The sequence below is a fragment of the Galleria mellonella genome, unplaced genomic scaffold (genome assembly GCF_026898425.1).
Source record: "Galleria mellonella isolate WM207_F2 unplaced genomic scaffold, CSIRO_AGI_GalMel_v1 utg72, whole genome shotgun sequence".
NCBI classification, from domain to species: domain Eukaryota; kingdom Metazoa; phylum Arthropoda; class Insecta; order Lepidoptera; family Pyralidae; genus Galleria; species Galleria mellonella.
The window spans coordinates 1,846,663-1,970,889 of NW_026442144.1; the positions used below are offsets into that span (position 1 = coordinate 1,846,663).

The 124,227-nt window shown below is 31.3% G+C and overlaps 3 protein-coding genes and 1 long non-coding RNA gene across 8 annotated transcripts; 2 read left to right on the forward strand and 2 right to left on the reverse strand.

Moving 5' to 3' along the window:
• Positions 1–51,482: 51,482 nt before the first annotated feature.
• Positions 51,483–66,599, reverse strand: LOC113516772 (EGF domain-specific O-linked N-acetylglucosamine transferase). The gene is made up of 8 exons (XM_031907979.2): positions 65,669–66,599; positions 64,218–64,308; positions 63,427–63,527; positions 62,144–62,320; positions 61,005–61,279; positions 59,878–60,212; positions 59,235–59,337; positions 51,483–58,686 (listed from the first exon to the last, which is right to left on the reverse strand). Exons 1-8 carry the CDS (start codon positions 65,988–65,990, stop codon positions 58,522–58,524), a joined length of 1,569 nt encoding a protein of 522 aa, XP_031763839.2. The 5' UTR covers positions 65,991–66,599; the 3' UTR covers positions 51,483–58,521.
• Positions 66,600–66,737: 138 nt separating this feature from the next.
• On the forward strand, positions 66,738–78,249 carry LOC113517084 (transcription factor Dp-1). Of its 5 annotated transcripts, none has more exons than XM_026901640.3 (11): positions 66,738–67,006; positions 67,464–67,585; positions 70,092–70,140; positions 71,512–71,588; positions 72,223–72,407; positions 73,176–73,344; positions 73,978–74,190; positions 75,696–75,844; positions 75,927–76,009; positions 76,090–76,173; positions 77,145–78,249. In XM_026901640.3, the coding sequence occupies exons 2-11, from the start codon at positions 67,475–67,477 to the stop codon at positions 77,309–77,311; spliced, it is 1,287 nt and encodes a 428-aa protein (XP_026757441.2). In that variant the 5' UTR covers positions 66,738–67,006; positions 67,464–67,474; the 3' UTR covers positions 77,312–78,249. The 5 variants fall into 5 exon arrangements, with proteins under 5 accessions (XP_026757441.2, XP_031763591.2, XP_026757439.2 ...); XM_031907731.2 differs by having other exon boundaries at positions 67,469–67,585; XM_026901638.3 differs by lacking the exon at positions 66,738–67,006 and adding an exon at positions 67,013–67,153.
• Positions 78,250–81,703: 3,454 nt separating this feature from the next.
• Positions 81,704–85,885, forward strand: LOC113517085 (tRNA-dihydrouridine(20) synthase [NAD(P)+]-like). Its single transcript, XM_026901642.3, has 6 exons — positions 81,704–82,015; positions 83,174–83,312; positions 83,552–83,884; positions 84,469–84,756; positions 85,324–85,483; positions 85,591–85,885. Exons 1-6 carry the CDS (start codon positions 81,865–81,867, stop codon positions 85,867–85,869), a joined length of 1,350 nt encoding a protein of 449 aa, XP_026757443.2. The 5' UTR covers positions 81,704–81,864; the 3' UTR covers positions 85,870–85,885.
• Positions 85,886–94,591: 8,706 nt separating this feature from the next.
• LOC128202047 (uncharacterized) lies at positions 94,592–117,193 on the reverse strand. The gene is made up of 3 exons (XR_008253574.1): positions 117,131–117,193; positions 106,133–106,225; positions 94,592–95,071 (listed from the first exon to the last, which is right to left on the reverse strand). It is a non-coding gene; the product is annotated as an uncharacterized LOC128202047 (long non-coding RNA).
• Between the last annotated feature and the right edge of the window lie 7,034 nt (positions 117,194–124,227).

Below are 124,227 nucleotides of genomic sequence, written 5' to 3' on the forward strand. Positions count from 1 at the left end.
AATTCATTATTCATCCAACGAAGAACTCAAAATTACCAATTTATAGTTAATAATGATAACTAATGCTCCTTTCTACTCTAGGTTTGCTAGAAGAGATTTTTTACAGAGTTAAGTTCGCCTGTTCTACATCTTTGTGCAATATAAATTATAATAATAGAATCTTTTTGTACAATATAATATAAATAATTCATTATTCTATTCCCTAACAACAATGTCAACTTTTGTAAAGAAATAGTGCTAACAGAAACAAGAAAACTCACTATTTACAAACCTTTATATCATTATCAAGTCTTGTATTTTAACGTTGCAATAATGATATTGGATTCATATTGGTATAGTGCAAGTCGAACCCACACAGCAAGGTTTTGTATAAATTTCGTGTACTTATAATGAACTGAAATAACAAAATAAACCTGGATTCATGGAGAATGTGCGAATTTCATTTTGTTAATCCTCTATTTTTATGGCCACTTCTCCATGAAAATACTCATAATAATAAATTCATTATAACAAAAATAATTTAATTTTCTAACTTTCTTCTTTCATTAGTCAATTAATTTATATACTACGCACCTAATATATGCCACCTTAGAAACAAACCTACGGGCCCGAAGTGAAGTTAGTTTCTACGTAGAGCGGCCTGACACGCCCTCTTCCTTCAACGAACAAGTGACTGCGCTAATGAAGCAGTGCATGCTCATCTAAATATTCATGAGCGCAGTCAGTGCGTGCTCGCTCCCAAAACTAGAAGCTTGAACAGCAAAATACAGAACAACTACTTCTAAAAGGGATATACATACTTACAACTACACACGTACGAGAAAGGCATTCATATCGATATGCCTCCGTATGAGTCGACAGAAACAGCATCCTTAATTGCATAATCCTTTTATGCACACTGCAAATTCATTATTATGGATAGGTACTAAAATGTTATATATCCTTTACAAATATAAGCTAAAAAAAAATTTAAACATTTATATTATTTTAAAATCTCTATCGTAAATACAATAGAATTTTATATAGTTTAAAAAGCAATGTATGCTCATAATTAGGTAGGTAGATGCTAATAAGGAATTTAATGTAAATATGTTGCGTGCTTTTTTTTTTTCAATAAAAATCAACTAAATTATTTTACTCTTTAACTATAGAGAGAAACAATATTACCTTCATACGATTGTTGAAATGCATCGTAAATAGACCTTTAGATATAACAACAACCACGTGTTTCTACATTACAACCCTGAAAACCATTTATGATCTACTTAATAAAAAAGCAAATTAATTATTATTTATATTAGATAACTTGATGAAATTTGCAATTCATCTTTATAAATAAAAACAACCACTTGTGATTCACTAACAAATTATTTTTAATGTGAAATATAACAAGTTTCCTTGCTTATAAAAATAATTAGGATGTTTTGTTCTGTTGTAGAGCAATTTATTCTAAATTTTTATAATGATACGATTTTAAAAATGATATTCAGTTCCTTTAATTTTAATTCATAATTACATTTATTACATAATTATAGGTCATCCTAATAATACAAGCGAAAAAAATATTTTGTTGTTGTTTAGCTTTACGATTTAGGTTGAAAAGAATAAATGGAGTAAGAAATAATATGCGAGATTGCAAATGAGTGCGGAGGTCGCGTGGTCTCGCGCTTGTGACTTGAATGACTCATAAACACTTTGATTTACTGAATGCGTCTGTGATTTGTTGAGTATTAATTCCACTGTCGCTGACCGGAAGATAATAATATTACCTACCCACAGCTTCAAGTAACTTTATTAACATTTACTTTCATTGTCTTTACCATATAATCCTGGGAGGGGGTAGGCAGTAGAAGGACAGAATACTTGTCTCCGACATGATTCATATGCGTCATACATATTCATGAAGCATAAATACGTCTTACGGAAAGCACCCAGCCGATATGAACACTATCACTCTGGTACTTACGAATAAGTCCCGTTTTTCCTTCTACTGACACTACTTCGGACGCCTACATCAAAACATTCAAACAATGGTTATATTTAACGCAGACCTGACCAACATAAGTTATAATTGTAAACGTTAAATCATGGGTGGCACGAGCTATCCTGATCAACATAAAACGTCTTATCTTTATTATCTCATTGAAAAACGAATGCGAGTAGGTAATACATCTATAAAGGGGACAATATTTATGACCGTGATTTATGGATGAAATATTTTTTAGAATCGTACTTTTGTGTAATAGCTCGTAAATTGCTTTTTGGTAGGTGTATTCCAACTGTATGTCAAATAATTTATTTTATATGTAACTGTTGATATATCTGTGTTATATGAATCACCTTTGTAAACTTTAAGCAGCTTTACTGGCTTGAACGCTTATTTATTCTCTCAGTCTTGTAATAATACGTTTAGGCAATAATCTAACAAAAAAAGCAAACGAAAGTGAATATACTTGCACATTATCTATACTAATATTATAAAGAGGAATAATTTGATTTTAATTTGAAATATATAATATTTGTTTGTAATGGATAAACTTAAAAACTACTGATTTACTACATTATCAACAAATAACATAGTTTATCATTAAATTTATTTAATTCTAAAAATAATAAATGATTAAATTCTTTTTATCCAAGTAAAGCCGAGCTAGATCGCTAATCTGTTATAAAATCTAAATTAGATACATGTGTTGTTTCAATTTTGTATTTATTATTTACAATTTGGCATTATATTTATATTGGCTAATAAGAGTAACTGTTTATATTTGCATCAACAATAATATGATATTTATGGTGCGCATGCGTAGAACCAACTAAAGACGAATGAAATAGTTCGTGTTAATTTTATGGAGGGCAAGCCGCAAATCAACGATCAAACATTGTAAGAGTGCGTGTAGCCGAGGCTATTGGCTCTGGCTTCATCCATTTAGTCGCTAGTAGTTGTGCGTACACTTTGCAACATTTTTATACGACACCATCAATCTAAATGTAATATGTAGCAGCTTTTCTCCCGTCGTTTGATACGTAATTAATAGAGTAGGTGCCCTCCTAAATATTATTAAGACGGATTTACAGCGCCACGAGTGCCATATTGTTAGAAATTATTTAACAGTTAGAGACTTGGATTATTTTAATATGAACACTTAATATCGTCCGGTTTACTTTCTGTATTAATAAATTCTGTATTAATAATTACATTGTAAGATAATTATTATCTCTATATTCTTGAACTCAGTAGAGCTGCTGGGATATTTAACAATAAGGTTATTACCATACTTTATTATGAACTCTCTTAATATTATTATTTTCACATAATATTGTTACACTATTAATATTATATAATTTAAAAGACGTTCTTCGAAATTATAGGTAATTATAAATAAATAGGTAAATACGTACACGGAAATTACAACAGAACAATAAATTTTGCAGAAAGCTGAATAGTAATATAGAAGTAGAAATAGTGAGTTAATAGTTGTTAGTTTTGAACATATTTTCACGTAGCAAAAATGAAACATTTTATATTTAACAAAATGCTGATGCTTGGATATTCTAATATTTACAACTAGACATGAAAATTTTTATTTTAAAAATTGTTAGTGTTTCTAGCTGTATTTGCTTTAATATTATAATTATTTAAATTTCTTTATACTAACAGAATGGAAGTATTTATTTTTTTATTAAAATCTAAATTGTCAAAGTAATAAAAAAGACCTTCAATATCTGTAAATATTGTACATAGTAGCCGGAATGTAAAAACTGTAGAATTTACAAGAACAATACATTTATTATATACTTGTACCATCATAATAGGAATATATAAAACGATATATAATATATAAAATGAAAAAAAAAATAAAAATATGAAACATTTTTTAAAAAAATTTGGTAAATATAGTATTATATGTTAAATGTATGTATTAGCAATTTAATACTAAATATTCTCATATTTAAAGTCTCCCAACTTAATACAAAAGTTGTTTCATGAATACTGATGAATAATAAACTCGTGTTTCAGTCACCAAGCAAGATTGCTTGCAGAGCTGTTTCTATTTGAAGAATGGTATATGACAACTAAATACTCTGAAATGAAAATTAAATATTATGAAGAAACGATCTCTAAAAAGCAACACCTGATACTTATATTTTGAATAAGCACTATGGTATATTTCAATTGAAAGTTTAATAAAGTAAAACAAAAAATGAACCGATTTCGTAAGTTTACGAGATTTTCTCTTTGTTCAATTCATCAAGACAACTAGTATAGCTTGACGTAACGACATTACGTTAAATATCAATGGATGCGAACATTTCATCTTTTCTGAGAAGAACAAAATAATGCGCATAAATTAATATACATATTTTCCCCTTAATTGCGATGTGATATATTGTGATCGATGAGCTTATTGCATCACAAATGTTTTCTTTAACGTAAGCTTTCTTTATATAATAATTATTTTTTATTTAATCTCTACCTATTTTTGTATTAGGATTACAAATATCCAATAACTTTTTTCATTGTAAATCATCATCATCATCATTTCAGCCATTATCCGTCTGCATGCATTTGAAGTCATCATTCCCTCTAATGGGGGGTTATCCTACACCGCGTGCCGTAAAGGTCGCCACTCAAAAATCTTTTTTATAGTGGTTTTATTAAGCCATTATTTATTCTTCGGGCTTCATTGTAAATAGTTTAGGGTTTTTATTGAAACTGGAAACGAGGCGGTAGATCACCCGATGGTGAGTGATAAATATTAACACTATGAAGAGCATATAATATGTTAGAATATATTATATAACTATATATAACATATCCAATATCTCATAATTTATATTATTTATTAGCTTTTAAGTGACCTTGTTTGTCTATACATATACTGGCTGCTGACAAAAAGTAGTCTATAACCTTCTTCATGCCAAACGTGTATACCAAATTTTATAGTGATTTATTAAGCCTTTAAGGTGCTAACAGGTAACATACAAACAAACTTACTTTCTCATTTATAATATTAGCAAGGATCTATACATATAGGTGCACTATTAGTTCTTACCCGCGACTTTGTCCGCGTGATCATTATAAATGGTACCTACGTCATTTTCTATTCTATCTATATATACTACGTATCCCAAATTTCATAACAATTAGTAGAGCTGTTAATAGCTACAAATGGTAACAAACTAACCAACTTTTAGATATATATAGATTTATGATATTTGTAAGGATTATTTACAGCTACAGTAATACTTTTTAAGTTATAATGGTAGCGTGGATAATTGCTATAAATAACTTTAATATAAATTATTATATAACTTTAATATTAAAAAGACTAAAATATGACGCCATGTACGAATTTTTATTATAACTATCTTTTGAGATTACTTGACGAATTTTATTGAAATTTGATGTAACGATAACTGAATATCTTCTAGATCATGATAATATCTACAGATAATTAATTATCACTTTCCGTAATGGAAGGTCTACCTGTTTGCCAAGTTCCATAAAGTTAAGAATGTACAAAAGTATATAAATAAATAAAGTTTAAAAAAAATAACATACGAATGTTTATTACATACTAATGCTGTTTTAATGTAAATGCTAAAATTAAATTTAAATAGTAGTAGACAGTTTAATATTTAATATTGTGTTATTTTCAGTGTTAACGAATATAATTATTGATCGAAATTTACTAAAAGACACAGACAAAGTCGTAGATATAGCTAGTATTAAAATAAATCTTCAAGAATAAATGTTACTACAGGTTAAGTATTCGTTAGTTTCGTTTCTGATGGCTTTATTTGATATAGATACCTCTCGAATATTTGTTACTTATTCAAAAATATTCGCTCTCGTTATTGACTCGGCCGCGGCGTGAGCTATTATTGTCAGTTGCCTAAGGAATTTAACCATACTGTTTTGATCGGCATCTATTTGGGTTTCTAACTTGCAGTAAATACCTATTATTATATGAACGTGTTCTAAAAACTGTATCGTGAACTTTAACCATCGTTATTAAGCTAAAACCCGTTATAGAGATCACGGTCAATTGTCTCTAATCTCTTAAGTCTATTGGATTTGTATTAATTTAGTATTTACTCTGTACATTTTTATACGACTTAAAAAAGGAGATTCTCAACTGTATTTTCCTTCTCTATGTATATTACGGGCTTAGGTTACGTGATTCTGAACTGATTTTGGTAATTATTTTTGAAATATAATGGATTTACCTCGTAACCATTTAAATTACGTTATACTTATACTATTTAAGTTTATTTTTATTTTCGCGGAATAAAAACTTGATTGAAAAAATAAATATAATTAATTACTACGCAGTAATATTAATTTATCAATGTAATTTCAGATTAAATTAAAATCAGTAACAAGTATGGGGATTTGTAAATAACAGTTTAGGTCTTAAGTTTTCTCTGAAAAATCACGAAAAAATATCCGTTTAGTACGGTTTTACGTCTCGGCTTCAGTTAGGATATATGTGTCTATGCAATTTCTATTTAATTCTTAAATAATGCTTAGATAGGAAATCATTGTCAATTAATACTAATATTGCCTAGAACGGGCAATTGACTTGTATATGCGTTAAACAAATTATGCATGTGGATGAAGTAAAAATACTAGGCAATACGTTTATAATACTCGTTATTTAAAAGTTATAAAAATTGTAATATTATCAGATATGTAGTTTATAATTTTGCTTTGACCTTGCTACAGATAATAAATATTATTTTCTGTTTTATCAGTTTTTATTGTTTTTTTTTTATAAAAATAATAGGTTATATATATATATATATATATATATATATATATATATATATATATATATATATATATATATATATATATATATATATATATATATATATAGTTTTGTCAATGAAACTTTTTGAAGAATAATCAACTAAAACAATTTTTATGATTAGGATGTATTGGCCATGCTCTTTGCCTGTCCAATTTTAGACTAAATTTAAAACAATAACAACTAAATCTATTCTATTGGTAAATATATCCTTTCAAATTACAATAAACTAAAGATCTTTTCGATCGGATTGAAAGCCACTACCTTTTCTGAATTTAGGTAATAATACTAACATTACTTCTGTTTTATCCTATTAAATATTTGGCCTGCATATTTAGATTCGAATAACCTATTAGATGCTTCAGAAAAGGCATTTCAGAGATTTGTCGAAAGTATGTGTCTAATTTTGTTTCTGTTCTATGTCTAGACTATCAATCAGTACAATTTCCTCGAAATTTGCTGTATAGAATGCTGACAATGTTCTGAAAAGAGGCCGAATTATGGACACCTATCTTGTCAATACTGTAGGGAAAGAAGGAGGAAATTATTAATAATTAAGACTGGCGGCCCCATTGTTATCATAAAACTCTGCTATCTTAGAAACTTGTCAATTCTCTCATCATGACTTTCTGGTGACTTCGTCACAATGAGCGAATTGGCCTGACTTAATGTTCACCTATAATCCATATAAAAGTAAATTTGTCAGAATAGAAAGAAAAGAACTAAATTACGTTCTGGTTGGTTTGTATTTGATGATACAAAAGCAACCCTAGCTATAAATTCAAAAATAAGTAGAAAACTTTCCAACAGATACTTTAGATATCCAAATAGAATTGAACAATTAACAGAAATGGTTCTGAGTTTTCGAAAGGCAAATAGATAGCAATGTCGCCATTAAGATGATACAACGATGATTTTTGAGTCGGTCTACGGACATTATGTCTGGTACGGCCATGTTTATCGAGCCGTAGATTCAGATCAGGCTCCATTAGCGAGCTCGCGGCGCCCGCTACGTTGCCGATGAAAAATCGTTCATGCAGCGAGTCATTACCGTTTATAACCAAATGCGATTATCTTAATTTAGAGACTATAATCCCTAACTCTTGTGTACATTCATTAAAATTTCATAGTGTATAATTCGATATATGTTTACTATTATACGAGCAAAAAAATTGAGTTCTTAACAATTTTTATGAAATTCAAATAAATGCATACATTAATAAAATATAAAAAGAAAAAATAATTCCAGTGGATATCTCTTCTATATTCTCGTTTACCACCATTATGTTAGGAACAACTAAAACAAATAATATTTCTAGACTCCAACAGTATTTCAACTATGTTCAATCTATCAATCCATATAAGGATATTTCATTCTGTAGGAATACTTCAACCATATTGAAAGAAATGCCACCACACAATTCCCCTCATTTCCGTAGACTCGAACTGCAAATATTTCGCTACTCATATGACAAGAGAAAGCAGTGGATAGCCACGATAATTAGTATAAAGTGTCAAGAGTGACCGGTGTCGGATGGTAGCGAGGTGGCAAGTCGTCGGGTGGCGTGTATGACCGCAGCAGCAACGGTTGCCTGCGGCTTACGTCGATATACGTCTAGCATGTTACGATCGGAACGTAACCTGAGAACAATCCGTTACATTCTGGTACTAACTTCCTGAAACTTTCTGATCTTAAGCCTCTGATCAGTTTCGGAAAATCTCGTTTGCATAATTTGAAATATGATACACAACCGATCGAAATCATTCAACTTTAAGCTACAAAGTTTAAATCCACTTTAAAAAGCAAAACGTATTTCATACTTAAGCTATATTGAAACTAATATTTGTTTTTAAAATTCATAACAGTGCATTTATTTATTTAGTCGTCCTCTGTGGCGCAGCGGTCAACACGCCTGCCTGCGACGTGGAGGCCCCGGGTTCGATCCCCAGCCAGGTCATGATGGAAAACGATGATTGGCCTGGGTCTTGGATTTTATCTATATATGTATCTATTATAAATATAGTTTCGTTGAGTTAGTATCCCATAACACAAGTCACATACTTATTTTGGGGCTAGCTCAATCTGTGTGATTTGTCCGTATATAATTATTTATTTATCTGATTTACAGATACGTTTATCATTTAAGCTTGTATTGAGTATTTAAATATAGGACTACCCCAGTGCTTTTCAACATGTGCGCTCTTTTGATTTCCACAAGTATCCATATACACGCATACGAACACAACCTTTGGAACCATCACTAAGCATGGGCTTTGTATGATAATTCAAATCAAATTGAAAAAAATTTTGGATACACTCGTATAATGGGAAACGTGTATGGCAAACTGAAAAACAGCTATTATAGGTTTCATGTAATCCATGTTTTGATTATTTGTAGACCATTATTAGCATCAGCTATTCTTACTGAAGTATAACTGTAGTGCCATGATTTTATTTTCTAATATATTTTTTTTTATTATTTTACAAAATGGATAATTTAGATTTAGACATAGGAAATATTGAAAACAAAACTAAACCATATAAATTATTATGTACATTTTTTAATTCTTTATATATAAATAATTTAAAAATATTAAATTTTTTGTGTCCTGTAACAAACAATAGTTGATTGTTTGAGTTTGTGTAAATACACAATATTATTTAGTATCTATGAAATTGTTTGCAATACAATAAAATAATGAATATAATTATTATACGTACTGTATACCTAATGTACCTTTTTGCGAATAGATATATGAAAATTAATGATACAAACGACTATGTACGGAGCAACTTGTAAGTACCTCTTTTGTATTAAAACCGAATTGGTGGCCGTATATCGTGTTAAGTAACGAAGTTGCCTAAGTCACGTTTAACTTTATCTATATACAGTATCGCAAAAATTACGTAACCACAAAACAATTCATGTCTGGGTCGTTAAAGAAGATATACCATATCTATCAGCATGATGCTTAATCAAAACTTATAATTACTCTATAATATAATCGTAATGTCAAACAAATTAACATTGGTACGCAGGTATAACTATTAAGACTTAAGATAGTGTCGTCTATAAAATTTTATATAAGTAGGCGTAGTGTTACTTTAAAAAGTAATAAAACTGTTTTAGTAACAATATCGTTTTAGATCTATTATTTGGTTACAGTTAGGTAGTGCTCAATTACAAACTGATAGGGCGGAACTAGTTGTGATGGAGTCGTGTAAGCCTAAAGAATTTCTTTTTTTTTTAATATTGTAGTTTAATTATGTGTCTATTACACCTGTACTGCTACTATTGAAGCTATGTTACGTTCTAAAATACTTGCAGCAACGTTAAGCACATAGGAAGTACAAACCAGCGGAATAATAGCGGTAATAATACAAGGAGAGGTTATGTTATCTTAATTGTTTAATACCACATTATAAGAAATTAAAATATAAGTATTGTTTCTGTACGTCTTTCTCATTTATGATTTTTAAACGACGTTATTATAATTGATTAAGTAACTGAAGCAATTGCAGTAGGTAAATGTTGAATGGTCTAGTTGATTTATCTTAACGTCTTCTGATAAGTTTGAATAAAACCAAAATCATGGTTATACAGAACTGTTTGCATTTGTCGTAAATGAAATATCTATTTTTATATTATATTATTAGTATATTTATATTATTATATTCCGTATGATCATGATTTTGGTTTAAATGTGACCTTCAGGAACATAACTGTAAAACTATATCCAATGTACCAAAGTTTTTACGTAATGCCAGAACGAATATATAGATAGACGGACAAAATAGTTAAAAATTATAGTTTTGATTTCTGTTGGTGTAATTTTTCAAAATAATATATAGCCTATGAGTAACATAAGCCAGTAAATAATGTTAGCTACATTATATCTAGCTGAAAGAATTTTTAAAATCAGTTGAGAATTTTTTGAGTTTATCTATTACAAATAAGCAAACAAATATACAAAAAACCAAATTTATCCCCTTTATAATAAAAAAAATTGTAATCGTACCTATTTATCGCTATTATATAATTTTTCATATCTATTTTATAACATCAATTCAACTCCACGCATTTACTGTTCTATTTCCCACATAGTTGGAGGTCTATACTAAAAGAAATCGAAGGTGGTTCGGCATACTCGTAAATCGTGGGAAGATCTACATAGTTCAACTGACGCGGCCACGGGATCGTATCGGCGCGTTTAGCCGCTACGCGCCGTACCGTCGTCGTGCCATACTACCACATTTGGGATTAACGTCTCACTCACCAAATTATTTTAATTATATTGAGTAGTATATAATTTTAAAAGTAACTATAATAATAACAATTTATCTAATATTTTTACACGGCGATGCATATACTCATAACAAAATTTGTCATTCCTCAGTGAGCCGTTTTATAACACTTTTATAATTTTAAATAGGTAAATAATGAGTCCCTTAGTTCTAGAAACAAACATATTATTATGTGGTGTCGACAGTATTGACATTTAAACTTGTGTATAATATAGACACTCTTATGAAGTTATGATAGGTATGACATACGGTCTGACATGAAAACTTAACGAGGTGTGATCAGCGTAACTCTTACGAAACATACGCATTTATCTTTTTAAAAGTCTACATATTATATTGTACAAATGACAACACTGTCCCATATTTTTGTAATTCTTACAGATAAATTTACATATCTCAATAACTATATTACAATATATTATGTATTTATATGCAACAATTACCACTTTCCATCAGGTGGGCCGTCATCTTGTTTGCCATACTAAATTCCATAAAAAATTATTACACACCACAAACTTATTAGATATCTCATTTTAATCGATAAAATTAAATATTAATTTTAACAAACTATATTTATTAATTCACATCTTTGGTGGTATGCAAGGTAAACAGCAGACAAGTATGTAAACTATAATAATATGCTTAATTAAACATTTTATTTTATTATAGCAGTGATCCAGTCGGCAATGAACAATCGCTTCGGTGCTTTTGATTAGACATTCCACTAAAATTTTTAAACAAATATTAATTTTAAATTGTGTGATGTACCTACCTATCTTCTGACGTAATCATATCTGTCTATATATTATTTAAGACTATCAAATCTATCTCTTGTATACATTGATATATAAGTATATATTTATTATTTAAAAAGTAAATACTTAGTATTTGATAACTTAAATACCTATATCTATCAAAAATGAAAAATATACAATATGTCACAGTTATTATTTTATATATGTAAATATTTCATATAGTATGTATAAGTTCTTTGTTTCAGTTCTGAGAACTCATGGACTATGATCGTGTTCTAAATTCCAGTACCAAGTAGTTTTTGTAGTCTTCTAACGGTGAAATGTAAATTAATGGATGTTATTATGTCTTTGTCAACCCTAAAACTAACGTTCTTTGTGCAAGGTGGTAAATGATCCATTTAATGTGAAAGACACTATAAAGAATTATACTACTATACCTACTAGTATTACTAAAATAAAAGTGAATTTGTTTGTTACCTATTAGCGCCTTAACGGCTTAACCAATCACTATGAAATTTAGTATACACGTACTTATTATATGAGATGGAGAAGAACAGGCTATTTTTTATTCCGATCAGTGAACATTATCTCGGTCACGCGGATGAAGTCGTGGATAAAAGTCATTGTAATAATATCCTATGAAATAATAATATTTTCATGTAAAAATTACATATACAATGTAAATAAATGTGCGCAAAACTAAAACAATCTATTTCTTAAAATAAGACAATATCTTACCTTTAGGTATTTAATCTAAATCCTAATTTTAAGTTCTAAGCACCTAAATATTAATTCGTTTCAAACATCCAGAAATTGTGATAATTTGAATACAAAAATTTGTATATAATTACTACTAATATTTACTAATATTTTTTTGCATTTTAGGTGACCGTAAGATATGTCATTACATTCCAAATAAAATAGAGAATAGATAAAGCATGCAAATGAAGTGAATTGTAGATCGATTGGAAATAGATCGTGTGTCAGCGGTCGAGCGGGCTGCGGGGCATGATCATCGGTCGACGAGCGCACGCGCACGATCCACACCAGCCTCCAGCGACAATGCAATACACACACACGCGTGCACCACAAGTCACTAACCATTGTTATTGAACGAAAAAAGCACGCCACAAATCTTTTTCATAGTAATAACATTACTTCCACTAAATTAACTTACTCTTTCAAAGAAATATAGTTTAATAGCTTATAAATAATATCCAATAGACAGTGCAGTGATATTATTAACTGAAGTGTAGATACGTAATATCTCAATTTGATACCTGTATAGCACCATATTTTATTGGTGAAAGCGTATTTTAGGAAACTTAAAACGATTTCACATTGACCTTTCCTATTGTTCTTGTTGTGAAACAAAGGAGATCGATATAGCCGAGATACAACGACGCAATTAGTGTAGTTTCTAACGTAATAATTTATGCTTAATATTTAAAGTATCTCGGTTCGGTCGATCGTTCCCTCATTTGGATAATAAGTTATTTTTGAGATATTATCTTTACTCGTGTTCTCCGAACTTGAATGTTGTATTTATTGATTGAATTTACACATAGTGTATATTATAAAGATGTTCTGGCATGGCCATAATATGGACTTGAATTTATTATAATCTATAATTATACAATAAAATATAAAAACAAACAAGATTATGCTCCTTAAAATGAAACAGCAACTATAACAAATCTTATATGGAAATATTAATTGAAAATATAATTATCTAAATAGATTTAAGAATAATAATAACGTACACACCTAAAGCGTACCTACCTACATGCATATTGAATAGCTTCTCCTCTTGGAAGTTACTTAAAAATATATAAGTAACAAATATCTAGATAACACTTTTAAGAAAAACATTTTTTCTTAAAAGTGCATCTAGATAACACTTTTAAGAAAAAGTGCTCACTAACAAAATATTGTCAACATTTTTAGATCACTTGACCTTTTAATGTACCGTTTTCGTAGTAATCAGTAGGTGAGTAACGGGTTTACTGATGTAGAATTACTACTGTATAGCTACAGCTTTTTGTATTGTTTTTGATTTTAACAATAAGCTTTGCAAAATTATTGAGGTCTTGATGACAATGATTAATAAACTTGAGCGCAGACGTGTATATACCTATATGGCAGCACCTCGATAACTTTAATTCTTGGTATTTGTATATATATTATTATTTTCATGAATTTATAGGTTTTTTTATGATTAATAACAGAATAGTAACCATACTTGAGCTACTGTTTTACACTAACAGATTCCTAGTGAGGGATAAACTCATGGCCGTGTCCTTCCTAAAATTGTCTGGTTTCATTTGCCAAATTCGAACGTAACTTCCTAAATATTTATCTAAAAGTACATTATGTGCCTATTTAAAGGGTATCAACCTCCCTGGAAAAGAATCTTAATTACGCTAATGATAATACATGTAGCTAAGCTTGAAGTTATGTTAGTTGACCCATAGTCACAAATTCACCAAGAACTAATCAGCAGGAGCACCATTTAAAGGTCAAATTAATAGAGTATATTTCTAGTAATAAGTTGGCTGAAAAGGGTTTCAGCCAATTGTCAGCACAGAGGTGCTGACAATTCCTTTCCTCCTAATTTCGTAGGTTAGTAACAAAATTTGAAAAACCAATGCAACTAAACTTCCCGGATAAGGATAAAAACGAATCATCTTTCAAATAGTAAATGTTGAGTACAACATTGTGATGAAACATAATTACCTATTTCATCTAAATGTCCGTCTAAGGTGTCCGAATGTAATTACCAAAAGTCAAAACGGTCCCGCCCACGAGTGCTCTCACGCGCCGTGAGCCCGTGAGGTCACCTTCTCTGACAACCTGCTCACAAAAGCAAATTACACCGCTATACTTAGTGGACTGCTTTTTGACTATTATCTTTATTATAGGTTTGTAACATAATGGTTCATTTTTGTTAGTATTGCCAATAAACGTTTGAAGACTGTGAACAAGAAAAACTAAAGATGTTGTTTTGTTCTTTACTAATGATGGAAAAACGAAATAGCTTTTAAGTATGGGCATGGACGGATTTATAACGCAGGGGCAGGGGGAGGGATGAATGAGATACGAGCAAGAGTACATATGGGCAAGGTCTTCCTGAAAAATAATCTTCAAGCTTATGAGTACAGTACTTATTGATAAAGGATCTGAAAGATGGGCAGTAATACCGCTTGCGCTAGACCATTTTTTTATATCACAAAGGTGGCAAACAAGCATACAGTCCGTCTGATGATAAACGGTCGATATAACCTATAGATATAGTTAGAACGGAAGCTACATCTACTAGTATAGTTTAATCTCGCATAATGCAAGTAATCTGTACAGATGCGGCACGTAACTCTAGCGGAGTGACAAGACAATAATTGTAGAGACCCAACGAGGAAGGCTCTACATATATCTTAGAAGACAAATTTATGTTTGTTCTGATGATAGACTAACATTTCAAATATAAACAGATCATTACTCTACTATTTTTTGTCATTAGTATTTATTTGGCTGTTTTAAATTATTATGTTTAAAAAAAATGTTTATATCTTTTTTATTTAAAAAAAAAGGTCTCACTGATCTGTCAATGTGCAAGAAAAACTATATCAAGCTAATTAAAAAAACAAATTTAATTTTACTTTGTTGACACTTTTTCTTTAATATGTATAAGGACTTACACACTATTTCCTGGGGAAATGGTATTGTTAGCAAAAAAATTAACATTATCAATGCTAGCAATGTATCATATTAGGTCGATCACCATTCGGGAACCAACATGGTTATTTTCTGATGAATTCATCACAATGGGCTAACTAATCTCACTACATCGCACTCATCATCCCTCACTGATATTCGCCTACATCAATTAATAGCGCAGGTAGGATCACCATTCCGTTTTTATTAATTGTACATTATGATATAATTATTTATCATGGGATTATATTTTTGTTGTAGGAAATGTGAGTTCGGTACGGGAAAAACTATAGATATGAGTAATAAATGTGAAAAAAAGAAAAAAAATAAAAAAAAGTATACAATTTGACCAAATCAAGTTTACTTGTATTAACGAATTTAAAAATAAAAGGACGAACAACTGCTCCACCTGACCATCTAGCCAAAAGTGAATATCCGAACGTCCCGCTGGCCCACGAACAACAAGCTCCTATTCAGCATTGTTTACAATACATAGTAAATATTGTTCTGTGTAATCCCGGCATAAAACAGGCACCTTCCGTTAGCGTCGTAAGTGGCGATTATGGGAAATGATTGGTCGAAAGGCGGGCATCATCATCCCTCTTTAATATCATCAAAGTAACTACGATTACAACTGGACCCTTTTTTGGAAGCTTATATTTAACAGTAAAATGTTTGATACGATACGATAATATTAAATTTCAATGTACTAAGATACCGACGCTTTTTTCTTATCAATAAAATGTTTGATATTACAAGTGTAATTCCTGCATATACTTCATACTCAAGGGTTATATCCCACTATCTCATATATCTACAGTTTTTATGGGGGGAGGGGTGAAAATTGAAATGTAACCCCGCCTGCGCTAACGGGATACGCTCGCGTAGGACCAGTGAAGGGTGATAGATAAGAATGAAAAACAGGCCAGTTAGCCCATCATGATGAATTCATCAGAAATTAATCATGATAGTTTCCAGGGGGAACCGCGAGGACGTCGACCTGGTTGGGTATATTGCTAGCAATGGGATTCTCAGTCTCCATTACTAATAATACCTTCCCCCCCTAAAGGTACAGTTCAGAGTTATAAATGTAGACCAAAAATGGAACCTTCACCATAAAGGGAAAATATTAGCTTATTCTATTAAGCACTATGTCGGCAAAGTTTAGCATAGCATTATTTCGATTATTCCTCTTCTTTCACCATGTAGATTATTGTGTTTTCCCTATTTGCCTCTTACCACTCTACGAATAGTATTCTTAGTCATCTGATAAATCATGAACGATATGTAAGAGATATATTATACTATCAAATATATGATCCTACTAAGGTATATATTCAATAATATAATAGCTATACTCCTTACACATCTAGATCAGGCAACATTCAATGCAGTCATTGCACTCAATACTTCATTTTACATTCTCTGCTATACAGCTCATGCTCTCCATCAAACAGAATAAGTAAGCATTTAATCGGATAATGATGACAGATATCTAATAATCTTCGGACCGTTACAATTATTCTGAACACATGGAATAATAATTGGTGACATCGGTCTTCGCTAAGAATATTAAAAAGAAGCGAATTAACCAGTCAAATTTAATAGACACCTAATTTATTTACTTGACCGTTATTTATATCTTTTGTATTTTCGAATTCGAATTTATACATTTTAGATTTGATACGGTCTATCTTGGAATGGAAAATGAATACAATATTAATAGTAATGAGTATACCAAAATAAAACCTTGATGATACTTTTCATAATTGTAAACAACTTTCTCTAAGTACCATAGACGAAATTTCATAACAACATTTGAATTTTTATATATACTTATTAAAAAAAAAGACGGGTCGCAACTATAATTCCTAACATAACATTTCACCGAGCATATTAAAATACTTTTTTTTTATGTCGAACATAGACCTCCTCCTTAAGAGACGGTTTTCCCAGTAGTTGCCATGCTTAGCAAGCGGGTTGGCAACTGCAGTTAGGTTTTAGTGATGTTTTAAGAAGGATGCTCTATTGAGTTCCGTTAGTCGCCTCTTATGGCACCCATTGAAATGGAAGGGGTGGCCCATTCTATGCCAGGACCATACGGCGTATATGAAAAAAAAAATAGTTGCATTTAAATAAATTTATTTATTGTAGTTATTATAGAAATTTATATAACTTTTTAAAAAAATCTGCCAAAGGGAGATTTAAATCATAAGTCAGACGACTTTTGATAACTTTCATGACTGTGTTTAAGTTCGAAAGCACATGACAGTGGAATTACAGGCTCTGGAGGCATAACATAAGGGATGTCGAAGGCATCATATTGTATTCTATGATATCCATGTTTATAAACCATTCTCCACTGATGGGCACCGTTGTTTAGCATACCAAATTGTTTAAAAAAATATCTAAATACCTACATACATAGCTACATTTTATTGCCCAGTAACAACAGCCCTAATCATAAAGGTCGACTAATGGCAACCTAAAAACATCGGCCATTTACTTTTTAGATCACAGCTTAAAACATCACGACATTGTCTCGATTGAAAAGTAGATCGTATCATCGCATCAGTGAGTGGTGCGGAGTGCGCGTCACGCGGTACAGCCGACAGCCCCGCTAAGATAGCGAGCCACCGCCTTTGAATTAGTGTTGTCTAATAAAATCGTTTATTTATTTATTAATCGATAGTGTTAATCCGCGTTAATCTAAATTTTTATATAAATCGATTAACTATATATAAGTATACATAATTAAAATTAATATTGTCTAATAATCTAGCAATAGTATCAATTATAGTATTATTTACCAGATGGAGATATTGTACAAAATGTTCTTTTTTGGTACATGAAAATAGAATGGTAACCTCGCCTGCGTTAACGGGATACGCTGGCGGAGTACCAGTGAAGGGTGATCGATAAAATAGCCCAGTTAGCCCATCATGATGAATTCATCAGGAATTAACCAAGATAGTTTCCAGGGGGAACCACGAGGAAGTCGAGCTGGTTGGGTATATTGCTGGCAATGGGATTTTTAGTCTCCATTACTAATAATCCCTTTCCTCCCAAAAAGGAATATATACACAATGTTTTGCTTGGGCACCCCTGTCCCATTCATGTTTCTACCTTGAAGCAGTTGTGTTTGTATGGCTGTGTTTCGGTTTTAAGGGTGGGATATGGCAGTGAATTTACAGGGTATAGAGGAATAACACCTGAGTCCTCGGGTATGGCAACGCATGGGGGGGGGGGGGGTATCGTGGGCAAAACAGTATACTCTGTTATGTCCATGGTACTGCTCATGTCTTAAGGCAACGGTTACCACTTTCCATCAGGTGGGCCGTCAGCTTGTTTGTGATTCTAAGTTGTATAAAAAAAAAAACAAAAAAAGTATATTGATAGTGAATTAAAACAATACCAACAAATATTTTTTATAATCGATTTTTATGTTCGATTAATTCATCGATGGTACCTTGGCTAATTGTAATCGTACTATCGACTACATAATCGATTATTAGATTATGTATAGATCTAACCGTACTATCGATTAGTAATATTCATTATATATTCACGATATTACTCGTATTCGACAACACTACTGTGTTGCCGCGCCTGGCGACAAGTGAACGCAATCACTAATTGAATCAAACGCTATTCGCTACCACCGATATGCTGCTACATCATCAACTGACTTCAAAAAGAATAGGCTCTCAATTTAGTTGTATTTTTTTATGCTTGTTACTTCATAATTACGTCAGTTCTAAACCGATTTCAAATATTATTTATGTTTGAAAGATATATCCTTTCAGATAAAATTTATTATAGATTGGTTCAATAAGAATTTTATCAAAATCGGTCCAGTAGTTTAATTTTTAGATTAAAATGAATGATTTTTCCATAACTGAAGTCGGTTTTTTGTTTGACACAGTCTTCAATTATTTTCAATTGACGAAATTTTAACAGCATTTCTAACGTGAATGCACCAAGTTCTTTTACCACCGAAAGGCGCCGAAGGGGTAAAGCACTTAGGTATTTATAAAAAATAAACAGACACACGTATATTATAAAAAAATCGTTTTAAACACTGTAATTTTATTACAGAATATAAGAAGCGTAATCTCGTCAATTGTGAAATTCCATATACTATATAATCACAGTCTAAAAAACATTTTCCTGTCAGTCATGTCTAATAGGTCTAACAGACATGCAAAGGCATGTACTGTAAAGTGTAAAGTAAGGATGCACTGTACTGTAAAGACAGTACAGTGCATCCGAATTGTCATATAAATAGTTAATTGTTCGATATATGCTGAAGATGTAGACCACTGATTATTCATTACACTATGATAATTTTTTTTTATTAGATGATAATGGAATGGTAACACCGCCTGCGTTAATGGTATACGCTGACGGACACCAGTGAAAGGTAATAGGTAAGAATAAAAAGGCAAATTAGTTAGCCCATCGAGATGTTATGATCTGATTAGCACATCTGCAATATACTCCGTCAGGTCGACCTCCACATGGTCCCCTTAGAAACCATCGCGCTGAATTCCAGGTGTATTCATCACGATGGGCTAACTGACCTGCTCTTTCATTTTCACATATAATCCCTCACTGGTGCCTCGCCAGTGTATAACGATAACGTAGTCGGGGTTACCATTCCATTATCATCCATTAAAAAAAATAACAATTTACTTATTGTGATAGATTGAAAAAATAAAATACCAAATACTCTAATTTAAGCATATAAATATTATTGTGTCCAAATTAATAATTTGGACGTAGTAATATTTTAACAAAATAATTTGGTTTTTCCCACTACAATGCACAGAGCTGAGATTTCTTCTGCATTATAACGCACTTTGATTTCAAAGCATCTGTGATGAAACTATGATACTGGCGATGCAATGCCGTCCCACGAGTGCTCTACCTGGTAAAAATCGTTGTACCTACTGTACTATAATTTATGACAATACATGCTAGACGCATCAACGATGAATGGGTACTATAAAGCCTTACTAATATTATAAATGTGAAAGTAAGTTTGTTTGTTTGTTACTTTTGCCGCCTTGACGGATCAACCAATTGTCATGAAATTTGGTATACATACCACCGTAAGCTGTTACAGTATTTGGAATAGCAGACCACTTTCTTTATTTCTATATTGAAAATTTTTAAGTTTTATTTGAGTACCATTCAATAGTTTTATAGAAACGTAAATATAAATTTTTAAGTTGTACTTTGTACTTCAAATATTTAGGTTTAGAGGATGAATCTTCTAATATATTTTCTTATTATAAATTTCCAAAAAGTATGTTAATGAATATATAATGCAGCTACTGTGTAAATGTCTTTTTTATAAGTTTAGTAGTTTCGACGCAGTAGTAAGAAAAAATATATAGAACGATATTTTAGCATGGACTTATAACTTTATAATATTAGTAAAACATATGTGGATTAATTAATAGATTAATATCAAGCGGCTTTATAAAAATATATGTGCATATTAAATAAAGTCTATTTCTTCTGAAGTAGTTGATAAGCACGTGTCGTGCGAGATACATGTGTGCGAATAGAATAAACAACCTAATAGGGTGATAAGAAAGATTCCAAGTCTTGACGCACATACACCATGCATGATGAATGATGATATATACCTACGCTTCATTGTGATGGTAAGTAGGTACTAACATGCGCGTGGATTTGTTACATGTCGGCGATAATTATTATTGGCCGACAAATCTTCACTTAAGGGAACCGTTACTCGTGTTTTGTTGCAGTGAAAACATTCATTACTTCATTTGCATACAATGGTCTGGTGCCAAAAAATATTGGAGTGTAAACGCTTACCACGAACGCATTTATGAAAGTTCTCTTTAGTTAGTTTCATGATATGATTTGGAAATGTCAACGGTGCCTATCTGTATAATAGTCAAGTCTATCTTAAATCTATAATGAATGGGTACCCTACATACCCAATAACAATCATAAAAATAGACTCAATTCGTTTTTAAAATAAGTAATATAACATAGGTACCAACAATATGTAATAAGACGTTTAGAGAATTTGTTATTATAGATTGATTAGACATTATTGTAATCAAATCATTAAATCATAATAAATTTTCTATAATAAAAAATTTTGATTCGATTCTAAGGCGACATCTCTCGAAATCTATCTTTAAAAATTAAATTCAAATTTGATATCATAGCGAAATCTATATTGTAAGGCTCAATATGAATCAATTTTCTAATAGATTTAAGTCAAAGTTATTATAATTTTAGTTTATTAGGGTTCAGAGAACAGTAATTTCGAGAAATTATCAATTTAAAATATTAGGTTAAACGATCAGTTTCGAGAAATATCGTCTCCAAGTCGACAGTCCGTATATTTTTTAATCGAATCACACGTGCGATGTTAATACAAATAATAAGTGTTGCAATTAATAACGCCAATGACCATTTGAGCCGATTACTAATATAGTCAGGATATTTAATAAGCTACTTTGTCAGTCAGAATTCAGAGAGCAGATCTAAACTATAATAACTACACTATTATTCATCAAATCTGTCTAATAGTACAAAGTTCAAAATCTTTACATTATTAACATTATTAGATCCAATTTAATAACATAAGTAAATTTTAATTATTTAAATTTGAAATTTGAAAGTATTTTCTTTCTTATTTCATTGAAAAGTAAATAACCATATAAATTTTCTAACAATAAAGTTTATTGACGTAAAAGGAATCAATCGCTCAATCTAATTGTATACTTTGCATTGTATAGTTTGCATGCATGCATTCATGCATGTATGCATCTTTATAATGTCAGCCATACACATAAAATGCCATCATGGCTAAATCGCATTTCTGAATTACAGGATACAGGCTTGCATGCCTAGTGTGTAATTCTTAGAGTTAATCAATGTAAAAGTGTTTTGCGCAAATGAATATTGTATTGTATTGTAAAATCTTTATTGTACATAATTCATACTGAATACATTAAAAGATTTAATATGGCGGGCTTATCCCATAAAGGGATCTCTTACAATTAACCTTTGAGAAACTGAAAGAAAACTGTAGATTTTTTTGTATCACTGAGGTAGCAAACAAGCATACGGCCCACCTGATGGTAAGTGGTTACCGTAGCCTATGAACACCTGCAATACCAGAGGTATTACGCGTGCGTTGCCGACCCTGAAGAAACCTCTTTACCCCCCTTTTGAAGAACCCCATGGTGTAGTCTCTTGGGAAAACCTTGGCAAGGAGCTTATTCCACAACCTGAGTGCTCGTGAGAGAGAACATCTCTGAAACCGCGCAGTACGCGACCATTGAGGCTGTAGGACATGAGGATAAACTCCCTGTCGATGGCGAGCCGTACGATGGTGGAAAGTGGCTGTGGGCATCATATTGAACAATTCCTCTGAGCACAATCCATTGTACAGGCGGTAGAACACGCAGAACGAGGCAAAATCTCTTCTAAAACTTAAGGGTTCGATACCGCTTGTGAGCCTGGGATCATTGACAATTCTCATAGCACAGTACAAGTATAATTAGTACAAGGGTAATAACCGTACAGCTAAACTAAATAATACTCAGTAAAAAATTTAATATATAATACAATAAAAACAGCTGTATACACCTATATATGTAAATAATAAAAGTAAATAAATAATAGTATAACATTTATACATAAATAAATAATATTAAACCTACACACATAAATTTTATATATTCATTTTATTTCATTTCATTTCAGTCGTGTACCTATTTGAACAATGCTAGTTAAGTATTATTATAATGGCAAATTCGAGGGTTATCCAGCGGGTCTACCATGAAATGAAATTCCGAAATTTTGGACTCAATTTCGTGTTTTTGTTTATACCAAAATCGGACCAATAAATGGAGTTTAACATTGCGTTCGTCATACATCCTATTATAAAAGTCCAAAGGAACAGTATTTTAACATTTTTAATATTTCCAAACGGCATGTATTATGTAATTTTAACATCAAATTTGTGTTTCGTTTGGCTCCGAAATTTCGGAAAACATTTCATGGTAGGCCCTCAGATTCTATATAATTCTTCTGGGATAGCTACATAGATAAAGGTTATCACTTTCCATAAGGTGGATTGTCGATTTGTTATTACAAATTAAATGAAAAAAAAAATATCAATAAGAAATAAATTATTCTGAACATTATATTTACCCATATTAATGTGAAAAATGGAGTAGAATTTGGAAGAGTATGTACAGCCTAGGTTGTTGTTGAGTAAAAACCTAATAGAACTTACTATGGCAGTTTTACTATGTTTGTCTATTTTTCAGTTTAATTAATATTTAAATATATTACATAAATAATTATTTACTCACAACAATTTTCAATATTCTGTACCACATTATTAAATTTCTTGTTTTCCCAAATATTATATGGGAAAGAATGCTAGATAGCATTAAGTCGGTAAATTTTATACAAAACCTTTTTTGTAATGAGATCAATAAAGGTCAATAAATTAAAAATAAATAAAAAAATCGAGGAAGAAACCTTTCTATTTTGTATCAGTAAATAACATCGCCGTGTGTGCCCCGGCATAGAATGGATCACCCCTTTCTTTCCCGTGGATGTCGTAAGAGGCGACTAAGAGAGGGCGAGGGATGGGCAGCAGCGTCTCTCTTAAAACGTCTCTAAAAGCTTAACTGCGGTTGCCAATCCGCCTGCCAAGCGTGGCAACTACTGGCAAAGCTCCCCTTATAGGGACGACTTATGTCAGCTGGAATAATAAAATAATATATAAATGTTTCTATTGAGTAAAGTAAATTACGAGTATATGTGTATTTTGTAATAGATTGTATGATACTAGAATTACCATTTATTACTTTTTTGTAAATATTCCCAAATTTTTTTGACATATTTCCAAACTAAAATAAACACATTAAAATGAAAAGATTTAGTGTTAAACTTGTTGAACTAAAAATAAGCATCTACTAGTATGTTCTTTTTTTTTCAAATTTCAATATTTGTTTTATAACATTTTGTACGTCAACAAACAAGTCTATAACTATGGCCCACTCGCAATTAGACCTGCTATTAATTCATACAAAAAATGAACCGTAATTAAATCGACCATTGTGGTTGCCTACATGTGTATGCAAATGTGGTTTTTATGACCTGGTTCAGATATAACAATATGGAAACTGATTCGTAGTAAAAGTACTTTAATGTAGAAATTACACCGATAAGTTTACATTTGCATAATAAGCTAGTAAACGACAATAAATTACTAGTACACTTTACAAATTAAATTAAAAACATATTCAATTTTATGTAGACCTTGATCACTTTAAAGGTTCATTTTATTAGCGTAATGTAAAATACAATATTAGGGAGATTTCTTATTAAAAATTTTTGAGAGAAGCCATCTCCGTAGTCAATGAGCTCTTGGAGGACTTTCGAGTGTTCGATCCCGCGATGGCCGATAAACATATTTCGGCACAGAACTCTCTTGACGCAGATGGAGTGAACTAACGGAGCTTTGTAAACGCAATTGTTTTAAACTATTAATTGTACCGATAGTGCCGCGAACAATACACGCACTAAGTAACAATGAAACCGGAAAAATTTCTACCGCTGATGCTGATGTAAGGTTTCACAGTCTGTGGAAACGCCTCTACATACTACAAATTGTTTATTGTTAGTATTTGATCCATGTCTCCATTCTTATAATAGCCAGAAAATAAATTAAGAGTATATTATAATTTTATACTATCTAGGACTGCAAAGTGTTATAGGGTATTCTGTAACATCCACGTCTGTGCCGTCACCACTTCCACCATATCACTTCCTATCAAGTGTGCTAAAGAACTAATTATCTAGATATATTTAGTTAATGTAATAAATAATGAAATATCTAAATTTATTCAAAATCTATCTAATAAAAAATAGTAAAAATGTACATTAAAGTATTCATAATGACAATTGAACTCTTGTAATTTTATTATGTCCGCTTTTAAAATGAAATAATATTTTGAAGACAGTTCGAAAGGACTTTCAGTTTATGTATTTTATGTGTGTATGTTACGCGTTTACTTCTGCTATTATAAAACCATTTGAAAAATATTTTTTTTAATTGATAACGATTATATCCATCAATTTGTATATTTAATTTTTGCGGTCCCATATGTAACTATCAATTCTGTCATTTTTAGGGAGCAGAATATGCTCTTACGGCCATAATACTGAAACTAATATTTTGTGAACTGATGATGTACATAAAAGTGCCATATCGTCAAAGATTAGAAGTGCGGAGCACAATGATTCGGTTTCGCGGGCGGAAACGGGCGCGCCCACGCGCAGGTCAGAGCAGTGACCCCGGAGCTCACCTCGGCACCGCGCCATCGCACCATCGCACTGTACACCATCGCACACCGCACACCGCACACCGCACAGCGCGCATCTACTGCTTGCTCCGATCTCATTGTTCCACCTCCGGACACTACGAGGTAATAAGTAACGAAGGTAATATCATCTTAAATTTAGATTCAATAAGTTCATAACAGTTGCCTTAGTCTACACATAATATAATAGACAACTCCTGGAAATGAACTCGTTTAACATTTAACGAACTACCAACAAATTAAAAATAATCGAAACAATAAATTCGCTACCAGTATTCTTAAAACTACATAAATTACAATATTTTTCAGATACACATATCATAGAATACAGTTAAAGAATAAATTACATTTTATGTCATTGATTACATAACTAATCCGAATATAAAAAAAAATTAGATAAATCCTAAACCACGTATGGTACCGGTTTAAACAAAGCTATTAAAGATCTCGAACTGGCGCGATAAGCACGATATGAAGCGGTTAAATTAACTTTAGTAATTAGAAACACCAATAAGGCAGAACGCCCATCACACACAAATTACACCTGCGTTACTAATTATGTACGACGCGGATATCTCATCTCAAGTGTAGTTCTTCACTCCTAACCGTGTTAAAATTGTATTTATTACCACCATCTGTCACAGCGGTAATGACTACCACATACGAAACCTGCGCCTAATGCATCAAACAATAATAAATTTTTCTTCTCTCAGAGAGAAGACTTTAATGATCGTGTTAAAAATGTATGCATAAAATTACACAAAGATTTTTAAAGAATTATACCAAGTTTATCTTGAAAAGATTACTTTCAACAATAAGACCGACTTCTACAACTATATCCTTACATTTATTAATTGTTTTGCTTATTTTCTATATTGTACAATGCTATTAAAATGTACTCATTCATTCATATATTTGATTCAAATATTTAAAGTCATGAAACTTTTCCTCATCTTACTGCAACTACAAAAAAAAACTTGAGAAGCTCGTCCTCTCAATTTTTGTTGTCAATGTTCATTGCACCGTTACTTCATAAATTTTCCTACATAAAGCAAAAATCTGTTACATATAAACTGTAAACTACGTAAACCGGGGCATTACAATCAATATTTTCGTTTAAGCTACGGTTCAGCTCTTGATTTATGGTTGTGCGGTTTATACTTGCGGTATTATTAACAAGCTGTAAATCACCGATCGGAATTAAGATCCGGTGAATCGCTCGCCTGAGATTTGTTCATGGAGACATTTACTATACACTTAGGTACCTATTTATTTATACAGATTAAGGACTCGTATCTTTCATAATTGTATGACCTTTTTAATATTTAAATTTTATTATTGTCACTGGTAGAAGTAAATTAATATTGAAAATTGTATGTGATAAAATTTATTCTGTTTGATTAATTTCATGCTTGAATATTCCAATAATATCTACATACATTAATATCTACATTAAATATATAGTTCAGTCATCTCAGTCATATCAATCACACAAACGAATAATATTATAAAAATATATAATACATGAGAATTATTTTTGTCCAAAACTTAGGCAAGTTTTAATATCATAAAACAGAATACAATAGTGTCAGGGAGTTTTTTGATGTGGTCTTATATCTAATATATATCTTTGAACCAAATGATTTTAATTTTTCTGTACAGACTGTTTTAACGGATCATATATTTTTTTTCAATGGATGATAATGGAAGGGTAACCCCGCCTGCGCTAACGGTATACGCTGACGGGACACCAGTGAAGGATGATAGGTGAGCATGAAAAGGCAGGTCAGTTAGCCCATCGTGATGAATACATCTGGAATTCAGCACGATGGTTTCCAGGGGGGATCACGTGGAGGTCGACTTGATAGGGTATATTGCTAGCAATGGGACTGGTAGTCTGCATTACTAACAATCCCATTCCCCCCTGGACCATTTATATTAGGTATATCTTATATAGCTTATTATACGGAAATATATTTATATGTAGATTCACTTATTTTGAGCTTCAGTTTTCCTCCTCTATTAACATGGGTCAAACTTAGCAATGGAAATCAGAAAGACTTATTCACAATGCCCTGATAAAGTAATAGTAATATTCGCTTAAAATAAAATTGTACTGAAACATCACCACTGTCTATATGGACCGTCAAAACAATGTAAATGTAATATAGTAATGATTATGCAATTATTATTGTGGTAGTGTGGTAAAAAAAACATATGTGGTATAAATATTTACCAAAGTGATATAATTAATATGTAATGTATCTTCCGTTCATCTGGTTCATCATGGTATTACTTTCTATTTTTATCTAGATACAACAAATGATGTGCTTCTGGGTGCTTCTGGAATCCGAGGGAGAGCTGCGCAACCCGCAGGATTCTTGGTATTTGACATGAACGATACCGCCTATCTAATTTTTGCGTTATTACAAAATTGGATGCAACACAACGTAAGATACCCTCTACTATATGGAGCGACGTTGAATAAGGTGAAATAAGTTGCAGAGAGTCAGTGGATACGTAAATCAGGACTATTGCTTATTGTCACATGAAATAGTCTAAGTAGTAAGCCTATGTACTGCAGTCGGCAATTAATGACTGAAATGATAATAATGATAATAAAGAAATTCGTTTATATGTTATGTGAATAATTATAGGAGATTATTAGTAAGATTAAGTTAAGATTTAGATCCAAAAAATTATAATGATTAGAATTTCCAATACGAGTAATAACGAATACTGCAGTTTACCGATAGGTCTAGGCAAAATTTTATTATCGGGTTATTTTCTGTGACCATTAAGTGATATATGCCTTTGATAATGTGCCCAATTTGTACTTGACTAGTTATTATTTGTCAAATACCACTCTACAGCTTGTATTAATAAAAATGTTGTTAAATTATAATTGTCGTCCCGTGTTGAATGAACCAACTGCTACATACGGGAGAAAGGGAGAAAGGAGAAACGTTTGATAAATTTCATGCCATCTCTACAAAAAATATAAAATAGCAAAGAAATAGTCAATAGCAAAAAAAAAACTAAAGAGGAAATGAAAAGAGAATGGAAATGAAAATTTTAGTGTTTATAAAGCTTTTACTTTAATATTAAAGCTTTTGTAATAACAGTGCAAATTAATACTATATTGAACTGTATTTACTCGTGTATGAGCGGCGCTCCCTAGTATCAAAATTTGTTAGACCAATATCTAGTGTTTTTACACTAGATATTGCAATTTCTGATTGTTATAAATAACAAGGTACATATTATTTATCTATATTGTGTAATATATATAACAAAATAAATAAATAGATAACAAATATATATTATTAGAATGTGCAATAAAACACCTATATTTTTTTTAATATATATCATCATAAATAAAATAAATAGGTACATATCATAATAAAATTTAGATACTAAATCTTTTAAATACCAATACAAATTTAAATCGTCTTTACTCAAATAGACTTGTTTACAAGCACCTTCAAATCATCATTTTTTAATTATGCAGGGTTTGGAAAGTCAGAACATTATGAGCTTCAGAGCCAATTCTAGTTATCTACATATGATATGATATAGATTTAATATAATATTGAGCTTTATTATATTATTACACTAATTAAATTAAATCATTTCAAACACAGTGTATATAGGTACGTAGCATTATTATGTAAGTTTGTTTAACCTGTCGTTTCAAAACAATATGTAAGTTAGCTACAGTTGTTTGCTTCATTCCGTAAAACCATGAATTATTAACTCAGGAAACGACGTTGTTTGAAAATATATTTACCATTCAGTAAACAAATATTACGTCATAAAAAAATTATGATTTATTGGTTCACACATAAAAATTGATAAAATATTTTCATACAGTCATCTAGTCGTTCTAAGGAGTGAATTAAATAAAAATAATGCATTTTAAATTCTTAGTCGCCATTCACATGAAATAGTTACAACACAATCAATGCAAACATTAGCTGCGGCCGGGCTGCGGCAGCTACAGCAAATGCATCAAGTGCGATAATGAACCAGCTCGTGTGCACGACTGCGCTTGCGCACTCACGTGTAATGCACTATCCTCGCCGTGCCAAAACGTGCAACACTTGCTTGTTGCCATATAAAACATCCGTTCTTATGATATTTGAATGTGTGAATGTTGACTTAGATTTATGGATAGATATAGGTGAATGTTTACTATTTGTTTACGATTTGGATCATTGACAGATGTTTTAAATTAACTAAAATTATTATTCATAATTATTATATAATTGATAACTAAAACTACTTTTATAGTTGGCTTCCAAATTAAAGAAGTATAAAACTAGTAAAAAATTTAGATACCATTACTAAGTACCCACTTTTCAGCACATACTACTTTTTGATTTTAAGTAATGTTGTCGTAGTTACAATACAAATATAAATAAGCATTATTTCAATTATCGCATATTTGCATGCCCATATAACTGAAACAACAAACAAATAATATAGGAGAAAGATTCTCTAGTAGTGACCCCATATAGGACCACCTTGAGAACTTATCCTAATGAAATATAGAAGGTCCCGCTGTTAGACGAAGCACTGAACTCAAATGTTCAGAAGTTGATAATAAACGTTTGAAAAAATAGTGACGACATGAAAGTTTAACACTTGAAGGTGATTTGGTAAAGTTGTTATACTTTATATTCTATTTATGTTAGGTATTTATCTTAGCGGATTCCGTGACAGTTGCAATTTTAATGCCATTCATTTTCCAATGTTTTTATATACATACTTATTTATTTGGGCTAATTTCATTCAGAAATTTGTTGATAAATTGATTATAAATTATGTCAATATTAAATAAACATTCTTTGGTAATAGTCATCAACATCATACAACAGATCTAGACAGACTCACCTTACAAAATACCAGTCCCATAATAAAATACCGCGCCACCTGCTTCCATTGATTTCCTGCAAAACTTTTGAAGTCGTCCTTCCATCTCGTGGGGGGTTGCTCCATATGTGCTTACTTGCACAGAGTCGTCACTCGAGAACCTTTCTTTCTTATCAATTATCAATTTACAACTTCAGTTTGAACATTTTCCGAACTCATGTATAATTTTATGAGATCATGCATCATGTAAAGAGTATGACTAAATCGACAAAATATTTAGTAAATGGGTATAATATAAAAATGTAAATACCAAGAGTATGTAGGCGACTGCATATTGCATTTTTAGGTTTATTGCATTTACTTAAACTAAAGGACCTGCTTAATGTGCTATATAGAATAGGACAAAGTTGCAGTGAAAATGGACGCCATTTGTGAACAAGACAGGATCTCAGGTTTCTTAAACTGGCACCTCCCACGTGGTGTCTTGTGCCCTTAACCTTTGGAGCGGCGGCCGTATCGCGGTTTATGCGCCTTATAATGCGCTCTCCTTAGCGGCATACACGGTTGCGAGTTTTGTCTAAATTTGGAGCAATAGCTGCCTCTATGCAATTAAGGTAAAATTCTCTTTAGGACTCCGATGGACATGCACTCCTGATTCCTAGAAGTACTGACCGCATATAATCGTAAATTGCAACGTCTTCTACATAGATATTGTTATTATAATTAAAATATATACAAGCAATTAAAATATATAATACATATTTATTAAAAAATATGTTACTAAACTAATAAAACCTGAATTAGTAGATAATAGTGATTTTTATTGAAAATTCATTACATTGTAATTTACTTCGTTTAATTATCTCTTGACTCGTATGTGCAGTTGTATTTGGAGTACAAACGACCTCGTGTTGCCTTTACAATTTCAACTGCCAATGCTATTAATAAGTCGAAGATTACTGTTGAAGATTTTTAAATCTAATGCATACTTGTACATACAAAATTATTAAAGGTACAGATTCATTTTTCAAAATTGTCCATGTTCTGTTTAATCAATTTCTAAAAACTGTTGTAGACATATTGATGTTACATTCATAAGAGTCTTTTACTGAACTACATCTTACAGAATTGTAGTATATCCTTAAATTCAAAATGTAGACAACATGTAAAGTATTTATGAATGTTACATTATTTATTTAGTAAATGAATAATGATTTGACTATAAAATAAATACGTGCTGCTTAAATATATAAATGAATAGACAAATAACAAACGTCAGTTAGTCGGTCGTGTAGATACACTTAACATTTCATTTCATGTACCTACTTACTTATATTATCTATAAAATGCGTAAGTTGAAAACTGATGGAAGCCTGCCGATAAGTGTTGAACATTAGAACATTTATTGATAAATTACCCTGCAATTTTACGAGCAATCAATTGCAATACCTTAGAACACAAGTGTTCGCAGTTTAAACGTACTTAGGTTTAATACTATAGAGTTATCAGACCGATCCGCGACAATCGAGCGCACCTGCGCCGCACCGGCGCCGTCAACGCCGACGCACTTTCAAAAAAGGCTTACGAGCTGTGTAAGGTAAATCTACCCATTTGGTGTCTGGTAAGATTTCAATGTAAACATTAGTAACCAAAAACAAAGAGATTTATCTACATAAACAGTAGACATTTTAGTTTTTTAATGTCTAGCAAACTAATCTACTTGTCATTATAATACCTAACATAGATATCGCTACTTATATTACTGTTCCATACCATACTAAATAATGTGACTAATTTTAACTATCTTACTGATGACATACCTGACTTTACGCTTCAAAATAGAAGATAATTTGCATGTATTTCCTTTCGAACGGTATGACTTTAAAATAACTGGAAACTATATTTCAAGAAGTATAGGTACGTTACAAGGGTTGATATCACGTGATTAAATAGTGCTTCTGGTATTACAAGCGTTCGGACGCTACAACTATTTACCATCAGGCAGACTGTATATGGTTGCTTGCGACCCTCGTCAAGTAAAAACGTAGGAGGCATATCTATTTGACGCAAGAGACACATATTTAATAAGTTAATAATAATTTATGAGGTGTTTTTCGTTATTATAATAACTGAAATTATTCTCATTAGGAAAGCCATATTAAATTGTCGCTATAACAATGATTAACAGTGGCCAGATATGGAATATATTATTTAGCGTGGAGTCTCCCACGCCATTGGATTCAATTATGGAGGTAAGGCAGATAGGTCGGCTCGAGTGGTCCGCTCGTGACCCGTAAATTGGAACGGTCCGTCGCACGTCGCACGCCCTTGTCGCACCTCGGCCGCCGCGAATTCAAGCATACGAGTACCATCACCACTACTACACAAATGGTAGATAGTTGTACATAATGTAACGGCACCCAAATCAACATCGCTATAACACACAGCTATATTACTTCTCACGCACATCCAGTTTAAGGCACCGGTACAAGTGTACCAGCTCCTTTTGTGGATCTCTAAAGCTTTTATAATTCTATTTTGTAAACAAGGTGTAGCTATGATACGATTCGTACAGATCGCCTTTTACTTTTACCTTTGTAGTTCAAAACACTTCGAACTATACATATTGATACTGTACTTCTAATTCTTAAAAACTATATTGTTACAACATGGTAATGCAATAAATTATTGAATTTAATTAAACTACAATTTTGTAAAATATTAAGAACATAGAATTAAATTTGCTATAATAAGATACTAATTGAATAAAATGGGTTAAATTAAAAAGCTATAGGATTGCGTTAACAGGTGTGCATACCATATTTGGAGCATAATGTCTAACAAACAATGGCCAGTGTACTGTTACCATAACAGAAATTCAAATCATAACTATAAACAGGTACAATAAACGAGTATTTGGATTTGTTGTGCCACCACAGTTATAGGTACATTCTTATTAAGCAAACCTACTACGACTAGGTACTATTTATATTTAATATATTTGTATGAATACGACCAAAAGTAAGATCCTTAGTTTACAGAAACTTAGGTACTTCTTAACTTTAAACATGAGTACCGAATAAGTAAACTCCTTTCTCTATGCATTTATGCATTATCATTAAGTACAACATATACGAGTATATAGTACATATACGAAAAAGTCTCGATTACTTATGTTTATATTTTTTTCCAATATAGAACATATAAAAACATTAAACTATTTTTTAATAATTTTTAGTAGTTAAGTAAAACTCCACTCAATCAGTGATATGGTAAAGATTGATGGTGGAGATATTGAAATTTAAGGAAAAAAAATACTTTTTGACTATAGGTCAACAACTGAGAGGGATATTATAGCTCTATGGAATTTCAGCAGTGAAATCAGTAATATCAACTTACTTAATATGGTAAAACCTTAGATTATGGTTGAAACGTGGTAGACATTATAATTATCATCATCATATCAGCCTTTAACTGTCCACTGCTGAACATAAGCCTCCCCCTTGGAGGATTTTTCCAGTAGTTGCCACGTTTGGCAAGTAGACTGACAATCGCAGTTAGGCTTTGGAGGTATTTTAAGAGAGAAGCTGCTGCCCATCCCTTGCCCTCCCTTAGTCGCCTCTTAGGACACCCATGGGAAAGAAAGGGGGTTGGCCTATTCTATACCGGGACCACACGTTAACATTATAATACAATAACAGTATATAAGTAAAAAGATTTTTGTCAAAAATTTTGACTTCAAAAACTGCAAAATGCACCATATAACCAGTCAACTGTAGACAAGAATAACAAAAAATATAATTGACGGTGCATCCTAATGAGCAAATAAAAAGGAAAACAAAACAGTATTAACATAAAATAGTAATATATAAATAACATACATATAATACTCATATTATCTACATAATACATTTATATTTTACATTATAGATACATACATATATCTAATAAATAAAAATCTCGTGTTACGGTACTCGTGGTCGCACTCCTCTGAGACGGTCCGACCGATTTTCATGATTTTTTTATGTATATTTGGTAAATATGAGAATAGGTCGTAAAGTAATTTCATACCGCTAAGTGATTAGGGTGTCCTTACTCCCAATTTATATGGCAAAACAACGTTTGCCGGGTCAGCTAGTATCGTATAATAATTAATAATATCAAACGAAAAACCACTCAGATGACAAGTGAAATACAAGCATAAAACAAAGCAAAATGTCTACAAAAATTACGATTCTAGAGATTCTAAATAAAACAAAAACGTAGTTTATTCTTGTATACCAAATTGCTTGGGGTATATCTAATGTCAAACTATATAATATGTATATTGTCCAACCCTGAAAATATGCCTAACCTCACATATTTACGAATTTTACATTAAATATATATTATATTTAAGAAAATTTGCTAATAATTATATCATCATTCAAGAATATTAGGTACTATGGCCATATTCTGGATATTTAAATAACTACAACTTACGATGACGTGCCTTTTCTAAAAACTAAAAATACCTAGTCCTGATAATCTTATTGTCTCTGCGTCAATTAACCTTACCCAAGTCAATGTAAGGTATTTAGCACTACATGATAATATCTCACCTTCAAATGACCATAATATATTTTAAACGCCTGTGTATAAAAGGCACTTTGCCCACAATATTTACGGAAACGTCGCCTCCTTTTAAGAGGGGTATTTAACCTTAAGTAAGCAGAACGTTTTGTTTAAGAATTATGATTACTTTAATTGCTGTCTCCTGGAGCTGGGCTCCTGCTTGTATCGCATGTTTCTAAGTTAATTTTCCAACTACGTTAATAATGTGCAATTTTAAGAGAATGTAGCAAGTCTCTGTGCCAAAGAATAGTGATGGACACACAGCAATAATAATAATTATTATTTGATAGAAACAAAATTTACTTTTTATAGCAAATAAAAAGTAATTTTTTTTACATTTTTAAATTTGTCCTCGGATTATATCTATTCAGTCAATTAACAGGATTTGGTTTAAAAGTTCGCCACAACGATACACACCTACAATTATATAAAGGATACTTATATAAAAACATTGAATATAACTTATATAATGTTAAAATAGAATAAAAAATACGTTTTAACTCCATTTCATAAAGGACTTTTTCCATTTATCATTAAAGCATCTTTAGAAATTTGTCCCTGTAAGTGTATCATAATCGCTAATATCATCGTAGGAATATCTCTTTTAGATATTAATTTCATGACGGTGTAACATAATCTAAAAAATTTTGCGTTGTGACTACCAACAGAGAATTAGTATAGATTCTTATATTTAATTAAATTATTTTTTAGATTCCTGTAATACACAACACAAGAAGTCGAGCGCGAGCAGCTTTTGAGCATAACGCACGGCCACTACGAGTAGCACGGCGGCACCGCCGCATGGTCGCGTGCCCGCCTATAATTAAGTGAATCAGAAAAGCTGCTGTTACACCACATTTTAAGAAAGTATGTACATTTAAAACGACTTTTTCTATTTTGTTTTCTTCCAAGTATCTATTTAACGTAATAAACTTGATAATGTCTACAAAGAATTACATATTTATCCATCCAGATGAATTATCATTAAGTAATGATATTTCATCTACAACATACATGAAAACGTGTTACCTTACGGTAGTATTTTATACTTCTTAAAATTTGCATTACGGGAGTAGCAGACAAGTTAAAAGTATTGTTAAAAGGAGACTTTGTGCAAAAGTCATTTGCTTGGGTACCTCTGTCCCACTCGTCTTTCAACCGAAAAGCATTGTATTTGCATGTCTGTGTTTTGATTTGAAGAGTGAAATATGGAAGTAAGTTTATAGGGTGCAGCGGCATTACACCTTAATCCTAAGAAATGGCAATGCATAGGGGAAATCATCGGTAAACAGTATACTCTGTTATGTCCATGGTACTGTTTTTTTTTTTTTTTAATGAATGATAATGTAATGGTGAGGGATGATAGGCAGATAATGAAAAAGTAGGTCAGTTAGCCCATCATGATGAATACATCTGGAATTCAGCACGATGATTTCCAGGGGGAACCACGTGTACATAATACTGTTCATATCTATAGGCGACAGTTAACATTTTCCATCAGGAAGGCCGTCAGCTTGTTTGCCATTTTGAGTTGCATAAAAAAGCCTATTTAATAGAGAGTAATATCCCATTAATATGAAAAACAGTAAAGACATCACAGAATACACTCTGCCATTTATGGCATCTATCATGTATCACAATATTCTCAGCATTAATATATGTTACACTTCAAACCGAATAACTCCCACTGGATCGATGGTTCTCCCATGTAATTGATAATGATTTATGAATAATTATTTGTATAATCGTGCCAACTAAAACACATAATTCTTTTATCCTCATTCTATACAAATATTATAAAGAAATAAGCCCTGATTGACATACCTATAATAATTTTGTCTACATCCATAACGTTCATTATTTACTCAACATAATTTTCTAACGCAGACGCCATTACTAGCCCGTGGTTGCTGATGGCAACCATGAGAAAGATAGCGGATAGTGCCAAATGGGAGATGTTATATTTTTATACTTCATATTAACTAATATATTAGTATATAATCCATCATCATATCATCCCTTCTTTCCCGTGGGTGTCATAAGAGGCGATTAAGGGAATTTTAATGGTCAAGGGGTGGACAGCAGCGAAAACATCACCAAAAACCTAACTGCGGTTGCCAAACTGCCTGCCAAGGGTGGCAAATACTGGAAACACCCCCCTCCACTTTTCCCTCATGAGGGAGGCCTATGTTCGTCAGTGGAAAAATGCAGGACGTGAGAAAATGGAATTTTTAGGTAATGCGAACTAGCAGACCCATTTCTAACAATATACCTTATCAGGTCGACCTCCGTGTGATCTCCCATGAAACCATATTCATTACGATGGGCTAATTGACACGCTCTTTTATTCTCTCCTGTCAACCATTACTGGTGCCCCGCCAGCGTATACCGATAGTACAGGCGAAGTTACCTATCCATTATCATCCATTAAAAAAACTACAGGACATTGTTAACTTTTTTTTATTCTAAAAAGTACTGTAAGTACTCTAATTTCATTAGTATGGTAGGTACTTATATACAAGGTCTTTCTTTTATTCTATTTTATTACATAATGAAACACGACTCTACCTATTTGGAGGTCTTGTTTCATCAACAATACTATTAAAACACGACAACGATTATTATTAATAAAGCTTCGTCATCGTAGAAAACGCTATCTGAGCCTTACACGCTTAATAATATTCATCGGCTGTGTCTTAATTATGTTATCATTCAATGACGAGGTACCGAATGGGTCGCATTCATAAATATTTAAATAAGGCATACTTTATCAGAGCCGTCAAGTTGTTCGCGGAAAGCGGCGGGCGTGGTCGCGTCGCTTCGGCGAGAGCACTGGCATTATACTCGTACTCGAAGCCGAGCCATTGTTCGCCGCCTATGCCCCAATCCACTGCATTAGTGTCATCGTCGATTTACACATATCATTTATGAAATTAGAAACTGATAAAAAACAAAGACGTTAAACATCTTAGTACGCTTTTAGTATTCACCTATATCTTTTATGGTTTAATACACATTACATAATTGCTGATCGTTACACCATAATTTGTCTTATTTATGAAACCACAAAATCCATAGTTATAATATTCATGCCATGTTATTGGTTTATTACTAAATACTTTCATATTCTTGTGCTCGATCCACCTAATAATAAATATACATATATTAATTATTCGATATTTTCATTATAGCATTTTCTTTCCTTATAGATTACATAATGTAATACTTACGTGAAATTGTTTTTCCTCCTAAAAATTATAAAAAAATAAACCAGTCAAGTGCGAGTTGAACTCATACATAGAAGAATCTATACGTAGGGATGGACGTCTCAGAAGGGTTCTTTTTTACTTTTTCAATACGGAATCTTAAAATAAAGTACTTCATAAAAATAATTAGTATTGATTGAAAAATCAGCATATTTTAATTAAACAGGCAAAAAATACCGACGGTCGTAATAAATTACACCCACCTAATAAGGCCTGTAAACTATAATGTATATTAGTTTTGTTTATAATACTCAAATAAAAATTAAATAAAACATTTAGCTTTTTCACACTGGTAAATTAAAAAAAAAATAACAAAATATTACATAAATTATATAATTTAGTGACCGTACAAACTTATAGTCTCTTTTAAGAAAATATAACGAAGTATTAAAAAAAATCTCATTTAAGTTATACTACATCAAAATAACATATTTAGAAAAAATATATATAATAATCAACAGAAAAAAAAGCTATTAAATTACTGTACCTTGATAAAATCCCGATATCATGATTTAATATTAATATATTTAGGAACTTCAATCTGTCTTGTATCTATTATTTAATAATAAGAAACTCACACTTCTTCATAATCAGGACATGTAAATGGATCAACATCATCTTTTTTGAGACCAACACATTCTTCATGATTTTATCCTTAAACTTTTGAAGATTTTTTCTACCCTTTAATTGATTTTGGAGGGTTCTTCTTGGAATACCAAATTGAGTCGAAGCCTTGTAAGTCGACATTTACCCGCTACGCACTGCATAAACTGCTAACGTCAAGCCTTTTTCGGATCAAGAACCACGTTTATCTACCGAAGTAAACATAGGAAACTAATTTGTAATAAATAAGCATACAGCTTGTCTGATGGTAAACGGTCACTATAGCCTAATCACGCCTGCAACGCTAAGGGCGTCGCATGCGCGTTGTCGACCCTAATGAATATATATATAAATACATATATGGCAATATGGATTATATATAAATACATGTAGATAGATGACAATATGGATTATTGAAATATTTTAGGATTGTAGATTATAAAATAAACAATTGTTCATAAATTATTTTATATATTGTTAATAAATTAATCTCAATTTAGTCAAATTTGATCAAGCGTAGACAAATTTGATTAAACTGACCGAAATTAGTTTAGGCTAAGTTTAGTCAAGTTTGGACAAGCTTAACTAAATTTGGTCAGGTTGGGTTAATTTTGCTAAGTTTAATCGTTGGCTAAATTGAGCTAAGTTTCATCACTTAAATCGACATTGGTATAGTTTGGTCAAGTTTGGTCCAATGTGATTAAAGTCGAATTTAATTATAAAGAAAATAATATATATAATTAAAAGAGAAACTTTGTCAAACTTTGGTGCAGTTTGACCAAATAAGGCCATGTTGGATCAAGTTAATACTCCTTCAATAGGAGGAGAGAAAACCAAACTTAGCCAGTTTGGTTTTTAACTATAACGTCACTAAAAAAATATGACACTGAAAATAAACATGACAAATCATGGCCAAATTTACCCCAAAATTAAAATTATAGACATCGTCTTTTTTCTTATCTGTACCCAAAAATACCATATTTTTACTTTTTAGATCAACAAACCTAAATTAATTAAAAACAGTACCCAAAATAAAATGTAAAAAATTCACATCATGCAATAAAAAAGTAAAATTATTAATAAAATTCTACAAATCATTTCATAATCTAAAAGTATTAATGCATGCATTAGATCTTTACAAGTACCGAACGAATGTATAGCAATTCGTTAACCCCACGCCCCTAAAAAGGGGAAAAGGAACTGTTAGTAATGAGATTTAACAGCCTCATTGCTACCAATACAACCTATTAGGTCGACCTCCACGCGGTTCCCCCTGGAAACCATAGCGGTTAATTCTTGTTCAATTGATCCTTATTTCTAATTGGGCCAACTGACCTGCATTCGTCCTCACCTGTCACCCTTCACTGGTGCCCCGCCAGCGTATACATCGGTATACGCTGGATATAGCACAGGCGGAGTTACTATTCCGTCTCCACCCATTAAAAAAACCCACACCCCCTCACCCGCATCATCTCTAAAGTTAACCTGTCAAAACCCTTTCTATCATGAGTTGTTCTTTACTGTATGAAAAGTAGATCTTTATACTGTGCTAATATTTACAAAGATAGACTATATATTTATTATTTTTGAAAATTCTACCTGTGCGTACGAATCCGGGCCAGATCGCTAGTATGAATAAGCTTACCAACAAATTGAGTAATAAATATATTACATAACACAATAAACGATCATTTACCGTAAGTACTTTAAAAGTAATACAACACAATGTCAAGAGTGGGTTTCATTAATCTCAGTAAGATATTAAAAGATAACTGGCATTTAACAATATGAAGAGCCAGCATCAAAGTAATTGAAAGTAATAATTACTCAAAATATGTTGCTTACATTGAATATTGTCAAATAAAGGGTCGTTATTTATGATTGTCGAACAACGAATAATAAATGAATCGACCCAATAAAAAATTATGCACATCGTCAGCTTTCCCTTATTACTTACTTACTCATGCCATAGGTACATATAAAAAATATGGATTCTGATTTAGGATTTACTGTATGAAAAATTAACATCCTTACATATTACGGCACTTGTAAAAAATATCTTTTTAATCTATACAAATATTATAAAGAGATAAATTCTGACTGACTCACTTTTTTCGCTGAGCCCAAGATACCAAAGCTATAATAAAAAAATTTGCATAATAGATATGTAGATTTTTCATAGATAAATATATAAGTTGCGAGCACTTCGCAAATATGTATTTATAATAGTAGTAAATATAAAATTTAAATTATATTATACTGTATATTTTATTCCGCGGGATTCACTATATAAAATATACATATATTCTATTAAGTTAGGATAAAACCTGTCCTTATATCAAATATCATTCAAAAATATTTAGCCGTTTAAGTGTGATTGAATAACAAATACAAATATCTAAACATACAAACATTTACATACTTTCATATTTATCATATCTGAGAAAAAAATCTATATTATTTACAATATATATTTAATTTGCACTAAAACCGGATAAAGATAGCTATTTTAAATAAGTAAGTAAACCAAAAGTAAGATTTTTTACACACATAAACATAGATTAAAACTACTTAGCCAAAATACTGTTTTATTAGTTGTTATTGTCAGAAAAGGACTTAATCACTTAAATTCACTTAGAGTAAGTACATAACTTATATAATATTCCAAAACTACTTTTATAAATTCCAAACGAATAAAATCAGAGACTTAACTAAAATTTGTGTCTATATGTAAATACTTAATATTTATATTAAATTTACATGATAAAAAATTCATTATTACTATTAATATATATATAAATATTTACAGTATTTACATATTATTTATTATTCTAGTCAGTCAGTCAAATAATTGAAAATAGTAAAGATGTGATTTATGCAAATCGATAGCTTGACGTTCAATTTAAACTGTAAGCCACGTTACACCCGCGGCCATCTCGTCCATTAGGCGCTTCGCAGGACACGCGTTGACTCCCGTCTTATCTTGTACATCCGATGTGTTCAACGCCTTACAGTATCGGTATCTTGCCTCCATCATACATAACACTTCATGTAATAAAATAATCTTAATATTAATAAGAAATTAAAAATCTAATAAAAACATCTACATAATAGAAATTATATTTGTGAGCATTTTATAAAATAATTATCATATTGTCAGTAAATTAAAGGGAAAAAGAAATATCAGGGATAACTTTTAGACCAAAAACATTTAAAAAACAACTATTTATTACCAAAAATTCTTTTTTTAATAAATGACTCAGATCGTATAGAAATATATTAAACTCTTAATTCTTAACTTTTTTGAAAAAAATACCCATCATTACTTACTCTTAACGTCACTTAGCTAACCGTTTTTTAAAACGTCTTTTGATAGTCAATATTTTATCTAAATGTATATAATCTAGAATTCTAAACTTGACAATAATACCTCTTATTAGAACGAAAGTCAATTTAAGATATAAATGTATAAACGCAAACACACGTGCCATTCAGTAGATATAGTATCTACATTGCAAGCTAACTACATAATGGCAGGATTAAATTTAAAATCCAATGAATCATGAAGTCAAGAGAAAGTTCCAAACATACAAAGTTCGATCGAGACACTAAAACCGATAACACCTGACAATGAACAATAAGTCACATAAGTAGGCACGTATTGATATCGATAAATAATAGCCGTGCTGTGCGAGTTACTTATAAGTATTAAATGTCATTCCAAATATATTTTGTAGCAACAATAAGTAGATAGATACTTGAACGAAAAATAACACTTAAGACTGTAAAAGAAGGAACACTTATATCCATCACAATAGTTACTCGCACGTGGATAAAAAGTTAAGTACCATTGAAAGTGAGCAGTGTCAGAGCTTTTATTTTTGTTTACTAAAATTACTTGCTTAAAAATGCCTCCATGTAGTAAAAGAAGTTCTATATTTCAAACTAAATATTTGAAATAGATACAACAATCTTTTCCTACTAATAATACTCATACTTTAAACCAGCTGTTTCTCGTGTTTTTGCCCTTATAAATTAACATTTTTTTTTTATATGTGTCTACGATGTAGTCTACCTTTACACTAAATTTCATTTCCATCCGATTAAACGTTTAAATGTGTTTAAGTGACAAACATCTAAATATCTTTACAAAGTCTGATGTTTATAGTAAATTATTTTATTTATTGGAGTAACAAAGACTCGTTTTAACTAATAAGACTACTTATAGTAGCATGTGAAAGTTTATAAATGTGTTTGTTTGTATGGAATTAGGTACGCAGACAGACCATGATCTAGATTTACATAACATATAGGATATTTATTATCCCAATTCACAAAGGCCGTGTGGTCCCGGCATAGAATAAGCCTTATTTTCCCGTGAGTGTCATACGAGGTGACTAAAGGAGGGCGAGAGATGAACAGCAGCGTCCCTCTTAAAACATCTCTAAAGCCTAACTGCGGTTGTCAATTCGCCTGCCAAGCGAGGCAACTACTGGCAAAACCCTCCAAAGCTATATTCAGCAGTGGACAGCTAAAGGCTGATATGAATAATAACAGTTTTTGCAATCATGATATAATGAATTTAAATTACATTCAATGTCTAATGTTTAACAAGTATCAAAATTCATTTTTTATACATTATTCAAACCGCCTGATAAAACTTTAAGAGCAAAAAAAATATTTAGCTAGTTACCATAAACATAAAGTACGTCGAGAGTGAATTATTATATTTAATATCCATTTACAGCACTATAAAGTGAAATGTTTGCCCTTTTGCCTCAAATGAAAATACACCTAAATATGTTTGCCGAAATAGATAGATAATTAATCCCCATTTTCGTCGGCTTAAACAAATTTATCCTGAATTACTAATCTGTTTTTTTTATCTTTAAATTATATAACAACGAATACAAAAATTCTATTTATCTAACCCATCAAAGTTTAAAGATATATTTACTTAAAAGATGTCTGAATAAGGACATTACATCTATATTGAAGAAAAAATAGTTGGTCACCTTAATATAGATGTTCATATCATATGAAGTACATTTATAAAGAGAAAGATTTTCTATTTTTCAATTAATTAAAAGAAGGATATTAAATCACACCTAATATGCATCAAGTCCAATCCAGATTTAAATGAATTTGAAAAATAAGATTTAGTATTTATAAAGTATTCAGAAATTCATTAATAATATATAATAAATTAGCTTTAACCTGCGACTTCTGCGTGATCAGTGTTTATCCTTCTCCATCTTATATAGTACATATATAGCAAATTTCTTAATAATTGATTAAGTTATTAAGGAGCTATATCAAACAAAAAAAACTCACTTTCACATTAGTAAGAATTAATAAATATGAATTCGTATTCTTAACGATAAATATATAAATTGTTACCTACATCATTAATTCCAATAGTATATTTATTTTAAAACCTATTGCAGAATTTAACTCATTAGATCTAAGGTGCCTAACAGATATGTCGCAAATATCTGTCAGCGTCGCTATTTGGCAATTTCATCATACAACTTCGATGTTTACAACTAGATTATTTGGGATGAATAATACAATAGGAACTAATAAAGCACCTTGCAATAGGTAATCATACATACAGCATGAAAGCTTTCTAAACATTTGACAGTAAAGTGACCTTGCCTATTTAATTGAGTGCTACTTGGACATAGATGATTATTGGGGATATGGCAATACCTTGACACGTTGGGTCATTCACAAAATTTTTACGTATAGATATCTCAAGATTAAAGTTGATTGACATAAAATCACAGCAATATTCACCTCTGATCTTTTAGGAATGGATAAGATAGAAATGTCTTGTTTATATTCGTAATACTAAACCCATGATATCAGAAATTCTATGTTTTCCATTTTTTCCAGTGTACCGAAGTTAGATAAAATTTCAATAATAATTATAAAAAATTGAGAAACTGAATGCAACGTTGTTTCGAGTATGTAGAAAAAATGTCAGATAAAAGGTTAACAAAACAGATTGGCAATATAAAAGTTGATATAAGGAACCAGGTTTAACCAGACTTAGAGTATATACTCGTTATACGTTTATATATATATATATATATATATATATATATATATATATATATATATATATATGTATATATATATTTTCACATTTATTATAGATATTATTTGTAATTAATAAGGAAGTAAGGAGTGAATGTCTTATTTGACAAATAACTTTTAAAATAGTTCTAGATTTTTTTCTAATTTACCTATCTATCTCCATTTCTATTTTACATAAAGAAATAATTATTCATGTATATATTAATATATTGAAAATATACATTTAAACCAACTACTTTATTGACATTATTTAAAAACAATTGTATTTTTCCACAAGGAAACACCAGAGGGAAACTTTGTACAAAAATAGTTTGCTTGGGCACCTTTGCCCCATTCGTGTTTCTAGCGTGAAGTAGTTGTATTTGCATGGCTATGTTTCGGTTTGAAGGCAAGGAAGGATATGGCAATGAATTTACGGGTACAGAGTAATAACACCTGAGTCCTCAGGAATAGGAACGCATGGGGGTATCATGGGCGAAACGGTATACTCTGTTACATCCATGGTACTGCTCATGTCTATAGGCGACGGTTACTACTTTTCATTAGGTAGGCCATCAGCTTGTTTGCCATTCTAAGTTGCATAAAAAAAAATAGATTTTATGATAAATACCTGACCGATTTCGCCGTTCAACTGTTTTGCTTTTTAGTTACTATTTATTTAAATAAATTCAAAAGCAAAATGTATTTTGTAGCTGTTATAAAATTTTGTCTATTTTAAAACATTTTTGTACTAAAGCATTGATTCACTATTAAATATGTATAAATATTAACACCTAACAAATCGTGTTGTTATTTAATTAGCAAGAATTTCTCGATGTAGCAATTCATATTATTTTAAATCTAAACCAGACACGACACAGAATAACGTATTCATCGAAATATTCCGAGGTACTTACGAGTATTTCTGTCAAAAAGACAACGCCTGGGATACATGAATACAATCGCTTGATTGCAGTCAACTACGCTACGACAGCCAAAAGAAATATAAGACGTTTAGAAATATACATGTTGCTGATGTTGCAACGTCTCCATACTGAATACTTTATGTTCAATGAACCTCATTTGCACCCATTTAATACCAACTTAATGACAAGTTCTAGGTTATGTGTCAATATCAGCCTCCTGTAGTAATAATTGGCAAACTACCTATTTTTCGCTTTCAGCACATAACTTATCTTTTATCATTATATATGAAATTGTAATTGTGTTTATAGCTAATGGTTTTTTTAAATGGATGATAATGGAATGGTAACCCTACCCGCGCTATCGGTATACACCGGCGGGGCACCAGTGAAGAATGATAGGTGAGGATGAAGTAGATCAGTTAGCCCATCGTGACGAATTCAACAAGAATTATTCACGATGGTTTCCAGGGGGAACCACATGGAAGTCGACCTAATAAGGTATATTGCTAGCAATGGGGCTGTCAAACTCCATTGCTAACAATCCTTTTCCCCCCTATAGCTAATGATTAGCTGGTAGAGAATGCCATATGGCATTAAGCTCGCCACTTGTACAAAATTTTATTGTGCAATAAAGAATAAATAAATAAAATAATAAAAGTTAATTATGCTTAAATAAATATTTTCACGGATTTAATCACACATATCTATTACATGCTTACAGCTAACTAGTCATAATCCAACAACGTTACTTTGTATTAGTACCCACTCTTGAAAATATTTATACGAGTATATAGCTAATTATCGATTCTGGTTTGCAGTTTAAGATAGAATAGTCATCATCATAATATTTTTAGTTACTAATTGCCCACTACTGAATGTAGACCTCTCCCGTGTATTTCCACAAACAACAGTTCTGAGTTCTACACTAACTATTAGGTAAAGTGTCGCGTTAATTAAAATGAACAGAGACGGCAACGAAGCGTGCATAGATATAGGAGACAGGGTAAATTGTGAGTTATTAAACGTGATCGTGCCATCAAGCGATTCGGGCACCATAGGACTTGTCACGCTGCTCTCCTGGCGTCGGGTGCGCCGGCGTCTGCATCACATCGCCCGTCGTCATCACGCGTGAGACACTTGTGGCCGCCCGACGGGACAGCGCCCGCCACCCGCTCCATTGCATCGTGTCACCGCTATCGCTTTCACGTCGTGGTTATCGCCCCAATGATAATCTGCATAGTGCGAACCGTTATTGAAAGCCACGGTACTAGTTTGTGCGTGAAGGCTACAATAGCGGCACTTTAATCTGATATTTATTGACCGAGAGATCGAATGAGGCTGTACTGTGAAGTGACCTAAATCTAGTGCTAATAATGTGTAGGTAATGCGCTAGTGCTTTGAACCCTCACATATTATTTATAGGCAACTGAACAATCACCTATTGAAGCATTTGACATTTGAACTTGTGACAATAAAGTTATAGATACATGTAAAATATATATATCTAAGAAGATAGATACATACATGTGTATATATGTATCTATCTGCTGTGTATGTCCAAACCTCCCTGATCGGGTCAATCAGAACCTGTCACTTGCAGTTAAATTATGTGCCAGCATTATTCATTTCATACACTACATGAAATGGTGATATTAAAATAAATTGTCAATTTTCAAATATAAAGTTATTAAAATTAAAAAGAAATTCCAATTTTTGCAAACGGCGTGGGTTGGTGGCAGTCGTAGCAGGCGGTAGGAGTGCAAGATGCGCGCGCCTCCTATCAATGATCAATTTTGGTTCCGGCGAGATTATCTTTTGATCTGAGCAATTTCTCTTCAGCCTTATTCATGATAACATCGGGATAACAACGGTTTGAATCGTTGTGCATAATTACAAACCTGGAATTAAATCCGTAAATCTGCTATACAAGTAGGTACATACGTAAGCTCCTACCTATAAACCCATATGTATTTTTTATAAATGAGAGCTGAATTAATAATATTTCTTTAAAATTACTTGGAATATAAGTGCAATATTGCTAGTTATAGCTACAGTTTAGTTAATTTATGACATAATCTCTAACTGATTAAAATCATCGATAAGTGAAGTGACATAATATTTACAATCGCTGATAAATAACCTGCATTACAATGATGATGTTATAAGCAATAAAAACGAGAACGCGGATCTCAGGGAGGCGACTAAAGTAGAGAGCGAAGCAATCAGAAACAATTTTCTATTACTATTTCTCGTTGGACATATTCCGACAACAAACACGATCGTCCCGAGCCGTGGGAATGCCCCAGTCGAGTAACGGACGGACGGACAAATGATGTTGGGCGATCTATTGCCTGTAATTGATGATGACTATTGTACGCTTTTGAAAGAGCCACGAATGTTTGTCTTCGTTCTGTTACCTTCTGTTTGTTTGTTACTATTGTTAATTTAAGCTTGTTGCCTTAATTCGCGGTGCCATTATACAAATGAACGCTCGTAGACTGAAGATTAATTCTTCTTTTACAGGCTCAACTGACATTCTCAGGTGCCGTTAATCCACTTGACACAGTAAACACGCTACAATCGATTGAGTAATAGATGCGTGGTTGTATCAATTTATCAACCATGGGCAACACGTATTATTTGTTTTAACTGCAGTATGATAGGTTACCTACCAACAGTACAAAATTAGTTTTTTTTTTTTTATAAAATAAGGACGTTGATGGTGTAATGGTTAATATACCAACCTCATCTTCCAATGATTGCGCGTTAAAAAACAAACTTTTGTATCCATGAGTAGAAATTTACTTCTTTGGGTACTTACTATCAATAATATGTATATAAAGTATCGTATATGCAAAATTAGGATATAAGCTATTCGTCTACCTTTCATTTAAACCTGTTCTGTAGTTTTAATATAAAAGAGTAACTTATAAACAGATGAGAGAGATATGAACTATCCCCCAGCAAAAGCAGTCAGTCGGAATTCAGGGCTCTAGAGAGAGACCGTCGCATTATTCGAGCATTATCAAGCTGCTTCAGAATCCTAGCTATTCTTATTGTTAGTAATTGGTACTTGTGACCCATAGTGGATAATACACCCTTATCAGGACGAGTCTATCTCCGCGCAATATTCCTTGGAAACTATCGTATTTAATATTTAGTATAATTCATCAGTCACAATTGATATGGTCCAACTGAACTGACATCATCGTTATCCATTATATTACAATTCATTGGTAACCACGCCAGCGTATACAGATAGCACGACGGAGTTACCATTCCATTATCAAACATAAATAAAATTATAACGTTAAAAATAATATGTAAATCCAACTTACAAGTATTACAAAACTTTATCTACGTTACTGTATTACCCATACCAATGTTTTTTTTGTTAACTGCAGCAAATGTAATGCCCTACCTTGACTCGAATTATAGATGTCTTGATTCAAAATTGCAATACAGTAGGCGAATAGTGATAAATATAGAAATAGTGGTGGGCGCCGGCGCCTGCGATCGCTATCAGCAACATGAATCAGCGGCGTCGTCGCATCGTCGACCACCGGCCGCGCGCAGTCGCATAGTCGCCGCGCCGTTCGCCACAGGCCGTGTGGCCATGCCTGCCTATTGCTGCCTACATGTACCCCATAGCCATGCATTATAATCCTCTAAGTTCACTATTTAATCGTACAAATCCATTTAGTATTCTTGCAATCGTGCCGGTAATATAAACAAGCAAACGATATGATTGACTCACTAGCAATTAGTAATACTTCATTAGATGTCACTTTAGTCTTCGTAAAAATCAATATCTTTATTTATCATTACTACGCGTTTTTATTATACCTATCTTGAAGGTCAAGTTCCAATGAGTGTAGAGATCAATTGTATCTACAAGTTTTTTTTACATGTACCTACATTATATTAGTATATGCAATAATAAAAACCTCTACAATCCTAAAAAATTTCAAAGGTATTTTATGTACATACGTAGTTCCATTTATCGCTATAATCCCTTTATTACTAGAGAGTGACAATGTACATTTATCTGCATAAGTTTCAACCGTAAAGCAGTTGTGTTTGCATGGCTGTGTTTCGGTTTGAAGGGTGGGATATGGCGTGAATTTACTGGGTATGGAGGAATAACACCTGAGTCCTCAGGAATGGCAACGCGTGGGGGATATCATGGGCGAAAAAGTATACTTTATTATGTCCATGGTACTGCTCATGTCTATAGGCGACGGTTACCACTTTCCATCAGGTGGGCCGTCAGCTTGTTTGCCATTCTAAGTTGAAGAAAAAAAAGTAAATACTGTTTTTTTTTATGGGTAATAATGAAATGATAACCCTGCCTGCGCAATCGCTATACGCTGGCGGTGCACCAGTAAGAGATGATAGGTAAGGATGAAAGCAGGTCTGTTAGCCCATCGTGACGAATTCCACTAGAATTACCGTGAATATCATAAGAAAACTTAATGGTAGAGAGATGGGTAGCAGCGTCCCTCTTAAAACATCTGTAATAGCCTAACTGCGGTTGCCAACTTGCCTGTTGAGCGTGGCTACTATTGGCAAAATCCCTCTTAGGGCCAATGTTCAGCAATGGACAGTTTATTTCTGATATGATGACTGCGCTTTTATTTTAAATAAAAAAATTGATGAAGTAATGTCTACATATTGCAATTTTTTTTCTATATACATTCTGCGAGCACGTTGCTTAATTATATGCTATGCTCTAGTTTGAATAGTAAAATATGTCAGTGAAATTACTACTGTCGTAGAAAAATACAATACACACTCAATTTTATCTATGGTGCTATAACAAGATGTGCGTATAGTCAAAGTCGGCTACGTGCTAGTGATGACTGTTGTGTCGCAAGTGTTAAAAAGGGGCACTTATGGCTGCCAACCATCATATGAAATTGATATTCTTATATACATCTAGGTACCTAGCTATCTTTTTACGCAACTATTGGATGTATTAATTATATTATATTAATAATTTTATTCACTACTAGCAGTGCAGCCTATGTGCACTAAACTTAGAAAGCTTTTACGTTTCTTAGTAAGTATATAATAAAGAAATACATTTATGTACTTAGATTCTAATTCCGTAAATAAAACCAATAAATATTTCAATTTAAATCTTTTAATGGAACCAGTTAATATTAATTAATCAATTTAGGGTACATTCTACTGCGTTATATCTTTACAATAGCTATGATAATGGGTGAATGTACCTATATAACCTAAACGGTATAACACCTAATTATTGAAGTCATTAAGTTATGTTTAAAACCAATTGATTACAAAAAAGTTATATTAAAATAAACAACAAAACATATTTTTATGATGTCATCACGCAGAATATCAACACACTACTTATATAACTCTCTTTAACTGGGACACCATGGTTTGGGCTGAAAAGAGCACTGTAGCACCTCAAAGTGCACGAATCTATTTCACAAAACAATGCTACACACACGGACACGAGTACACACTACAATTATTATTATTATTATTGCTATTGTGTGAGCCGCATGAATCTATGAATAATTTCTTTCTTTCAACCAAAAATAAGTAAAATATCACATCATTTTTACGCAAAAGATTTTAAAATTTAATTAATATTATGCTAACAAAATGTTAATGAATTAATTTAATAACTTAAAAAATTAAACAGTCCAAGTGATTTCAATTAGTTGTTTGATGTTATTTCTCGATACAATCTGGTTATCCAAAAAAGTTATGAGCATCGACCCCGAGGGCAAGCAGCTTCGGTCATTAATTCCCCTCTGTAAATATTGCTTGCATATTATGTGATTGTTTTACGATTTACCGCCTCTACCATCTTCCAACCTCTTTTCATTTTAGGGTTCAGTGGAAACGAGTACATATAAAATATAAGACTTAGTGCGTTTCGCTTCCTTTATTTTAATAATTAAAGGTATAAGTGCATGTAGAGACACTTTGCACTTTCTCTCGTTACCTTCCCTAAAGGTATATGAGTATATGCCTAATAAAAAAATATCATTCCTAATCCTTAAACCATGGAATATACTTACAACCATTTGCATATTTAAGATTAATTTCCAATGTCACTTAGCCTATAGGCGCATATATTCATATGAATTATTGATATATTTTATTGTTCACCTGAACAAAGTCACGTCTAACTACTCTCAGAGTTTCGTTCTCATCCTGCGATGGGTACCACACCATTTTGGGTTTGATACCGTCCACCCGGCCCTTCAAGATGTTCTTTAAATTACATCGTACGTTTTTATAGTGTTATTTCAGCATTACTTTATACTCATAAAAATAAAAATAAAAAACTGCTACTTCAATCTTAATAGAATTTAGATGGCATCGACACAATAGTATCTAAACTCGATTGCAAAAACAATTATTAACATCGATTCAGAATTAGCAAAGACATCGCACATCTAATGTACATATAAAATTATATGTTATTAATATTTTAATTTTATTATTTTAGTATTACTTAAAAAATCACAATAATTACTTTTTTTTTTTTAATTTAAACGAATCATTTCAACCATTATTCGTCTACTGCTGGACATAAGCCTCCCCCATAGACTGCCATAAAGAACGGTTTTGAGCCACCTACATCCATATTCGGTTTGAAAAGTGAGATATGCCAGTGAATTTATAGGGTACAAAGGAATAACACCTTCGTTCTATGGAATGGCAACATGGAGGGTTTCATGGGCGAAACAGTATAATGTCCATGGTACTGTTTATGTCTATAGGCGACGGTTGCCACTTTTCATCACGTGGGCCGTCAGCTTGTTTGCCATTATATGCATACATGTATACCATTTTGCATGCGACTAGTAAGCTAGTGATATCATAATAATTGCAATCATACACAGACTAACTATTTTTTAAATTGTATTCTCGTTTCTGCTCTTGTTTCATAGAATTATTTTAATAGAGTTTTATTAATTTATTTGAAACTTTGTATTTATAGATAATTAGTACACAATCCTCTCCGGGTACACAATACAACTGCCAACCTCGTCTCTGGGGTATATTTGTTTGAGTACTGGCCTTAGAAGTAACGAAAATACATGTAATGCTTTACTACTATTGAGAATAGGTTATATGTAACAAAACTCGTATAATGTATACAGAGCTATGCCTACCCCACTCGTGCTGTCGATCGAGTTAGTATAAACATTAATAAAGCAAGTATTAAAATGCAAGTTGTTATTATTGTTACTGTGCAAAATTACTGAGATTCGCCGAATTAACTGTAACAGTATATGTCAATAATTCATCCGAATGTGAACCTCCCGTCCGATCTTATGAACAATTTATCTGAACATCGCGAACTGTAATTATGGAACTTATGTACGTCGGCGCTGTTACAATTAAACTAGCGGTGCATTCGGAAAATAATAAATAAACCAGATTGCATCAAGAACATTTATCGCACTCTTAAACAATTATACATTGTTAAGAATATACATTGTATATTCGATATGATGTCTATACTTCTTTGTATATATACCTACATTAAATATAAAAGCTATATTAAAAAAGTAGAAAACGTATATTTACATCTTATAAAATTCTAAAAATTAAATAAACATAGGTGTGATGATGCAACACAATACAAAAAAATTATCAAGTTTATTCTATATGTATTTTTATTATTCTTTTTTATCTATCTCTTAAAATTGCAATTAATGAAGAACTCAAATGAAACATTCTATTTAATACCTAAATATAATACAAGATATAACAACCTATTTTAATATTATTTAAAATGACAAAGGATATTAAAGGAATGTATGAAATCTAAACACAATCAACATCATTTACAACCTATATTTAAAATGAAAAAAAAAGCTAACCAAAAGCATTCAAAATTTATCATTTTTTTTAACACTGCAAACCGAACGCACTTAGATTAGTAAACTAAGAATAGTCGGTCGGTAGTACTTAGTACAATGTATGTAGGAGACGCAAACATTTGCTCAGATGAAGAATAAAATGTAACAATAATTGATATGAATATTGGTGATTGCATATTTAGTAATCTAGTAACTATCTAATAGTCATAATAGTATGAGACAGACTTGTACAAAAGGCGCCTGCCTAAGTACCTGTTCTACGCAGTAAAAAATAGGTATAAGTAACATTTTCTAATTTTTATATCCTAACAATACCTACAAGATTCGAATGCAAATCAATATTCGTCATATTATTTTTAAAATATATGTTAATTTTTTAACGATGTCTATATACATGCGCAAATAGGAATTTTACGTACGTTTTAATACGTTTAGACAAAGCCCGAGTCTTAATAAGAAAGAAGCCGTTTATTCTTCGCAAGATTCGTGAAGAAATAGAAATTAGTCGTCAGCCTAATTTCAATGAAGACAAGGGGGTGAACTTTGTAGCTCGCCTGGAAAACATGTCTACATGGATGTTGGAGATCGCTACACGAATTAAAAAAAGACACAAGCTTCGCGTGCCAAACTATTTTTTTTAATGGGTGAAAATGGATTGATAACCCCGCCCGCTCTATCGGTATACACCGACGAGGCACGACATGATGAATTCGACAAGAATTAAACATGATGGTTTCCAGGGGGAACCGCGTAGAGGTCGACCTGAGAGAGTATATTGCTAGTAATGGGCCTATTAGACCCCCATTACTAACAATCCCTTTCCCCCCTGCCAAACTGCGTCGGACAGCTCAGAAAGACAGCAGCAACGAAATTAACAATCTTTCACAACAACTACAACTATTCTAGATAAAGCCACATGAGTGAGAGATAATAGTGCTGTCGTAATCATCTCCAATTATCTTTTAACAGCGTTAACTCCGCCCGCACCGACGTCCTTACGGGCACAGCGAGCTAAGTGCCGTACACCTCCTGAAAGAGACTTCCGGATGCATTTGAAACAATTGGAAACAATTGTAGAATACGGCAACACACAAAAGTTTGCAAAGTTCCCATTATGCGTCTATATAGACAATTATCGTCGAATCGAATATCAAATTGCACGAAATCGTGTTAATACGAACACTACACGCAAGCAAAGCACCAACAAATTTATCATTAAAGTGATCTATTTATACAACTTATACCTATTGAGCGTGTTTCTACTTTGTGCACGTATGATACCTCAATATTTTTTACTTAACAATATAAGTACTTCTTACTGAATAAAATGACGATTAATAACAAAATAAGACGCTATGGACGGCCTAATTAAGCAGCACTTTGTGGATATTCTATGTACCCTTTAGCATTTCTATTTTTAAGATCTACAATATCACATCACATTCATTTAATTACTAATCAATATTAATTTTAATAAGCACTGTAGTTAAGCGCATAAGGAATTTAAAAATAAATATACCACTTACTACATGTAAATATTTTTTTTTTTATGGGTGAAAATGGTATGGTAGCGCCGCCTGCGCTAATGGGATACGCTGGCGGAGCACCAGTGAAGGGTGATAGATAAGAATGAAAACAGGCCAGTTAGCCCATCATAATGAATTCATCAGGAATTAACCATGATAGTTTCCAGGGGGAACCGCGAGGAGGTAGACCTGGTTAAGTGTTTTTTTACCAATGGGATTCTCAGTCTCCATAACTAACAATCCCTTTCCCCCCAAACATGTAAATATTATACTGATACATATATAAAAGCATTAATGAATATGTTGCTATCTAATTTATTACGTAACAGGTATTATAATCATGATTATAATTATTCATACATGTTTTATTCCTTAGAAAAATTAAAAATTCAAATCCGAGTATACTGATATATGACATTTCCAGTTTAATATAGACCTACAATGTTTGACCCTGACCCTGTATGAATAACCTATAATTATACAGTCTGAATTAAAAGAATACTTTTCTTTATACTTGTGTATGACCATCGAATTCGTTATTTTCCTTTAGTCACTAATCAGAACTATAAAATTAAATCCATTTTATAAGTATAGTAAGTAAATATGTATATACGGTAATACATATATAAGACTTATAATAAAATCGCATTTATTTGTAAGATTTTAATTTACGTAATAAATGATTATATTGTACTTAAATGTATCCCCAAATTATAAAGCGTGTAAAAATAATTCATATTTTAAATACCAGGTTTCCAAATTTACCTACCACCATGCATATTAATATTATGTATATTCCAATCAAGCGACAAGTATCGAAATACACTCTTATTATACAAAAATATACAAAGGAAGACTCGTTATAGAAATAAAAGTAATTTTCTGGTTATTTGATTAGAATTATTTTGTTTAATTCCGCTACCGTAAATATGTGTGTGATCGCCAATACTCCTCGAAGATTGACACCCATTATTACTACCAGAAGTTCTACAACCTTCCATATTGCACACGTAATAATGATATCAGAATTAAACAAAATAGTTCTAGTAAAATAACCAGTGATTTGAACTTCCGCAAGATAACACCTAGTTGAGTAAAATAAAAGGTAATTTAATTTTAACTTTACATTTTGTGCAATAATGCTTCACTTGCTTAGAGCATGCAATAATACCATTATACCGTTACCGCCATTACGCGATAATTTTCAATTCCACAAGAGCGAGATTCGCAAAGTCGCGCGGATGTGAATTTCGCGGTATTAAAAGAAAATTACAAAAGTGAATTCCAGGCCGAAAAAATTTCATCAACAAAAACTGAGATTCTTTGTGGATTTTTTTATTTTGCGGTCTCATAATTTACTGATAACACAAAATTGTGATATTATTAAATTGATAGTTAAAAATATGCAGTGATACTGCATGATTTACATATGGACCGTTTATTTTGAAAGTGGTGTAAGTCCATTTTTGAGAAAAATGAGCTATCACGTAATTCATGCTTAATTTAATGAACTTTTTTATATATAACTAGTCCGTGTTTAATTTCTCAAAAAAATACCATGTTTTGTACAACTTAAAATCGGTCGGTAAACGAAAATGAAAATATTCATCGATTATGAAAGTGATGTAATGGACTTACATTGACAGAGGTAGGTGGCGTAGCAGATGGATGCCGATCAGTGTTTTGTTATATTTCATTTATTTTATACTAGCTGTGTCCCGCGGTTTCACCCGCGGACGATTTGCATTGTTTCCCCTCCGTGTTTCCACTACTCGTAAGTTAAAAGATAGATATTAGAAAATATACAGCGCATAACCTGTGAGAAGAAAATAAATATTAATGCAATGCAATACATTAATATAATGCAATTAAAAAACAGATAAAAAAAATACTAATGGGGAACAGGTCAATTGGTTGCAAATATGTTGGTTGAGGTTCCTCAAAATTGCACCATATACCATTTTTTATAAAACAACGATGACGGACGCAGAATTTAAAATTATCAATTTATTACCTCTACGTCCTGGAAGACCGTTAAAATTTGAAAAAATCGCCTTGGAGCCTTTGTACCAAAATGCCAGACCTATTACGTACGAAAAATATAAAGACATGAAACAGCTACTATCCTATATACCTCCGGTGCATCATGCATATTTTGAAACACTACCACATGCAGAAAATAAGTAAATTCTTGTAATCCGTATCTTGTAATGACAATGTAATTGCCGTCTAAAATAAAATTTTATGTGTTGTTATGCGTATTTGTAAACAAAATTATATTAAAATGAAGTATATTTTAAGCGATATTTGATTTTTCAAAATTAAAATTAAACGATTTTTACAATTGTCTAATTTTGAAAGTGGTGTAAGTCCATTAACAGCACATAAATGTGTTATCATAGTCTAATTAGCCAAAAACAAATTTATATAAACAAATTAAATGTTGATAAAACAATAGAAACAATGCCAGACCTCATATGATTTGCCTGTATTTTTAAATCAACAAATATAGTAACCTTTAATTTTCTCAAAACAAAAGAAAATGGACTTTCAAAATAAACGGTCCATATAATGAATTAATTATACGAATATTAATGATTGAGGCATTTATAGTCTTACAAACACATTGCCTATTGTTTTGTATTACATAAAGATTACTAATGAAATACTAAACATCACCCAAAACAAAGAAAAAAAATTGTCATGAGTGCTTGTCAATCCGATCACTAAAATATTTCGATATCTTTTTTCTAAAAGTACTTTTTACAGTTCATCATGAGTTTTCAACATAGAAGCTTCGACAAAATTTTTGAAATCCTGCCGACTGCGCACGTGGTCCGCACATTTAGCAACGAGTCTCAGAAACTCGTCAACATCGAACGAATAATTGGTGAACTTGGCGTGCGACCCCCCTCCGGGACCGTGGCCCTATAACAATTTTTAATCAATATGTTAGCAAATAAAAACTTTTTTTTTACTTAATACAACATTCTAAGTTCTACTATTACTAATGTTTATTAAAAACATTATTAATGTCTAACTAATCAGTGACTAAGTCCTTGTACTCCATGCGTTATAACATCATACGTTTGACAGAAAAAAAATAACACATAACTTATGGATTGTACAAAAATTACTTAAGTATGACAAAGTATCAGTTATAATTATTAATTAGATTTCCAATAAAAAAAAATTGTGGGTACAAATCTTTTACAATAAAAACCGTGAATCCATATGTTATTTTTCTTTATACTATCTGCATGCACACAGATGATAAAGTACGTACGTAATAAAAAAAGTATATTTAATTAACTTATATATTAATAACAATATTCAAATGAAATGACAACGTTGATTCAACACCAAAGACTTGTTTTATTCTTTTTTAAATTTTATTGCTAATAAAAACTAACAACGCTGTGAATTCATATTTGTTTTTAAATTTTTCCATAATTTAATAAATATCAAATACAAACCTGATCCTGTTGTACAAGTTTATCTTTATTTTCCCAGGTGACATACTTAAGTCCTCGGAGTCGAGCAAGGTCCATGTAACAGTTCGGATCTTCACAGTTATATCTGCAAAATTTTATCATAAATCAATTATGAAGCATTCGGTCATTAACTCTTGTAAAGATTTTATGTTATTTAAACACTGTTGTATCGACGTATATATAGCATTTATCATTTAGATATATTTAAAAAAATTAAAATCACTTTATCTATTATTAAAGGTTTATTATAATCTACCACCGTGTTTTTTTTTATTTGCCATCCAGTAAATGTTGAAATCAACATTAAAATTATAAATTAATTGCCATTGACAGGTAATTAAAAATTGACAGTAATACAAAAAGCGTCCTCTTTTGCTTTCGTAATCAAACACTAAACAAATGGTCCAATCGAGCTACTTATGTGAGAAAAAAGAATAAACTTAAAAATTACAGTTGATGATAATTCATCTCTTATGTTCAAAAAAACGTGAGCGAGTAGTGCTACGTTCACCACAACGCTTATATTAACAACAAAATGCCTCTGACTATCTTTGAGAATAGAGAGGACAGCAGTCGATATTTTATGTCATAAAATTAAGGCAACAATTACAATATGTGTACGTACAATTCAAAAATTGCTGCCCAGTCTGGTAAAAACATCAAGTGAGTTAATCCAGCACCATGTATACCAATAAACACATCAGTGTTATGCGTTATCTCCAGCTGTTTAGCAAAAGGTATTGTTTTATCATACACAACTCGCTGTACGTGATAATCTTTCACTTTAACCAAGGCTTTCACAAGTTCTTTCTCGTTTAATATAGATCTGTAAGTCGTGCCTCTGGAGAGTAACGTTACCCTTATTTTGTCATTGCTTCGGATATGTAGTTTTATATTCAATGAATGCAATATATGTTTGGAAAATGCATGAAATAACCCGCTTCTTTCACAGCCATATATCTAAAATATGATCAAATATATCACAAACAATACATAAAACATACCTATAAATATGGTTTTTTAATAAACAATAAATTGGCACAACTGATTTTAAATACCTACCAAAACCAAAAGACTGTACAAAAGTTGTCTGCTTCGACACCTTTGTGCTACTGATGTCAAGCAGCTCTGTTTGCATGGCTGTGTTTTGATTTGATGGATAGGAAATGACACTGAACTTACAGGATATACAGACATAACATATTACTCCTCAGGAATGACAATAAAAGGGGAAGGGTACAAAGGCCTCACACCCTCACATTTTGTGATGTCTATGGTGCTATTTATATTTATTTGGCGACTGTTACCACTTTTTAATTGGTGACCTATTAGCTTGTTTGTCATTTGAAAGTGTATTGTATAAAAAAATCACAGTCACTTTACAACTTAAAAATATTTAGGTGAATAAATTATAAATTTGTTCCCACAAATTATGTTTATGAAACTTTACAATCATCATCATATCAGCCATTTACTGTCCACTGCTGAACATAAGCCTCCTCCTTGGGGGAGGTTTGGCAGTAGTTGCCACGCTTGGCAGGCGGATTGGCAACCTACCTGCCGTTTGCCTTGAAAATGTTTTAAGAAGGACACTGATGCCCATCCCTCGCCCTCCCTTAGTCGCCTCTTACGACACCCACGAGAAAGGAAGACACACGGCCAAACTTTATAATAGAATCACATAAATTTTGATTGGTATTGATTGACATTTGTAACAGAAAATAATTTAAATTCTCTTCATTAATAACTTACCAAAGGTGTATTGTAGTAAAGGCCAAAAATCATCCGTGGCAATAAAGGAAATAAAACGTTTTTAAAACATACTACTTGACCTCTGAACATTTTCAAATCCCATATTGGATTATTTGTAAAAGCCTTGAAAGCATCCTTAAATGCAGAGTCATAAGTAAAAGTTTCCCAAATCAAAATATGATTATCCTTTGAAAATGTTGAGTGATGTGTGGAGTTAACATGTAGTGATGCATACAAATTGAAGAAATCACAAAAGTGATGATACATGTTTACAGCTGAAATTAAAAATTATTTACTCATAAAAAAAATATTACATATAATTTGTAACTTAGTATTACAAAGAATATTGCACTAAATGTAATGATATCGAGCTCAAGCCAACTTAGATTGACAAGATACATATCATCACAAAATCCAAATATACATCTCAATCTGTACAACTACTACCCTTCATCTACTTCATACTTTGCTTCGGAATTTTTTAAATACATTTTTACTTTCAAAACCAGACATTTTTTTTTATTGACTGCAAGAAGTCATCATCATGGACAAATTATTTTATAAATATACTTTATTCCATGAAAAAACACTCAGTTCAATTGCGGCAAAAACACTTTTGAAATAAAAATCAAATTACTGAATCGATTTTGATAAAATTTCTATGGGACCAATCTGAAAGTATCTCTTTCCAAGTAAAAATAATTTTCTGAATCGGTTTATAATTAATGAAGGAGGAACTGCTGAAATAACAAATATAAAAAAAAATCCAACTTAATTAAAAAACTTGTTTTTAAAGTCGATTGAAAATATTGTAAACTTCTCTTCTATACTCTGTGTCTATTTTATTACTCATTTATTATTTTATTAAAGAATTAAATGTAGTAATTAAGTAACAAAACATATAAACACAAGTTCTCTCTCAGATAAATCTGATAGGAGAAGTGAAAATGCTCTTGAAATAAAATAATATACCAAATGTTATGCATATAACCATTAGTACGTATATTTTCATTTGTTATTGAAATAATGAATAATAATTTGATTCTAATATTTCCTGATTATGATCATTACATTTTCTTGTCTATAAACTGTAGTTTATATTAAAAGTAATATTATCTAGAGCTTTAAATTATACATACTTGCATCTAATTTCATTATGTATGTCGGTTTTTCAATGGTAACGTCACACATAGCATCAGTAATAGGCTTTTTAGATGTTCTCACAAAATGTATCATTTCAGGCGCCCATGATTGTAACGCACTCATATGTTCAGCTTCTTTCAACAACCTCTCTGAGTAAAACTTACAATGTCCACCTGCAATATTCATTTACGAAGCTGTTGAATCTAAAATATTAATGCCTCAAATCAATAGTCGTCATATCAATATAAGCATACAACTTTAAAATGCACAGATAATGGGTGAGTATTATGAGGACTATGTCATATTTAATATTATATGGATATAATTCTTTTAATCCTGAATTAGATAATAATAATGTGAATTTTAAGACTATAATTAAAATTTTTAGTAATTAAGATTTTAGGTACTTCGGTTCAATTATACAGAACAACGTGGATATAGATCGTGAAGTTAAGTACAATATTAGCGCTGGAAGGTTAAAATGGCGAAAGGTCTTGGGAACAGTATGAGACCCCAAAATGCCGCTAAAATTGAATGGTAATGTTTACGAATCTATTATAAGACATATCCTGTATGGATCTGAATGTTGGCCCATAAAGATGATGGATTAAAGACACATGACAGAGAAACGAATGTTGAGATGGATATGTGAAGTGATAAAGAATATCAAAATAAGAAATAAGTATATACAGATAAAAGTTGCACCAGTAAAAAGAGGTTGCAAATTAATAGAATTTCATGGTATATTTGTCTTGTGCAAAAATGAAAGCCATGTTTTAATGAAAATGTTAAGTATGAAAGTGAATGGATGTAAAGAAAGGGAATAACCGAAGAAAAGATGGATGTAGTATGTAAAAGATGATATACATAAAAGAGGAGTGAACCCGGGATTGAAAGTTGACAAGGATATGTTAAAGAAGAAGACATACTGCATGAATGAAGAAAAAGGTAATTATAATATACTATAATATATATATATTATAATATATAAAGGTAATTGTAATATAAAAAAATACTCTCTAAAATAGCCATAATGTGTTTGTTGATTATTCTTATTTCAAGTTCTAATGATATTATATTATTGAAAGCTCAATACACTAAGTAACTATGTACTATGAGAAACTAATTTTTGCCATATTTTTTAATCCTTGTTTCTATGAGCAAATAATTTAATTTCCCTGGTAGAGTACTCCCTTAAAATGATAGTAAAGATTTATATTTCAAACTGTACAATAAGGTCACAAAAATTAACTAAATCATTAGTATGTATTATATATACCTATTTGTCCTGGCCCAAGAATATCCATTTTGTATCTTAAGTTATTACCACGACCAACAAGCCCCGTAAAGTTTAACATCATATTTCTACCACGGCAGAATCTGAAAAAACAAGATGCCATCAAGCTTAGTTTCTGTTATTTATTAAAAATCTGACAATTAACATTCCACAATACTACTCTGGTATTATCATGAATCCTCCTATAATCAACATATGAAGTATATACATTTCAATCATCAAATGTATAAATCATCAAAATGTATAAAAAAGCTATGATACCCAATTTTTTAAGATTGTAGTTTTTATTTGCAGACATTTACAAACTCTGTAGGCCATGCATAAATGAATAAAATCCATTTGTCAGTTATATTTACATTAACAAAATTTATTTAAAAACGTCATATGATTGAATATGATGAATTCATCAAATTGGGTGAGTGAGGGACAGAGAAAGTGTGTACATATATTCTCAGTTATTTAACTGCATAAGATAAACATATAGATATAAAGAGGATTGTCACAAATTTATTTGCTTTTAACAAATCATTTTAGAATATACTATGACTCACATAAAACTCATTCAACTTAGTAAAATGCACAGTCTCATGGTGTTTGTTGATTACAAATCCTGATTCTATTCTTGAACAGAAGCAGGCAGCTAGTGCATTTATTATTATTAAATCCACAAGTATTAAATGTAACTGGATTATTGTTATACTTTACTACAAAATATAAACTACTTATATTTATTAGTTTAAGCAAACACATTATTTAATATCAATAGTACCTACCTTAAATACTTAGAACATTCTAAAGATGTGTCATCAGGATAGAAAGCTTCACACATTACCATTAGCTCATTTATTTGGTCTTTGACAAAACCTGAAAATGATTTTTTTTTTTTTATTTAATATAAATATCTGTTGTCTTTTTTTATTGAAATAATAATATTTAAGCTATATCAATCTTGTAAATATCTTGTCCAGGTACTAGTGTTGATAAAATTGTTAAATATTTTAACAATTTTCATTAAATATTTTAACCTTTTATTAGATTAAATCAATTTAACAAAATTTCTTCTTTTCAAATAGATAAAGTCACAAAAAAAGACAAATACTATTATAATTTTATATCAAACTGATACTTATATTATATTCATTATTGTCAGTTCATGTATATTTTATTTTTCACATACTCTGTATCCACCTTATACCTGCATTTTGTTAAAGTAGAACAGTGATTCTCAACCTTTTTGTTGTTGCGACACATATTTAACGATTTCAAAATTTGGCAGCACACAAAGAAAAAGATAAAAATTATTTACTTACTACAACACACTGCATAAATAGTTTATGACAAAAATTTTAAATATTTGCAAAATTTGGCAGCACACTTTTAATATTTGGCGGCACACAAAAGTGCCGCAGCACAGTGGTTGAGAATCATTGAAGTAGAAAATCAATAATTAAATTACTATCATATGCGTAAGAAAGAGGTTGTACATGGACATAGCATGACCTACTGCTTAATTAATTAGAATAATAAATACTTCAGTCTTGTCACTACAATGTTCTCTGTAACATTGTACATAATATTTAAATTTAAAAAATAATATAATTGGTCTTCTGCATAACTCCACATCCATCAATATGCTTCAGATTATTAAAGTTAAAATTATACTAGTGCTAGCACAAAGACCAGCTTTACTTGTGATTCTGTCCATTAAAACAGCAGCTAATAAATAGCCTATACCCATTTTTACACTACATGTATATCAAATTTTGTGATTATTGATTAGGCTGTTAAAGCACCAAAAGATAATAAACAAACATATTTTTACATTTATAATATTTGTAAAGATGCTATTCAGATTATTTTAAATACATAATAGATACTGATTGAAATGAAACTGTAAATGACAATAATTATTAATTAATTCAATAAATAGCAAACAGCATGCCAACTATATTAGATTTTATGGATTAATTGTCACATATGAGTAACACTAACTTAACAAAAGATAATGTAATGTAATATCAGTATTAATATACACCTAAGAATATACAATTAAAATAAAAGATAAGAGCTTATTACTTTGTTACTACTTTCATAATATCATAAATACCAAAATTGAAATGGATGTATATTTTTCAGTATATATATGACGTACTGAAAAATATACGTTCAATTCAATACCAGTAACAGCTATCTATTGTATGTACTAATATGAAAATATTCTCACCAAAATCAGCTTGTGTATAAAATGTAGCAAATTGTGCTTCTTTTGATTTAACCCATCCACGATGATCACCAGGACACCGAGGTCTGACATGATATGAACTAGACTCATTACATAAACGTTCATAACCCCAACAAGCTTTAATATTAGTTAGTCCCTTATATGGACATTCTGGGTCATTTAAACAAGATTTAGCAACTTCGGGAAATGTATTAAAGTAATATGGAATATGTTCTGGTGGCAAATTTATATCTTTTAAGTCAATTGAAGTTATGCAATTAGTACTAAAAATAAAGAAAAATATGCAAAATAGTAAAATAATCATCTTATAAAAGTAACCTTTTATTTCCAAGTTCAAGTATTTATTCACACATTATTATAATGTCTAGGAAATAAACACAAAAAAATATATAATAAGTAACAATAGCTTCGCCGTAAACAATTTGAGTTATATTGAAGGACCTTATGATTTATTGGATTTAAAGATTTTAATTAAAAATTTTTAAAAATTTGAGCGTAAAAAAACAACATATTGTCTAAGAAGTGTCACTGTCAACATGACTATCAATATAAATTCTTAATTACTACATAAATGAAACATTCTTCATCTATGAATACAAGGGAGCTAAGTCAAAGATATTGAACAAATACATACAACTAGGGGGGACAGGAATTGTTAGTAATGGATTTTAATAACCCCATTTCCAAAATTATACCCTATCAGGTCGACCTCCACGTGGTTTCCACTGGAAACTATCGTAGTTAGTTTTTGTTGAATTCTTCATGGTGGACCAACTGACTTGCCTTTATTTTCACCACTCACCTATCACTGGTGCCCTGCCAGTATATACCGATAGCGCAGACGGGGTTACCATTCCATTTTCACCCACTAAAAAAAAATACAACTGCACAGTAATAATTCATTTGAATTTGCAGATACTATCCTTAATCTATGTTTAAAGTCGATTTCTCACAGAGTAAAAATTATTTACTTTTTCGTTAAATTCTATAATTTCGCGCCTTTACCGCCGGAAATAAATTTCTAAACGTAGATAAGTAGGTACCTAACACGTGAAAAGCGCGTCATCCAATCAGCTGGGTTGGTAAATTATAGTCGTATCCCGCCGCCGTTGATATTTTTCTTTTGCGTGCTACTACTTTACACTAATAGTAATGAATTTGATAGCTTTTTACAAGTGATTTTATTTTATTTATAGAATATAAGATATATGACGATTGCAGAGGAATTTTATGAAGCATTCGTGTCTATTAGTGCGGTTTATAACCATCAAACATTGCCCAAAATATAGTGAAATGTCGCCATTTTGACCAACAATTTGAGTTGAGTATTTTATTTAGTTCGGCCACAAATAAAGCTTCTATTCATTGCACTAGAGAGTTTAGTAAATGGATAATTTAATGCTACAAGTATGGAGAAAATGTCTCAGAAAAATAATACGTTAAATTTTCTTATACATGACGCTAATGGTTAGTAGTGATGTAAGTTTTGTAGGACTAGTTTTATTCGCCATAAACACAAAACATATTTGTAAATACGATATACTTTCTCTTAGGAAATTATTACCTATGAGTTCGAGATATGTGCAAAATTACACATTTTATTGTTTCGCTATTATTCTCCCGGTATCTTTTTTTGTTATGTTCAAATTATAACCTATGATATAAAATATGCATTCTTACCTCTAACCATCTATATTGATCAAACGTAGGTCACTTCATATTTATAATACAAAATTTTATTCATACTTAATATTAATAACTTTATAACTAATTTTAGGACAGCCTCAAATGGTTAAGGTAGTTCAAAGCACCGGTAATGAAGCCCTCGCACAGATAAAAGTGAAACCTAATACAGTGAAATTAATTAAAATATCTACATCTACTGAAGGGAAAACACAGGTACTTATTGTAACATGTCAGTACTATGAAGTGACCTCTCCTAGAGGCAATACAAGGGTGATGAGTACTTTTCATTTCATATTTGTATATTAATTAATATCTCGAACTTTCAAGCTGATAATAAATCATAATTATACTATTTAAAATTCCAATTTGAATATTAGTATTTATCTCACAACTATTCATATAAATATGGTCAGTGGAGAACCTCATGTACTGAGTGTTAGGTCTGATCCTTTAACAAGATTTGAGTCATATTTAAGCAGTACACACAATACCTGATAGATATTGCTTAAAAATGTGGGGGGCATACTGATTCATTCTGTCAACTAAATAGTTAATTCTGAGACACCATTCTCTAAACCTATCTAAAATTTCAATTTAACATCACAACTAAATCTTTATTATAAGGATCAATATGTACTAATTTTTTAAACATTTATTTATTTAAAGAAACACCAACAGCATATTACATTACAACACATATAACAAACATTAAATACAATACAATATTAATGCACACGCCTTTTAAAGGTATTCATAGCATTTGCTTTAACATAATTATACAGTATGAAATAAAGTAAACATTTTTTTTTTATACAACTTAGAAACAGCAAACAACCTGACGGTCCTCCTGATAGAACGTGGTAACCGTTGCCTATAGACATGAGCAGTACCGTGGACATAACAGAGTATACTGTTTCGCCCACGATACCCCTCATGCATTGCCATTCCTAAGGACTCGGGTGTCATTCCTCTGTACCCTATAAATTCATGCCATATCCCACCCTTCAAACAAACCGAAACACAGCCATGCAAACACAGCTGCTTCACAGTTGAAACACGAATAGGACTTTCACATCACACAATCGACTTTCGTACAAAGTCTTATATATATATATATATATATAAAATCTTACTAGACTACAAATATTTTAAAAGTTGTGTTATTAGTTATAGAAATATACATAAAATAACATTATTAATTATTTTATAATGGTATATAAAACAGTAATATCATGAAATTATCGAATAAAAATATTGGACTAAGATTTGTGTTTAGAGATATAGTGCCTTAGAATTAACCCCATTCCTACCTTTATATGGATTAATGGCTTACTATGACTACATATATGAAACTACTGATGTAGACAGATAATTATTTTCTCTATGCCTGCTACTAATTACTTGCCATTAGTTTACCTGTTAGCTATGACAGTGATGACTTTTTTTAACTTTTTTTACTTTAACATATATAAATTTTAACTACTATTAGTAAAATGTATTTTATATAAATTTTACACTAGAGACAATATCAAAGTTCTCACTAGTTGAGATAAATATAATGGCTTGGCAGACAAGGTATTCTTGTCTATAATTGGCTATCATTCAAAATCAGATGGATCATTGAAAATATAGAGAATCATCAGAAAATAAAATATAGTCCTATCTCTTGTGGATACCTGCAGAAATAGATATTTCAGTCTCACATTTTATTTGCACTTACAAGTTATTTCTAAATTTATCAAGATTGGAATCAGTAAAGGAGACATGGGCACACTTCAGCAAAGTAAATATAGTAGTGATCACAGAGTAAAATTTATTTTATCAAGTATTTGTATACTAACTCTATAATATAACTGGCTAAATATTTCAGCCATACCATATCAGTTGTTAATTGTCCAGTGCTGAACTTATGAGGGGATTTGCCAGTAATTGCCATGTTTGACAGGCGGGTTGGCAACTGCAGTTAGGCCTTTGAGATATTTTAAGAGGATTGCTGTTGCCCATGCCTCAACCATTAAATTTCCTTAGTTGCCTTTTATTACACCCATAGTAAAGAAAGATGTCCTATTTAATATTGGGATCACATGGCATGTTTTTCTTACATAAATATGAAAATAAGATTGCGACCTGTTGGTGTCTTTACTTCACAACCAATTGTCATAAAATTTGTTTATGACATGGAGTTGTACATAGGATAACATAAGTTACTTTTATGCTGATCAATCCAAATTTTGATGTGTCCCATTTACTTGGACATAATAGCAGACAAAGCTGTTAGTAAATTATACTAGTATATGTTTTCATTTATTCTCTATTGTGATTTTGTATGGGTAATAAAGTAATAATAACATTGTCTATACTGTTGCTGATCGAGTTTACCAGTGTGGGATGATGGGTAAGGATGAAGTTAGTCAAGTCACTTAGCTCAGTGTGACAAATTTACTAGGAATTAACCACATTAAAAGTCGCTTTTCGTTCACTTTTGTTTTTCCACTTAAGTACTTCAGAAATTTTTATACGGATTTCAATGTGATCTAGTTAATTTTAACAAAAAACATGTATAACACAATTATACAGTAATCAACGAATGCACCGTGCAAAGCAGAAGCAGGCCGCTAGTAGTAACTAATTTATCTTTCACGTTTCTATAAAACTACATATTTTATTACATGTTTAGAATAAAATAATATGAAGCAATATATCAATATTTTCATTTCAGGAATCTGTCCACAAAGCTGTTGCACTGAATAACATTAAATGTCCTCCAAGTAAGTTCTATTTTGCATGTTACAAAAATATAGTTGTCGAAGTCTCTTCAGCGGGATATGTAATTAAGTCAATTACAAAAACTAATAACCGGTTGGCAATAAAGATTCATGATTTAAAAACGTGACTCCGTACAAGCAATTGTTGTGTGTGCAACCAACAAATCGTTTGCTTCGTGTTGTTCTTTAAAAAGAAGTAGATTACCTGCTTCTTTATTAGTGTTACTTAGGATCACATAATGTGCGCCTCTGGTTATTTATATTACCGAAACCAATCGCATCAAACGGCCAAATATGGCATGGTAAAAAATATCGGTGGCCTATAAATTATGGAATTAAATTATTAGTATTATCATATTTTTTATGGATGATGCACTACTGGTATACAGTACCAATAAGGTATAGTAGGTGAGAGTGAAGTGAATTCAGAAATTAAACACGATGGTTTCCATGAGGAAGGTCGACCTGACAGGGTATATTGTTAGTAATAGGGCTCTCTCTCTCCCTCCCCCACTACTCACGGTCGCATTCACTGATGCTGTGATTAACTAATATATAAATAAATTTGTTACAATAAAGATATATGGCCATGTTGTCCCGACATAGAATAGGCCTTTCCCGTGGGTGTCGTAAGATCAACTAAGGGATGGCGAAGGATGAGCGTCAGCGTCCCACTTAAAATATCTCCAAAGCCTTATTGTGGTTGCCAACCTCAATGCTCAATTGCTATCAAGCATGGCAACTACTGGCAAAACCACCCAAGGAAGAGACTTATGTTAAGATGTGGCTAATTTAATATTACTTAATAATGTGTGTACATGGGAAATATTTAAGAAAACATCATATGTGAGGTCTTAATAAAAGAAATATAAGTCAAAATAATGATTTTTAGTAATAATGTGTATGTTTAACAGTAGTTATTGCGTAATGTCGGAACAAACATACAGACCAAATTAAAAGCTCTTTTCATATTGTGTTCCTGAAGCTCTAACTTAAAAACAGATGTATGTTTTGTATTGTTATTCTATCTAGAAATAGCGTAGTCTATGGTTTCCCCACTTCTGAAATCCATACAAAGAAGTGGGAAGAAACGTTAGTTTTATTATACTTTTTTAGTTGATATTAAACCAATCAAACTTTAATAGTAGGTTTAAGTTCAGGGCCTTTGGGTGCTACCCAAATGATGCAATCATGATATTATGATATAGTATATCTGCCCTTAGATTAGTATCATCCTATAATCTAAAAACAAATTCCTTTCTATTATTTACAATAATTATCATTTCGTTCTCGCTATTTATCCCGTAAAGGAGCTAGGATGACAATACATAGATAGACACTATTTGTTACTGACCTTACCAACTTTGTTTTCAGAAATCGTACAAATTCCTATTGAAACACTACCCCAGAAACCTGAAACAGAGCCTATTACTGACTACGAAGAAAACCAAGTATGTACAATGCTTCTATTTAAAATACAAGCTTCAATCAGTTAGTATTTACAAAATTCACAACCAGCATACAAAAAAACAAAAGCCATCCTACTAGTTGGTTTTAGAACATTATACTTTGCTTAGAGATGAAAAGATGACTCCAAATCTAGTCGTAAATGATTAATGATTGCTCTATATCATTTCACTTAACATTTGTAATGTTATTAATATATGTTACAAATAAGATAAATATTGGTTGGATAATTACGAAAACTTATAAAATATTTCAAATATGAACCATTTGTAATCTATTAAAAAATTCGTAAATCGTCGTGAGCAAAAATCTTATATTTTCGTATAACACATACCTCTGCCTTTAGAATTCGCACCATAATCGAAACCTCTTAATTTTTGTGTGTGTGTGTGTGTGTATGTGAGCGGTTTATCAGTAAAATGAATTAATAGCCTCATTGATTATTGCTAACAATTATACCCTGTCAGGCTTTCTACGCAGTCCGTCCTGGAAATTATGGTGATTTATTCCGGATGAATATGGGCCAACTGACCTGACTTCATCCCCATATATCATCACCCAATGTATTTATAATATATTTTTATATCTTATAAGTATTAAAATCTCTTTTAATTGCAGGTCATAAATCAACAACTTACAGAATTAAAATATATTGAAACTGTACCAGATCTAGTACCTATACAAACAATACTAAATCTTTCAAATACTGAAGCAGTAATTAAAAAGAAAAATCTGACATCTTTTACTATGTCTCATGCCTCTAGAAGAAGGCACGATTCGGATAATGATCCTCCTACGGAATAGTAAGTTTAATTCTTCATAGATCAGTGGTAGGCATCTAGGCATCGTTTTTTATAAATGAGGACTTGAGTTCATTTCTCAGTGAAGCGAATTTTTTAAATAAACTTTTCTAAAGTGTTTCTGGTGTTCTGGGCTGTGCCCCCAAATATGTTGTATGGTTTCTCGTAACATAAGGCATTCTAATTCGAAAGCTAGTTAATTATGTGGATATTTTTATTACCTCTGTTCCTAATCTGCAGAGGGCCTTGAAAATTCTTGAATTAAAAAACTTTACCTATATACTTAACATTTTAATACTCCATCGGGTGAGCCGCCAGCTTATTTGCTATTAAGTTACATAATATATTAAAGAGTTCGTATTGGGCCCAATTATTGTACAGTATCTCAGAAAATTTATAGAAATCATTGATTAAATTGTTATGAGTTGTTATAAGCTAAACGAAATAATCGCAATAACGATATCCACAGTTACTGTTTGATTTTGTATAATAAACTGAATATTTATTAATTTACTATCTTTTACCCGCGGCATCGTCTATATCGGGATAAAAAGTCTATATCCATCTCCATATAGTACGTGTATATCAAATTTCATAGTAATTGGTTAAAACGTTAAGGCGCTATAAGATAACAAATAAACTCACTTTTTTACGAAATTTTTGACGCAAAAACATTGAATCACTAATTTTGAAGATGATCATCATAATCTACCCGTAAAAGGTAACTGTAGCTGTATATGTAGATAAAATTTAATAATTTGTAATTTCCAGTACTACAAAAAGACGTAAACACGCTGATAAAGTTGGAAAAGGTCTAAGGCATTTTTCTATGAAAGTATGTGAAAAAGTCAGAACCAAAGGTTTCACATCATACAACGAAGTAGCTGATGAGTTAGTATTAGAATTTGCGGCTGGCATGCATGGTTCAGCAGATAGTCAAGTATGTGTTTCCTATTTGGTATTATAAATATTATCTTATTACATGTTTAAAAAACATGTTTAAAAATATTCTATGTAAAAAAATTTAGGCAAAAATGTATAAAATTTATATTTTTTTGAAGTATTTTTTTTATACAACTTAGAATGGCAAACAAGCTGACAGCCCACCTGATGAAAAGTGGTAACCGTCGCCTATAGACATGAGCAGTACCATGGACATAACAGAGTATACTGTTTCGCCCATGATACCCCCCATGCGTTGCCATTCCGGAGGACTCAGGTGTTATTCCTCTATACCTAGTAAATTCACACCATATCCCACCCTTCAAACCGAAACACAACTGTTTTACGGTTGAAACACGAATGGGACAGAGGTACCCAAGCAATCGACTTATGTACAAAGTCTCCCTCTGGTAAATATGTACCTAATACACTATTTAAAATGTTTTCTTTTACAAATTGTACTTATAGCTTCTTTCTCCTACTGTAAACACTAGTAAATATGCATGTAAAAATACTCAAATAATAAATAGATATTTTCTGAATATTATTATCTTAGGAAATTTAAAGTTAGTCACTATATAATCAAAAGAAAGTTAGTAAAAAAGTTATTCAGAATTACTTCACTTTTCAGCACTATGACCAAAAGAACATACGACGAAGAGTATATGATGCATTAAATGTTTTAATGGCTATGAATATAATATCAAAAGAGAAAAAAGAAATTCGATGGCTTGGTTTACCTACAAATTCAGTACAAGAATGTACATCATTGGAAAAAGAGAAACAGTTGAAACTTGAACAAATCCAGAAGAAAACACAACAACTTCAAGAGCTTATTTTACAGGTAATATTAAATCTTATAGCTATGTACTCTTTGGTTATTAAGATTTTGTATATTTATTAATATGATTCTGGTACATAAAAATAATATTATTATCATACGTCTAGCTTTTACCCGCAACTTCGTACATGTGACTAGGATATGTTTATTAACCGGGATAAAAATCACTTCTCTATCCCATATAAAATGTTATATACACGTACTATATATCGTTCTCCATTCCTTATAGTACGTACACACACCGAATTTTATAGTGATTGGTTAAACCGTTCTAATTTTATAATGTAACAATCAAATAAACTCACTTTCACATTTATAATATTTGCAAGTGCAAGAAGTCTTCATAAGTCGTTTATCTCTCGTCGCAAAGGGACACAACCGATTTCAAAATGAGAGAATTCTCAATTTAAGTATCCCTTTTTTCACATTTTCGATATGAATATCATTTCTGAATAGTTTCGTGTTGCGAACTTTTACTTTTAAATTTACTGAACCCTGGGGGAGACGGAATATAAGTAATGGGATCTAACAGCCCCACTGCTAGCAATAGATCAATTCAAGTCGACCTCCAGGTGATTCCTCTTGGAAAACATCGTGGTTATTCTTGTGAGATTCGTCACAATGGGCGAACTAACCTGTTTTCATCCTCATCTATCGTCTCTCACTGGTGCTCCGATAGCGTATATCGATAGCGAAAGCGGGCCTACTAATCCATTTTAAGCCAACAAAAAATTTTAAGTTCGACGCGACTCAACATGGCTCATCATCATTATCTTCTTCATCTTCAATCCCAATAATATATTGTGGCTGATGTAATGTTTTTATCTCTTGACTCGACTACCAAATTAGTAAGTCAGTGTAATTCAGTGGAGTATCAAATACAATCACGTTAAGCAACTTTGTATGAGTTTTACTAAATTTGGTCAAAATTTATTCAAGTTTGATCAAGTGTGACCTAATTTGACTAAGTTTGATCATTTAAATTGAAGTTGGTATATTTAAGCTGTTTGTTTCATCTTAACCGACTTTAGTCAAATTCAGTCCAATTTGGTCACTTAAATAGAGCTTCGTATAATTTGGCCACCTTGGCCCAATATAGTCAAAATTTGACAAGTTTGGTAAACTAAATTTATTATAGTAAGCTAAGAATAATTTTAATCTTCTATTGAAGTCGTATCTTTTATATATATAAAAAATATAAATACATTATTGTTACCAATGTAACATAAAAAAAAAAACTAAATTGATAACCAAAAATTTACAAAAATTTTATAATAAAATTCAACCAACCATTTCACAATTCAAAAGAAGTAATAATGCGTTAACTTTTGGCATATTCCGAACGAATGTATGTCAGTTCAGTACCCCTCCGCCCCCGCCAACTTTCAAAATTTACCCTATAGATACCTTTGTGAAATTACCATTGATAAGGTCGTAATAGTAGTAGTAGTAAAGTTGTGATATTTCTAAAAATTAGACTTAAAATTTTTATATCAAAATTTTTTTAGCATATATCATTCAAAAGTCTGATACAAAGAAACAAAGAGGCAGAGAACAAGGGTGTGAAGCCATCACCTTCATCTGCAATACATCTACCATTTATTGTAGTGAATACGAGTGACAAAGCCTTGATTGACTGTAGTATTTCTAATGATAAGTGAGTATAACTTATGGTAGTACATTGTGAAGTTTATATCCTGTTAATTATTACTCTATAAATCAATGTATTTTATTTTTAGGACAGAGTATATGTTTAACTTCAACAAAAAGTTTCAAATTTATGATGATATAGACATATTAAAAAGAATGGGCCTTTTATTTGGTTAGTACCATTATATTTATTTAAAATATATTAAAATAAACTAAATTTCACTTGTCATCTTTAACTATAATTCTTTACAGGATTAGATAAGGGGATGTGCTCAGATGAAGATATAGAAAGAGCTAAAAATATGGTACCAAAAGCATTGGAACATTATGTGGAACGTATGTACTTTTGTTTTTTTTTTATATTTGTAGTAGGTACGTACATTCTACTTTTGAACCTACAATCCATCAATTTCTTCAAGGCTTCATAGACTAATTTCTGCTTATTGAATGATATTAAATAAACTCTGTCGACGAAACTGGCACCGCCACATTCGCGTCTCTATATATATTTTATATCCCACTTAATGTAGGCTGGGATATATGTTTCATAATATCCCATCCTACATTAAGTGGAATTGGACGTGTTTGTTTATAAAATTGGCAGAAATTGTTACGAGATATGCGCTGATTATCGAAAACTTACAATATGCTATATGTATAGCATACAACGCTAGGCTGCACAATCTATACGGCATATTTTAAGGCGTTTACGAAGCTACGTCCTCTTAGACACACTTGACGTTAAGATCCCAGGATCAGTTTTCAAGTTGGCAAATTTATAAAATTTCATTAGATCTCAGTATACTTGTTTATACCCCCTGAGTCATTTTTCAATAAACATATTATTTTAGTTGTTTCGAGATCCAGGCCCTAGTGTGATTGTGTGGCACATCTTTTATTTATTATTAAATTACATCAAAAGTAATCATATCAACCGTTGTTTTTTGACCACTAAGTTCCCTTAGTTGCCTCTTACTACACCCACAGGAATGGAAGCGATGGCCCATTCTGTGCCAATAAAACGGGTCACCCCTTTCTTTCCCGTGATGCCTATAAATCTAATAATATACCAGAATGTGAGTTTTATTATTGCCACAATCTGTGTAGACTCATTTTTCATTTTATCTTCCATGTCAATTAAATTAGTATGCCAGAGAATTTTATACCTGCTGGGCTGTGTCTTAATAGGTCATGGGAACTGGATATCACAAATATGTTGTTACAATGTCGCTTCCTGCGATCCAGTCTATCTCGTATCAGACCTATGTCAATCAATATGCTGATTAATTTTATTACCTGTTTTCCAGAAATGGGCAGAGGGGTCATATCCAAGTTATCAAGTATACTTGAAGAAGAAGAAATGGACGATACGGTCGAAGAAGAAACAATAGAAGGTGAAGGGGAAGCAGAAGACGACGCCGAGGAGCCTGACGGCAACGATTATAGTGACGACAGTAGTGACGTCGACGTCTAGCGACCATGTCCCGCGCTAACGCGCGACTTTAACAAGTACTTTATGTATAATATTATTTAGGTGTTAATTGAAATGTGTTAAACTTATGAAATGTGCTACACTACTTAAGAGTAGGATAATGGAGATCCTAAACTTATACTAGTGTAACAAACTATCAATGTGAGTGTCAGAAATGGATCTTTATGAAAAAAAAAACAAGAAGCAAGGAAGAAACGAAAAGAGGCCATACAAACAGTAACAAACTGGTCTATTGTGCAATTATACATACACTTATGTGACAATTGTTAATGAATTTGTTCTTTACTTTCTCTTTAGTTTTTATAGGAACAACATTATTGCAAATGCATATGTGCAATCACAACTAAACTTACAAGTTATATAATAATTAATTAAATGTATTTTACTATAGATTTATTATTTGTCAATTACAAATCTCTTTGGCTCTTTATGACATTTGAATAAAATATGACACTGGAAAAATTAAAAGAAAGTAATAATTTGTGTCTGCAGGTTTCATAAGTTTAGTTGTGTATTTAGATTGTTGGTAAAATGGTATTATTTATGTTAAAATTAGCTGCTGCAATTAATTATCAATCTAATATTCTTTTGTAATGACAAAATATTTTGTTATTGAAATACTGTACATTGGTAATGTTGTTATAAAAACCAGAAAAAGGTAATTTTTAATATACATTTAAAATGTTTTTGCAAATCTCTTATAAAATTTTCATTAGCATCTGTGTCTACATAACCGCTTGTCACTATATTAATTGCTTCTAATTTGACTCTGTATTTGGTTCCTCAAGATTAAGCCACTCAATAAATATGCTATGCATTAAAACTATAAATAACATCATTTTATAAGCAATCAAGCTAAATACAATATCTTTGGAAAACCTATTGAAACACCACTTTAACAATAAAAGATCAAATAATGATTTTGTCTATAATTTCTAATTTATATTTTCTACCAAATTTTAGATTCTATGTAACTTATTAATACATTTCATAGATGCAAATTAATTTGCATTTAAACTAATCCAGTGGATGTTGATGCTACTCAATCCAATGAAATTCATCTGGGCCAAGCGTGTGACCCTCATCTGATTAAGGTTTTGGAAAGTAGCATTTTATATGCTACTGATTTTGATTAAAGATATTTCATCAATTGTTCATACTGGATTCTGATAATTTAGATAAATAAATTTACAAAATATAATGACACACATATTGACTGCAAAGAGTATAAACAATATTGAACAACTAAATTTGTTGATAATAATATCAAAATATTTTTTAAATAGTGCAATTTCAGGTGAGTATCTCCTGTGAACACTCAGGTTGTGGAATGAGCTCCCTGCTGAGGTTTTCCCTAGAAACTACAATATGGTTCTTTAAAAAATGCATTAAAGTTCCTTCTGAGTCAGCAACATGCACATAACAGCCATGGCTACAGTGACTGTTTACCATCAAATGGGCTGTATGGTTGTATGTTACACTAAAAAAAAAAATGTAAAAACTAGTTCAAATTAATAACAATCGAAATTGGAAAAACTATAATAGTTAAAGCCCATTTTTAATAAGATCTAGAGTTTATTCTCTTTAATAGCTAAAAGTATACATTTAAACTAAACAGCAATAAAATAACTATTAGGTACTTTTATTTTAAATCATCATCATCGAATAAATCTTCAAAATCTGCAACAAAAAAATATTAAAATAAGTTATCTCAGCAATCAATGGCAATCAATCAATCAAAAAATAATTATTAGGGTATTTTTTTAAATATTCACTGTTCTTAGATGCACTCAGGTTATGTAATTTATATGAATTAACTGTAAGTAAAGTATGACTGATAACTGTATTAAAATATTTTAACATTTTAATTAATTTTTGTTACCCATGAAAGTTAATTGTATACATTGCTTAAAGCTCGATTTTAAGTGCCATCTGTCATAAATATTAATTGCGTTTTTAAGTAGAAGTGTTTTAAATATTCTCATCTCTCTTTAACCATAATTCAGAAATGATTGTGTAAATCTAGATGCAAAATACTATAAATAAAAACAGAGTTTTAAGACTTGTCATCATTGTGGCATCTTTGTACTATGTACTTTTTACACATTTCACTAATTTCTGTACATGCAAAAGACAATTTGTATATACAAGTCTTAAACAGGAATCAAAATTATTTATAGTCGAAAACAGAAAAGACTAAATTATACAAATTATTGATTATCCATATTACAAAAAATATACAAAATTCCATCATTTGCCAACAATATTAACAACTGAACAATTTCAAATATTTCAGATTAAATTTAATAAATATATAGATTAATATTTATAATATTGATATATATATATATATATATATATATATATATATATATATATATATATATATATATATATATATATATATAAACATATATATATATATATTACAGAATAGATTGCATATAAACTTACCACTAAGTTTTCTGATCTCTTAACATAAACCAATATCTTTCCTAATAAATAACTTACAAATAAAAACATCTATAATAATTATAAGCACTAACCATTAAAAAAATCTGCATGAACAGCTTTCTCATTAGCAGCTAAATCCATAAGCAGATTAGATGGACCGCCAGCCTGTAAAGAAAATATTCAAAACATAGTGGCTAAACCGATTTCAAATATATTACATTGTTTTGCACATTTTTTAATACAGTGGATATTCGATTATTTAGATATCAGTTGTATGGATTTACGAAGCAGTTGTATTTGCATGGCTGTATTTCAGTTTGAAGGATGAGATATGGCGTGAATTTACAGGGTAAAAAGGAATAACACCTGAGTCCTCAGGAATGGCAATGCATGGGGGGTACCATGGGTGAAACAGTATACTCTGTTATGTCCATGGTACTGCTCATGTCTATAGGCAACGGTTACCATTTTCCATCAGGTGGGCCATTAGCTTGTTTGCCATTCTAAGTTGTATAAAAAAAATTATAATCGAGATTGTCAATAGTTGAGAAAATTTGCAGATACATACATTCCTAAGTAGGAAAAGACATGTCCAATTGCTTAATGGACCATTAATTCTGTTTTGCTGCTGAACAAACATGTGCATATAAACAAAAGTAAGTTATATTACTAAATATCTTCATAGAGTTAATTATATATACAAAAATTGCTTTCTTCATACATTTATATATATGAACAGCATACAACTAAAGTGCAATAGTTTAATATTTTCTAGTTCTTACAAATAAGTTAATAATTTTATTACATACTTCTTCTAAATCCATATAGGGTCCCACACCTTCAGGAAACATTTCATCAGCAGCCACTGTAGGTTTCATGTTATATTTTTTATATGAGTTGTGTACTAACAGAACTATTCCTGATAGTATTTTTTGAAGGATATAACTTAAAAAATCTGTTCTAATCAGCTGCGTAGTATTATTATTTCGTGGTTGTATTATTATTTTTAGCAATATTAGGTGAAACAATATCCCCACAATTCGTATTAAAAATAAATTATTTTTCAACAATGACAACAGAAAATAAGGATTTTATTGACATTTGTTCCTTTTTTTGGTATATCGGTATCAGAGGAATAGGCTAAGGTCAAAGACCACACTGCCAAGTCTTAAAAATAAAAAGTTTCTGTCTGGAACTTTTTCTTAAATCTGGAATTTTATTTCTGGAATTCCCATCTTCCTTAACCCTTTTTTGCATAATGGTGAAAATTTTCATCATAACATTAAATGTCTGAAAACTATATAAGTGTTTGGATACCTTTTTAATGTCCATTGCAGAAAAAAAACATAGCTTTTAAATTTATTTTGTTAACCATTTCCTATAATTTTGAACACGAATTATATCACCTTGATTTATGTCACTAATAAAAAAAATCATGCAAAGAAGGGTTAAATTATTAAATGTCTTAAATTAAATGCATACGTTTCTGAATGGATTGTTCCAATCAATCTAGTTTATAATGTAAGGATTTTCACATAGATAAGCACCATTGAATTTTTTATTATCTTTAGTCTGTGGGTAGGTAAAGAGTTTTATTTTATTCGAATTGCTTACCACCTATTTTTTTGTAGGTGCGATTCTTAATCTATGACTTTTCTTTTTCTATTTAATTTAAATCCAAATCGTCGCTTTAAATAAAAAACTTTTGTAAAATAACTATGCAACCAGTTCAAAGAATCTGAAAATTTTATACTATAAATAAAGTACGTTTTTCTTCTCTAATTTATATATATTAATATTTTGGACAAAGTTCTAAAGTATATTTTATATTGTAGTAAGTTATAAATATTAATTTATTTTTTGTGCTTCTAAATGGGAACGTAAATTGATTCTCATGCCTTTCAGTATTATCAATATAAGGGCAATGCGAACTCTTAATAATTTGTTTTGCTTTTAACACTCACCAGTGACGTTTATGATAATAATCTAACCTATAAACTAAAATCAAATTTCAGCAAACAGTATACATTTTTTTAAATAATTTGCTTACTGTGATTATTGATGACTTAAATTGATTTAAGATGAATTATAAAGACAAAATAATACTTGCTCCTATGGTAAGAATTGGAACCTTACCAATGAGACTTTTAGCTCTTCGATATGGTGCTGATATTGTATATACTGAAGAATTAATTGATTGGAAATTCTTGCGTTCAAGACGTAAATGTAACGGTAATTACAAATTAATGCAAAATTGAAGTACTTACTATGATTATTAGGCAATAAATGATGGGGTCAGTGTTGAAATTCCTATCTCTTATCTATAAAATCTAAATTTCAATTTGATATCACGTAATAATTCTTTACCAATATGAACTAACTTTCTAATAGATTTAAGTCCAAATTATTATAAATGAAGTTTATAATAGTCCATAAAATAGTGCTGTTGCAAAACTATTAAAATAGAGATTGGTTTAAATTATGACGCCCACAATTTACCCTATTGTTTTTATAGATGTGGCACAATTAGTAAACAACCAATAATGCATATAAATATTATAACAAATAGAAATAGCTAAATTTTGTATTTAATTGATCATATATTTATCAAATCAGATATTTATACACAAACATTTTGTATATACACAGGAATCTTCAACTATTTCTTAAACACAGCAATCTCAACAATCTTAACACGAGATGCAAATACAAACTTGCTGTTTTTAAATATTGTTTAGAAAAAGTTAACAGGTGTTTATGTCATTGGGCATTAAATGTTATAATAAGATATGGAAGGATATTCTAGATCTGCCTTCTAATAAGTTTAAAACTGTTATTAAAAAACATTTATTGAACAAAACTTATTACATACTAAACAATTACTTGAATGATAAATGTACATGGTGTTAATGGACCATGCATGGGCTTTTAATGACCATGTAATTTTAGTCATACTATGACTAAAATTACATTTAAATAAATATATGTTAACTTAATATGTCAAAAGAGTAACTATTGAGTTGCTTGTGCGATTTTCTCGATGATAAGACTTTGGGATGATTTGAAAGAGTTTGTGAATGAGTCTATTTAAATAAAGATGATTTAAATTTAATAAGCTTGCAAGGCTAAGCTTATTAATTATTATGCCAAATATAGAAAAACAGGCTATACTACCAAATAAACTTTATTTTTGTAAGTGCACATCATGATCGTGACAACCAGTAATAAAATGTTTGTATTCTGTCCAGAAGGCTGTCAGGTAGCTTTCAATCTCAATTATACTGAAACTAGTAAATGGATTTGAATTTAGGATACACATAAAAATTATATATTTATGGGTATTTATGCTGAAATAACATGACAAAAATTAGATTCATTGTTTTATTTCAGAAATTCTTAATACTATAGATTACATTGACCAAACAGATGGTACAATTGTCTTTAGAACCTGTAAGGAGGAAAAAGAGAAAGTTGTATTACAACTTGGTACATGTGATGCAGAACGAGCACTGAAAGTTGCAAAAATGGTGTAAGAATTTATGTAATATATTACTTGAGTTATATTCAGTAGGTTATTGCTTCTTCTATGTATGTATGTATGTATATATATATACTTGATGCTTGACTGGGAAAGAATGCTATGCGTGGTCAATAAAGAATATGTAAATATAAATATAATAAAAAAATAACAATGTTAGTTTTTTTTAAGTTGTATTTAGTCGACTTAGTATAGATATAAATATCATTATTTTCTCTTAATACTTACAGTGAAAATGATGTAGCTGCCATTGATATAAATATGGGTTGTCCCAAAGAGTTTTCCATAAAAGGTGGAATGGGTGTAGCTCTCATGGCTCAACCAGAAAAAGCAAATACTATATTAAAAACATTAGTGAAAAATGTTTCTATTCCAGTTAGTTGTAAAATAAGAATATTTGAGACTCCAGAAAAAACTTTAGAACTTGTGAATAAATTGGTGAGTTCAGGAATTAAAGCTATTGCCATACATGGTAGAACACGTGATGAACGACCTCAACATGCTGTGCACACAGACATCATTCGCTATATTGCAGAAAGTATATGTATACCAGTTATTGCAAAGTAAGTGTATAATTCATGCTTTCTCACTCTATTAGGAAGAGATCTGTTACAGAGATAAGTCCACCCTTGCTTACAATATTTATATATATTATATGTAATCTATGTAATTTACAAGTGCAATACAGAAAAATTAATTTAAAATATGCTGTTAACTGTTCTCTGCTGAACATAAGCTTCCCTCATAAGAGGGTTTTGCAAGTAGTTGCCACATTTGGCAGGCGAGTTGGCAACTACAGTGTTGGTGATGTATTAAGAGGGATACTGCTGCCCATCCCTAGACAATTAAGTTCCTTTAGTCGCTTCTTACAATACCTACGGCAAAGAAAGGGGTGGTCTATTCTATGCTGGGACTACACAGCAATAAACAATATATATATATATATATATATATATATAATCAGAATAGTTTTCATCCCATTATTTTTACAAAAGATTAACTTGTCAATTATTAATGTATGTAATACTACAATTTTACCATAACAATATATATATATATATATAGGTATTTTTGTTCTAGCTCTGTTTTATGCTGCAGCTGCAAAGTGGTTATTCTTAGTTACAATTTTAATATTATTTGATTTCAGTGGGGGTTCCAAAGAAATTGAAAAACATGGTGACATATACAAATTTAAAGAGCTGACAGGTTGTACCAGTGTAATGATTGCAAGGGCAGCAGAATGGAATTGTTCCATTTTTAGAAAAGAAGGTTTACTACCTATGGACTTGGTCATTACAGATTATCTTAAACTTGCAGTCGATTATGACAATTCACCGTCTAATACAAAATATTGCATACAAAACATTTTGAGAGACTTGCAAGAAACTCCAAGAGGAAGACAATTTCTAGAATGTCAGACTTTAGAACAAATATGGTATTTATTTATATTTGAACTAATGATATGCTATGCTGCTTTAAAACTGTATATCAGTAATAACTATACCATGTTGCAAATGCTACTATGTAAATAAAGATTGTGTGTCACAAAAAAAATTCAATTGTGACACAACCAGTTATTTTAATCTAAAAACTAAACTACTGAATCAATTTTTAATTTTTTTGTTGCAACTTGATTGATTGATAAAATTTCTAAGGGCCCAATCTGCAAGTATATCATTTCAGATAAAAAAAATTCTAAATCAGTTTAGAACTGACAAAATTATGAAGTAACAAAAATAATCAAAACGATAACCTCCTTTTTTAAAGCGGTTGAAAAACAGTCTTATTCCTTTTTACAATGACAAGTTTATAAAACATGTCCCAATTTTGTAATGGTGAAACTATAATTTTATTTGTTTTATGAATATAATACTTTTAGACTTTCCTACAACCTGACAAGAGATTAAATCTTTGAACACATTATATGAAAAAACATGTACCAGCCAACTGTTCAGCTTTTTTGGGATGCTCTTTTCTTCATTTAGATGTATTTTATTTTCAGTTCTATTTGGGGACTTGGTGATTACTGTCAAGAGAAGCAATCCCAATATCAGAAAATGGGAATTCAAGGGAGATGGCAAGTTACACCTAGTGAACTTGAGCCACCTCATAAAAAAATAAAATTACCTGCAGAAGAGCTTAATGGCGTCACAGAAATGAAAGTCAGTATATTTATTCTTTATGGACCATATTATGAAAAGGTTTTTATCATGTAGGATTTATAAAATAAGAAATAATGCTAATTAATAATTGCATTTCAATTTTCCAGGTCTGTTTTATTCGTGCTAATTTTAATGATCTTAACTTACCTAAATCAAGGCTTCATGCATGGGCTGGAAAGAATGGTTATAAGATCCCAGTATATGAAACACAACAAGTAGAGAAACTGTTTCGTACTATTATCACATTTAATGGGCATAAGTATGCCTCAACATTTTGGGAAAAAAATAAGAAATTTGCAGAGCAAGGAGCTGCTTTGGTTTGTTTACACAAATTAGGATTGATAACACAGGAAGAATTAATACAATTAGGAAGTATAATAAAATGAATTCATAAAATGATAAGTTATTTTTATTTTTGTTAGATCCAAATAATTGTAGCTGATGGAAATATTAATTTTATTTGACAATTGAATCTTTTTGTTTTGTTGCATTTAAATTTATATAAGTAAAAAGTTTCTAGAACTAAAATTTTAGATTATCATTCTAAAGAATATGGACCAGTACTAATTTGTAAACAAAAATCATAATTAAGATTGGTTTAGTTCTTAATAATCTATAATGTATAAAATAAACTATTTAAGATATCATTTCAAACAGATTTACATAAAACATGACACTTCATAATTTATCACATTGTTGAAAACCTAAGTTTGTTTCTTCATATTATCTATATTTTCCACTAACTTACGATTCAATTCTTCTAATTTCATGTTTAATTCTTGTTGTTTTAACAAATCTTCTTCTAATTGCTTAAAATTTTTATAACACAAACTCACATTTTGTAAAATCTCGTCTTCTGAACAAGATGTGTTTCTAAGTTCATCTAGTTGAATAGTAGTAGGATCAGCTAAATCGTCCAATATATGTTGTGTGGTGGGCAAACTTGGTATAGTATACTTGTCCATAATAATAACTTTTTTGTTACAAACCTGGATCTATTTCTATAAAGGAGATAGGAAACTTTTAAATGGTTGATACATTAATTTACAAGTACTAAACTTTGACAATGAATGAATTTATCATAAATATATATTATTAATGTGATTAGATCATACCACTTACTTCAGTGATGTAAATAATAACTAATTAAAAATTTTCTCTGTCTTATTGAATTTTTGATGTCTCAGTTGTTTACAAACATTTCAGTTATTATAATTTATATAAATAATCTAGATATTAGAAAGACTACTTTTCATATTACACAGATGATATTTTTATTACACAGACTAAAAAGATTGTCTAAAAACCGAAGTAAAAACAAATAGGAAAATCTGTAGGTTAGTGATTTGACATTTCAAAAAAGAGACTACTAAAGGCTACAGTCATCGATAATTATCGCTAATAGTGTTGTACTACTATATCTATATTCGTATTCTATATTTGAGATTTAGTATAATAAATTTATATTTAGACATTTCTAATAACAAAAACAAAGAAAGTATAAATAAATCTTATTTAAATGATATTTACACATACATTTAATAAGATGTGACCCATTTAGACATTTCATTCAGTATAATGATTACAATTGGTATATATATAAGTATCCCTAGGTATCCCATCAATAAAATATTTTATGTCACTGTTGAAAACTAATTTAGGATAGAGTGCTCCGCTTGCACGAATATACAATAACTATAGTCATATATGCGGTTTAGATCCGGATATAGACTTAAGCCATAACTCGTTGGTAGTGTTTCGCGGTAAAGTACTGAAAACCATATAGTATTTGATGGTATTGCCTAGTCTTGCCTTATATTTAATTGAATTTAGTAACAAAAAATATGTAGTTATAAATTTAATTTATTGCATTAATTATATTATGATATTTATATACATGTATCTATAGTCGTATATATATATATATATTTATAATTAGTCACACTAACAGTATATGTACTAAATTATTAGACTACTGTTGTATTTTCCTATAAATATTTTTAAAGCAACAGCTGCCATTGTGTGTGCTGGCATGGTTCAACTGTAAATTGTCTCCTTGTTATGATGCTACTACCACTACTACATTATGTCAACGCAATCATTTTGGATATGCAAATTGCATATCCAAAATGATTGTGTTGACATTCGATCAATATATATTGAAAAAGCTTAATTTTTGTTCTATTTTTTGCATAATCTATTTTCACTTGAAAAGTTTTTTTTTTTTTTTTTATACAACTAAGAATGGCAAACAAGCTGACGGCCCACCTGATGGAAAGTGGTAACCGTCGCCTATAGACATGAGCAGTACCATGGACATAACAGAGTATACTGTTTTGCCCATGATACCCCCCATGCGTTGCCATCCCTGAGGACTCAGGTGTTTTTCCTCTGTACCCAGTAAATTCACGCCATATCGCACCCTTCAAATCGAAACACAGCCATGCAAACACAACTGCTTCACGGTTGAAACACGAATGCGACAGAGGTACCCAAGCAAACGACTTTTGTACAAAGTCTCCCTCTGGGAGACTTTGTACAAAAGTCGTTCGACTTTTGTACAAATAAATATATATAATAATATATATTTATTTGTTTACTTAGTTTTAACAATTTTCTATACACTTTGTGTTATACAATCATCTACAATGAATGGTTAATAATTTATCTCTTCGCAAATCTTGCTTTTATCAAATATATTCTGTGGAAAAAAAACAGGTCTATTAATCTTTTTACAAATACATTTTTATAAATAAAGCTAGTGATTATTAACATTAAAACAAATGTTTTCGTTGTCGATTACTAATAGTTGTGTAGTTAATTGCACAATAACTGTAATAAGAAGAGATAAATGTCTTACTCATACGTTTAATTTATGCTTTGTCTGCTTTATTATTATATCTGTGTATAAAAATTGCATTTGCTATCAATTTTCACTTTTAATCACAAACATTTTTAATTTTTATTATTAATATTTTTTTTAGTTTTTGGGTGCTGCCTCTACCGAGCGATTGAAAAACTAAAAATTACTATTGTGAATTAGTTCTATTTTATGTTACTAGATGGCATAGCTTATAGAAAATAATATTCGTCGTTGAAATTTGTATTTATATTTCAGTAGAAAGAAAACAAATGAAATATATCATTTTTAAATGTATTATCAAGATGAAACATGCACCAGATTTTAAACAGACCTTCAAGTCTCCTATAAAAATAAACAGTACCATGAACATAACAGAGGATACTGTATCACCCCTAGACATAGTACACCGTATACAGTTTATAATCTAAGGTGTCACCCATGATACCCTTCATGCTTTGCCATTTGCCGTTGCTCTGTATCCTCTAACTTCAATGGCATATTTTTTTTTTTTTTCTTTTTTTGTGGCGTTCACCCCGATATTAGGGTATTTTGCCAAGAACAAAACGGGGAAACGATAATAGTATTCAACTCTTTAAATCGAAAACATCCATGCAAACGCAACTTCTTCACGATAGAAACACATAAGACAAAGGTACCCAAACAGACCACTTTTGTCCTAAATCTTCCTTTAGTACAACTAAGTACTTTTCGAGACTAATTTATCTGTATTCCTTACATTATTAAAATACGTCTGTCATACTGGTCATTCTACCATATTAGTACATAACTGACTAGATATATATTTTAAGAATAAGGTTAGTTTTAAGGAAAAAAAAAATTGATTCGTTCGACTAATGGCTATGGTTACGCACTTCTGATACTTAAATTACAAAACAAAAAGCGTTAGCTTGATATACTGTAGTTATTTAGGTGGATACTTTGCGGTTTCCTGCGGTAACCGCGACTCTGCCAGCGTCCATTTCATAAGCTCGTGTTGCGCTCATTTAAATAAAAAGATTCAACCAAGTTATCAGACTACTTACAAATCATATAGAAGTATTTCGATAACTATCCATTTTAACAATCTATTTACAACTATTTTTGTCTGTAAGGCTTAGTACTTAGACTTACGTATTAATATATGGGGGAAAAAATGTTTTTAATAAGAACCGATTCATTTGCTTACCTTATACTTTATTTTTTATATTATCATCTTACATATTGCTGAACTTAGGCTTCCCTCTATTGGGAATTTTATCAATAGTTGCCAAATAGGTAGATGGATGGTCAACCGCAGTTAAACTTTGGTAATGTTTTAAGAGGGCATCTCTCGACGATTAAATTCTCTTAGTCGCCTCTTACAACACCCACGGGTAAGGAAGGGGTGGTCCATTCTATGTCGTGACCACACGGTGACTTTTACATATACTTCATTTTTATTTCAATTGATTATTGTGTACTTATATTTTTACTATACTAATTTTACCGCAGATCTGAATATACAAATTGTACCTATTTTTTTCATCTACATTGCGTCTTTTGACCCAAAGTTGGCTCAAAAGACTAGAGAAAAAATCCTGTGCAATTATAAATACAAGTATATGATGAAACAAGATTAGAGGAATTACAAAACAGTATTATAATTGTTGTGTTCAACCATATTATAGGTAGCCCAATGACCCAGTTCACCACGTCGCCACCAATCTGGACATTACATGACTGATTACCATCAATAATTAGCTCTTGTGACAGCGTCGCTAGTACCCAGGTTTCTTTTTCTCGTATTGATTGGTTCACGATAACGAGTATGATAATTATAGAGTACCCAGGTAGTTTAACCTCATATACCTACGTTACGCCGTTTGCATACGATACATCTCTATTTATGTTATTCACTGACCGAGATAGATAGCTTATACCTTTCTTAATCCCATATAGTACATGTATATCAAATATAGTGATTGGTCAAGCTATTACGCCGATTGAAATAAGCTGCACTTATTAGTAGCAACTTCGTAATTAAACAAAGTAGAATGATAGACGACTCGCCATGGCATTGCCTTTGTGCGCCAAATACGTATAACTATATAGCAGTCATTACAATTATGATGACTTCTTCATAATTTACAAGATACTGAATAAATTGATTGATTATTTCATTTATTGCACTAATATTACATAAATGGATATTAAAAAGATGACGATAAATTTAAATATGTATAGTAATTTTTTTATGATTCTACAGATTTGTGCTTGCCTATCCATTAATGTTAGTTCTGATGCTAAGTGAAGCGGACGGTGGTCGAGATGTGACGTACTGAATCATCTCCGCATGGCGCACGTGTGGTCCCCAGCTCTCAGTTCGCTGACAACCAAGAAACGGATTCGATTTCACTCGGTTCATATCATCATCATATCGTTTATTTCATATGCAGTAACATATTTGATTAGTACGCATATAATAGCAAGTACATATTTAAATTATTTATTTACCATTGATATTTGTTTATCGAAGCGAATTACAAAATATTCATTCTAAAGAAAAATATAAACTAAATATCTAATAGATTTAAGTCAAAATTATTGTCAAATAGTTTTTAATAGACTATAAAATAGTGATTTCGCGAAATCATAAAGATAAAAATGTATTATCCATTTATACTTACTATAGTAAGTAAATATTAGTTATACCTATGAAATAGTAATACGTAATCTATTAAAAAATGTTATATTTTCTAGACCGTATTCGCTTTGGAATAAATATTAATCAAAATATTACTTCATGTGATTAGCGTACCTAAATACTTTAGTATAGAAAATTATCCTAAGCCTGTTTGGTTTATGATAATTTTCTAAATCGCATAAAATAGTTTGTTACTTTGTAAATCAGAGAATAATGACATTCGGGGCGCATTATTGAGGACGAGACCATAATGAGTTTTTTGATTTATAACCGCAGTGGCTTGTGGAGATGGACAATTTTTGCTTCGCTTGTTTCTTTCCAGTCAAACCACGAAATTATTACAAAGCGCGTCTTCGTCCACTTCCAACCTAACCGCAAAGTTTTCTACTCTGCTGTGCCCGCATAAGAAAACTTGATGAAATACATTTTATGTAGATAACCAAGCGCATAGTAATTTGATTTTGTGGTTTTATTATGTCGCTCTAAAATGTTACTTGCGTGAATAACAACAGGTTACATATACTCATATAATATGATACATTAAATTAGTAAAATAATGAATGACATTATTTTATATAACTTGATAGACACTGGACAAGTATTCTGTACGTTTTAGTTATAAACTTTAATTCCATTGCCGGCGTTTCAACTTCGAGGGTTATGTATTGACAGCGACAATGGCCTGTCACGATGTGTCACATTGCTTTGTGTTGCATATTTAAATGACAAGCAATGCGACACTCATACACCGTGCGACGTGAAAGGCATATTCGGACAATTCAATGAGGGCCTCTTCAAATCTCAACATGTAGCATCTCATTACTGCCTGGGGTCGAAAAATAAAATTAAAATATTTTGTAGTTAGTGCTTATGTTTACACTTCAAAAATTGCACCCAACGGTACACTTTATAAAATATTGAGGACTAAGGGTTAAACAAATAAAATGAATCTATTCAACAGGGGTATAAAATTATAGAGACTTTTTATTTGTAAATACTTTTAAAAAGTGATTTTTTTAAATGTAATAACAAAAAGTTTAACGGTTCAACTTTTGGAAAATGGTAGCTATATTTTAATGTAATAACTACCGGTTTACCTTCCGTGATCGGGAAAACTGGATTAGTTTCGGGATCGATTATGACTAAGTCCTGAGCGGCTATTACAACCGCTCATTAATTTATTTAAACCGGCAATTATTATATTAAATTATAATATGTGCTTACGGAGGTTTTAACAATAAAAGTGCTAGCTATTGTCTATCTCTCTCTAATATTTATTTATTTTTTATATATCCACATTTATCGTTATGTTTAAAGGTGCAAGTTAAACTAATACAATAGTGTAACTATATTAATTTATAATCCAATAATGTATACACATAAATATTTATATATTAACAATTGTAACTAGTTTCATATAGAGCTGATTTTGTTAATTCATTCAGAGAACAATTAAATAGATTAATTTTATCTGCTAGTTAGTACGGCGTGCGCAGAGCTCTTCTGAGCGGCGCCTTACCTAGCAGGTTAGTACAGACGCACGGCACGGTCAACAGTTCTTTTTGAAAATTTTCGTAGTTCATTTATCACTACAAGTTAAATGATTTGATCGCGCATCGAACCAGTCTTCTTCGCTCTCTGAGATGGGCGCAGATGGGAATAGTTATTGGTGTGTCGCTATAGTATATATCAATAGCACAAATGGAGTTACCATTCCACTTTCATAATAAAAAAAACAACTTTTTATAAGACTTAGAATAACAAACAAGCTATTGAGCCACTATCATCATTTATCAATACAAACATTACATAATTAACTTGAATTCTATGCTTAATAGTACTTCTCGACATAGTAGGTCTAATATAAACATGAAAAAGATTAAAATCATGTCTAAAGTCCTTGTCACATCTATACTACTTCACTCGAAGTTGTCGACGAGTATGCGTACGCGTGCCAACTTGTCCGACTAAACTAACTTCGATTGAGAGGTCAACCGACAATTTTAACTTGACTGGGCAGCATTCGGAAAATTACGCCACATCTTCTCATCCAAAATACCTCAAAACATTAAGGTGAAGGCTTTTAACCAGTGCATGTTGCCCACGGTTGCCCATTTGCTAATACTTTAAGTTACTCAGCAAGCTTTGGAGAGGGCTTTGATCGAAGTTTCTTGCGTGATAGAATCAGAAATGGGGATATCGGCAAAAGAACCAAAGTGACCGACATAGTTCGAAGGGTAAGCAACCTTAAGTAGCAATAGGCTCTATATAGTTCGAAGAACCGACAACTGATGAGGAAGAAAGGTCCTTGAGTGGCGACCCAGTACGGCCAATCGCAGTGTAAGACGACCCCCAACTAGATGGAGTGATGATCTCTAATGCATTACAGAGAGTCAGTGGATGCAGTTAGCTCAGGACCCTTCCTTATGGTAGTCTATGGAAGAAGCCTATGTCCACGGACGGATAATGGCTGAAATGATGACCTATGTTCAGTTCAGTTACAAATACAGTTGTTCAACAAACACATGAGGGGCACAGAAGTAACTATGCACACAGCTATAACTAGTTTGGCAAAAATATATAACAATAATATCCTCGTTACCGATGAAAAAATTTTAACGATTGAAGAACACTACAGTAAGCAAAATGATAAAGTGTACACTCATAGTTCTAAAGAAGCTGCTCAAGTGGTCGGAAAGGTACAACGTTGTCATCATCCGGAATAAGTGAGTGTTTGGTAGGGCGTGTCTTATTAAGGAGTCATAAAACTAAATTTTTGTGAAAAAGGAGTAAAACTTCAGCCAAACTATATCAAGATACAGTCTTGGATCATGTTGTGAAACCTCTCAGCGATACACTTTTTAAAAATATACCGTTGACTTTACAGCAGGACTCTGCACCCGTTCACAAGGCACGAACTACCCAAGCCTGGCTTGAAACCAATGTTCCGGACTTTATAAGAGCTGAAGACTGGCTCTCATCTCATCATAAATTATGGCCAGTTTTAGAGGACCTGCTCTAAACGAAACGGTGACATTGAGTCTCTTAAAAAAATCTTTGGAGCAACCAGTGGCGAAATTTCCTTTGGAAACAGTGCGTAAATCCATAGATTCGTAGTCAGAAAGATTAAAGGCCTGTATAAAAGCCAAAGGTGGCCATTTAGAATAGAATATTTTTTTTATTTTTTGCTGAGATTTTAATAAATATATACCTAGGTATAAATTTTAGTAATATTACATAAATATAGTGGAATAGATATTACTAACGGGTTGCTATATTAATAGACAAGTAGTTAATGATATATATAATTATATACTATATATAACTATAATTATGACGACCTTGATCCGATAGTCGAGAGTTCTAGTCTCTCACAATATAAAAAATATTCATAAGTATACCCGTTTGTATTTTTCTGAGTTGATATATGTAGTATATTTTGTGTGTGATAAGTGCCATCAATCGCCTAGTTCTCAAGCAAGGATGTCCAGTGTGTATGAGGCCATATTCAAATCGAGACTTGAGCTGATTCTAAAAGTCCATTTTACATATTAGCCTGATCGGGAATCAAATCCGAGACATCAATTACGCAATGCAGTATGCTCACCACTGTGCCACTAAGGTCGTTAATATGTATCTATTCACAAACCGTTTACTTACGTTTGAATTTTTTAATAACTTGTAGCTTTCGTTTAAAGCATGTTTTCTATAGCAGTGATTTCTAAAGTGGGAATTTAGGCATTCCATAGAACCACGGTACGGGAAATTATTTATATTTGGCTGTTAAATAATACAACAGTTAAGTACATTATCATTTTGAAATATTTGTACTATGTGATGAGAAGAAATCATTACTGTTATGCAAGTAGGTAAATATTGATAATCAGCACCTTACTGTCCGGCTCGACCCACTGTGCAGAGATGTTGCATCTCTGTACCAACCATCTGGACGAGTGGCGGTCTTCCACTGTGCGTTTTTCAAGGCACTTTTTTCCACGCAGCTTCCAGCAGCAGTATTTCCAAACCGATATGACAACATAACCTTCAAGAAAAGAGCATGTTCTTTTTAAAAGGCCGTCAGCATACCTGCAATACCGTTGGTGTTGTGGGCGATCATGGGCGGCGGTAGTCACTTACCATCAGGTGACCCGCATGTTCGTTTGTCCCTTGTGTTATAAAAAAAAGGTAGGTAAAAAAGGACAGCGCGACGAGTTGTGGAAAATATGAGGTTCCATAAAATTAAAGGTATTTGATGGTGTTCTGTTACATTAATACTATAGGGAACCCTGTTCTACAGATATGGGCAATTTAAAATTTTGTTATGTAAAAAATGAAATGATAATAATCTGTAATTGTTCTTGTATTTAACGAAAAATTTTTTTGACAATTCTATACTTATAGAAAGTAATAATTTTCTCATAAAAAAATTAAGGAACATCCAATTGTCAAAATTACAAATATATTTTATAACTTATAATTATAATAAATATTAATTTATTTTATGTAAGTCATTAAACTTATTTATTCATTCATTTAAATAATAACTCAATACGTAAAAAAATTAAAGGGTACAAATATAATAGAAAATTCATAATAAGAGGAATTCTCTAATAATCTGTTTGTTTTGAAGATGAGAATTAAACGTTCAAGAACTATGGCCTAAACGCGTGCCAGAACATAATCAGTTGATCTCATAAATAAATTGTGAGCTTTGTATAGAAAAACAAAAGGGGGTTAAGTTATTAGGAGCGGAGAAGGGCGCGCGTGCCGGCGCGCGGGTGGCGTTCGTTGCATAGAGGCCGCCGCTAAATAAATCGTTTTCTGAGACAGATGACGCGCAGGAAGAATTCAATTTTTTGTTCAGAATATCCACTCTCGAATTAATGAGACGAGTGGAAGATTATGTAGCGATATTTATTATAACTATATAATTTTATTACAGTTCTTAGCAAAAATCTTTGTTTGGTCCATATGATCGAGTAAATATTTTTCATTTTTTATTTTTATTTTTATGGATATGACATAAAAATAATACGACAAAAAATTAAAACCTCTCATACAAAGTATTAAGTTAGTAAGTACCTAGTTTTAATATTCTTTTGTCATTTAATACTTTTGATTTACGAAATTTCCAACTTCATACATTATATAGTATGAGTTAGTAGTAATTTTTACGTATGGTTAACGAATTTTATTTCATCCTGTGTATATATAAATATATCTACATGTTTATTACAAAACTAACAATAACATGTTTACAAAGAATTGGAAAACCACGGGAATTATTCTTTTTTTTATAGCGCAAGAAGTTTTTCTTATTTTTAAAATTAATTTAAATAGATACTGTTTACATCTATGACTATGAGAAATCAGACAATAAATAACATTAAAGAGAATATCAAGAACCAATCTAAATTAGAAACTGTTTTATTATGCGTTTGCACATAACTGCAGCCTACCACTACGCTACAATAATGTTTTTCACATGGTGAGATTCTAATGGATTAAAAGTATGAATTGTATGCCATAATAACGTCTCTTGTATATATCGTGTAATATCTACATACAACTCTTGTAACTTCCATTCGATAAACTAGTTTCATCAATGTGCGCCAGTGTCTAAGACTACCTACTAATAATACAAGTAAGCGATATTAAAAAAAAAAAATTACATTAGAAAAAACAGAAAATTTCATCCACTTAATATAAACTTTTGTCTCTGATAATATAAACAGACTTTCATAGAGTTTGTCACGTCCGCTCTGTTGTCTGATCATTTAAACAGAATGATATATGTGAATCGACACGAGCCAACTGCTCCAGTTGTTCACGATATTTACGAGCGAGTCCGAACACGGCAAATACATTTGTTAATAGACACATTAGCAGTTAAATGCGCCAGCGTCTCTTCTTAATTGCTGACATATTGTTGTACTTACTTGTCACGTGATTGTTCTCTTCTGACAATATGTTTGCTATAATATATTGCTATAACGTGTTCAGTGAAAAATATTAGTTCCTATTTGTATTTTAAAGTGCCTTTACACAGATTATACTCCCTCTAGTTGCATTGTAGATATACAAATAACAGTAAGGGTAGGTAGGACAAAGAGAGAGAGAGGGTCTCTCTCAGTAATACCTGTGCTGGAGACGACTCTTTTTTTACAAGAGGAGGGTATAAAATTACTATTACCACCACACTGGTAATTACTGGTAGTATCTATTGTTTGGGTTGGGTGCAGGAGTTTATTTCAAGTTTTTCTTCTCTTGCGCGAGTATAGTGTCTTGGTCACTTTCTACTATATCTTTACTTACTTATAACCGTGTTTAAGGAATGTGACTAATAGAAAAAACAGATAAGGATACACTGATCAGTGATCAGCTTTGAAAATGACCTTATTTGGACAAGCAATTATGTATTGATATCGTTGACACACAGTCACAGATATTGTAGAGTAAAAAGGTTTTTTTTTATATAACTTAGAATGGCAAACAAGCTGACGGCCCACCTAATGGAAAGTGGTAACCGTCGCCTATAGACATGAGCAGTACCATGGACATAACAGAGTATACTGTTTCGCCCATGATACCCCCCATGCGTTGCCATTCCTGAGGACTCAGGTGTTGTTTCTCTGTACCCAGTAAATTCACGCCATATCCCACCCTTCAAACCAAAATACAGCCATGCAAACACAACTGCTTCACAGTTGAAACACGAATGGGACAGAGGTACCCAAGCAATCGACTTTTGTACAAAGTCTCCCTCTGGTAATATAAATACATAATGAGATGTTGATAATTTATTAAATTTAACGATAAGCTATCATATAACTTATCAGAGGTTATTGGCTTTTAAGGAAAATATTATAATTAGAATCCTTTCCTAAAGTAGAAATACTTATAGGAGTCACAGAAGAATAAAATAAACATCATAATTAACAATATTAAACAATGTACAGATACTTTTAAGTACATTATTATACGTAAGGGACCTAAATTTTTTATCATTTCCATTCAACATACCAAGCGTATCATGCTGTCACATAAAATAAAATTCGAAAGCAGTAGGTACCTAAACAAGCACCAGTAAGCGGTCTTGCCCTGTCATATTTGATTTTACTTAGGTACTCTTTATTATTTCATGGCTCGCGGGAGGTCTAATTGAAGTGAAATGTAAATTCAAAATAAAAACAATGCCATGCGCAATTAGCATAATGGTAACGTACGTTTTGTATTGTTTTAGTTCATTTGTTTGGTGAGTGCGTCGCTAACGAGGATCAAGTGGCGCGTGCGCTATACTACTGACAGGCTCAGGCGTAACGCCCTTTCTATACACCCTCATAAGGTCACTGCAAATATGTATAACCCATTATAATTGTTATACAATATTTCAATATCAAAGTCTTCTGGCATCTAGGCAAATCTATAAATACATTTAAATATTAAAATTTTGAACTTGTATAAGTCTTCGTATTATGACGGATTAAGAGTATAATGTGTCAACACTCCTTTTTATCTTTAGGTAGGACGTCATTAACATTTAAGAGAACAAATTATAATATACTAATGCAAAAGAGGGACACCTCGAACAAGAACTCTCTACCAAGCCTAGTAACATAATAATCTACAGCAATTGGCTTATTAAGAAAAAAATCTTGGCATCAATTTATTTGTATTTCGTGCACAACACATACCGTGTTAGTATGAATTATTCTAATACATTTTAATCAGACAAATGAACAGTAATTCACTCTACAAATTCATACAATTGTAAGACGTCTCAATGTCTGCCGGTTTCTCAATAAGTGAAATAGTGCGGTAGAATGCACTCGATTGAGATTTAGATAACAATGTTGCAATGAATTCCATATTGAGTCTTCAGTTTTGGAAAAGAAGAAAGGTTTAAACGGAGAAGAATGACGAACAGTGAGCGCGCAGACCACCGGAGTTGGCGGTAGCTTTGTGAATTGTGTCTATATCTACATATGGCACAATCATTGAGTGAGATACACTAAAATTACTTATTCTCATAGATTTAATGGAGCCGGTGTGTCTAGTTCTTTGTTACTCGTATATATATAAGAAGTAATGAGAACAAAATTTTTTGTAATTTCTCGTAATTATTTGTATATAATAACGTTACTACTGCAGTCTCGGAGGAAACAATAAAGAAACTATCTATATATTTAGGTAAATAAAAATATGTATTTTATAAAACAGAAATTATAAGTAAAGTACTGATCTCTACATTATTCGATATATAAATAGTCTATTTGACTATTCCAAGAGGTATCTGCCTACCAAGAGTTATTGAAATTCTGTTCATTTAAAAATATTATTAAACATATAGCATTTTACTATTTATCATCATTGAACGTTTGCGTTTATTCGAGCCTTTCTTTAATATGAATATCTGTAAGTTAAGTATGACAAGTAAACAAAATTATTAATGGCTATATTAAAACGTTCTTCCGAATAACTTTTCCGTTAATAGCGGAACGCTCGTATTGTCAAGCAGCCATTCATCGTAGTCCTATTGAATATCAATCAATACTTGTCTGAAGATCTCTTGTTCACGCATACTTTAACAAACAGCAAACAATATTGCAAGTTGCGCATCGCACCTCGACCTTTATGAAAGATTAAGTTTTACAATCTACTCTATGGTTCTCTTTTAGAGATATATTTCGATTGCACATTTAATGAAATGGAGGCGGCATTCCTTAACATAAGGTAGTGTTATTGTTGAATAATCTTTTGTATATGTTCAAGTTTTTTTTTTAAACCTTTTATTGAAATGTTTGGCTCTGTGCTAGTAATTCGATAAAAGAAATCCAGTTTCAAATACTTACAATAGTTCTTTCTTGTAGATATAATCGAGATTCAGAATAAACTATCCTTTATTCACGGTAATCTCATTTCTTTTTTCATTTTCGCTTGATTTCTTAAGATCAGGATAGTCCAGGAATCTTTTTGTCTATAATACTTATATAAAATTGTACATAACTTTGATAGTGTTACTGGCTTTCCGACGGCTTTGAATTCGATCATAATTCTTCTTTAATGAAAATTAAAAATATTAGGTATTATTTATTTTCTTAATACCACATAATCCTGAGTAAACATAGGGACAGTGTAATCCATGATTGCAATCAATCGAAAGAAGGAAAATATCTCGAGCTTTAAAGACAAAGGACCTATCTTTATCTTTATCGATCTGGGCATTTTTATATACTCATATATAAAAAATATACTCATACTAGCGAGCCGCCTCGGCTGCGCACGGATAGATAGAAAGACAAATTGGCACTTTTATTAGTAAGTACTTAGACCTATATTAAACGTAAGGCTATTAACACCGCGGTATTTTTAATATTATTATCATTTTTATATACGTTGTTATTTCTAAATGAAAGATCCGATTTGTATAATTTAAAATGGAATTTATTTACATTTATATGATCAATCTTTATTATGAAAATATTTAGGAATATTTATCAATATAAATAATATAAATATATTAAAAAATATTAATACATAGAACAATTTCTGATACCTTGGGTTATATTTTTGCAACTTTGACTTCCCTTTTTATTTAAATAATATATTGCCTATGTTGCTCGGTTAGAAAATTTATAAATGAAAGAATTTTTAAAATCGGTTAAGTAATTTTTGAGTTTAATCATTATAAACAAAAATCATGATATCAGCCATTAATTCTCCACTGCTAAACATAGGCTTCCCACTTGGGAGGTTTTGCTAGTAGTTGCCACGCTTCGCAGGCGAGTTTGCAACCGCAGTTAGGCTTTGATGATGTGTAGTAGAGTGACCCTGCTGCGTATTTCTCGACCATTAAATTCCCTTAATCGCCTCCTACGACACCTACGGGAAAGAAAGGGATGGCCCATTCTATGCTGGGACCACACGGCAATGATAATGATATGTGATAATAATGTCCCAAGGTTTAAATTTATTATATAGCTTTTAGCCACGACTTCGTCCGTGTGACCGGGATAAAAAGTTGCCTATATCCTTTTTCATCTATTTTAGTACGTGTATACCACATTTAATTATGATTAGGTAAGCCGTTAAGGAGATATGAGGTAACAAACGAATAATTTTTTTACATTTATAATATTAGTAAGGATGGTTTATTTTCTGAATTAGATATTTGGTAGTATTAAAGAAGTACAAGAGGAAACACTAATTTCTGTAATCATGTGGAACTGTCAGTTTACTGTGCAACTTTTGTTAATATAAAACGTGACGTTCCAAGATAGCTATCCCGACACTCGATAGCCGTAACTCCGCCTCGTCACGTCCCAACCAAGACGAGGTAAGCTTCTGTTATTTGCCAGCAATACCACAAAATTATCCATTAGTATATCAATCTTATCGAAAATTGCTTTCAACCTGTTTTTGACTTAGCTATTGTTTTTAAATTGAAATCACGTCGATCGACAATATCGATTAAGCGGGAGTTTCGCTTTGTAGGCATTAGCGTGGTTGCTCTTCGCCTTGGGTTCACTGTTTAAGTGTTTATTTTTATTTTTTTATGATAAATGGCTAACAAGCTGATGGAAAGTATTAACCGTCACCTATAAACATGAACAGCGCCATATACGTCAGAGAATATAAGATTGCAAGATATTCTATTACTGTATGAAATAATACAGTTTATAACCATAAATCTTATAAATAAAATTACCAAAATAATGAAACATTTAGATTTAGATAAAAAAAAAGGATTTTTGATTTATTTCGTTGTGATATTGCTGATTTAATTTCATGCATTAAAATATGAATACAGTATCTATTGTCACTGTTTAGAATTTTTATATACATACTGATATAAATTGAGTAATAACTTGTAACTGTACGATATCTATATATGGGAGATATTCAAGAAAAATTGATAAGAGGGGTCTTAAAGTTGAAAACAAAGAATAAATTGTATCCAAAATTAATAATTATTATTGTAAAAGAACAAGAAAATATTTAGTTCCAAAATACTATAATGTATTACCGAGAAATATAAGATTATTAAATAATGTCACAATAAAATATTTTAAATAAAAAGTGAAAAAAAAATTATAGATCAGTATTAGATTTAATTTGGATGGTGAATGTTGACCATAATGTATAGTGATGATTGAGGACAGCACACACTATCTAAAATACAAGCAAGTGGATGGCAAATTTTGTTACTGGTATAAATAAGTACACATTGGGGGAAAGGGATTGTTAGTAATGGAAACTGAGAATTCCATTGCTAGCAATATACCCAACCAGGTCGACCTCCTAGCGGTTCCCCCTGGAAACTATCACGGTTAATTCCTGATGAATTCATGATGATGGGCTAACTGACCTGTTTTCATTCTCATCTATCACCCTTCACTGGTGCTCCGCCAGCATATCCCGTTAGCGCAGACCATACCATTTTCACCCATCAAAAAAAAATAAGTACACATTAGTATATGCATGTGTATATATGAATATGTGTGTATATGTATGTATAAAGATATAAATTTAGTATACAGAATTAGGATATAAGTTCATAATTGTTTATAAAGCTGTATGTACAAAAGCGCATAGCTGCAGTTTAGTTTGCAGTTTCGCGGCACTAAGAATATGTATTGTCTATGTAACTGTTTACTTGAAATAAATAATAAAAGCAATAGAAGTCAAAACATTCATTTTTAGAAATTTATGTATGTTTTTCAGTCTGTCTGTCAAATTGTCTGTCTCATGCAAAAACTAATTGGATCACCAAATTTGATGTGTTTTCACAGTTGTGTGCCTGGAGGTCTAATTTAAAATCTGGTAGCTATATAATTTGTTTTGATACACCGTACAGAAGTAAAAGTTTTCCTATTTTTAAAATTCATGCATAGGACGCAGGCAAAAAGTTCTTAGTTATAAATTTTATAACTTATTTGTATTATATGAGGAAATTATCATTTTGTAATTTTATACTTTATAAAAACAGTTGAAACGGAAATGAACATTTGTCGAAGAAAATTTAATTGGAGTCGTCATATGTTTACATTTTAATAAATGATATAACAAAGTCATTAAAGATCGCTTAACCCGTCTCGAGCACAGTGCGTTGCCCGCCCCCATCCGCGCATTTCAAGCCCATAACAGGCCTTTAGAACTTCAACACACTATATCATCGCATCGGTCACGCGCGCCTCGCTCCAATTTTATCCCTCCATAAAATAGCACAACGACAGGAAGGGTTGGATTTTAATTACGATATTTTTCTATTATTTTCTCCGCTGTCTTAGTTTCGGGCAAGGGTCGTGAGACATAATAAATTCTATTTTTTATGAGGTCACGGTTAACCCTCTTGATAACGTTTATCGCACATCTGGTGGAAATGAAAAAAGGACGATGGCTTCACGTTTTATTACATTTTCTAAATCTATCGTCGTCCTTGATTGTCTCGATCAATTGTAGCTTGTCGTACCTACTTATTTTGTCATTGATTAATTATACAAAATAATTAAATTAAAATTAAGTTTATTGTTCAGATACACTTATTTAGTTAGTCTAATTTATTAGACAAATATAATAAACAAATAGTACATTTAATATCCTGATGTAGATATGTAAAATTAATTATATTAAACTTCCAAAAAAACTTAATATACCTAATATAGTATCGCTAAAGCCTAACTGCGGTTGCCAACCCGCCTGCCAAGTGTGGCAACTACTTGCAAAACTGCCCTTCAGAAAGAGGACTTTGCTTTGCAGAGGACAATTAATGGCTCATATGATAATGACAAAATTTTTGATCCACAAAAATTTAACTCTTGATAAAATTAACAGGCTATCAGGATGAGGAATAAACCTTATCAATTGCGAAAATAATTATTAAAATTTACTAAATATCACTAAACATTATCATTATTTTCTATATAGATGTTGCAACTTAAAGTAGTCTGCAGGTTATCTAATTCCTCGGCAACTTATAGCAGATATAGCGTTTTTTTTTAATGGTTGTAAATGGAATGGTAACCCCGCTCGCGCTATCGGAATACACCGACGAGGCACCAGTGGAAGATGATAGGTGAGAATGAATGCAAGTCTGTTGGCCCACCATGATGAATTTGACAAGCATTAAACATGATTGTTTCCAAGGGGAACCGCGTGGAGGTCCACCTGAGAGGGTATATTGCTAGTAATGGGCCTATAAGACCCCATTACTAACAATCCCTTTCCTCTCGATATAGCGTATTCGGGGTCTTTACTCTTTACATATTTTTTTTTGTGTTGGGGTATTTTTAAATTTTTAATAAATCTTGATATGTTATTACAATCATTAAATAACCACCAAGGATCTGGAAGTAAAAAATATTCTAAAATCCCATCATGAGATCTTATAAAATATTTGTCTGTAAAATATGTGTTATAAAAAATAAATTGAAATTATAAGGTTTAATAAAAAAATCGCCTCTATCAAATAATGTTTCACAAATGTTGGATGCAATGATGCATGTGACTGCATGAATGAATGCACGGGTCGGTACACGGTGTATGTCACACGAGAACATGTCACGGCGATCTGTGTCACCATGCACGAAATAAAATCCAGTATTGAGTGCTCCGCTTAACATTTTCAACCGATTGCCCACGAGAAGCGTGAGCGCAGATAATTTTATTGATCACCTAGTCACTAGTGTCATTATACATTAGTAAAAAACTACTAAAAGGGTTTAGCTGTTGTTGATAATATGTATGTACTTATTAAATCCTGCAAAAAAGAAAATAATAACTGGTAAGAACCTGGTAAAGCCTCGGCCTGACTTAGAAGGCATAGAATACATGTATTCTGTGTGGAAGGTGCGGTTTCAAATCTTGCTCGCTTACTGGTACCATTAAAAAATTATGTGAATATAGTTATGTAAATATTTTTTTTATTTTATTTTATACAACTTAGAATGGCAAACAAGCTGACCGCCCACCTGATGTAAAGTGGTAACCGTCGCCTATAGACATAAGCAATACTATGGACATAACAGAGTATACTTTTTCGCCCATGCTTTGCCATTCCTGAGGACTCAGGTGTTATTCCTCTGTACCCTGTAAATTCACGCCATATCCCACCCTTCAAACCGAAACACAGCCATGCAAACACAACTGCTTTACGGTTGAAACACGAATGGGACTGAGGTACCCAAGCAAACAATAAAAAATACTTATATAGCTATATACAGGTTATCATATTTTATACTTACACACAAATTGGACATTAAATCAATATCTGTATATTGCCATTATGCAAAAAGGCATTGAATCGAAAGGATTGTGCTGTCGCCAACGGCTATGAATAATTATAATTCGTTAGTAGCAAGAATGGATTTGTGTACTTAAATGATTAAAGTTATTTGAATACAGCTTTATAGCGATAGGTGTACGCGAGTGGGAGCGCTGTACGCAAATACAGATGTTCACACTTAGGGATCACTGTTGCATTGTTCACGCAGATCGATATAAGCTTAAAGTAAAACTAATGGAATGGGAAATATATAATTAAGTAATAACATCACAACGTCTACAAATGCTAACTGCAACAATATTTCAATTCTATTGCTTGGTTTTATAACACTTTTCAAATACTAAATAAAGGTAAGTACATACCTACTGATAGTAGCGGAAAATAACCGCTACATACATTTATAACCGTCTAATAAATGCTTAGGTAAAAACTAGCACGTGACAATAAATAATGTCTATTAGGCCTTACAAACGCTACCAAAAAAGGTCTATTACTAGTTGGATTGTATAAATACAAATATACATAGATACATTAAAACTGTTGGAGTAATGTCGACGTAGCGTATAGCCCGTGAATCAGTGATCAATCATGAGCCACGTGTTTCGGAATCGGACAGTTTTCGATAAAAAAGTGTAAAAAAGTAGCATTTTTTGGAGAAAAAATGTTCCAAGCTTTAACAATAAGTTTGTAGATCGCGATAAATGTAGCCGTACAGAAGATAAACAAATATTTGTGCGAGGGCGTAGTGAAGCGTAAAACAGGCGAACAAAAGCATTAAGCGAGGATTAGGATAGGCATTACTGTTATTTGATTACTTACACATACGAATATGAGAACATCACTTGGATCCTCTTTTCGTCACACAAAGAAACGATCCTTTTCAGTTAAGAGGATTTAAGTGGGTGCAGGAGCCTAAACAAACAGGACTATATTAAAAAAATATGTTATTATCTTGTACTTGATAATGTTGAAATAAGCTATATATTCGACTTTTATTATGATACTTAATTATAGTTATATGTATAACGTAGTTTACTACAGGTTATATCTTTTTTTTTCTTTAAATATGGTAGAGTATTCAAAATAATAAATTTGTTATTTTTTTTTATTACACATATTATTACGAAACATGGAACGGTAAACTAATTGTACATGGAGAATAAACTATCAATTAGTTTCACCATCTCTAATAGACATGAACTTCATTGACTATACTGTGACGTCCACGGTACTTATGATCTCATGCCTTGCCAAAGCTCAGGTCTTAGTTGTTATGGAATTTCCTCTATTCATAGCCATACATGCTGAGTTACTTGGTAGCAAAATACGAATTGACTATATTTCTGTTCAACTCTTATAATCCTTTTTCCGGGTATCTATAAACACGAATCAATATAAACCTATATATGAATAAAGAATAAATAAAAAGTGATATGTATGTAATTTTTTTTATGGGTGCAAATGAAATGGCAACCCTGCCCGCGCTAACGGGATACGCTGGCTGAGCACCAGTGAAGGGTGATCGATGAGAATGAAAACAGGTCAGTTATCATGATAAATTCATCACAAATTAATCATGATAGTTTCCAGGGGGAATTGCGAGGAGCTCGACCTGGTTGAGTATATTACTAACAATGAGATTCTTAGTCTTCATCACTAACAATCCCTTTCCCCCTGTAAATATATTTGAATTTCATGTGTTTTTTATCCGGCTCACCTAGACAAGTGGCAAATGAATCTGTCGATTGAATCATTTTGATTATCGCTAGCCTAAAAAAGAACAAGACAGCAAACGTTACTGTTTCATTCTATCTCATGAAATCACTAGAGATAACTATTCTATCGATTGATTCGCTTGCTACTTATTAAGGATGACTGATCATTATTAAAAAATATCACAGACATAAATTGACAAAAAAAATGGTAACATTATATCGCATAACGTTACAGTAGGTACCTTGTAATGTTATGCAAAATCTTTGTCAACTCAGAATCGATTTCGATGTTCCTTACTTTAACCGAATGTATTAACAAGATTACCCTTCTTACCTTATATGTTTTATATGGGTTGACCGAGTATTTGTATTAGCGCATGCGCCAGCAATGGAATTACGAGTATCTACATACAATACTATGACCATAGACTACTATTTCACGATCAATAAACTAGGATGTGTATACTATATACCTCACATGATAAATATTAACAATATTCCTTAACTCTACATGTTTTAAGAGTTTTAAAGGTGACTATGTGTCTTATGACGTTTACTGCATTATTACCTAGTGTTTCGATCAATCCTGGGCTAATTTTTATATTAAAACTTTCCTTTGTACTTGATTTTATGTAATTTGACACATATTAAACCACCTTTTTGTCGAAAACAACAAAAAAGTATGTAATAATAATAATTTAATATTTAATATTAGGTTACCTAAAAAATAAATTAATGAATTAAAAAAATATTCACCTAAATATATAGAATGAATTCAAACATTATCCTTTTATCTATGTAATTATTAAAGCCAATAGGCTTTGTTGATAATTATAGGTGAGCATTATAATACGAGTTGGATCTACTTACAAAACGAAGTAGATAGTACTTAATTAAGAAGTATTTCCTACTTTTTGGTAAATTTAACACGTGGCACTACTTACTTCTATACTTAAATAGATAAGTAGGTATATCCATTTGATTTTAACAAAAGAATTTTGTTAATTTTATCGGCGTTGAATATTAATACAATAATTCATGACGTCATGAATTTTGGCATATACATTGAAAATATCCTATTAACACACTGGCCTTTGTTAAAATGTTTGTCGTTCAGATTACGTTGAATTCACACGTTCGTGCAGCATGATGGAATAAAAAATAATATTTGACTAAATCGGTAAAATATGGAGCGATAAGGTACTAGCATTAATCATCAGACACGCGTGAAATCAAATTACCGTTTACCAGTCACAAGTGACATGAAAGGGTTGTTACTACTTTGCGTGACCAATAACCCTACAACCCCAGTGTTATAGATCTCTTTCGCACTTGCGACTAGGGCTATAAAGAAAAAGGATAGAAATATTATGACCATATATAAACTACACCACAAATCAAGAATTGCGCAAATAGAAAATGCAAACAAATATAGTCATGAAATGAGTTTTGTGGAGGCAATAAAATAGGAAATTATTTGTAATGAAAATGTCTGTCACGCTTTGAGGTTTATAAACTCATTGTCATTTAGATGCAATAATATTAGGGTCAGACGGAGTGAATATAAGAAGAAAAATTAATATTTTTAAATTTAAAGATTTTTTTATTTAAAGATTTTGAGTTTCTTCAGGTATTGTACCCTGAACTGATCAGTCAGTGAAACTTAAAATAAATTTTATTGTACTATGGATGAATATATTTCACATGATAACAATAAAATTAAGATATTCTGATGAAATAATTATTTTCATAAAAAAATAAGTCTCATTTTTTCCTCAACTAAATCTGAAAAATATACATATATAAAAACATAACAACGATAAATTTCTGTATCTTATGTATTTTACAATAACAGAGGTAATAAAGAAACACCCTACAAACTACTTTTATAAGGGAAAGTAAATTTACGCATCATATTTCATCACTTTATAGTATAAAACAAAGTCGCTATCGCTGTCTGTCTGTCCCTATGTATGCTTAAATCTGTAAAACTATACAACAGATTTTGAAGCGGTTTTTTTAACAGATAGAGTGATTCAAGAGAAAGGTTTATATGTATAATACATGCATAATATAGTAGAGGAACACTGACAATTTTAGAGGTTTCTTATGTGATATCGTAAATAAACACATTTTTTGCGCTTACATTACAAACACTGGCTGATCTCTACGAGATAAATCAAAATAATATACTACAGTATTGTACACCTTAAGGTCAACAAAAAAGTCCGCGATGGTATATGTCTATCTCTTAAGGATAACCCACAATAACCATTTTTTATCTTATACATTTTACGGGAAAAAATGGCTTATTTACGAAGTGATTTTAAGCAATACAGCATTAATTTTTATCCAATTAAGTACCTTAATTACATTGTTTATTTAATATAGATCAATATGGTCCTTTACAGCATGTAATTTAAATGATTATTTCCGAAGATATTACAGATTTAAAGTGCAGGGACATAGCGGTGCGGCATTGCACCCGTACAAAGCCGGGGCGGGTCGCAAGTTAGCATATAAATATAAAAACTATATTAGTTTCTTTACTTATTTAAACAAAATATTGGAATAACATTTCATCGATATTTTTATACCTAAATGCTATTTCTATTTATACTCAGATAATAATGCCATCATTCGGTACATATTAATAATAAAAATTGAGAGAAATAGAAAAACTTAATCTCATATGGTTTGACGGGGTAATAGCAGGCGTAATAGAATAAAGTACAAAAGTGCTGTCTGAAAACGGTGCGTTCATGTCAAACATTAATCCCGCGATTGACTTTTGTAAATGGGGGCTCGGTTTTTAATTATAGCAAATGCTCCAGTCCAAAGTGAAGGCGGACGGGAACGGTACAATGCTAGTGATTGACGCAAATTACCTCTAATCGAGAAAACCCAGGAATATGTGTGTAAATTTCAATTTATTGCCCTGTTTCTGTATTATAATAACAATATTTCGTGCAAAATTAATTAATAATTTATAAATGTCTATATGCATATAAACATAACGTTATCACCTTTCTTTAGAAAAAATAAAATATATATCTACCAGTTTCATAAATATTTTATTATAACAAACTATACCTATGTAACACTGTTGATATACCAATAAATAAATAAATATTTTTCCGTAATTTTTAGGGCCAACCTATAGCGCCATAATACAAATATAAAAGTAAATAATTATAAATACTTAATTGTGTTCATTCGAATTATATTTATTCAAATTGTATTTATTCTTATTTTTACTCGAATAGTTACTACTTTACGTACGTTTTTTGAAGTCTCAGATTGACCTTACCATATGCTCTACAATAAAGGCATAGGGTTGAAAAAACGTGCTCAATTTAAAATAAAATTTAATTGTATTTTAATCCTAGCGATAAATGTCAATCAACCTCTCTGAGATACATGTATCACGAAAGCTTAGTTCACGTCGTGTCGCGCCCCCGTCGCTATTCAAAAAGGATTTTGAGCAAGGGTGAAATTAAAATGTCAAAATAGTAGCAGCAGACTGCGAGGTATTTGTCTCCGACCTTTATCAGGAGCCTTTGTGCATTTAATACAGTGTCTGGCGTGAAAAACGATACCGTTTAAGCTCCTTTATTCATTAGAAACGTAAACTACTATGTACATAATAATATAAAGAAATACGTTCTACCTGCCTGTTTTAGAATATTTTTTAGTTAACACAAAGTTGTTGTTTGTGGCAGTGCAAGATATACTTTTAACAAAGAATTTTGTTTACAGATTAACTGTTGGAACGCTATTGCCTACAAGCTGGCAAGTAATTAATAAAATAAATAATTCAAGCTTACATCATTCCATCATGAGCTATGAGCAGGAGTAAGATGCGTTACCATCTCTATGTAGCTTATAAATACAAGGTCAGATTGTTTTCTGAGGAATTATTTGAAATGATGCCTACATCCACTTTTTATCATTGCACTGCTCGCCATCGACAAGGAATTCATCCTCACATGCTTGAACTTAAATGGTCACGTGCAATGCGGTTTCAAAATGTTCTCCAAGCTATGGAATGAGTTCCCTACCGAAGTTTTCCTTAAAGTCTACAGTATATGATTTTTCAAAAAGGGTAAGGGTAAAGGTTCTTTAGGGTCGGCAACGTGTAAGTGAAAACCCTAGTATTACAGGCATCCATTGGCGTCTATAGGTGATCGTTCATCATTAGACAGGCTGTGCTTGTATCACATTTTTGTGGTATAAAAAAGGATCTTAATTTCTTAGTAGCTATTTATATTTGGTTAATTTTTATTGATATTTGAATTTATATATAAAATATAATCTTTGTACAGAAATTGTAGGTATATATTATTTCTAAATCAATTTGACCAACACTGTAGACGTAAAATAAGATACATTATTGAAAATATAAAAGGTATACAGGCTTCTTAATATAAAAAAATTAAGTACGAGTTAGACTTAGCCAGTTTTTTTTTTCGTACTAATTATAATTGAAAAAAGAAATGTTTTGTAAATAAAATTATGTTTTTGTGATGTAATTACAAATGTACGATTTTTAGTTTTTTCTTTTAATTGTGCTATATGACATTGCTTCTCATCAAATTTCATGATTCTAGTTCAACTGGAAGTGGACAGGCACCCTATCAATTTTGATCCCCTTAAGGCAGTAGTAGTGCAAAACAGAAATTAAAATAAATATTCACATCATATATATATATATATATATATATATATATATATATATATATATATATATATATATATATATATATATATATATATTTGAAAGATACAATATTATTACACATATATATGTTAAATACAAAATATAAATATCAAATAAAAAGATATATGCCAATTTCGCGACAAGTTTGAAAAATAGTTTGATTCAAATTTGTTGCCAATTATGAACCCTACTTGTATAATAGAGGACGCAGATATATTATGACGCAGATATGTCCTAATGTGGTTATTTTTTTTTTTGTAATTTAGAATAACGGACAAGCTGATGACCTACATGATTAATTGTGAACAAAAATAGCATTCTTGTTTACAATTAATCATGTAGGTCATGCTTCACAGAAGTCATAAAATATAATGTCGTCATATTATATGTGCTTTACTCACTTGCATTTCTAAGAATTTTTATGCCTCTCTTTTTTGATTCTTCCTTTATTACTGAATACCCTTTAAATTATATTGCATTATCCCACGCAAAACACTCCAATAGGCGTAGGTCAATGTTCAGCAGTGGACAGTCAACATCTAACACGATAACGGATGATGATAATGATCCTACTCTTAAATTGAAATACAGCTAAAGAAGCACAGATATCTTATGGCAAAAAGACGAGTGGACCGAAGCAAACGATTTTACTGCGCAGTCTCTCTCTGCTAAGTTGTTTTCTATTTGTTTTAATTAAAGTCAAGAAAGGAATAAATCTCTTGTTTCAGAAATTTTATTCGTTTAAACACTTGGACGCATGTTTACTTTACATTAAATAAATATAATACTTAAAACACTAATAATAAATTCAGTTGTTTGTAATTTCACTTCACATTCCTCAAATATCATATTCTATTCGTATTGCATTTATTTGTTTGGATATTGAAAAGACTGAGTGGGCACAGCGAGGGTACAGAGTGCAAATAAATAATTACACACATTCTGTAGATACTTGGCTCGGGGCAGTCGGGACGCCCGAGCAGGAGCATGCCTGCCACAGGGGTGCAGCAAAGCACGCGGGGACTGACTAGTGAAAATTAATTTACATTTTTGTAGATATACGAAATTTTATTTAAATTAATTCGGCTATCTAGGTGTTATTGAGTAACAAATTCACACTTAGATAATAAGATTTCTTGATATGTAGTTATGTAAGCGTACACCTAGTTTTTATAAAAAAATATTGAAAAAAATCTGATGAATCTGAAAAAGCCGGACTTTTCGGTTACCCCAATGTTATAAATTTTATTACTATAGGAAAAGTTTTCTTTATGATTATAAAACTATATGCGTTTATATTTTTTTTTTTTGTAAATTGATAATTTCTTCTTGCTGCTTTATGTCAGACTAGAATAATTACCATGCATTGTTCACCGCTATCCTTCGTAATGGTAAATTTTGGAAGACACCTACCTAATTTTTGTTATTTTATGGAGGTGCAATATAGTTTAATACATGGGGTAAATTAGTCCACTCTGTTTCACTATCATTTCCTTTTATAAAATTTAAGGTATGCTAGTGTATAACTTTATCCGTGGGTTCAATGCCGTATACATAAAAAAAAGCATTTTTTATTAATACGACATTATAGCACGATTTGCGTTAGGACTAACAGATTTATGCCTTTTACAAAATAAATATAAGATGAATTACATGGCATTTATCTCTGATATCTATCACTACCTAATATCGGCATAAAGTGAAGAAGGGATTGGCTGTCAGGTCGGCCTCCACGTGGTCCCCCTTGGAAACTATCATGCTGGAATCCAGGTATATTCATCACAATGGACTAACTGACCTGCTTTTTTTTTACCTATGCTGGCACCAAGGAGAAATAATAAGTAATAATAAATGGTAGGCATATCTGGGCTAAAACGTAAGATACTTTTTTCCCAGATGACGTGGACTAGACCACGACATGCATGTATATTTGTAGTAAATTTATATTTCGTAGGTTATTACAGAAAAATAAATCTTCAAGTATTAAATTATTCTGTAAACTATCAAATATTCCAAATATAACCTGAAGTACATAACGAAGCAAACTTTAAAATTAAACTTTGTTCCATAAAATGTGTGACAATCTTAATTAACTACTTACTTCTTATAATATCTGAAATTTCTACTTTTGAAGCTGGTACAAAATATTTCTTCTCCAATTCATTTTCATTATAGAAGTAGATACGCGCTAATTTGATAGTGGATTTAAAAATAATGACGGTCACAAAAAAATATAAGGACTTTATGTAATGTAGATGTTAACTGGTGTACTGCGAACAATAAATAAATTGACTATCGCTATTGTTAAATTGTCAAAGTAAAAGATTAAAAAAAAAGTTTGTTTTTGAGAAAGTATTTTAGCCCTTTTGGAGGCTATTAATTTATGCCCTAAAGAACTCACCCACTTATTACATCGATCGAAAGACATAATGGAGACATTTCTATATGTATCTGCTTATCACTTAACATTTATCAGTTAGCATTTGGCGGAAAATAAAGACGAAACTGTTAATAGGAAATGAAGGGCGCAGCAGAATAAATGCTTTTGTGCGACATGACGTATTTTAGTGTGTCAATTAGAGTTCTGTATACTGAGAACACAGCGTGTGGCGGCGCGCTCCGCGGGGCACGCAGTTGGGCTCCGAGCCATGCCCGTCCCTAGCCTCATTGCATATTCTGACAAATTTATTGCATTGATTTATAGTAAAATGACTTCGCACATGTTAAATATCATTATTAACGGTTATTAACGATATGTTTACTGCCTTCATTATTAAAGAATTTATTTAAAAAATACTTTGACACTATCCTTTTAATATTTAAGTACCTACTTACATTTTGTCAAATGTAGTACCTATATACTTACGTAAATCTAAAATTTAAAGTACTGACCGATCTGCGTTGCGACGTATTAAGGTACAGTACGTATTTATTTAAAAGATACGGTACTAATTTTCAAACAATGCTTAGGTACCATTGTGTTTCCAAAATAAATGTTTGATCTTTACAACATGCAGTTAGCCCATTGAATAATAATTTATTTCTTCCTTGAATTTTATTAACGTTACAACAAAAGGTGTTCAGAAAACCTTTTTTATGGGCTGCAATAACCTATAGACGAAAAAGCAATTATGATTTTGTTAGCAGTCGCTACTATAAGCGCCGATGTTACCTGCTGCGCTGCACTATAATTACATCGTGAATGACATTTTCAAAGCTTTTGAAAACGATAACACGGAAGCTGCGATAAAAACTTAAAAAACTTAGCGAACATTGTTACTATAATGGATTTGGGAGTAAATATTGAGTAGGCACAAAACAGGGTCCGACAACCCTTAAATATAGTCCGCGGGGTGCCATTAGCCCGGCTCAAAGAGTTGGGTGTCGCCGACGGTGCTGCGAGCGACTTTGTAAATCTAATTAAAATATCAATATGTTTACTGGAGTCCGTGTCGACAATTTGATTTCACGCTTCACGCCCTCACCATTGCATTGCTGCTGTTATTCTGTTAGTATTCATCGCAGTCTAAAACTAAGGGGCACTAAAAAGAGCAGTCGCTATGAACATCACAAATAATGTGCATTTGAAATAGATAACTTATTTTATAAATTTTCGGAAGGAACATCGATTATACACATGTCATGATATTTTTATAAAATTAGAACACAATAAAGTCTACGATTCGGCTATGAAACTGTCATGCATTCTTGTAGAGCGGCGTGAAGGGCTGTCTGTCGACGCGTTATCCAAACTACCCTTATTTTCTTACATAATAGATCCAGGTAGCAACACAAACAGCAATAAAAACGTGACGTATCAATTGCATTTTTTGCCAAAGACGTAAATTCGCACAAATCAAACATTGAAGTGTTAAAATTTTTCGATAACAAAGCCTGAAAGTCGATGAAGTTGACAAGAACGAAGCACAAGGCGCATTGTGTCACAGAATCATTAGTTAGCAGACGTCACACCCTGTCACACCGATTTTGCTTTACAAGAAGGTTCAGACGTAAACATCCTCAAGCAAGATTTATGATGCACAAAATTATTTATTTAGAACTTTTTTCAATAATCACAACGTACTTCTAAGTAAGTAGGAGTACACTCGCTAAGTTATTAAAATTTAATCAATATCATTGTTCTAAATATAATAAATATAGACAAAAATTCGTTTTTTGTAAGATCATTTAAGCACACATGGTGTAATCTAGTCACAGGTTTCACAACCCATATTACGTCATATACCTAATAATTTAGAACAATATTTCGATCTGGTATTGTAATGATGGGTACATTGTTTTACATGCTGCATTGCTCCCAGGTATGATAGCAGTCAAGCCAACAGGAAATATTTTTTTTTGAGTTTCAGGTTATATCCAGACGTTTCTCATAATACAGGTTACCTTATTTAAAAATTGACAATTGGCATGATTGTGTAGCATCTACGTAGTATTTATATTATTCGTAATATACTATCGACTACTATTAAAAACTGTTGAAATATTTAGATAGATCATGTAATGTGTAATGTACTCTACCTACTAAACTAAAAACTAGGTTAAAAAAATTAAGCTTTCAACAGCTCGATCCGAAAGGATTTTAGCTCACGTCTTTCAACTGTGTTGATTACGTTTTTAGTCACATCGAAGAGAAATGCATTCGCATTTTTCTACTTACCTACCTAGTAGTTAAATAATTATAATAAAAAACAAATGTTGCAATACACGGCTGGAGCGATATTTCATCGCTCTATTCTCTCGCAAAACGTGAACCCTTTTTTTGTTTTCTATTACAATTGTCACCCTTTCACTTCCATTTCAATTAAATAATGTCTGGTCATTTGGGACACAGGACTCTGTGTGTTGTTGCGCAGTGCGCAGTATCGTGTTCGCGCCTCCCTTTAACCCTTAGCGCAAAGTGCGCGTCATCCTGTGAGCACATTAATCACTTCCATTATTAAATGTGTTATTGTGTTCATTTGAAGATAACGTTTTATAAACGGTGCCGTCCGTCTCTAACAAAATAAGCTTCTGTAATAACGTGTAAGGGATCCGCTTGGAGAGAGATTGTCGTAAAAACTGTTGATTAATGATAAGTAATGGTTCATTGATTGAAATATTAAGCGGATTTATTACTACAAAATAATATTGATATACGAGTAGTTATTAGAAATATAGTATGGTATCAAGATGTAAGATATAGGTATAATGCAACTATTAAGCAATATTAAGGTTTTTACGCTTAACGGGAAATCCCACATACCGAAACAATCAATAGGTTCTATTGTGGAAAGATTAATTAAGTAATGACGTGCATCAATATGAAGACTGGACAACACACGACGCTTCTATAATTCGATACAAGGACATGCGATACGTTACCGGCGACAGAACCTGCCTCAAGGCTTTGTAACGGTTTTACCAACACGCGCATCTCATCCGTCGTGCTTCTGTCTATAGCTCAGTTTGTAGCGATTGAGGCTCTTGAAATAGTCACGAACAGGAATTTCCGATCTCGCTTGATATGACATTTGTGACGCAATCTCATCGAGGTCTGCCGGAGGCTCGGCAAGCCGTAGACTTGTTTCTGAGAACGACGTAAAAGCCATCACGTCGATTAAATCATCGTTTTCCTTATTTACTTATGTAGATTATTTATATCTAACGCTAACCAGGTACGTTTTTCCCATGTCTTAAAAAATATGTTAAGTACAAATGTAATAAAACAGTGTATATATATATATATATATATATATATATATATATATATATGTAAATCTAGATAATATCCTTATTGCTTAATCTTTAATTAATATTATAAATGTGAAAATAAGTTTGTTCATTTGTTTGTTAATTATATGGCATGGAGAAGGATATAAGCTACTTTTTTTATTTTATTATGTAAAAGCTAGTTTATTTATGATATTATACTTGAGCATAGATAGATCAGCAGATTTCTACATATTTTTTAAATCCAATGAACAGTTAGTGCAAGGATGTAATCCATATTCTTCGTTAATAATTTATTGTATAATTAAAATTACTAAGTGAATACGTTTTTTACGCATAACTAGGTAATCAATGACGTTTCACGATGACGGATCATTTTAAGCCGGTTTGCATTCTACTCTATCTATATAAGAGTTTATACAGATGTATACAGTAGGAATTGCCGATAATGACTCACAATCAATTGTAATGAACAATGCATACAAATACGTTGGGTTAAATTGTTATTATGTTAGGTACGAATAGGAATCTATTCATATTAAAAACTGGCCAAGGGTATATCGACCACGACATAATAGGGTTCTGTAGTTATGTTCTTCATTATATAACCATTAGTGACTTGGTTACTAATACGTACTTACATGAAGAGAAAGGGGTTGTTAGTAATGGGGTCTAACTGTCTCAGTGTTAGCAATATATCCTATCAGGTCGACCTCCACGTGGTTAATTCTTATAGAATTCGTCACTATAGACCAACTGACCTGTTTTCATCCGCATCTATCATCACTCACTGATTCTCCGCCAGCATATACACCGCCGTTAGTACAGGCGAGGTTACCTATCTATTATCATTCATTTAACAAATACATACATATTAACATGAAGTGTAATTTTTTTCATTATGTAAAAGTTTACACCTACAGTACAAATATCATAGTGCTTATATTGTAAATAGAACTTTGCATCTAATACTGGATATATTAAGTACAAAGCTCCAAGTTTTTTTTAAATGTATTGGTATATATATATATATATATATAAGTATGTACTTCTGCACTTCTGATTAAAAAATTAAATCTACCTATATCAACTTTTAAATGAAATTGTTTTTAGTGTTTTGAATTCTGGAGCTAATTTATAAAATTATTTTTATACTAGAATCTATATATTATTTTTTTTACTAGCTATTACTTATTATTAGATAAAGTGAAACTTAGTGAAAAGATTCGAGAAAGAATCTATTATATTTAATAATACTAGATCGGAATGATGAACTTGTTTAGTTTTTCCAAGCTATCTATCTGAGTACAGATATATTAATAATAAAATAGATACCTATTTTTTATTTTTTATCAAAATCGATCGATCGACAAGAAGAGAAATTAAATCTAATATTGCTGAAGACATCGCGTAACATAATACTCACGAAAAATACAAGTGGATTGATTCCTCTTTTCAAAGTCGCTTCAAATTGAGAGTATAATTACAGTTGTATATAACTACTTAATTACAATATGGACGTCAATATCATAAAACAAAATAATTTACTGAATAATTTAGATTCGACGATGATGAACAAGTCAATCAGAACACGTAGCTACCTACAAATTTGTAATTAGAAAACGTTTGTCGATAAACTAATAACAGTAACAGGTTTAGATATAGTAGTACCTACTCTATTTTAGATAATTTAATTTATTCAGATTTTGCTACTCATATAAAAAAATTATGACACGTAGGTATTTTACATTACGTAAGCTTGTCTGGTTTATCCCGTGTTTTAGAAATTGTGGTAATTAATTACGCTGGCCTGTTAATTTTTCCCAACGTTACCATTTGAAAATTTTAGGACTAATCTATTACCGCACAATAAAAACGATTGGGTTTAGAAACGTGTAGACTACAATTAGTTTCTAGTAACTACTAGAGACTAGAAATTGGATCAACAACCAACAGCGTTCATTAATGGCACTAACAAAGATTATTTTAACAGATTCCATACGTGTAAATCCAATGAATTTTCCTGTAGTCTACTACGTAGGTAAAATAGATTTTAGATATGGTGAATAAGGTACTGCTCAAATCTATAGGCGACGGTTACCACTTTCCATCAGGTATATACTGACGGCCCACCTGATGGAAAGTGAAACCCGCCGCGTAAAACAAAAATCTCAATAGATGCCAATCCGGCCCAACACGTTCGTAACAGTCTGCAGTTCGGAATTGTACAGTTTAACAAAAGCTAATTTTGTTGCATTTTATTGCTTTGAAATAGGATCAGCAGTCATTAGGGCGCTTTTTGCCACGCCTTTTATTAGGGTGTCGTCCGAAGGCCACGCGGTAAAAGACAAAGCACTGACCGGAATCACGAGCATAAACTAAGTTTGACGGCTTCTTTGCTCTTTTATGATCACCCGGTCGTTTGTTTCGACGACTGAGAATCGATCCTCAATAACATAATTATTACAAACAGTCGAAGAATTTACTAAATCTAATGTTATTGCTTTTTGATATTTACTTTATATATTTTTGAATTACTATTTAGTTTTAAAACAGTTTCATAACAAAACCTATACAAAACAATGCGAAACAGTAAAAGAAATAGCGAAACAAAAAATATCGTAGAAGGGTAGCGAACTGGTAACTGGTAGCGAGGAAATAAAATATAAAACATTGTAACAAATGACTCTACTGCCCAAATGTGTGTCTCACATTAAAATACATGTTAATGGGAACACGTTGTAACCCTTTCTTTATGCTTAAAGTTTTTATTGTTTTATTCATGGGTCAATGTGTACTTTTTATTATACAACTGTTACTATGAATAGGTTTATGAATCAATTAATTAAATGTCTCAACGGTCATTGTCACTGAGTAAATATGGAAATGAACCGGTAAGTAACAATGCTTTGATTTATAGGCCGCGTCGCTATAAAAAGTTTGCACCCAAGGTGAGAATTGTAGAACATTTGTTTGGCTGACGGTTTGATTATTAAACAATACAAATAACCTCCTTTATATTAATAAGAATACAGTGTGTTTATATTTGATCGAAAAACATTATTGTAATAAATTTCATTGCAATATCATTTTTCATATATCTATCTTGAGAGTAAATGACACCCACTCTTATTCATAAAAACGTCAAACGTCTCATAAACATATTTTAGTTATTGAATTCCTTTGTCTTTTTCTTTTATGCTTCATACCCAATTTGAAAGAAAGTAACAAAATAGTTCAATAACTAAAATAGGTTTTAGAAGGATTTTAATAAGAGTGTAAGTTTTTAGCATTTTTTTAAACTTACACCCCAGGAAAATTAAGATACAAAATTTGTATGGGGTTAACCATTTTAGAATCTTAAATTTTAATATTTGGACTATTATTCTAAAAAAAGAAATAAGTGTTCTAACATTTCTGGAAAGGCATCCTCTAAGTGTTTTTATGGTAAAAATTTGTGTGACGATAGATATATCGTCCGTCATTTAGCTTTTGATTATTGGTACTAAAACGCACCTTTATTACGTGAAGAATACATAGAATAGTTAATACCTTTGTAAAAATAGGTATTACCAAAACTGATAATAATTTTGGCAATAAACCAACTTGAAAAAAGGAGAAGGTTTTAACCTTATTTTTTTTTACTTACGGGGAATTTCTATATAAGTAAATTAAATACGTTGTAAGATAAACCTATCTTGTACAGTAGATAGGTAGGTAGACGATTAAATGAAAATAAAAAAGGTTAATAACATTTAAATTGCTTTGTATCTTATTTTTATTTTTAAAACTTATGTTAATTTTATTTTATTTTTGTTTTTTTCTGTATTTTTTATTACTATGAGAAATTCAAGGGGAGGATAAAATCTAGTCAATTGATCCATTATGACGAATTTACAAGGAATTAACCACGTAAGTTTCCAAAGGGTTTACGTGAAAAATTAATTGAAAAAGTATGTAATGATATTTTATTTTAATTAATAATTACAGAATATTAACTACCTAAATTTTGTACAGTTATTATTTATTAAGAAAAATTTCCTATTTTGGATGGCAAAAAGTATCAATACTTTTTTTGCCTGCGTTGCTGACCATTGAATCACAATTCCCAACAATTTAAAGCAAAGTCGTCCTTTAAACTAAAAACACAGCTTCTACAGCTGCTGTTCTATGCAGTTCTATGCAGGCAAACTATGTCCCTGATTTGTTTCTTTGCATTAGCCATAAGCAAACAATAAGTATTTACGTCTAACAGTAACCATGCTGAATTGCAAACTTTCGAAAACGGTTTCTTATTTTTTTGTACGTTACGTGTTTATATGTTTCTAAAGACGGTATAGACCTTTGTCAATTCTGAACTGATATTGAATATTTCTTTACTAATTTGATAATGTTGCTTACATTGATTTTGGTCTCACGTTAATTGTAAGAATTGAAAGTGAAGTAATTTAAAAAATAATATGGCAATTAAAAGAATTAAACATACTATTTCAAGTAGTATTTTAAATAGTACTAACGTCTATATTAGATTATAATGGCAAGTAAAATAGTTCACTAGTCCTGAATCCCACGTCACTTTATCTATACTAATATGTATGTATTTATTTAAAAATAAAAAATTTTAGTAGGTACAATTACAACGATTTTATACTCGTATCACACTGACAGAGTTCACAAACGAAATTATTTTTATCAAACAGGACGTGGTTAATGGATTTTATCGTATGGCTCCGTCATTGAATAACGTAATGATAGTTATTTTAGGAGTTATACGGTCAAGTTATTATTAATATTTATAGGAAGACAATATATAATAATACTTACGTCCTAAAATAAATAATTATTACTTACAACATTAAAAATAAAAGCGGTCAAATGCATAAAATATTTTGTAAATAGTTTTTTGTTTTCTTTAGATGAATAATTTTAATATGTAGTTTTTATATTATGTTTATTGTATTTTTATCCTTTTTTTTATACCACAATGGTGGCAAACAAGTATACACCCCGTTTGATGGTAAACGATCATGATACCTATAGACGTCTGCAAAACTAGGGACGTTTGGTGCGTGTTGCTGACCCTGAAGAAAAAGAAAAGTAGTTTCAAAGGAAAACCTCGGGAGGGAGCTCATCCCACAGCCTAAGCATTCGTGAGAGAAAATTTCTCTGAACCCGTGCTGTACGTGACTATTTAGGCTCAAGCGTGTGAGTACTTTTCCAACACTCTCAAAATATACTGGCTGCACTACACAGGTACATCATGCACTGGCTCATCTCTATTATTATATGTATAATGTTATAAACAATATAAAAACTAGTATTGCATAGATAAAAAGTATTTAAATATAATGATTTGTGAATATTCCCACATAATTGTTCTCACACCCACGCCAAGCGTAGAAATATCAAAATAGATATTGAAAACTTTAATTGTTACGTTAATTTGTATAATAATTAAAATAAATTAAAAAATATAAGAACATAATGGTTTTTATAGTGTTGTAACAAAAAAATTTAAAGGAACTTATGGTGCTACTTTCCCATCCGTCAATTCGTACATTTATCTGGCCGTCTATTACAGCGCTCTACAGCGCTATAGCTCAACTATAGTCGATTTGAAATTTGGAATAGTTTTAAATATTATTAACACTAATTAATATCACATATATTTAACAACTAGCAGTATCCTGCGGCTTTACTCTTGGGAATCAACATATAAAGTATTCTATATGCTTTTTATAGCATTTTATATGTGATTCTTTACATTGATATAACTTTGTTATTTATGAACCGATTGAAATAAAGCAAACACTGAATGCTACGTAGTGCGAACCGCAACGCATTAGTGAGAATCACATTCAAATCGGTTAAGCCGCTTCTGAGACTAACGTACACAAACGTACAGACAAACAGACAAAATTCTAGAAATTAGGATTCAATTACGTTAATAAACCCTTCTATAATAGTTTTTCTTATATATCTTCCATGTACAGACAGCAACCAGTTTCAATTTTATTATATGTACCTATCGACTGATGATAAATAATTTTAGATATTATATTTCAATGAAAATAATTGAGATAATATTTCTATTTTCTTTACTAAAAGTGTCATTTCAAATTGACGACATTTATAATTGCTAAGATAATATACTGTGACAGAGGGACGTTTGCACGGAGAAGCAATCGGACAATCACAACATAACCTCGCCTTCCTCTACGAGCCGATCTGCGTGGACGAACACTGAGGGATTCTTTGTATCATTTAGGTAGCGAAACCTAAAAACAAGATTCACAATCCGGTAGGTACAACAATTACGCTGGATTTTTTTACCCATATGTACTATCAACGATAGGAATTCGGTACGTATAAAACTTAATAATTGTACCTAAGCTAAGCTAGGTTATATTTAATAATAACAAATAGAAATAAAAACTGTATAATATGATTAATTTGTTAGAGTTCTGTTACTTGAAAGAAAAATCTTGACGGAACCTATATCCATATACAGAGGACTATAAAAACCCTATAAAAGATTTCTATCTTGATTATGAAACGTGATTTTCTGAAGATTATAGTAATCAGTAGATATTATTTTTGCTCCCGGAGTGCGATGCGAGAGTGCTTGTAAGGGATGGACGGTTCATCGCATGCGAGATCAAACGCACTGCTTTCTAGTCGACAATCGACACGTGTCCCATCATTCTTCATTAATGATTGTCGTGATGATATCAAATATAAAAGTATTA

Coding starts and splice junctions, on each gene's coding strand:
- LOC113517085 (XM_026901642.3), top strand. CDS start 81,865: ATGAATTATAAAGACAAAATAATACTTGCTCCTATGGTAAGAATTGGA. Junction 82,016..83,173: donor TTCAAGACGTAAATGTAACG/GTAATTACAAAT, acceptor GTTTTATTTCAG/AAATTCTTAATACTATAGAT. Junction 83,313..83,551: donor CTGAAAGTTGCAAAAATGGT/GTAAGAATTTAT, acceptor TAATACTTACAG/TGAAAATGATGTAGCTGCCA.
- LOC113516772 (XM_031907979.2), bottom strand. CDS start 65,990: ATGATTATTTTACTATTTTGCATATTTTTCTTTATTTTTAGTACTAAT. Junction 64,309..65,668: donor TTATACACAAGCTGATTTTG/GTGAGAATATTT, acceptor AATCATTTTCAG/GTTTTGTCAAAGACCAAATA. Junction 63,528..64,217: donor GAATGTTCTAAGTATTTAAG/GTAGGTACTATT, acceptor TTGTTTTTTCAG/ATTCTGCCGTGGTAGAAATA.
- LOC113517084 (XM_026901638.3), top strand. CDS start 67,096: ATGGAGAAAATGTCTCAGAAAAATAATACGTTAAATTTTCTTATACAT. Junction 70,141..71,511: donor TAACATTAAATGTCCTCCAA/GTAAGTTCTATT, acceptor CTTTGTTTTCAG/AAATCGTACAAATTCCTATT. Junction 71,589..72,222: donor CTGACTACGAAGAAAACCAA/GTATGTACAATG, acceptor TTTTAATTGCAG/GTCATAAATCAACAACTTAC.